The sequence below is a fragment of the Callorhinchus milii genome, unplaced genomic scaffold (assembly GCF_018977255.1).
Source record: "Callorhinchus milii isolate IMCB2004 unplaced genomic scaffold, IMCB_Cmil_1.0 Scaffold10, whole genome shotgun sequence".
Taxonomy (NCBI): Eukaryota; Metazoa; Chordata; class Chondrichthyes; order Chimaeriformes; family Callorhinchidae; genus Callorhinchus; species Callorhinchus milii.
This window is the reverse complement of record NW_024704751.1, coordinates 2,381,927-2,509,639: the sequence shown is the minus strand read 5'-3', so window position 1 is coordinate 2,509,639 and position 127,713 is coordinate 2,381,927. Positions and strand designations below refer to the sequence as shown.

General features: G+C 43.5%; 4 protein-coding genes across 9 annotated transcripts; all 4 read right to left on the bottom strand.

Moving 5' to 3' along the window:
- Positions 1-5,527: 5,527 nt before the first annotated feature.
- LOC121849779 (multidrug and toxin extrusion protein 2-like) lies at positions 5,528-22,379 on the bottom strand. 3 transcript variants are annotated; one of them, XM_042338668.1, is made up of 17 exons: positions 22,180-22,379; positions 20,301-20,402; positions 19,573-19,641; positions 18,883-19,031; positions 18,146-18,188; positions 16,300-16,344; positions 15,345-15,442; positions 14,376-14,473; positions 13,492-13,605; positions 13,213-13,280; positions 12,892-13,000; positions 11,592-11,667; positions 10,998-11,070; positions 9,390-9,522; positions 8,707-8,801; positions 7,404-7,476; positions 5,528-6,507 (listed from the first exon to the last, which is right to left on the bottom strand). In XM_042338668.1, exons 1-17 carry the CDS (start codon positions 22,324-22,326, stop codon positions 6,290-6,292), a joined length of 1,710 nt encoding a protein of 569 aa, XP_042194602.1. In that variant the 5' UTR covers positions 22,327-22,379; the 3' UTR covers positions 5,528-6,289. The 3 variants fall into 3 exon arrangements, with proteins under 3 accessions (XP_042194602.1, XP_042194603.1, XP_042194604.1); XM_042338669.1 differs by lacking the exon at positions 22,180-22,379 and adding an exon at positions 21,337-21,358; XM_042338670.1 differs by lacking the exon at positions 8,707-8,801 and having other exon boundaries at positions 6,443-6,507.
- Positions 22,380-27,622: 5,243 nt separating this feature from the next.
- LOC103186924 (aldehyde dehydrogenase, dimeric NADP-preferring) lies at positions 27,623-43,085 on the bottom strand. Of its 2 annotated transcripts, none has more exons than XM_007906203.2 (11): positions 42,655-43,085; positions 38,305-38,525; positions 34,509-34,740; positions 32,838-32,923; positions 31,686-31,894; positions 31,034-31,151; positions 30,470-30,611; positions 29,323-29,489; positions 29,124-29,223; positions 28,208-28,443; positions 27,623-27,768 (listed from the first exon to the last, which is right to left on the bottom strand). In XM_007906203.2, the coding sequence occupies exons 2-11, from the start codon at positions 38,470-38,472 to the stop codon at positions 27,754-27,756; spliced, it is 1,473 nt and encodes a 490-aa protein (XP_007904394.1). In that variant the 5' UTR covers positions 38,473-38,525; positions 42,655-43,085; the 3' UTR covers positions 27,623-27,753. The 2 variants fall into 2 exon arrangements, with proteins under 2 accessions (XP_007904394.1, XP_042194714.1); XM_042338780.1 differs by lacking the exon at positions 42,655-43,085 and adding an exon at positions 41,478-41,697.
- Positions 43,086-47,915: 4,830 nt separating this feature from the next.
- Positions 47,916-103,666, bottom strand: ulk2 (unc-51 like autophagy activating kinase 2). Of its 2 annotated transcripts, XM_007906200.2 has the most exons (27): positions 103,006-103,666; positions 97,182-97,274; positions 96,857-96,898; positions 83,198-83,230; positions 80,098-80,134; positions 78,324-78,497; positions 75,458-75,531; positions 75,052-75,153; positions 74,174-74,232; positions 72,705-72,787; positions 71,645-71,695; positions 70,541-70,629; positions 68,737-68,908; positions 67,943-68,003; positions 62,741-62,878; positions 62,041-62,186; positions 60,916-60,996; positions 59,944-60,215; positions 59,633-59,820; positions 58,352-58,461; positions 56,547-56,699; positions 55,922-56,130; positions 53,580-53,758; positions 53,123-53,241; positions 52,301-52,458; positions 51,441-51,576; positions 47,916-50,422 (listed from the first exon to the last, which is right to left on the bottom strand). In XM_007906200.2, exons 1-27 carry the CDS (start codon positions 103,093-103,095, stop codon positions 50,355-50,357), a joined length of 3,117 nt encoding a protein of 1,038 aa, XP_007904391.1. In that variant the 5' UTR covers positions 103,096-103,666; the 3' UTR covers positions 47,916-50,354. The 2 variants fall into 2 exon arrangements, with proteins under 2 accessions (XP_007904391.1, XP_007904392.1); XM_007906201.2 differs by lacking the exon at positions 56,547-56,699 and having other exon boundaries at positions 103,006-103,665.
- Positions 103,667-108,198: 4,532 nt separating this feature from the next.
- nle1 (notchless homolog 1 (Drosophila)) lies at positions 108,199-122,644 on the bottom strand. 2 transcript variants are annotated; one of them, XM_007906197.2, is made up of 13 exons: positions 122,564-122,644; positions 120,868-121,011; positions 120,217-120,434; positions 119,722-119,801; positions 119,247-119,323; positions 118,505-118,602; positions 116,741-116,933; positions 115,551-115,686; positions 114,062-114,108; positions 112,222-112,424; positions 110,439-110,598; positions 109,422-109,492; positions 108,199-108,444 (listed from the first exon to the last, which is right to left on the bottom strand). In XM_007906197.2, exons 2-13 carry the CDS (start codon positions 121,000-121,002, stop codon positions 108,432-108,434), a joined length of 1,431 nt encoding a protein of 476 aa, XP_007904388.1. In that variant the 5' UTR covers positions 121,003-121,011; positions 122,564-122,644; the 3' UTR covers positions 108,199-108,431. The 2 variants fall into 2 exon arrangements, with proteins under 2 accessions (XP_007904388.1, XP_007904389.1); XM_007906198.2 differs by having other exon boundaries at positions 122,553-122,639.
- Between the last annotated feature and the right edge of the window lie 5,069 nt (positions 122,645-127,713).

The following is a 127,713-nucleotide window of genomic DNA, read 5'->3' as shown; positions in this document are numbered from 1 at the left end:
CAGCACCATTCACATTGGATAATGCCTCAAAGTGCTTTACAATGACTGGACACCAAGCAGGGGGTGGCAGAAGGGTTGAAGGAAGTACGAAGTGACCATAGGCATGGACCTGAAGCCTGAGAGAGGACGAAACGGAGGGGTAGAGGGAGGGAGGTCTAGAAGCGAGGGCAGTTGAAACTGAAAGCTCAGTGAGGGTGTGGTTGTCTGCTGAGTGGAGAGAACAAGCAGAGGAGCGGAGTAGGTGGTCTGAGAGATAGGGAGGTGCTACGGTGTTAAATGTTTGACATCATGTCGTCCTGTGGTTACATTTCCAAGACTGTCACATTAATCACTTTGCTGTGACTCGGTCCTGGAGCATTGAGATTCCCCACCAACAATAAATTGTATTTATATAGCGTCCTGCATGCACGAGTCTCAAATGTGTGAACTTGTGCATTGAAAACCAATGCTCACATGATGTGATCTGCAATGTTGGGGTACTAGATAGAGGCTTAAAACTCTGGTATGGAAGCTTCCCGTATCAAGGGGCAAGCACTGACATACACAATCCTGGCAAAAAACATCTCCTGCAACACTGCTGGCTGGTAGCCATTTGGAAGATCGTTCACTCACCTCCGGGAAACTCACTAATATAGTGTTATATGATTTTACATTACAGAAGTTTGTTCAGAGAACCATGAGGATGATTGGACTCAACTGGAGGGTGAAAGAAAAACTGTTCTCACCACAGCGGGAGAGGCTTTGTCCGTGAAGCAACTGATCATCCGCCAAGCGCTGGCTTTTCTTTCAGGGCCACATATCCTGGCAATTGGAATAATAATATACTTCAAAAGTTCCTCAGACCACATAGTGCTCAATGATTGAAAGATTTATTGACATTGTGTTCATTCTCATTCTCAAATGTTGTATACTGTTATTTCCCAGTAATAAATAGTTCACAATTTCTCAGTTATCTCGGAGTTACTAAGTCACAATCTATTGGGAAAATTCATATTTTCAAGACTGAGGTGGATAGCTATTTGTTAGGTCAGAGTATGGGTCAAGGGTGGGTAATTGGACTTGAGGTACAGATCAGCCATGATCTTATAGAATGACGGAACAGGCTCGAGGTGTGAATGGTCTACTCCTGTTTCTATGAAATATGTGGGTAAACTAGTTAAAACAAATAGTCTAACAGCTGCCTGAAACTGTTACTATGTAAATCCTTCAATGTAGGTGTTATCTCACAGGAACCAGATGGGATACACTGGCCATCAGCGATCAAATTGAAAATATGATTTTTGTCAATATCTCGAACTCATGTCAGTACTTTACTCAATCAAAACACCACCGATAAACTGTTTTAATATACATACAACTTGTGGAGTTCTATACCATACTGGTTAGAGCACTCACTTGTAAGCGAGAGGACTCGGGTTTCATTCCTGGGCAAGGCAAAACCTTTGGCAAATTTCCTTACTCCGCACACCTCTATTTAGCGAGCAGTGAGTAGGAACCCGGTTGTTAGTCGATTGACGGATTGCTTTCTGGAGATAATCTCTGCAACGTGTGCAATAGCGTCAGGAACACCAGCTCTGTATTCGCTTCTCAACTCTCTGCGTGTACACAGCAACGAAAACCTATCCCAAGCATTACCAAACCGCTGTTTTATTACAGTGCATTACAACAACAAAATTACATTTGTAGAGCACCTTTCACGTTGGGAGGATGTCCCAAGGCACTGGACAGTCAGGGGTCAGGACCTGAGGATGGGTGGAGTAGGGTTGAGGGAAGGCAGAGAGATGGGAGGGTGACCAAAGGCACTATTGAAGAGGAGGAGGAGGATCAGCAACAGTCGCAAATAACCACTCGTGATACCCCGCAAGTGGAGTTGTGACTCAGTTTTCTGGCTGCTGGATCTCTACCTCGTAAACCCCTTTTAAAATGCAGTAGGGGTTGGCATGCGTTGGTTGTTTTTGACCAGATGTCACAAAGCCATTGTTTGTTGCATTATCTTAAACCACCGGTTTGCAGCGTCTAATTATTGTGCAGTGGTGTAGTCAATATCGAGGAGGCTGCATTCAGGGTAAGGCTACATTATAATGGCAAGCAACACAGTTTACTTGTGCTTAATTAGCCCCTAAGTGATGAAATAACAAATGCTTGTCTCTCCAGTTTGGGAGTATGTTTCCTCAAATAAGAGTGTTGTGTCCAGTTTTGATCACCCCACCTTAGGAGGATATCAGAGCCATATTTTGCCCACTAAATATACAGTATATTCTGTGAAGCGCTTTGAGACGTCTCAAAGATGTGATAAGGCGCTATATCAAATGCAAGGATTATTATTATTGTATTATATATAGGGAGATTTATCAGGATAATAATAATCCTTGCATTTGGTATAGCGGGTTTCACATCAGGAGGACGTCTCAAAGCGCTTCACAGGCTATATTGTTAAATGGAGTGACTGGGGTTCAGTGGGTGAATGTGAGTGGTTTGACCGATGAGCAGTGACTGGAGGAGCTAGGTCTATTTTTCCCTGCGTAGAGAAGGTTCAGGGCAGACCTGATAGAGGTCTTTAAAATGATGAGGGGTTTCGTTAGTCAAAAGGGACAAACTATTTCGCTGGTTGCTGAGCTAATGACTAGAGGCGTCATTTTAAAATGTTTAAACATTTGGTGACACTATTAGAAAATAGAATGGAATTTCTCCTGGTGTTCTTACCAACAATCAGATAATTACTCATTTACTTCATGGCTGTTTGTGGGACATGCCTGTCTGCGCATTGGTTGCTGTCTTTGCTTAAAAAATACACAGACCCTACACTTTGCAGTAAATATTGTGAAGCACTTTGATCCATCTTGATGATATGACGAGGTGTTGTGTCAAATGCAGGAATGGTTATGTAAGATTCATCCACTTATTGATCAGATCTGAGGGTTGAGCAAACCCAGTTGGGTCTGTGACATTCATGCATCCTCTGCCTCGCTTTGAAAGCTCCAGTAAATGCAGCCTGCTCACCCCATCTGCAATAGTCGTTGAAGCGAAAGGAAGTGCAGTATTTGAGGTCTGTGTCGTAAAATAAAACCACATTATAAAAAAAACAAACATCTGGTTAATAGGCATCCAACCGCGAGGAACAAATTTCAGTCAGTATGCTTCAGCACCATTCACATTGGATAATGCCTCAAAGTGCTTTACAATGACTGGACACCAAGCAGGGGGTGGCAGAAGGGTTGAAGGAAGTACGAAGTGACCATAGGCATGGACCTGAAGCCTGAGAGAGGACGAAACGGAGGGGTAGAGGGAGGGAGGTCTAGAAGCGAGGGCAGTTGAAACTGAAAGCTCAGTGAGGGTGTGGTTGTCTGCTGAGTGGAGAGAACAAGCAGAGGAGCGGAGTAGGTGGTCTGAGAGATAGGGAGGTGCTACGGTGTTAAATGTTTGACATCATGTCGTCCTGTGGTTACATTTCCAAGACTGTCACATTAATCACTTTGCTGTGACTCGGTCCTGGAGCATTGAGATTCCCCACCAACAATAAATTGTATTTATATAGCGTCCTGCATGCACGAGTCTCAAATGTGTGAACTTGTGCATTGAAAACCAATGCTCACATGATGTGATCTGCAATGTTGGGGTACTAGATAGAGGCTTAAAACTCTGGTATGGAAGCTTCCCGTATCAAGGGGCAAGCACTGACATACACAATCCTGGCAAAAAACATCTCCTGCAACACTGCTGGCTGGTAGCCATTTGGAAGATCGTTCACTCACCTCCGGGAAACTCACTAATATAGTGTTATATGATTTTACATTACAGAAGTTTGTTCAGAGAACCATGAGGATGATTGGACTCAACTGGAGGGTGAAAGAAAAACTGTTCTCACCACAGCGGGAGAGGCTTTGTCCGTGAAGCAACTGATCATCCGCCAAGCGCTGGCTTTTCTTTCAGGGCCACATATCCTGGCAATTGGAATAATAATATACTTCAAAAGTTCCTCAGACCACATAGTGCTCAATGATTGAAAGATTTATTGACATTGTGTTCATTCTCATTCTCAAATGTTGTATACTGTTATTTCCCAGTAATAAATAGTTCACAATTTCTCAGTTATCTCGGAGTTACTAAGTCACAATCTATTGGGAAAATTCATATTTTCAAGACTGAGGTGGATAGCTATTTGTTAGGTCAGAGTATGGGTCAAGGGTGGGTAATTGGACTTGAGGTACAGATCAGCCATGATCTTATAGAATGACGGAACAGGCTCGAGGTGTGAATGGTCTACTCCTGTTTCTATGAAATATGTGGGTAAACTAGTTAAAACAAATAGTCTAACAGCTGCCTGAAACTGTTACTATGTAAATCCTTCAATGTAGGTGTTATCTCACAGGAACCAGATGGGATACACTGGCCATCAGCGATCAAATTGAAAATATGATTTTTGTCAATATCTCGAACTCATGTCAGTACTTTACTCAATCAAAACACCACCGATAAACTGTTTTAATATACATACAACTTGTGGAGTTCTATACCATACTGGTTAGAGCACTCACTTGTAAGCGAGAGGACTCGGGTTTCATTCCTGGGCAAGGCAAAACCTTTGGCAAATTTCCTTACTCCGCACACCTCTATTTAGCGAGCAGTGAGTAGGAACCCGGTTGTTAGTCGATTGACGGATTGCTTTCTGGAGATAATCTCTGCAACGTGTGCAATAGCGTCAGGAACACCAGCTCTGTATTCGCTTCTCAACTCTCTGCGTGTACACAGCAACGAAAACCTATCCCAAGCATTACCAAACCGCTGTTTTATTACAGTGCATTACAACAACAAAATTACATTTGTAGAGCACCTTTCACGTTGGGAGGATGTCCCAAGGCACTGGACAGTCAGGGGTCAGGACCTGAGGATGGGTGGAGTAGGGTTGAGGGAAGGCAGAGAGATGGGAGGGTGACCAAAGGCACTATTGAAGAGGAGGATCTGGAGACCGGCCTTGAAGGAGGCAAGGGAGGAAGTGAGGCAAAGGGACTGTGGGATGGAGTTCCAGAGTGTGGGGGCAGAGAGGCTGAAAGCCCGGCCACCAATGGAAGGGCGGGTCGGGCGGGAGACATGGAGCAGGCCAGAGCCCACTGAATGGAGGGAGTGGGCAGATTGGTAGGGAGTCAGCAGATCAGAGAGGGAAGAGAGGGCAAGGCCATAGATAGCCTTAAAGTTGAAGACGAGGATCTTGAATTCGATCCTCTGAGGGATGGAGAGCCAGTGGAGTCGGTCGAGGGTGGGAGTGATGGGGTCACGGAGCCTGGTGCGTGAGAGTATATGAGCTGCAGAGTTTTGGATGATCTGCAGCTTGCAAAGGGAAGAGTTGAGAAGGCCGATGAGGAGGAAATTTCCATAATCGAGCCTTGATGTGACGAATGCGTGGGTGAGGGTTTGGGCAGCCTGAGGGGTGAGGCAGTGGCAGAGTCTGGCAATGTTGCGGAGGTGGTGGTACGCAGTGCCGGTCATGGCGCGGATGTGGGGGAGAAAGGACAGTTCGGGGTCAAACAAGACACTCGGGTTCTAGAGTGGTTTAGTGAGGTTGAGTGTGCAGCCGTGGAGGCCGATGCTGCCGGCACCCGACGTGCGGAGGCGCTGACGCGAGCCAATCAGGAGGGCCTCGGTCTTGCTGACGTTGAGTTGGAGAAAATTATCCCTCGTCCAGTACTTGATGACGGACAGGCAGTGCGAGTGTTCTAACCACTGATCTACAGGACTCCTAAATCAACAACAACAACTTGCATTTTTATAGCACCCTGCACTCCGAATGACATCTCAGAGATCCAATACTTTGGAGATAGCATTTGTCAACTTCAAAAATGTATTCACAAAGGAATGAATCCTGTTGTTAGCACCACTTACACTGACTCAGCCTATACATTGCTGGATGCAGTGGAGCAGCACAGTAAAATGAGAGGCTCCATTCTGCAGTCACAAGATGAACATTTTACATCAGTCTCCATTTCTCCTTAATCCAGTCAAAGTAAGGCACTGTCCACAGGTTGGGACCAAAATAATAATTGCTGCACTGACGTAGCACCTTTTCAAGCACGGTGATGGTTTTCCACGTGTGTCAGGCACCTGGCTGACCAATAAAGTGAGTTTCATGTCAGGACGGTATATTTGAGTAGATAGCCCACTATGACCAGACGATCCATTCTTTAGACTCGTACTATCAGGCCTAAATACTCAAATGAACATTAAAACAGATCGGATTAAACGCACGGTGTAGCGCAGCAGTTTATCCTCTTGATGTCTTTCGATGGGGAAGAAGTTACATCTGATCATAAAAGTGAACAACTACTCCGAGAGCAAGCACCACCAAGCCGGCTAGTAAAGCCAGCCCACGGCGAACGATCAGTTGTCTGGTTGACAGAACCTCACCAGATGGGCAACAATCCTCTTTCGTTATCAGTGTCGTGCACTCCTGCTGATTGCCTTCATTCAGGGTCTGTGTAGATGCCGAGCCCTGGTCATAACTGTCAGTAAGTTCTGAAACAGAAATACAGAAGCTAAGACAACAACTTGCAGTTAGGTAAGCGCCCTTCATGGAGGATAACATCTCGGAGTGCTTCACAAAGACGGGGTCGTATGCTGAGCAAGGGAGAAGGGAGAGGGAGACACTCCACAAGAAGGAAGGATCAATAACAACACGGGTACAATTCGATTCGGAACAAAATCTTTTATTTTATACTGGCTGTTGGACATCTGCTTAAATCTGGTTGAAGCTACCTTTATACCTGTGAGCAATTGGCTACTGTGTTTCACCCACAAAATATGCAGTCAATACACTTTACAGTATACTCTGTGAAGCGCTTTGAGACGCCTCGAAGATGTAATAAGGCATATCAAATGCAAGGATTATTATTAATATTATAACTTACCTGCGCTGTTGACATGTGAAAGGGGACAAGGAAAAGGGGGAAGGAAAGACAGAGACACGGATCACTTAATGTATTGCCAAAGTGCATCTCTTGGTGACAACCAAATTAGCAACATTAATTATCTTTATGTTGAGCTACGCAGCCAATCAGTTTCTCTCCCCCCCCCAAAACCCCCACTGCCACCATGAAGATGACAATGGAAATAAATAATTATGTAATAAATGTAAATAAATGATGGGGAGAGAACAGGGGAGTGGGATTAATTGGATAGCTCTTTCAAAGAGCCGGCAAAGGCACGATAGGCAGAATGGCCTCCTTTCTGTGCTGTCAGATTCCATGATTATATTTTATAAATATGTTGACTTGGGCAGAGGGGGGCGGGGTTTGGGGCATTGGCGGAGGAGGGACGAATAGGGCAATTGAAAAACAATTGCAACAAGCTGAATTTGCTTGTGTAGAGTAAACGTAGCTTCAGACTCGAGTGAAATCCATTTGTGCTCTTACCATGGGCAGTGGCATCAAAGTGACTGTCTGTGGAGACTTCCTTCATCTTCCCCAGGGCAGCTCGCTCCTGAGCCTGAAAAAGAATTCATTTGCAGTTAATAACTCATTTCCTTCTTTCCACCATCGATGTAGATTGCTGCCAGGAGAAGCGAAAAACAGCAGCAAAAATTAGACAAAACACAAAATACTGCAGATGCTGGAAATCTGAAATAAAAACAGAAGTCGCTGGGAACACTCAGCAGGTCAACTGGGTTTGCACTCTAAACACTAAGCTACAGGATTCCATTGTCCGCTGTCATACCTCCACCACTGGATAAAACGCAGAGGAAGGCAATTAGAGGAGAAAGAGCACGGAATTGGGATTGTTTCTTAGAGGAACAAACTCCCACACAAAAAAGTGGGCTGAACAGCCCCCCAACTGTGCGGTACATTTCTATGGCTCCATGAAACGCAAAGTCTAGCTTCAAACCTGTGAGATATTGTCTCTCGAGCAGCATGATAGAGGGCTCATGGTGCCCAATGAACTATTTTCCAGGACGAGTCACTGCTTTCGAGAGGAGAAAAGGAAGAACTTTGGGGATGAGGTGGAACAAAAGAGAATGAGTTGAAGAGTGCAGCAAGCTGGAGCTCCAAAACACTGTGGCAAATGAAATGGGTTTATGATGCTGATTATTCATGAAGAAAGATTCCAAACCCAATGCAAGACTCTGTGTACTAGCAAGGTACTTCCCTTCAGGGATGGAGAGATGATCATTAAGCAGACACCGATCATTCATACACATTTCTCAACTCCTGGATTAAGAGTTGCATTGGAAAAGATCTAGGTAGTGGAGAGCATGAGATCCTGAAGTGTCATTTAATATCCAGTAGAAATCTGGATCGCTCTCCCCCAAAATGCTGTGGATACTGGATCCATTCACATTTTCAAGATGAAGGTAGATAAATATTTGTTAAGTCAATGTTTTAAGGGATAACGGGGTAAGGGCAGGTAACTGGACTTGAGGTACAGATCAGCCATGATCATTTAAAATGGCGGAAACAGGCTCAAGGGGATGAATAGCCTACTCCTTGTTTCTATGTCTATGTATGTGATTCAAAAGTTAACTTATTTTGTGTCTCCTCCCACAGGAGTCCTCCCAGCTGAGTACAGATAAAGACGAAATGTCTGTCTGGGTGTCAATCTACATTCCATATTGGATGCTTTGGTTGCAAGTGAAGCTGCAATGGGTACAGCTAGTATATGTTAATATCTGATCTATGGGGCAGTGCATCAAACAGTGTTTACTGGTAAATAAACTCTTACTTCTTCCACCACGGCATTCCAGTTTAGTCTGAAGATCAGTGTCAAAAGAAAAACGGTGAGCAGAAAGGAACTGATGGCCAGTCCAGACCAAAAACCTGAAAACAACATGAAGAACATCAAACTCAACGCCCTATGGCTATGGGTCCAAGTGCTCTGGGCTACTACCCCGGGTGAAGGGCGCTATATAAATGCAAATTGTTGTGCAGCTCAGTAGCTCTCTTGCCTTGCAATTTCTCTCCCTATCTCCAAACCCTTTTAAAAACCTCTTTAATCTCTTTAACCCTGGCTTTTGGAGAATATTACCTGAACTTCAGTAGTTATTCTAACCATTCTAACCAGAGACTTCCTATAAAATGCTTAAACTCAATATAAATTGAATGGATGGTAGGTTCTTGATTTTCTATCTGCATTTCTTCCAACTCTCTTACTCAATAAGAGCCACAATCTTTAGAAAATATTTTAAACTGGGTCTTATATTTTAAACTAGGTCTTGTGTATTCTGCTTAAAGCTTAAGCCTCACATCAGTATTTGTGCTCTGGGATACTACCCTGCATGAGGGGTGCTATATAAATGCAAGTTGTTGTTGTTGTGAGTTTGTAGAATAATGTAGTTATCATGTGTCTTCTATTTATTACAATTAAATTTAAGCAGGCATCGAGGCACACAAAACACAAGTCCTCACCTAGTATTCCACATTTGGCAGCAAACATCAGGGAAATCCCAATGGGAAGCCCAATGACATAAAACGCAACGAGATTGGCAATGGCTCCAATCTTTTGCTTCCCAATTCCTCTCACAATACCACTACCTACTCCCTGTAGAGAAGTCAAAAGTTAGGTTTTGTTTTTGGAGGAGCAAGGTTACACTACATCTGAACATAATGAAAAGTGTAAGAAACAAATAGGTTCCTTGGGAGTGGATGGGGTGTATACATGTTCCTCTCCTTTATCTCCTGAGGGTGCTGAACCTGGGTGAGATACCATTCATTGGTAAAAGTGGAAAAAGACTAAACCCAATCACTGTTCTCATTCCTGATCACTGGTGGAAAGAGGAAACACTTGAAGTTGAATTATTGGTTGACTTTGGACCTGATGGTTCTGGGTTGAAATATCAATGGTCAGTCAACATAATCCTTTTTGATATCTATAAATGTAAATATCACTTTTTTTAAAAAAAAAGTATCTCGGGGTGGTGGGGGTGGTCAATCTCCCTTTTGGATTGAATTCATAATCCTTGCATTTAGCTTAGTGCCTTTTACGTCGGGAGGACTTCCCAAAGCACTTCACATCACTTATTATGAAGTGGAGTGACTGTACATTTTTAGGTGAACACAGCAGATCAATTGCATACAGCAATGTCCCACAAACAGCCATGAAGTGAGTGATGAATTTTATTTGGGGCTTTGTTGGCCAGGACACTGAGAGAACTCCTTTCTCTTTTTTTGAATAGTGTCATGGGATCATTAACATCCACCTAAACAGGCAGACGGGACCTCGGATTTAATGTTTCATCTGGAGGAGAACACCTCCGGCAATACAACATGCCCATAGCACTGCATTAGAGTGTCAGCATAGACTATGTGAGTTCAAGTCTCGACTTGGGGCTTGAACCCAAAACCTCTGACTCAGAGGTGAGAGTGCTACCGCTGAGCCAGGCTGACAAACAAATTGAAATTGGTCCAAGGAAGTACACCTGCTAAAGTCAGGCATGTCTTCAAGTAATCCCAGACATCACTGACGGTTGACCAGCTTGTCTTGGCAAATCAACGAGTTTATGAACTGTAGACATGTGCTCAATCTTGAGCCGAAACCAAAGATCTAACAGTTAAAGTGCTTGGAGTCAGTTGAGCATAGTGAAGGTCAGGCGTGGAAATTCAAACTGTGTGCTTACCATCATTATACTGCTGTGACGTGCACTTGGATGAGGTGGGTTTTGGGCTTTCCTATGGTTCTTTCTCCCCCGCCCCCAACTCCCACCCCCCTCCCCCCCCAGCCTGATTGCATCTGGGCTTTTACATGGAAATTGACCTCAGCACAAGGCAGCACCTTCAGGAGAGGAAAAGAGACAAAAAAAATACACATGGTGGCAAGATTGACAGCTGCCAATCATAAACAAAGCAGCATCACGCACATCTTTGTACATTCAGTGTGTGCGCGTGTGTGTGGGGGGGGAGGGTGGGGGGGCAATGTTGGCTAGACTTACAGTATACCAAGAACAACTGGGAAGGCAACTGGTGTGATTTTAATGCACTGGTGGCTCTTTTTCAGGCAAATGTGCTTCAAATACTTACTGAGGATAAAGCATCAAATAAATGGAATGGAGCGATAATTGGTATGATTTTTGAAACCAATTCACCAATTTGTCTGTTAAAAAAATAAAACAAATTAGTTCTATTTTCGTGCGCTTTACATCAAGATACACCTGTCAACAGCATGTGTCAAAACAAGGCTGTGCTGTGGGGAGGGAGGTTCAGTGAGTGACTAATGCCATCAGTGGGGTCAGACTGAACAGAATAGTCAGACATAGCAGACCAGCAATGAAGAGCTCAGGCCTGAATAATAATAATAATTTTGATCCGCATTTGATTTCGCACCTTATCACGTCTTCTAGACGTCTCAAAGTGCTTCACAGATGTACTGTAAAGTGAATCATGGTAAAGATACAATTCAATGACAGAATCACTGGGTATGAAATACCCTGCCAAGTACAGTGGCAGAGGTAGAGTCCATTGTGGGTTTTAAGAGGGAAGTAGGTAAGTATATGAAAGTTAGAGCCTTGAAGAGGGAATTGTGATAGAACAGGACAATGGGATTAAAAGAACATCTTTGCTCTTAGAGTCTGTACACACCTGAATGGTCATTCTATGGTAACGTTGTGCACTGACCTGTCGTTGGTGAAGAGCTTTGCCACATAGTCCTTAAGCACACCCAATATAGTGATGAGGAGCAGTGCTATACAACCTGTTAAAAAGTGACTTCATAAAACATTTGCATTGATCGGAATAAAATGATATATGGACATTTTCCCCTTTTCCCCCCACCCAAACAAATTTGTGGAGTCCTGTAGCTCAGTGGTTAGAGCACTCGCTTTGCAAGTGAGAGACCTGAGTTCAATTCCAGGCAGAGGGCGAAACCTTGGGCAAGTTTCCTTACCCCACACAGAGCCTAATAATAATCCCTCCAAAACAAAAAACAATAATAAATTGGTCATTTTCAATCTACGACTGTTTGTGGGACATTGCTGTGCGCAATTGGCTGCCGCGTTCGCCCACAAATATACAGTCAATTCACTTTAGTGTGTTCTGTGAAGCACTTTGGGACGTCCTCCCGACGTGAAAAGCGCTATACCAAATGCAAGGATTATTATTATTATTAAATAGAGTCACAGGAAAGGATGAGGAAACACAATTGTAATAAAATAATTATCTTTGCTTTTGATATAAAGTCTACATCTCAAACCAGGAAATCACTGTGAAGCGCAGCTTATCACATCGTCAGAGTTAAGTGGAAGCGCTTCACAGAAGGCTTTTACTGTGAAGTGTAATAGCAACAATAACAAAATTACATTTATAGAGCGCCTTTCACATTGGGAGGACGTAATGACTATATACTTGTAGGAAAAGCGTGAGCCAATTTGCTCATAGCAAGGTTCCCCTAAACAGCCGTGAAGCGAATGGCCAATTTTACCTGGTGCGTCGTCAGCCAAGGCTCAGGGAGAAAGTCCCTTCTCTTTTCAACTATAATCATGGAATCTTTAAAGTTGATCTAAACAGACTAGTTTAATTTCTCGTCCAAAGGACGGCACTTCCAACAATGCAGTGCTCTCCTAGTATTGCACTGGCTGACATAAATCCTGTAGTTCTGTAGCTCAGTGGTTAGAGCACTCGCCTCGCAAGCGAGAGACCTGGGTTTGATTCCCGGCAGGGCGAAACCTTCGGCAAGTTTCCTTACTCTACACGCCTGATAATAACCCCTCAAGAAAAAAAAACCAATAATAAATTGTCGCTCAATCCACGACTGTTTGTGAAATGCCGCTGTGCGCAACTGGCTGTCGGATTTTGCCCACAAAACAGAGTCAATTCACTTTACAGTATATTCTGTGAAGTGCTATGAGACGTCTCGAAGAGGCGCTGAGGCGCTATATCAAATGCAAGGATTATTATGGTTAGAAACCTTACAATTTACCAGTGCAGAATAGAGCAGTTACAGCTGAGGTCTTTGCTTGATGTGGATTTCCTCCTCCAAGTGCCATGCCCACACGGATTCCTGCTGCAGATCCAATCCCAATGTGAATCTAAAAATGGCGGGGGGGGGGGGGTGAGGGGGAAATGTTAATTTAAAAATACCCCAGCGTGGGCAAGAAATATCTCAATCAGTCACTGAGTCACAGAGATTCAAAACAAGGGAGGCACATTTATCCATCGATGGTATTTGATTGACGTGAAATGTGCTGCACTAAATACGTGGTGTATATTTTGAGACGGAGAGTCTGTAGTCTCAGCTTACCAGGATGAAAATCGTCAACACCTGGAAAATAACGGACTGGGCCCCAAGTTCAACTTGACTGATTAGTCCTGTGATCGAATGAGACAGACAGTCAGAATGTATCAAGGAAATAGAAGATGAAGCTCACAACTCAACCTCTGTCTGCAGCCAGAGCATTCGCGCATTCAACACGGATCAACAATGTTGATTAGCAGCACCTCCTTACACTCCTTGTACAATGTAAAATCTGCTGTCGTTGGTGAGACGAACTCGAGCGAGATCCTACCTCTAAAGGATTACCTGCCAGGAAAGATCCTATTTCGTACGCCCATAACTCCATACAAAACATTAACAGACTGGGAATGGCGAGTTGAAAGAAAGGACCCCATTCCTGGAGACACTCTGTAGTCCAACCTAATTGTAGAATGTGAAACACCTGGAATTAGCAGGGAAAAGAGACACAACACAGTAGATCTGTAAAGGATCAGGCCTCAGGCAAATTCCCTAAGGTTTGTTTACACCCACTCTTCCTTCTTTCCTTTTCACTCGTTTCTTAAAGCTAAGTGTGTCCAGGGTCCCGGCCTCTACCACGCTCCTGGATGTTGGTTAAGTGAGGAAGAATCCTGTGAAATCGAATGCTTTACACTCTACTTTCAGAGAGCTGACAAGACATCCAAGTTGGGTTGATGTGAGCCTGCCTCAGTCGGTAGCACTCTCTCCTCCGAATCAAAAGGTTGCTGCTTCAAGAGGTATATCGGGACTTTAAATTCACGTAATCTGGAGCTCACACTCCAATGCAGTGCTGGGGGGAGCTCTGCATTGTCAGAGGTTGTGTCCTTTGGGTGAAACCGAGATCTCATTTATGTGTTTAAAACGCTCAAGGCACTATTCAAGGAGAGAAGGGATTTTATCCTGGTTTACTGACCAACAATCCCCCAAGCAAAATTGGTCATTGACGTCATGGTTGTTAATAGGATATTGTGTGCACTATTTGGCTGCCGTGTTCACTCACAAATAATGAATCCTATGAAGAACTTTGAGACATCCCCTCCCCGACGTGAAAGGCGCTACATTAAACGCGAGGTTCTTTTTAAATTATTTTTAAAAAAATTATTATTATTATTCCAAAGTGACTCCAGGAGAGAAACCAAAAATTTCTTGCTCACCTTTGCTTCCCAACTTACCTGCCCAGGTGCTGAGATGGAGGTTTTTCCATCGAATATAGATGAAGAGTACAATGATCTGACAGTATTGAACAATAACATTGGCCCAAGCACAGCCTCTGGAAGAAAAACAGAGGCACCACTTCATCCCCGTGCAACACATCGCAAGCATTCAAACTCTCACAATTTCACTCAACTTGTAGGAGCCCTGGTCAACTAGTCTTAAATTTTACACGATAAACAGCATGAGGATGGAGATGTTAAGGTGCAATTACCGGTTATAATGCCAGCTAAAGGCAGCTTTGTAAGTTTCCAATACTGTATATTTGCACTGACGCACAGCAGTGGAGCTGGTGAGGTGCTGTCAAACTGTCGGTAATTGTCAGTAACGGTCGGTGAAGGGACTGGAGCATTTCTACTGATTCAACCAAGGAGAAATACACTGTATATGGGCCGGAGCATTGTCACATGACCTATATTAATCAGTTTATGTGTGTGGTGTGTGTGTTGTAGATGTGCGTGGGCGGCTTGTAGGTATGTGTGTTTTCTGTGTGTCCTCCCCTCCACCACCCCTCGCTCCCACCCCCCAGTTCAGGTGCTGAGCCATGTTTTGTGCATTGGGACGTCCTTCTGATGTGAAAGGAGCTACATAAATTTGTATTGGCACTGAATACACTACAACATGCCGGGGGCAAAGATGCTGTGGGCAAAGGTTTGAGGAACCAGAACTAACAAAGGCAGAGTCGGAAAGCCCAGCTCAGTGTAGTCTATCTGTGTGTTGGCAACAACAACAACTTGCATTTGTATAGAGCTCTTCACACCGGGCAGCATCTGAGCGCAGGACACTACAGGCCCTTCAATTAACTCTCATTTCGATACCCATTTTGTTTTACAAAAATATCAAATGTACCAAACCAAACGGACAAATGTCTTCAAACTGGAAGATTGCTGTGGAAATTTTTTTTAATATATTATTATTATATTACTCACGCCACTTCAAGCTTGAGCACAAACAGAAAGATATAGTGCATCAACACACTGAGGATGTTGGTCACCAACCCAGTGAGGACCTGTGGCTTGACTATTTCCTGCAAGTGATAGAATAATGCAAACAACTTACAATTGGTGAGCGTGAGAGAGAGAATAGAGAATCCTTCTATTAAGAATCCACTGACCTTCCCTCCCAAACACCAAATACTCTGTCCCACACCCTCTTATCCTGGGGGCCAAGATGCTGTGAGTAAAAGTTTGAGGGATCTGAACTAACAGCAAAGAGTCGCAATAGCTGGTTCGATGCAGTCTGGGTGTTGGCAGGACTCTACAGGCTTGACTCTTGTTTCAATATCCACCTTTTCAGAAAAATACGATGAACAGGACTTTCAGTCACTTTGTCCCCACTCTCTGGAACTCTATCCTTAAATCCCTTCTCATCACTCTCTCCCTCCCTCCCTCTCTCCCTCCCTCCCTCCTTTCAAATTCCATCCAAAAACCCACCTCTCGACTACTCTGCCATCTCCCATTCATGCTCAAGCTCCCATATCTCTGTATAGCACTTTTGAGACTTCCTCCTATCTCAGGGTAAGTTGCTGATGAATGATTAAATGAAAGTTAAATGAAAATTAAATGAAAGCCTCTGGTTACTTAGCAGTAAGTAGAAACCCGGTTGTTAGTCGATTAACGGATCACTTTCCGGGGGTAATAATCCCTCCAAAAAAAAAAATTGGTCACTCAATCCACGACTGTTTATGGGACATTGCTGTGTGCAATTGGCTGCCGCGATTCGCCCACAAAATACACAATCACTATACTTTACAGTATATTCTGTGAAGGGCTTTGAGACGACTGGAAGACATGATCAGGGGCTATATCAAATGCAAGGATTATTATTATTAAAGTTAATATTTTGACCGTGTATTTTCCTGATAAACTGTGGCAGTGAGAATACCTGATTTTGTAAGTATCGAATCTGCAGCTGGTATAAAAACAGGGCCTGGGGAGAAAAAGAATCAGAAACGCAGTTACTACACAATCCCAACAACACAGAACAAAAAGGACACAAGATTAGGGTTTCAAAGGGCAATTTCAGTCAGGCCCCAGGATTCTCTTTACCTGGAGGGGAATTAACAACGGGAACAGGTTGCCAGGAAGGGAGGCTGAGGCCAGGACTACAACAATTTACAGCTATGTGGCATCTTTCACATTAGGAGGATGTCTGAAAGCAATTTTCACTTTACAAAGCACTTCAAACGTAAATTTGGTGGGAAGCTGAAGTGGGAGCGTAGGAAAAGCAGTCTAAAAGATAAGTCTTAAGCGGGGTTTTAAATGTAGGTATGATGGGGGCTAGAGGGAGGGACTCTGGGATGGAGCTCCGGAGTATGGGTGCAGAATAATAATAATTATTATTCGTATTGCCTTTGAGACAATGCCTTATCACGTCTTCAAAACGTCTCAGAGCGTTTCACAGAATATACAGTAAAGTGTATGACTGTGTATTTTGTGGGTGAAATGTGGCAGCCAATTGCTCACAGCTGTGTCCCACAAACAGTCGTGGAGGGATTTTTTTTTGAAGGGATTATTACTCCCCTGGAAAGTAACCGGAAAGGGATTGTTACCCCACTTGAAAGCCAATCGACTAACAACCGGGCTCCTACTTGCTGCTAGGTCAACAGAGAAAAAATGCCTGAGGCAACAAACTGATGTTGTTGCTGACACCTGGATGTCAGTAATGGAGCAGGGCATTCTGTGGTCAATATGTAAACTGATGCTAGCGGGAATTTAAAAACAAAATGTAAAGCTGTAACTTGTAATCACAGCAAAAGAAAGAATGTTTTCTTACCAAAGGATGCCGTTAATATAATTATCTTGCTCCTTTAATTTCTGCGTGGTCAAACTCAATTTATTCATGGTATGTATATTGAGGAGAAATATAAATATAGTAAGTTACAGATGGCAAAATTATTCTCAACAAGCATGTGTGTGTGAACATCTGTCTGAGGGCTCACTGACTACAGAACAACTTCAGTGCATAATTGCGCACGTTTATTATTATATTATTAACTTGAGTCCAGGCTAGTGGTTAGCAGGATTCCAATGGGAAGCTGGTATGGTATTAAACTGGTATAGTATTAAACTAATATGGTATTAAACTGGTATGGTATTAAACTAGTATGGTATTAAACTAGTATGGTATTAAAATGCACAGACTTTAGGCAGGGCCAACTGCTCAACCAGAGAAAGCAAAATCTCCCTGAAAGAACTACCTCAAGCAGAAAAAAATATAGAATTAAAATGCAGAAAACGTATGATGAATGTAACCCAATTGGCATATTAACCCAAGTACGCATTTCACATGGGTATCAAAGTGCTGGGGTCCTGTAGTTCAGTGGTTACTCGCCTCGCAAGTCAGAGACTTGGGTTCAATTCCTGGCAGGGCGAAACGTTGGGCAAGTTTCCTTACTCCACATGCCTCTGTTTACCTAGCAGCAAGTAGGAAATTGGTTGTCAACTGGTGAATCGCTTTTCTGGGCATAATCATTCCTTNAAAAAAAATTGGTCACTTTTCATCCAGAAAATACAGTCAATTCACTTTACAGTATATTCTGTGACGCACTTTGAGACATTTCGAAGATGTCGTGAAGCGCAAAATCAAATGCAAGGATTATTATTATTAAATTCACAGGTTAGTATAGTTAGAACGGCTGAAAGGAGTCTGGACCCATTTTAAAAGAAAAAGCTTGATGCTGTGATGAGAGGGCAGTGGGTGAGGAGCAGATGCCGAAATTAACACTCACAGGAATTGCAGGAATAAATATCTTCACGTACAGCTGACATAACCTAGGCGAGAAATGGATATTTCATTATTCAGAATCGTGACATTTGCGCCAAAGTGTTGGTTTAGAAATATGTTATTTCTTACAGGACCTTAGGAAATCTACCGCACATTATATTATATTGTCAGTGTTTGTTCCTCCAATGAAACCGTCTTTCCTGATGGAGTGTCAATTCCCTGCTCTTTCCCCATTTCCTCAAATACCATCCTCTGATGTAATTATCCAACTACCTTTCAAACGTTACCAATGGATTCACCCCTGGCAATCCATTCTACCCTCTGGGAGATATTCTCATTTATGAATCATTGACTGAATATACCATGGTCACACCATTCAGCAGCGCTGAATGATTGCCACGCATTGTTGGAGCACAATGTCCAGCACAGACATCATGGGTTGAATGGCTTTCTTCTGTGCAGTAAATATCTACGGTTATATCCCCAGTCCAGTTAAATATAAATTTTTTTATTCCGGGGTTCGATCCAATCTTGCTTCACTCTCTTAGATATTTGTACTTTTTCTTTTTCCCCTCTATTCTCTCCCCCTCCCTGCCCTCCGTTCCACATTCCTGCCATTCCTGTGGTACTCACTTCTTGGGCAAAGCCCTGGAGGGCATCCAGCACCTATGACCGAGTGTATGGGTAAAAGAGCAGAAACAGTCGATCTCATTGTAATGTTACTGATGGGTCAAACCTGACCTGGACACCTCAGGATCCTGCTTGACAGCCAATAAGATCTTATCTGTGTTGATGAAGAGCGCCCAGCAAGGGAAGCAGAACATCATCAGGATAAGAATCCCTCGCTGGAGAATCACCCCAATCTGCTTCAGGTTCCTGCCTCCGTACATCTGAAACCAGATGGAAACAAGATGTAAATAGGACGCCATTCAGCCCACTCCCTCCAATCTGCCTCTTTCACAGCTCGGCTGCGCTATCCATCGTCCATCCTGTCATTTTGTCAACTCGCAGAAAATTCTGGAACATTCCTTCCAATTCTCCCCGTGTCAGTTGGACTCAAATTCCATGCTGGGGTCCAAATTGACTCCACAGCTGTCTGGGAGGCATTGCTCTGCACAAACTAGCTACCAGGTTTGACTACAAAATGCACAGTCACTACACTTTACTACACAGTCACTACACATGTCCTCCTGACATGAAAGGCTCCACATCAAATGCAAGGATTGTTATTAATTATTATTCGAGCACTCAAGTGACCTCCAGTGAAGTGGCCGCACTACAGCAAATGACCGGAGTTAAAGACAACCCAAAAGGGCCGGGGAGGGGGGGGAAGAGAAGTTACCCCTCTATGTAATTGTCTGCTCGTCTGAGGCCACACTTCGTTTCCCAGCTCATTGGGAATCCTGCCCGTCACATAGGTTCGCCACCTACCTGAGACATCATCGTGTCGCATGCCATGGACAGCCCCATCCCGACTGCTATACCTGTCACACTGATCACCTTGTTAGGTTGGGAATGGAGACACAGAGAGAGAGAGAGAGAGAGAGAGAAAGGATTAACAGACAGGGAGATCCCATTCTTCCGCTATTTGGAGGCCTCCAGTGTATTCTCTGAGGTACGGGTAGAAAAGACCATTTTGCTGTAAAATTTAAGGCCGCACTGAATAATCAGAACATTCTCAAATTCGAACTTAATTCGGAAGACGATTTTCCACAATGCTCAAAAAGATCCGTCTTCCATGTTAAGCCTGAACTTAACAACGTGCAAACTCAAATTTTAAGACCAAATGATCTTAGAATCATAGAATATTACAGCACAGAAGGAGGCCATTCGGCCCGTCGTGCCCGTGCCGACTTTTTCAAAGAGCTACCCAATCAGTCCCACTCCTCTGAGTTCTCCCCATATCCCCGAAAATGTTTCCTTTTCAAGTACACATCTAATTCCCTTTTGAAAGTTGTTATTCAATCTGAGTCTTACTGGAACTTTTACACAATACAATTAGAATTCTAAGTTATGAATTATAAACAATTTGTGAGATCAGTCATTATACAGGAGTCAGTAAAATGTTACACCTAAACCAAAGCGAATCGAGGTGGTGGGGGGGGGGGGACATCCTGCTGCCCCAAGGGATCACCTTAGCAGATGTGCTGAGTACCTACCGATGTGGCGAGAGTTACAGCATTCAGCTCCAGTTTTCCGAGGTGCCCACTGAAGACGGCGCTGATGAAGTTGAGCGTGAACAACAGCACCTGTGACAGAATCTGACAAAGGAGTCGTATCAAGAGTGAGTTTGAAGCTCAGCACATTAACACCACAACAGAGGGCTGAGCTACTGAGNAAAAAGCTGGACCACGATGGGGCAATGATTGTCCAGCAATTTGGGACGTCCTCCCGACGTGAAAGGCGCTATACAAATGTAATTGTGTTGTTGTTGTGCCGGAGCTTGAGTTCGCCCTTCAGGTCCAAACGGTGACTTTCCTCCCGGGAGAGGGGGCGGGGATAGAAAGAAGGTAAACAAGGACTCTTTAGAGCTGAATTGGATCCAACCACTACCAGAGTCATCAACACCACATGATCTAAGTTATAGCACTGACCCCAAAATCAAAGCAGCTCTGTGGGTCACTGTATCACAAAGTCTCGGCTTTGCACTACTTGGGTCTGTCAGTACCTCACGTGGCTCAAAGATAATTTATTTCTTTGCTTTGCAACTCGAAAATTGGAAGAATTAAGAAAATTGAATCATTGGCAAAAATTGGCTCCTTCCTGACATGAATCTTTGTGAAGCTGCCGGTGGGGGGTGGGGGGGGGAGAAAGAGGGTGAATTGTTCATGGGCTTCAGTGGTGAAGGTGATACGAGCGATACTCCACCTCACACAGCCTCTCTCCACCCGATTCCAGGGGCTTCTCAGCCTTTTGGGTTCAGATCAAGTGGGATGGATCTGCTGCATTTGGTTAGAGAAGCCAATCTGTCGCATAAAATCAAACCAGCCGTGTCTCGTGGCAGGTAGATGGTTCTCACTCACATGAGACTCTTGTCTTTACAGTTGTCTAGTCTTATGGCAGAGAAACCGGTTTTAGGCAAAGCGGTCCCTAACCCCATTTGTTTTCCCAAATCAGTCATTTTGGAATGAACCCAACTTGCCGAGTTTAAACACATTTTACACGTTTCGCTCACAAAATATACAGTCAATTCACCTTACAGTACATTGTGTGAAGCGCTTTGAGACGTCTCGAAGACGTGATAAGGCGCTGTATCAAGTGCAGGGATTACCATTATTGTATATTGGGGGATACATATATATATATATTCATTATATACAACAACTTGCATTTATATAGCCTTCTCACCCGGAACCTGGGGATGTAAACAAAGAAATACCATGAAAACAGCATTTAAAAACAAGTCCTCCGGCTCCTCAGTGCTGTATGTGGGACAAACGTGTGTGGGGAGGGGGGTGTGGGGGGGTGTGTGTGTGTGGGGGGGGGGGGGGTGTGGGGGGGGTGTGGGGGGGGGGGTGTGGGGGGTGTGTGTGTGTGGGGGGGGGGTGTGGGGGGGTGTGGAGGGGGTGGGGGGTGTGTGTGTGGGTTGTGTGGGGGGGTGTGGGGGGGGGGTGGGGGGGGGGGGGGGGGGGGTGTGGGGGGGGGGGGGGGGGTGTGGGGTGGTGTGGTGGGGGGTGGGGAGTGGGGGGTGTGGTGGGGTGTGTGTGTGTGTGTGTGGGGGGGGTGTGGGGGTGTGTGTGTGTGGGTGTGTGTGTGGGGTGTGTGTGGGGTGTGGGTGTGTGTGTGTGTGTGTGGGGGGGGGTGGTGGGTGTGTGGGGGGAGTGGGGGGTGTGGTGGGGGGGTGGGGGGTGGTGGGGTGTGGGTGGTGGTGGGGGGGGGAGGGTGTGTGTGTGTGGGTGTGTGTGTGGGGGGTGTGGAGGGGTGGGGGGGTGTGGTGGGGGGGGGAGGGGTGTGGGGGTGGTGTGTGTGTGGTTGGAGGGGGGTGGGGGGTGTGGGTGTGTGTGTGGGGTGTGTGTCATTAAGATGACGGTCACTCACCATCGGCGCCGCCAACAGGAACAGCGCCTTCACCTCCACTCCGGACACCGCCGGGAAACAGCGGCACAGACACCGCACACAGCGGGACCCCGAGAGCCTCAGACCCCCGGACCGGGGCTCACACTCACCCACTGCAGTCTGAGGCATCGCTCGCAGGTACCCCCACCCACACACCCACACACACACCCACACACAGACCCACACACAGACCACACACACACACACACACACAGACTCCCCCCACCCACACACACACCCACACACACACAGACCCCCCCCCCACACCCCCCACACACACACCCACACACAGACCCACACACACACCCACACACACACCACACACACACCCACACACACACCCACACACACACACACACACACACAGACTCCCCCCACCCACACACACACCCACAGACACACACACACAGACCCCCCCACACACACCCACACACACCCCCACACACACACAGACCCCGACCCCCCACACCCCCACACCCCCCCACACACACACACCCACACACACCCCCCCCCCACACACACACAGACACACACCCACACACACACTCCCCTTCTACAGTCCCCAAACACTGAGCGAACACACGAACCCTTCGCTGCCCTCAGGGACCGCTCAGACTTGGGTCGAGATCTGAGCTGAAGCTCTCTCTGGGGAACCGATCAACTCACTGCGCTCTCTCTCCTCTCCTCTTCCCTCTCTCTCCTCTCCTTCCCTCTCTCCCTCTCTCTCTCCTCTTCTCTTCCCTCTCTCCTCTCCTCTTCCCTCTCTCTCCTCTCCTTCCCCCCTCCCTCTCTCTCTCCTCTCCTCTTCCCTCTCTCTCCTCTCCTTCCCCCTCTCCCTCTCTCTCTCCTCTCCTCTTCCCTCTCTCTCCTCTCCTTCCCCCTCTCCCTCTCTCTCTCCTCTCCTCTCCCCTCTCCCTCTCTCTCTCCTCTCCTCTTCCCTCTCTCTCCTCTCCTTCCCCCTCTCCCTCCCTCTCTCCTCTCCTCTTCCCTCTCTCCCTCTCTCTCCTCTCCTCTTCCCTCTCTCCTCTCCTTCCCTCTCTCTCTCTCCTCTCCTCTTCCCTCTCTCCTCTCCTCTTCCCTCTCTCCTCTCCTTCCCCCTCTCCCTCTCTCTCTCCTCTCCTCTTCCCTCTGGCGGATGAATGGGACCTTTTTTGTCCTGTGGATTAAATTGGGATTTATTCTCTGCGGCTGAACGGTTTCTTTGCTCAACAGCGGGTGAGGGACCCCCCGAGGGGAGGGGGACCCCCCGAGGGGAGGGGGACCCCCCGAGGGGAGGGGGACCCCCAGAGGGGAGGGGAGAGGGACCCCCGAGGGGAGGGGAGGGGGACCCCCCGAGGGGAGGGGAGGGGGACCCCCGAGGGGAGGGGAGAGGGACCCCCGAGGGGAGGGGAGAGGGACCCCCCGGGGGGAGGGGAGGGGGACCCCCCGAGGGGAGGGAGGGAGACCCCCGAGGGGAGGGAGGGGGACCCCCGAGGGAGGGGAGGGGACCCCCCGAGGGGAGGGGAGGGGGACCCCCGAGGGGAGGGGAGGGGACCCCCCGAGGGGAGGGGAGTGGGGGGGTCCCAGTCCGGGAGCTGAGCCCCTGTTGGGTGTTGTGTGCGCGTTATTTCTGAAAAAGACAGTGTTTCTCGAGTTTTGTCTGTGAACAGTTTCCACATTCCCTCTCAGACGAGGATCGATCTCATCGCCAAACAAGTAACCGTCAAACTGTGAACGGACCAGAGCGACAGACACAGACAGACAGACAGAGATACACAGACAGACAGACACACAGACAGAGACACAGACACACAGACAGACAGAGACAGACAGACACACAGACAGAGACACAGACACACAGACAGACAGACACAGACACGATCAGGAGAAATGTAGATAAAAGAGACATGAAACGAAACTCCTGCTTTTGGAGGGAGTGCGCGACGGTGGTCTGACTAACGCGGTGACTTTTGGACGCCTGCAGTTGTTGATCCGGATATTTTCGGTACAGCGATGAATGGGCAATCAACAAGAACTTGGGATTTATACAGCGCCCTCCACCCCAGCCGGCGTCTCAGAGCGCTTCACAGTAACGGATCCCGGGACTAATCTAATCCCCGGCACGAGGTGTGGCGCTGCTGTTCTGCACCGATTCAGGACATGAAAAACAAGTACGAAACTGTTTGACCAGATGTGGTTTATTGTCGAGGTTACAGAAAAACCTTACGAATAGCCATAAATTGCGAGTAATATTAAAAGAACGCCGGATTCATTAAAACGGATCATCGCAATACGGTGCAAAATTACATTTCTGTAGCGCCCTTCACGTCGGGAGGACGTCCCAGAGTGCTACACAACATCGTAGTGTTGATTCTGTGCAACGAAGGGCTCAGAAGTAGGTCTCTTGTGGGTTGAACTGCTCCAGAACTATTCCACACAAAACAGCAGCATTTGTACAGCGCCTTTCACGTCGGGAGGACGTCCCACATGCAAACCCACACAGCAGCATTTGTTCCCAAGTCACTCTCTGACAGCAATGAGTGTGTCGAGTAACATTGCGGGAGAATGTCAATCGTTAACACAATCATTAAAACGCAATTGGCTGCCACATTTCGCCCACAAACTATCAGTCAATTCACTTTGCAGTGTATCCTGTGAAGAGCTTTCAGAACTCATGATAAATCATTTATTTATTTATTTACTTAGCATCTTTCACGTGGAAGAAGCGAGACAAAGAATTTTTAAGAAGTGAAGTTTTTTTTAAAAAAAATACAGTCAGATGTTCAGTAAAGGCCAAACCTCATCACCGCTGCCAACAAAAATTATGGATCTTCATTTGGTTCCTTACGTTCCTCTTAAGAGAAGGAAAACGCCCACAATGTTGCTGTCGTTGGTTCGAGTTAGCTGCGCTCTTGTGCCAGCCACTCCACACGTGGTTTTATTTTTGACCGTGCCTTCAGCTCCCCTCTCGACTCTCTACCCCCTCCTCGCTCCCTCCCCTCACCCTGACCATTTCCCCCCTGCTCGGGTCCTGACCCAAGTGTCCAGCGCCTTGGGACGTCCTCCCGACGTGAAAGGCGCTCTATAAATGAAACCTTCTTGTTGTTGCTGTTATTGCAATCCCACGAAGCGGGAACCTTGTGCATTCATATCAATCGCTGACAATGTGGATGAACAACAACACATTACACTTCACGTCGAAAAGATGGCCCAAGGAGCTGGACAGTCAGGGATTTTCGGACCCGAGCTGGGGGGGATCAGGAAAGGTGGAGGGTGGGGAGGGTGGCCCAGACAGGTTTTGCTTTGGCAGGAAGCTGGCGTGATGTTGGCTGGAACCAGAGTTTCAGGTTCCTGTACCGTGCTGCGGCCAGAATCAAAAAAGATTACAGCGTCTACAGAGCGTGGATATTCGGCAGATTGGATTCCCAGATTATATCACCATCGGTCAACGCCACACCGAGGATTTCCAACTGAATCCACTTGGTTTGCTTTCAGAACGTAGCTCAATGGTTAGAGCACTTGCCTTGCAAGCGAGACACCTGGGTTCAATTCCAGGCAGAGGGCGAAACCTTGGCAAGTTTCCTTACTCCACACAGAGCCTAATAATAATCCCTCCAAAACAAAACAATAATAAATTGGTCATTTTCAATCCACGACTGTTTGTGGGACATTGCTGTGCACAATTGGCTGCCGCATTTCGCCCACAAAATACACAGTCAATTCACTGTGCAGTATATTCCGTGAAGCGCTTTGAGACGTCGAGAAGATGTGAAAAGCGCTATATCAAACGCAAGGATTATTATTATAACATGTTCAAACTCCAAGTTTGCAGTCAGGGAGGGACAAGATTGCAGGGAGATTATGCAAGCAAAACTGAGCAGCAGGTTGATCAATTGCGCAGACATTGCTTTTGACTATGTAACAGTGCACGTGATTAAAACCAGCCCAACACTGTGCATTCAGAACTCCCTCTGCCCCATCCTCCCCCCAACCCCCACGTTCCAGGAGCATTCAGCCCCAGCTCTGCAGGCATTTAGCAATACCCCCCCACCCGCTCTCCCTCAACCACAATGTGTCACAAGTACAAAATATAATTTATTATTGGGGGTGAAATCAAGATCTTGCTCCCCACGAGGTGTGCTTTGTGCATCCTGACAAAAAGGTACAACTGCAACCACTCCCCTCCTCATCTCAAGCAGCCAGTGACCTCCAGCAAGCTGGGTATTTGTGATAAAGAACTGAGAGAGAGACTTTGCAGGAGTTATTCTTCACCCTACGTGTTTTTCAGCCTTGAGAAAGAAGAATGTTATTGTGCCAGACAGAGATGGCTCCTCGAGGCAGGATGAAAAAGGGATCTTTGTTAAGGGGATGTAAAAACATTGATGCTTGATGAGGTCTGAAGTAACACAAGGGCGTTAAAAGGTAAAACAGAGATAAAAAGAACTGGCAAGAAATGGTGATGAGCAGTTTCTATGAAAAAAGCACCTGGTCGGGTGAGAATATAGTATAAAAGTGCTGAACGCAATACATCGGTAGGAGAGCAAGATGCTGCCACTGAAAGAGAAAGAACTTCCAGGTCAAAACATGATCAAAATACTCTTAAGCGGTCACCATCTTTCTCAGAGGAACGACTTGGTCATCCTTGTATTCAGACTTTGCATCCTGGCTGTAATAATAACAATAAAAATAATCCTTGCAATTGATAGAGCACCTTATCAAGTCATTGAGATGTCTCAAAGCGCTTCACAGAATATACCTTAAGTGAACTGATTGTATAAAACGCAGCAGCTAATGACAGCAGTGTCCCACGAATAGTGATGGATTGAGTGACCAAATTATTTTTTTTGGAAGAGGTTTTCATCCTGGAAAAGTCCTACTTACTGCTAAGTAGGAACAACAACGGTGTGTGGAGCAAGGAAACTTGCCTAAGGTGTCGCCCTGCCCGGGAATCAAACCTGGGTCCTCTTGCTTGCGAGGTGAGCACTCTACCCACTACACTAGGCTGCTTTACAGTAAAACAGCTTATTGTTGTTGCTTTGATTGAATAAAGTGCTGACAGTCAGTCCCGTATTATTACATTGTGAGCAACTCTAAAACTTACAACAAACTCCCACTATCATTCTTCAAAATCTACATCATTTGGCAACTGTTATTTGAAAGTGGTCATTGTACAATTAATTAATTCATCTTGAATCACAATCCTATTCTCAGCAATACAACCATCACCACCGCCCATTCACACAGACCCAACATTACGCTCAGCTCAGTAGCAAATCACACAGCATACATTAGATAAAATCTACCCCACCTGGTTACAACAGTGAAGCTTGGGATTAAGTGATACCCACCTACATTTTAGTAAGAGCTAGTGCATCACCGCCCCCCACCCCCCCCCCCCATCAGGGAGAGGTTTCAATGCACTTAATGTTAGAAAATAAGGTGATTATTTGCAGCAATAGAAGCTTTTAGTCACAAATCATATCACAGGTTATTCTCTGCTCTCTCCTAACCCCAGTCACTGGGTGATCAGGTGAGTTGCGATGCAGGCTTCTTCTCGGTCAGGCTGCCCCTCAGGCTTCACAGAAAATAAAACTGAAAGAAAAAAAATTGTAATGAAGCCCCAAGTAACTATGAGCTGAGCAAGGTCATTTGAGAAAAAGACATTTGAGGAGATTATAAAGTGGCTTGCGTGTCCTCCTGCCAGCCTCGCCCATGGAAGGGGAGAGGTGAAGGGAGGAGGGGGTGGGTGTGGTCAAAGACAACAGAAAAGGTCTCATGAATTGAGATGTCCCATGAACCATGAGTTTGACCCAAACGTGTGTAGTGAATCAAGGGTTTCCATTGCTTTACCAATTTTCTAAGACAATTTTCAACATTAAACACAAGCAAATGATTAACAGTTAACCACAGGTTGATTTCAGCTGCTCGATTTTCCCTACAAAAGAACATTCACTCTGCGATGAAACTCTAGCGCTCTGGGACGCTACCCTGGGTGAGTAGCGCTATATAAATGCAAGTACTTGTTGTTTACCTTCAGCGCCATAGCAATCAGCACCCCCAGCAAACCGATCATCATCTGCTTCATTCTGCTGCTCCCATGAGACTTCATCAGCAGCCAGCGGGTCCACTTCAGCTTGGACTCGGTGGCAGGTGGGTAACGAACACTGTTCAGCGACTCCATCCTGAAGGACTTGATCACACAAGCTCGACGGTGGCTAAACGTTTCGAAGGTGAATTTTCCGTGGTACGCTCCGATACCACTTTTACCTGAAAACGGGGATGAACTCAGTCATAGAATTCTTCAGCACCAGCGTGATGTAAAGCCTCAGCTGCCTTTACCCCCTTCATCTTTTTTTTTTTTGCAGTGCTCCGAGACGTTATAAGCGCACAAAGGGCGTTGTATATATCCTGACTTGTCTACAAATCCCTCCACGGCCTGGCACCTCCCTACCTTTCTGACCTCTTTTCGCTCCACTCAACTATCCACTCGTCTGGCTTGAACTCCTGCTTGTCCATCGTCCCACCCACTCATCATCAGCTGCTGGACTTCCAGCCACTACACCCCGAAGATTTGGAACTCTCTCTCTCTCAATCTCTCTGCCTTGCCCTCTCCTTTCCCTCTTTTAGATCACAACTGAAGACCTTCCTCTTCGACCATGCTTACGGTCACCTCCTCCCTCCCCAGGCTCGGTGTCAGACTCACTGTCAAGCGCTCTGACACGCTGCCCTGCGTGAAAGGGAGCTATATAAATGCAAGTTGTTAAAATAATCCTTGCATTTGGTATAGCGCCTTATCACGTCTTCGAGACGTCTCAAAGTGCTTCCCGGAATATACTGTCAAGCGTAGTGACTGTGTATTTTCTGAGATAACCAGTTGTGTTCCACGTATTTCATCTTATCTTATCCAGTTGCTCTGAAAGCAGACGATCATGACGGCAGCAACTCACCGATGCCCCCAAAAGGCAGGGAGCTGATGCTGTAATGGATCATGCAGTCGTTTACTGTGACGCCTCCACTGGAGGTCTCAGCTATCATTCTGTTGATCAGCTGCAAGAACAAGGAATAGTTCCAGTGTTACGATTACTCCGGGCAGCTCAGCGGCTGGCTGAAGCGGACATGCACAGCGATCCTGGCCAGGGTCCTCACCTTTTTGTCATTGGTGAAGATGTAGAGAGCCAGGGGCTTATCCCGGTTGTTGATGAAGTTAATGGCATCCTCTGCACCGGCAACGGGGACGATCGGCAACACTGGGCCGAAGATCTCCTCCTGCATCACCTTGGCGTTGGGATCCACGTTAGCCACAATCGTGGGCGCTAAGAGAATATCAACGAGATGCTGACCCTTTTCATGGAATCACAGAATATTACAACACAGAAGGAGGCCATTCGGCCCATCTTGCCTGTGCCAGCTCTTTGGAAGAGCTACCCAATCAGTCCCACTCCCCCGGATTTTCCCCATATCCTTACAAATATTTCTTTTTCAAGTACCAATCCAATTCCCTTTTGAAAGTTGTTGTTGAATCTGCTTCCACCGCCCTCTCAGGCAGTGTTTTCCAGACTATAACAACTCACTAAAAAAAGTCTCCTCACTTCCCCTCTGGTTCTTTTGCCAATTATCTTAAACCTATGTTGCCCTGATCAGAGCAATTTGAGTAAAAGTGGGGGAGGGGGCTGAGGACATTGAAGGCACACTCAAGAGATATACTTTTCAGGTGGACGCCAGTTGAATGCATGGAGAGAGAATGCAAGGTAAAGGGATTTCAAGGGGCCAGTGAAAACTCAGCTGTCGACAGTGGGACAGAGGAGGACCAGCTGGCCTGAGTTGAAGGAGCGGAAACAGCAACGACTTTTTCATTTTTGTATATTATAAATGATCTGACGTAATAAACATTTACATGAGGAATAGCGGGTGATTACAATGCAATAAATAATCCTTGAATTTGATAACAGTGCCTTATCATGTCCTCGAGAAGTCTTAAAGCTCTTCACAGGATTTTACTGTGAAATGTGATGACTGGGTATTAGTTGGCAAGTTGGTTTTAGTGCAGGAGTTGGACAAACCACAGTTTTTGCCGGGGCGGGAGGGCGGGAAGAAGCCTTATTCACTGCTCCAGGTGTGGTGGGGGAGGAAGGGGACAGGAGGAGCTTGAGGAGCCTGGCGTGAAGGGGAGCAGCCTGATGTCCAGGGAACACTTGCACCCACAAAGCCCCGTGCCCTCTCTAATTATCCAGCCGTTCTGTCAGACCAGAAGGGATTCCCGACGGTGATTCCCACCCGCGGACTCAATAACCACCTAGGTACAGTTGCTGTGTGTTGTAGTCTCCTCCATGCGTCACTTTCAGCCCCTCCAGCAGTGACAGCAGCCGACTCAGATGGTGCCTGTTCACAATGCGACCATAGTCGGGGGATGTCTGGGGATCATCACCGTAGAACATCTGCAATGGATCAAGCCAAATATTAACTGGGGGAAGACTGTGGCTGACCAGCAACTGACAGTCAGGCCACGAATTACATACAATGTACCAGAGGCTACATTAACTGTACAGTCTACTCTATATAAAGGGAGGCATCTGGATTCCTCTGTACAGAAGAAATCTCATTTAAGAAACAACATTCACAGAGTATGGGGAAAGAGCGGGGGAGTGGGACTGATTGGGTAGCTCTTGCCAGTACAGGCACAATTCGCCGAATGGCCTCCTTCTGTGCTGTGAGATTCTATGATTTGGCGTTTCTATGAGTATCAGGGCGATTTCGTGCCTGGGTTTTAAACCTCACATACATAGAATATGTAGCTCTCACATACATAGCTCTCTCAGCCTCTGGGCTTCTTCAGGCAATGTAATAGAAACCCACTCACTTTAATGGATTCAATGAGCTTCTGCACTACTTTATCGTGGATCCCCTCATCACAGAGGATATAGTCTGGAGCAATGCAAGTCTGACCACAGTTTACATAGCGAGCCCATGCTATACGCCTAGGACAAACAGATAGCCAAGTCAGAATAACTGTGTTTGAACCAGACACACACAACACACAAAATGTCCTGGTCAAAAATCCCCCAAATAAAGTTAGACATTTACTTCATGATTGTCTGTGGGACACTGCAGTGCACAAACTCTCTCCCAGTCAGTCAGCCCCCTCCGTTACCCCCCTCCCTCTCCCAGTCACACCCTCGCCCTCTCCCGGTCACACCCTCTCCCTCTTCCGGTCACACCCTCTCCCTCTCCCGGTCACGCCCTCTCCCTCTCCCGGTCACACCCTCTCCCTCTCCCGGTCACGCCCTCTCCCTCTCACGGGTAACACCCTCTCCCTCTCCCGGTCACACCCTCTCCCTCTCCCGGTCACCCCCCCTCCTTCTCCCGGTCACCCCTCTCCCTCTCCCGGTCACCCCCCCTCCTTCTCCCGGTCACACCCTCTCCCTGGAGTGGGACATCCTCCATATCCCACTCCAGCCAATCTCGTAGAAGAGCAAAGCTAATCAGCTGAGCCGCGCTGTCTCTACACCAACCTGCAGGCAACGTCCAGATTGCAGTTCTTATTGATGTAACAGGGACTTTTGCCTCCGAGCTCCAGGGTCACTGGGGTCAGGTGTTTGGCGGCCGCTTCCATGACAATTTTACCAACGCTGGAGCTGCCCGTGAACAGGATGTGATCGAACTGAAGCTTCAGTAGCTCCGTGGTCTCTGGCACCGCTCCGTTCACCACAGGGTACAACTCCTGGACGAGGAAGCACATTTTACACTTCAATAACCCTAACTGCTTAGCCACTGTCAGGCACACTTCTGCCTTCCCTAATAATACAGTAAAAAAATTATGTATATATATATACTATACATTATATTATACATAAATATATGTGTATAAAAAATCCCAAATATGGTGGAAGAGTGGAGGAAGCAGATTCGATAGCTTTCAAAAGGGAATTGGACATGTACTTGAAAAGGAAAAAATTTGTAGGGCAACAACAACTTGCATTTATATAGTGCCCGTCACGCAGGGCAGGTCTCCCAGAGTGCTTGACATTGGCGGAGCACGACACCGAACCGGGGGGAGAGGGGGAGGTGACTGTAGGCATGGTCGAATAGGAAGATCTTCAGGCGCGACCTGAAGGAAGGGGCAAGACAGAAGGATAGAAGAAGAGTTTTCCAGATTTTCGGTGCATAGTGGCTATGGGATAAGAGCGGGGGGAGTGGGACTAGTTGGTAGCTCTTTCAAAGAGCCAGCACAGGCACAATGGGCCGAATGGCCTCCTTCTGTGCTGTAAGATTCTATGATTTTATGCCTAAACAATGGGGAAAAAAATGTTTTCAATTTGGAGTAAATCATGAAAAGATAAAGACCAACTAACAGTGGCTGACACGTGAAGAACAGCTGCTTTGGTGAAGCACTGGAGGGGAATTGGAGCCCATGGAACTTGGGCAAGATATCAAAGGGCAACTGGCCACAGAAGCTACTGCCTTCAGGAAGGGATAAAGATGAAGAAGCCAGAGTCACGGATGGAGGTGTTGGGGGGATGCGAGGGGAGGGATTTTACTCTCGGAACACAACTTATTGTGAAGTTAAGAGTGGGGCTCACAATGCTGAAAGAGTTGTCCTTCTAACCCAATTCAAGTAGTTTTAATGCCAGGTTAGAAATCCCATCCCTGCAACATGGAGTCACCTTGTCCAAGTACTGAGGCAGCAATTTCTGCAGCAGTTGAGCCATGTTCTCGCTCACTTCCGAAGGCTTGATGACCACAGCGTTTCCTGGTAAAAGAATCAGAATGTTTAGCAAAAGGCCAACCGTACCATAGGTACCACAAATTCCCTTTTCCTTCAGGAAACAAAGCAGAAGGAAAAATAATAATAATAATCCTTGCGCCTTATCATGTCTATACTCTCCTCTCACCTCAACCTTCAAAGTTCTGCCCTTGACTGGTTCAGGTCCTACCTTTCACACCATTTAGGCGTGGCAAATGACCTCGCCTCCAGCCCCCGCACCGTCTTGTGCGGTGTTCCTCAGAGCTCTGTCCTCGGTCCCCTCCTCTTCACCCTCTACATGCTTCCCCTTAGTGACATCAGCCACAGACATCGGGTAAATTTCCACATGCATGCGGATGACACCCAACTCTTATCTCTCTGCCTCCATCCTCAACTCCAGGACTACTGGCGGCCTGTCCGACATCAAGTCCTGGACGAGGGACAACTTTCTCCAACTCAACGTCAGCAAGACCGAGGCCCTCCTGATTGGCTCGTGCCAGTGCCTCCGCACCTCAGCGCTGGCAGCATTGGCCTCCACGGCTGCACACTCAATCTCACTAAACCAGTCAGGAACCTGGGTATCATGTTTGACCCTGAACTGTCCTGTCTCCCCCACATCCGCGCCATGACCGGCACTGCCTCCCGCCACCTCCGCAATATTTCCAGACTCCGCCACTGCCTCACCCCTCAGGCTGCCGAAACCTTTATCCATGCATTCGTCACATCAAGGCTCGATTACGGAAACTCCCTCCTTATCAGCCTTCCCAACTCTTCCCTTCAAAGCTGCAGATCATCCAAAATTCTGCAGCTCATGTACTCTCGCGCACCAGGCTCCGTGACCCCATCACTCCCACCCTCGCCCGATGCCACTGGCTCCCCATCCCTCAGAGGATCGAGTTCAAGATACTCATCTTCACTTTCAAGGCCATCTATGGCCTTGCCCCCTCCTACCTCTCTGACCTGCTGACTCCCTAGCAATCTGCCCGCTCCCTCCGTTCAGCGGACTCCCTGCTGCTCCATGTCTCCCACCCGACCCGCCCTTCCATCGGTGGCTGGGCTTTCAGCTTCTCTGCCCCCACACTCTGGAACTCCATCCACGGTCCCTTCGCTTCCTCCGTTGCCTCCTTCAAGGCCGGTCTCAAGATCTTTCTCTTTGATCGTGCCTTTGGTCGCCCTCCCACCTTTCTGTCTTCCCTCAACCCTATAACACCCCTACCCCATGCTTGGGTCCCGACGCCTGACTGGTCAGCGCTTTGGGATGTCCTCCCGACGTGAAAGGCGCTCTATATATGTAATTTTGTTGTTGTTGTTGTAAAGCGGATTTATCTTTTTCAGTGAGCGAAACACGGAAGCCAATTGCACATTATTATTATTTTCATGAAATCAAATATCAAATGCAAGAGAAAGCAAAGCGAGAGACTGACACCCACAAAAAAACACAGAGGAACGATTTGTAAGGTGGGGGGGGGGGGGAATGTGAAGCAGTGATCCAAACACATCAACAATAACCCTCGATTTTGACATTTTGAAAAATAACTCGAGAATTATGAATTCCGATTTCTTTTAATTGAAACAAACAAGTGCAAGTTACCTGCTGCAATTGCCCCAATTAGTGGCTGGATTACAAGAGCTAGTGGGTAGTTCCAGGCCCCCATGATCAGGACTACACCCAGAGGTTCTCTGTGGATGTAAACTTCATCCATTATGGTGAGCATGTTCTTTGAGACGAACTCGGGGGCAGTCCAGTCGGGCAGTTTGTTCAGAGCCAGTGTGATCTCGTTCTGGAGGCCAACCACTTCAAAAATGGCCACGTCAAACTGACTCTACAGAATCAATGCGAGAAAGAATTGAGATGTGCTTTGGAAACAGAGGGTGGCACAGAGCACAGTGTCGGAGTGAAAGCTGAAGCTAGCGCACCAGGACCTGCGTTAGCACCTACGTCCCCAATCTCAGGTTCTGCAAGCATAATAATAATAATCCTTGCATTTGATATAGCGCCTTATCACGTCTTCGAGACGTCTCAAGGCGCTTTACCGAATATACTGTAAAGTGAATTGACTGTATATCTTGCGGGTAAAACTTGGCGTTGGGGGAGCAGTGGGGATTCATTGGATCTGACATAAAGTTTTGCAGATGTTGAATTCCAACGACTAGCTGCTAGACATTACGTCAAAGAAAGGATCCCACAAGTCCGCGCGGCCTAGCAGGTCTAGCTACCATCAGAACAGTATTTGCTATTAGCAAATAGAATCATACAGCACATTCGGCCCATCATGTCTGTGCCGGCTCTTTGAAAAGAATCAATCCTGCTGCACGTTAGTGTAAACCCCAGTATGGTCAAAGGTTCACTCCCTCTCAGATCACCTTATCTCCCTGGTGCAAGTTGCACAATCCAATTATTACAATCAAGGCTGCATATGGACTCTGGCTCTGCTCAATCACTGGAATGTTGAACACTGGGAAATGGAGCACTTTTCAAACTCAGATTCTGCCAAGACACCCCTACCCCGAGCCCCCAATCCTATCCTGAGCCCCCACTCCTACCCCGAGCCCCCACTCCTACCCCGAGCCCCCACTCCTACCCCGAGCCCCCACTGCTACCCCGCTGTAGAGCAAATAAGACCTCAGCAATCCTGGGAAAGCACCACCAATCCCCCACTGCCTGTATCCAGGGGTAATAATCCCTACAAAAAAATAATAATAATTTGGTCACTCAATTCATGACTGTTTGTGGGACGCTGCCGTGTGCAATCTGTTGCTGTGTTTTGCCCACAAAACACACGGTCAAGTCACTTCTGTGAAGCACTTTGAGATGTCTCAAAGACATGCATAGATTATTATTACTTATTATCCAACTTAGTGTATCATTCATTGACAGACACTCCTGATCAGCAGCCAAAAGATCCAGCGGATAAAAGCTGGGCAAACACACGAGTCGCAAATGACACTGAGAAAAAAGGCTTCACATGTTTACTAGATTGATTTGGATGAAGTTGACCAATTTGAACAACTACTGTACCCTTTTCCTATCACAGCATCGAGCTATTTTTAAAAAGAAATGAGTTTCAGTGTCCTGTCCTCAATCAACCTGTGTTAATGAACTGCACTCCTGTTGCCTGCACTAGGATAAGCCTCAAAGCCACATTTCATCATTTGTTTTTACAAAGAAAAAAAGGTGAATTCAAACCATGTATAAAATGATTCACGGACAGTAATTAGAACAGCGCAGCCCGCTGAGGGACGGGAACCAATTACTGATACGGTTGGCAAAAGTTGAACAAGTATCTGCAAAATGATTCAAAACTCATTTCTGGAAGCAACACTATCCGTAGCCACTCCAGATTGAGGAATGGTTTCTGTGGTAACTCAGCTACAGGTAAACCACACAGCCCGAGGCAGAATCTTAAATATAGCTCTCTTCACCCACACCCCGTGCAACACACAACCTGCCCTGGGTCTGCCTAGCTCAGCTTTTATCAAACATCAGCCAATCCAGACGGGATGCATCCTGGGTTACTGAGGGAAGTGAGGGTGGAAATAACGGTGGCTCTGGCCACAATCTTTCAATCCTCCTTGGACACCGGGTGGTGCCAGAAGACTGGAGGGTTTTAAATGTTACTCCCCTGTACAAAAAGGGGGAGAAGGATAAACCGGGAACTACAGACCAGTAAGCCAAACGTCAGTAGTGGAGAAACTTCTAGAGACTATAATCCGGGACAAATTAATTTTCACTTAGAAATATATGGGCAGATAGAATATATATGATAGAAATATAAACAACAGCCAACATGGATTTGTTAAAGGCAAATTATGTTTAACAAACCTGATAAGAGTTTTTTGATGAAGTAAGGGAGAGGGTGGATGAAGGTAGAATGCAGTTGATGTAGTTTATATGGATTTTCAAAAGGTGTTTGATAAAGTGCCACATAAGTGACTTGTGAGCAAAATAGAAGCCCACGGAATAAAAGGAACAGTGGCAGTGGATACAGAACTCGCAGGGAGACAGAGAGCAGAGAGTGGTGGTGAACGGTTGNTTTTCTGACTGGAGGGAAGTTTGCAGTGGTGTCCCTCAGAGGTCAGTATTGGGACCACTGCTGTTTTTGATCTATATGAATGACCTGGACTGGGGACAGTTTCCAAATTTGCAGTTGATACTAAGATAGGAAATGTAATAAACAGTGAGGAGGATAGTAGTAGACTGCAAATAGACATAATAATAATCCTTGCATTTTATATAGCGCTTTTCACGTCGGGAGGACGTCCCAAAGCGCTTCACAGCATTCACTGTAAAGTGAATTGACTGTATATTTGTGGGCGAAGGCGGCAGCCAATTGTGCACAGCAATGTCCCACAAACAGTCGTAGATTGAAAATGACCAATTTATTATTGTTTTTTTGGAGGGATTATTATTAAGTGTGTGGAGTAAGGAAACTTGCCCAAGGTTTCGCCCTCTGCCTGGAATTGAACTCAAGTCTCTCGCTTGCAAAGCGAGTGCTCTAACCACTGAGCTACAGGACTCCACATAGACAGACTGGTAAAATGGTCAGACACGTGGCAGATGAAATTTAATGTGGAGAAATGCAAAGTGATGCGTATTGGGAGTAAGAATGAGGAGAGGCAATATAAGCTGATGGTACAATCTTAAAGGAGGTGAAGGAACAGAGAGATCTGAGGGTTCATATAAATAAATCTTTGAAGGTGGCAGGACAGGTAGATAAAGCTGTTAAAAAAGCATACAGGATACTAGGCTTTATAAATAGGGGTACAGAATACAAAAGTCAGGAAGTTATGATGAACCTTTATAAAACACTGCTCAGGCCTCAGCTAGAGATTGTGTTCAGTTCTGGGCACCACAATTTAAGAAGGATGTCAAGGCATTGGAGAGTGGTATGGAGATTGACCAGGATAGTACCAGGAATGAGGGACTTCAGTTATAAGGAGAGGCTGGAGAAGCTGGGATTATTCTCCTTGGACCAGAGGAGACTTAATAGAAGTTTTCAAAATTATGAGGGGATTCGATAGGGTAAACAAGGAGAAACTATTTCCACTGGCGGGTGGGTGGGTAACCTGAGGACACCGATTTAAAATAGTTGTTAAAAGAAACAAAGGGGAGGTGAGGAGAAATTTTTTCACACGAGTTGTTCGGATCTGGAATGCATTGCCTGAAAGGGTGATGGAAGCCGATTCAATAACAACTTTTAAGAGAGTAGATAATGATTTGGGGAGGACAAGTTTGCAGGGCTATAGGGAGAGCGCAGGGGAGTGGGATTGATTTGTGCAGCTCCTTTCAAAGAGCCAGCACAGACACCATGGGCCAAATGGCCTCCTTCTATGCTGTATAATTCTATGAGCTCTATGTGCCTCGCCAATGAGTTGTGCGTTCAAACCTTATGCAAATCCTTCTTGAGAGCCTGGAAGATTTTATCCTCGTTCTCAGTGAGCATTTTCTGCAGAGCCTTCAGCTGCTTCACACGGAACGCTAGAGGCCTCGTCCGGCCCGTTCTGTAGGCCATTCGGGCTCCTGCCACCGCCTGCTGAATCCCTTTCATCTCCATCGCTCTCAGTCAGCACACAGCGAACGGGAGCTAGTCAAGTCGTTACAAGGGTTCTGCCAGGGCCAAGAGAATAAAGATAATGATAATAATAAACCTTTCATTTGATATAGTGCCGTATCACGTCTTTGAGACGTCTCAAAGCACTTCACAGAATATACTGTAAAGTGTAGTGACTGGATATTTTTGTGGGCGAAACGCAGCAGCCAATTGCGCACAGCAGCGTCCCACAAACAGTCATGGATTGAGTGACCAAATTATTCTTTTTAAAAAGGGATTATTACCTCCGGAAAAGGGATCCGCCAATTGATTAACAACTGGGTGTCTAATTACTGCTGGGTAAACAGAGGCGTGTGGAGTAAAGAAACTTACTGCAATGTTTCACCCTGCGTGGGAATCGAGCCCAGGACCTCTTGTCTGCCTCCGTCTGTACCTGACAACCAACGCAGCCAAAACCCTCGTCCACACCTTTGTCACTTCCCGGTTGGACTATTCCAACGCCCTCCTCGCTGGTCTCCCCAGCTCCAACCATTCGCTAAATCCAATTAATTCTAAACTAGTTGAGACATTAAACCGAGGTCTCGACTGACTGCTCAGATGGAGGTTAAAAGATCTTGTGCCGCTATTCGAAAAACAGGAGAGTTTCTCTCTCCCTGGCCAGCAATCTCCCCAAATAAAATCAGCCTCTCACTTCACCACTGTTTAACCCACAAAATACTGCACTTTACCATGAACGATGCACCTCAATGAATGTGATAAGGAGCTGTACAATCCTGTAGCTCAGTGGTTAAGACCGAGTGGACCTGGGTTCAATTCCTCAGTTCAATTCCATTCAACCCAATTCAACTCCTTACTCCACTCGCCCTCTGTTCACTTAAATCAGTTCAGTAACGTAAGCAGTCGGTGGGAACCCGCTTTCCAGTCGACTGGCGGATCGCTTTTCCCCGGCGGCGGTGGGGGCGGCGGTCAATGGGGTGGAGGTGGGGGGGTTAAATAATCCCTTTGAAATAAATTTAAAATAATAATAATAATAAATAACGCGGTCACTATGATCCACGGCTGTTACGTGGCGCGAGGAGCCGCCGTGGGGGCGAGAGACACGGACCGAAATGCACAGCTTTTGACGGTAATATCCCGTGAGGCGCTTCGAGCCGTCTCAAAGGCGTGAGAGAAAGCGCCGTGTGAGAGTGTGTGTGAGTGAGTGAGTGTGAGAGTGAGAGCGAGTGAGTGTGAGAGTGAATGATTGAGAGTGCGAGTGAGAGTGAGTGACTGAGAGTGTGATTGAGTGAGTGTGAGTGAGTGTGAGAGAGTGAGTGATTGAGAGTGCGAGTGTGTGAGTGAGTATGAGAGTGAGTGTGATTGAGTTAGTGTGATTAAGTGAAAGTGAGTGATTGAGAGTAAGAGTGTGAGTGAGTGCGAGTGTGAGTGTGTGATTGAGTGAGAGAGTGAGTGTGATTGAGTGAGAGTGTGATTGAGTGAGAGAGTGTGAGTATGATTGAGTGAGAGTGTGAGAGAATGAGTGAGAGAGCGAGTGAATGTGAGAGTGAGTGATTGAGAGTGCGAGTGTGTGAGTATGAGAGTGAGTGTGATTGAGTGAGTGAGTGATTGAGAGTAAGAGTGTGAGAGAGTGAGTGCGAGAGTGTGTGTGAGAGTGAGTGTGAGAGCGAGTGTGATTGAATGAGAGTGAGTGAGTGTGAGTGTGAGAGAGCGAGTGAGTGTGAGAGTGAATGATTGAGAGTGCGAGTGTGATTGAGTGAGAGTGTGATTGAATGAGTGAGCGAGTGATTGAGTAAGAGTTTGAGAGAGTGAGTGCGAGTGTCTGTGAGAGTGAGTGAGTGAGAGTGTGAGTGATTGAGTGAGAGAGTGTGAGTGATTGAGTGTGAGTGTGATTGAGTGAGAGTAAGTGTGTGTGAGAGTGAGTGTGTGAGTGTGAGAGAGTGAGTGCGAGTGAGTGAGTGCGAGTGTGAAGAGTGAGTGTGAGAGAGAGTGAGTGAGTGAGAGCGATTGAGTGTGAGAGAGTGAGTGTGAGAGTGAGAGAGTGAGTGCGAGAGTGAGTGCGAGTGAGTGCGAGAGCGAGTGTGAGAGAGTGTGAGAGTGAGTGTGAGAGAGTGTGAGAGTGAGTGTGAGAGAGTGTGAGAGTGAGTGTGAGAGAGCGAGTGTGAGAGCGAGTGTTAGTGTGAGAGAGTGAGAGCGAGTGTGAGAGAGCGAGTGTGAGAGCGAGTGAGAGAGTGAGTGTGAGAGAGTGAGTGTGAGAGAGCGAGTGTGAGAGTGAGTGTGAGAGAGTGAGTGTGAGAGTGTGAGAGTGAGTGTGAGAGAGTGTGAGAGTGAGTGTGAGAGAGCGAGTGTGAGAGCGAGTGTGAGTGTGAGAGAGTGAGTGAGAGTGAGAGAGAGCGAGTGTGAGAGCGAGTGAGAGAGCGAGTGTGAGAGTGAGTGTGAGAGAGCGAGTGTGAGTGAGTGTGAGAGAGTGTGAGAGTGAGTGTGAGAGTGAGTGTGAGAGAGCGAGTGTGAGAGAGAGCGAGTGAGAGAGTGAGTGTGAGAGCGAGTGTGAGAGTGAGTGTGAGAGAGCGAGTGTGAGAGAGTGAGTGTGAGAGAGTGTGAGAGTGAGAGCGAGTGTGAGAGTGAGAGAGTGAGTGTGAGAGAGCGAGTGTGAGAGTGAGTGAGTGTGAGAGAGTGAGTGTGAGAGAGAGTGAGTGTGAGAGAGTGAGTGAGTGTGAGAGTGAGTACACGGTGTCCGGGGGTTGTGAGTTCAGTGTCAGAGGCTCCGCCGCCGCCGCGTTTCGCCCACAAATCAGTTGACTTTTCACAGCGCTGTGGATCCTGAGAGCGGCGCCGTATCAAACCCGAGGATTATTGTGAACTATTATTATTATTATTATTACTATGGAGCCCCTCCTCCCCCCCTCCCCCTCCTCCTCCTCCTCCCCCCCCCTCCCCCTCCCCCTCCCCCCCCCCTCCCCCCCCCTCCCCTCACCCTCCCCCACAACAACAACAACAACAACCACTCAGACCTCCTCCGCGCGCTTTCCCCGACGTGGCGTCTCGGAGCGCTTTCACCGGGAATGGAGCCCCGAACTCTCTCTCTCTCTCTCTCACCGACCAGTGTCAGTGAGGCCCCGGTGATGGTGTCGGTGGTGGTGGTGTCGGTGGTGGTGGTGTCGGTGGTGGCGGTGATGGCGGAGGGAGAGCGGCGGCGGCGCTGAGTCTCTTCTCCTCCTCTCTGGTGACCGGAGCCTCGGGCGCGCGCGCGCGGGGGGAGGGGGGGCGGTCCGTACGGCGCCCGCGACGGGACAACACATTCCTCCTCAGCGCCAAACGCGCTCATCTCGAAACGTACTGAGCTCTTCTCTCTCTACACCGCCCCCTCCCCTCACCCCCACTCCCCCTCCCCTCACCCCCTCTCCCCTCACACACACACCTCACCCCCACACACCCCCACACACACCCCCACACACACCTCACCCCCACACACCCCCACACACCCTCCCCCACACACACACCTCACCCCCACACACCCCCACACCCCCTCCCTCACACACACACCTCACCCCCACACACCCCCACACACACACCCCCACACCTCACCCCCACACACACCCCCACACACACACCTCACCCCCACACACCCCCACACACACACCTCACCCCCTCACACACACCACACACCCTCACACACACACCTCACCCCCTCACACACCCCCACACACACCCACCCCCACACCTCACCCCCACACCTCACCCCCACACACACCCCCACACACACACCTCACCCCCCCATACCCCCTCCCCTCACACACCCCCACACACCCTCACACACACACCTCACCCCCACACACACCCACACACCCCCACACACACCTCACCCCCCACACCCCCTCCCTCACACACACACCTCACCCCCCACACCCCCTCCCCCCCACACACACCTCACTCCCCCACACACCCCCACACACACACCTCACCCCCACACACCCCTCACATCCCCCCCACCTCCTCCCTCACACAACCCCCACACACACCTCACCCCCCCCCACACCCCCCCTTCACACTCCCCTCACATACCCCACTCATACCCCCTCACCTCGCCCCCCCGCCCCCACCACTTTGCCACTGTCAAAAGCTCGGGACGTTGCCCCCGCACAAAGGGCGCAAAATAAATGCAAGTTGTTGTTGTTGTTGTTGCAATACCTCCAGCGCCCAGAAGTGGGCAGCAGATGATCACACTCAGCATCGGGCACCGCAGCAAATGGAGGTCAGTCACCAAAGCCTTTGGTGGCGAACGTAAGGACACGAGAGAAACAGTTTGGAAGCCGATGGAGTGGGCCACGATCTTGGCCTTTCTGCGAGCGTCGACCCCAAAGTGTCCTAATGTTGGCAGTTCCTGCGGTGTTTACTGGTCTCGAGGGCCACTTTTTTTTGCCCATTCATCAACTCGACTGTAAACAAATGTATTACATTTCCATATGTTTGAGAAATCAGCAGCCGCCTGAGGGCAGTGTAGCCCACGTTCTCACAGCTCCCAACCCTCTGCGTGAAGGAACACGTTCTGACCTGGTGTCAAACCATTTCTTTGGTCTAATTAGATCATCAGGTTAAAAACGCCATTCAATTAAAAACTCTTAATTGCAACGCGCGAACCATAATCACTGCATTTGCTATAGCGCCTTCATGTCAGGAGGACATCTGAAAGCGCTTCACTGGATTTTACGGTTATGTGTATTGACTGTGTTTTATAGGCAAACATGACAGTCAATTTGCACCCAGCAATGTCCCCTAAACAGCCATTTATATTGGGATTCTCAGGACACCAGCACGAGAAACTCTGTTCACTTTCCAAATAAGGCCACAGGATCTTTAATGTCCGACTGAAGAGGCGGCTGGGATCTTGGTTTAACGTTTCGTGCATCCCCAGCACTGCATTGGAGTTTTAGCTACCACTATGAATAATAATAATTTTTGCATTTGATATAGTGCCTTCAAGACGCCTCAAAGCGCTTCACAGAATATAGTGTAAAGTGTAGCGATTGTGTTTTGTATGTGAAACTCGGCAGCCAATTGCGCACATCACTGTGTCGTGGATTGAATGACCAAATTTTTTTTTTAGAAAAGAGATTATTACCCCTGGAAAGCGATCCATCCGCCAATCGACTAACAACCGGGTTCCTACTTACTACTTGGCAAAAAGGAAAAATACCTGAATCAAAGTCCTGACATGGGGTTTGAACCCACAATCTTCCACCTCAAGAATCGAGATTGCTAACAACTGAGCCAGGCTCACTGTAAAGGGAAATCCCATTAACGGCCAACATCGACAAAGGTGACGATGGAATATTCAACTATCATCTCTCCTACACTATGATTCATCTCACCGATAGATCCATTAACATCCCTTCTCCCTCCAGTGATACAGAACTCAGAACTTCACCAGTGCCAGGAATATACCTGTTATTATTATTATTCTTCACACAGCAACTAAGACTCAGTTTTGCCTGTTATTATTCTAAAAACAGGTAAGTAATATAATAATAATCCTTGCATTTGACATAGTGCCTTATTATGTCGTTGAAACATCTCAAAACATCATCACAGAATATATTGTAAAGTATTTTGTGGACAAGATCCATATAATGCATTGCAAAATCTGGTGCAGCTTTTATGAAGCCATCTGTCACAGGACAAATGTAGAGTGTAAGTACAAGTGCTTGTGAATCAGCAGAGTTCATTAAATTGCACCCATCAACAAAGCACCTTAATACAACCCTGATTTACTGCCATTTAAGAATCTTAAATATGCTCCGAGCACCTTCAACTCTGCTCGATTTTGTTGTTCAGATGATACGTTACAAATGGGATTCTTGTCCTAAATGGTTCAGACAGAAACCATCCAAGTTCATCAATGGATAAAGATAATTTATTATCCCTTTTCCATTCATTCCCGTTATCTTTGTGCCATATTTTTTGAGATAAGATTATCAGACACACATGGCAGCCTGCTCAGCATCGTCGTCATCCAACCTGCTGTCACTCAGGGGATTGGGGTCAATGCTCCTCAGGGTTCCTCTGCTTCACCCCAGCTCAAGAGAGGAAAGTAATCTCAAGGCACGAGTCAGCTAATACAGCTATCAGCAAGAGAGTTACAAGGTAAGGTTCATTATTGGCACGGCATGGTCGAAGAGGAAAGTATTGAGTCAGGCCTTGAAGGAGACAAGGAAGGGGGCAAAACGGAGGGCCTCTGCGATGCAAGTTCCAGAGGGTGGGTGCAGAAAGGCTAAAGACCCCACCTCTGATGGTGGAGCAGGCAGGGCAGGAGGATGGGGGTGATCGGCTCACGGAGTTTCGTGTGGGTCTTCCCAATTTCCCCATTTTATCCCTTCAGATTATCCTAACACAGAGAACTTTTATTGACCAGCAAAGTAATCTGAGGCCGGCCCCCTTCTGTCTATTTTTAATCATTAAGATGGCAGGCAGGGTTAATAACAAGAGGGAAAAGATTTAAGAAATCAATACAAACTAGTCATTAAAACAAAATCAATTCAAAATGCACATCAGCAACGGTTGGATTAAATGTAATGTGACACAATTTCTGCAAGACGTCATGAAAGTCAGTAAAAAAGGCCAGAATAGCGTATGATTAATCAATGGCTCCAATAAACCCTGCAATTACTATTGCATTAATGATAAGAGTGTTTTCTAATTGTGTGCTGGTTATTCTCCTGGGCTACAGAAAGCTCAATAAGCCAGGCAGTCACATTCTGTAATGTTTCTTCACATTACTGATGGATATCAGGTCAGTAGTTTTTAGTCAGAGTCAATATCATCTGGTTCAATTTCCGATCTTAAAAAGGAAATGAACTGCAAGGATAAAAGTCCTTCAAAATTATTCAGCACAGTAATCCTTGTACTCTTGTTCTGTAGAAATTATTATATTTATTGCCGTTTCCAGGCTCAATTCTCCCCCACCTCCACAAAATATAGTCAGTTCACCTTACAGTATATTCTGTGAAGCACTTTGAGACGGCTCGAAGACGTGATAAGGCGCTCTATCAAACGCTATATCAAATTATTATTATTTGCTGCTAATGGGAGTGACTCAGTTCACATGTGCCTGCTTCTCTCCAGTGCCTTAGCTGGTGTGAATCCATATATTGGGGGGGCGGGCAGGGGGAAGAGCACCAGAAGAGACCCTGGGCATGTGGACGTCCTCCCGACGTGAAAGGCGCTAAACAAATGTAATTTTGTTGTTGTGCTAATTGTATAGTGATGGAGTGGGCAGCCTGACCAAATTACCCCTGCAGAGGATGTGGTGCTTAACATTGGTTACAACATTAAGACGATTTTAAAAAAATCTAGTTAGCCTTTCTGCCCACAATAGCTTGGCAGGGTGCCTGTCTCTCAACACCCACTCAACATCTTCTCTTTGATCACCACTATCCATCTTTTTTTAATAATAAAAACTTTAGATGTGAGCAATTGGCGTTTTGCCCATTTCTGGTTTCCCTGAGAAAGTGGATAGTTACCTGGGGAATTGTTGATTAAGAGACCAGGATGAATCTCCTTAAACTGCAACCTCATACTTTTCTTTGCAACCTTTTATTTCCAACCAGAGGCCGTTTAAAAAGCCAATCGCGCAACACGGAACTGGAGTCAAGATCCAGGCCAGACCGGGTAAGGATGCCAAATTTCCATACCTTGAAGGGTATTAGTGAACCAGTTCCATTGTTAGGAAAATCTGGCAGCTTCATTGCTTTTTTTTCTCTCTCTCTCTCTCTTTCTCTGGTCCAAGTTCAAATTGACAAACAAAAATCAGATTATACACAGCAGGATTCAAACCCAGCGTCCCTTGGCACCAATCCAGCGTCTTTACCACAACACTACTGTGCACATTTCAATCTCTACTTCACATCAACGCAGGCAACATCAAGTCATTTTTTTCCCCTGGAGATCTTATTTTGTGGAGATCATCGGATGGAGAGATGTCCAATTTTGGTGCCTGTTGTTTTACCAAGATTTACCAGCAGCCTGATGGATTATGTGACGCACACTTTGTGCACAACCTGATGTCCTGCGAAATAACACCATCAAAGCGCATTACATTCGGTGGAACCACACACCTCAAAAGCTAGTGTCTTGGATAGGGGAGGAAAGAAAAGTCATTAGATCTGCAGTAAATGGACTCCCTAGCTGGAAGTCATTAACTGTGGAGCCATTGAAAATCTGTAGGTTAATAATTCACCTGCATTAGCTATTGAACATCCTGCAAAGGGAAATTTTCCAAATCCTTCACAAATGCAGTCCTGTTGTGCACAGTGAGACAACCTATTTGACTCCTTAAATCTGAACATTTTTAAAAATATATATTCTCAGCTGAAGACTAATGCTGTCTTTACAGTACAGTACCTGATCTGTATCAGTAACTAGAAGCAGAAGTGGAGAGGCAGAGTAGGAAAGAGCCAAATGCTGTAGTTTCTAAACATATGACTTGATGAGCCAAGCCTTTTCCAGTGCACCCACCAGAGCAAACTCGGATCCCTGATGGCCAATTACATTCCATGATTCCAGCAAAGAAGCAAGTGGCCTTGCCAAACTAATTGAATTCTAGGTCAGTACCCGGCAGCAGGCAGTGTTCTAATGCTCGGTCTCTAATGAGAAGAGAGCTTCAAACCAGAGTGAATGACATCCCCTCTGTTTTAACCTCAACATGTAGGACGATCCAATGGGAGGTGGAAAAAAAAGGGGCCAAATATTTATAGATGTGTCAAGAGGAAGCTTGCAGGTTTGCATCTGTGTCTTTGCCACATGCTGAATGACTATGAACTGGAAAGATGGGCAATTCTAATCCTAAAGGGCAGGACAAAAATAGGCAAACAAAAACCATCGGGAGGGGGCGGGGATTGGGAGGAAAGAAAGCTTCACTGAATAAACCAAGGGTGCCAGATACCAGATGGATTGATTGGGTTGAGGGACCTGATTCCGTGCTTTGTGTTCCTTGTAGATAGCTCGTCATTTGTTAAAACCACAGTTTCAAATAAAAATTTTAAATCTCATAAATCACAAGTATGCGTTTCGTGCACGGTAGTCGCGTGAAGCCGTGGATTAGATTGTACAGCAGTTTGTTATGAGATATCTAATGTTTGATCAAAGTGACCAATTATTCTGTAAAATATATGGTAGTATCAATCGCTTCCTCTGACAACCATCACCTAGCAGTAGACGTCAATTTTGATCAGGTTGTACAGTCTGTTATTTCTCAGTCTGCGCTCATACATTAAAAACTGCTCAATTAGGTGACGTAACAGAGCTGCTGACACATGCGGATCTGAACACCAGCAAGAGTTAGTGTTTACGAAGGGGGAAAAGGGGAGAGAGAGAGAGAGCGATCAACGGCAAGTGTAAATTGCTGTGACAATAGCACTCTCCCCTCACTCTACATATTGTAAACTAAAAGGGAATCCATTAATATTCCAGGACGATTTTATTTCTGGCTCCTTAATGTACATCTATACAAGCCATATTAAAAAGGCTGCTACATAAGTCAATGTGTCTGCAACCTGATTTGAGAGAATATGCATGCCATTATACACAAATGAGAGGTAGAAACACTGTATTAAAGACCTAATAGTACAAATATTTTATAAATAAAAACAGTCTTCAGAATTAATGGAATTGCTTAGATAAATAAAACACATTAGTTTCCTTTGTATAAAGCAAGAGAGCAAACAGTTTGGACAAGCCTCCTGAAAAAGCTAAACAAAGTCCTTGCTACATGGGAGATGTTCAGTCATATTTCAAATCCACTGTCTCCAAGAGGTTAAACATGATCGTATGAAGGATTTAGTTCAAGTATTCAAGCAGTTGAATAACAAAAATACTCAAGGGTGGAAAAGTGTTCTGTAACTCTAGAGCAGGCGACTGTTTTACCGACTTGCTAGGATCAACATCTTGTGAACGGACTTTCTGCCCCGGTTTGTTGGGCAGGAAGCAAAGTTATGCGAACAAGGTGCTAAAAAGAGGTTAAAAAAAAACATTGTAGGGGAAAACCGAAACAAGATCTCCACACAGTGACTTCTGAATCATACCTAATGAGCACCACACAGTTTTTTTTTTCCAAAATGCGCTTTTTGTGTCTATATACCACACACTTCTTTTAAATTACAAAAATAAAATTTCCAACTGAATATCCTTTCAGATCCTGTCACGGGAACACTTGGGAGCATCATGTCCGTCTGACCTTCCCAAGACACCCAAGAGATAACTTCTCCCTGAACTAGGCTTTAAGCCTTAGCCAGCCCTCATATCACATACAATACAAAAATGGACTATTGTGCTTATTCGCTTGGTTACATAAAATATATACACAAGGATTGGAGTTGAATAAGTTCCTTAGCTCTAGACACAAAGTTACACATGGCCCTCCAGTTACCCAACTGGGCTTGAACAAGCCAATCTGGCTTTGGATCCAATTCCCAGGGTCCCAATACTTTTACCACCCCTGCAAATACTAATATTATGTTAGTCTGTACAACACCAAAATGCTTTATCTCCATAATACTGTCTGAACAACAGCATTAGTAATACAGTATTATCATGCCCAGTGGCCCTGGTTTCAAACACACTTATTACATGCATAACATAAAGCCAGCCCCCAAAGTTTTTTTTTAAAAGTCAGCAAACAATCACTGGTGCAAAAAAAAAAGGAAAAATACTAGTTTCATTATACAGTTTGTTTTTCTATATCAACTACTCAAGTATTTAGCAAGTTTAAAAAAATGGAAAGGCTTGTAATTAATACAGGCTTGCTTTTTTGTTTGCCGTCTTAATTGAAACTTCAAGCACTTTTGTGCTCTCGAGCGCCAAAAGGTCTCTTTTGTTAAATGGAGCTCATTTAACTGGTACAGTTTCTCTTTTCCTATTCTTGCAGCTTCTAGATCACAAGGAGTCCTGCATAACAGTACTGTTATCAAAGATGTCCAAATAGTAGTAGTGCAATCAGAAGTGGTTCTATAGGAGCAAAATTCTTTGTGGTTTCAACTGCTCCTAATGTTTTGGGAGCAAAATTTAGCTTGCTTTATCCATCCAAAAGACTGCCCGTTTCCCTTCTGGTTTACGTCAGGGGGTTGGCCCAGGCCGTAAGCTCCATGAGTTCCCTACGAACTTCCTATCCACATAAAGTGCTCATCTCCTCTTCCAAGATCAGTTTTGTCGGTTTGATGTGCATGTGAAGAAGCATCAGACGGATTGGCAAGGCAACATGCCTCTCACTACCTGTAGATTGGGGCAACACTTAAAACTGCAGTAAAAATCTGTTTTCACACATCACGTCATTAGTGTCTTTTTTAAAAAAAAATCATTGGCAAAAGGACAAATTTGTCGAGTTGCCACAACATAGTCCTGTATATATGCAACAAATGTATCAGACCAGGCACAAAGTTCCTCTGTAATCCTTCTCTCCGAACATAGGTTTCAAGTACCCAGCGAGTTCTTGGTGAAATACAGAAGTTACAATTCAATTGTACTCCCAAGCTTTGTGTCAGCACACTCCACTGATAACTGGTTTCAGAAGCAATACATCGGTTCCACATTTTACCTCTTTGAGGCAAGTGAAAATGAAAGAATTTGCTACATCACTGAGGGTTCTCAGGAGTTCTACTTTATATTTATATACATAAATTCCTTTCTTTTGCATCAAGAACTCTTCTTTGGTAACTTATCAAAACAGAAGTCAAGCGTCCTTCACTTAGTAAGCTGACATCAGCTGAAAAAAGTAAAAGCGGGAGGAATATCTTTTCTGAATAAAGAAATGCACAAAAATAAAAGGCGACTCCGAGACGCTGGGGTTTAATCCAGGGGAGGTGGTCCCTGCTCTGAGGGAAGTGGTCCATTATGGAAGGCTAGTTTTCATACAAAGCCACCGTGCCATGACAGAGTGCAGAAAGTCTGCGTTCAATGCTGGTCTTGTCTGTAATTCAAGAAAAAAAAACATCTTAAAAACAAAATACCACTTGCAAAATGTACCTTTAATAGATCTTAAGTCATACAAAAGAGGGAGCATGTATATGAGGAAGACCAAGGATGAAGCCCTGGGGTGGGGGCAGGAAGAGAAACAGTTTGAAGAGACAAAGTGGAGGTGGTTTGTCAGGTAGAACTCGAACCAGGCTAGTGCGGTCCCTCTAAGGTGGATGAGGGAGGATAGGTGGTGGTTGAAGATGGCGTGGTCAACTGTAACGAACACAGCAGAGAGGTATAGGATGACGAGGAAGCAGAGGGAGCCCAGGACACAGAGGACGTCGTTTGTGACTTTGACAAGCGCCGTCTCTGTCCTACAGTCAGGGTGGAAACCAGCCTGGAGGGGCTCGAGGAGAGCAAAGCTGGTTAGCGACATCGCAACAGGGTGGGATGGGGATTGAGGCAGCAGGTGGTGGGCTTCATCTGGCAGATGGTGATTGAGAGGGAGAGGAGAGTAATTGAGGCAAAGGAGTGTAGGGAGGGCAGAGTGGTAGGGGCCTTGGTGGAAGGAGGGGTTGGTGTTGACAGTCTGGGGTGTGGAAGGGGACATAGGGGAGGAGGATGCAGCCAAGCGGTTATTTTCAATTTTTGACACAAAGATGTCAAGAACGACTTTGCACTTGGCATTGACGTGGCAGCAAACTGCACACAGCAGTGTCCCACAAACAGTTTTGGAATGAGTAACCAAATTATTAATTCATTTTCTTTGAAGGGATTATTATCCCCAGAAAAGCGATCAGTCAATCAACAACAACTAGGTTCCTATTACTGCTAGGTAAATAGAGGTGCGTGGAGTAAGGTAACTTGCCTAATGTTTCACCCGGGATTCGAACCCAGGTCCTCTCGCTTGCAAGGCGAGTTCTCTAACCAATACGTTACAGGACTCCACAAGTCCACAAGGATATGATGTTTACAGCACTTAATGGTTCACCAGCTAGCTGGATCTGAACAATCTTTAAAAGGAACCTTACATTTGTGAATGTTATCTATATCAGACGGATCTTGCAGAATCTTTGTCAGCCCTTCCAGCAGCAATGCTGCTTTGTGATACCGGTACGTGATGTCCTCTGTTTGCTGGAACATTTCATCAAGTGCTGCTGACTGCACCTAGAATTAAACAGAGTCTGAGCAACTACTTTAAAATTCAGACCATTCAGAGCTGCACAAAATCCTGGAAATAATAATTCAAGAGGCTTTTCACCTTAAAAGGACTTTATTATATGGTTAACATTGGGGCTGTTTTAGAACCAAACGCAAGGACTTAACAAATACATCATGGGTTTCTCCAGGTCTTGTTACTGAACTGAGAAGTTCAATCTTATTGCTCCCTGGTGCTACGCTACCCCTTGAAACAGCCAATCCAACATCTTGAGAACTAACAGAATACTTTGACGGTGGTTATATTATTTACAACTGAAACTCAAATGTGAATTAAACAAGTTCAAGATTAAAGGTAAAATAATCTGCCAATACATTTTATGATCTTTATAATATTTTTCATCTCGATTTCCATCCCCTTTCCACAGTACATCCAGTGGTAAGACAGAACCAACTGGACCACAGACTTTCTCACAGCACTAATTCTTCAAGACACCACCCAAACAGGAGGCAGGTTTTCACATATGAAATTTCCTTCAGACAGCTTTTTTTCTCCCCTCCAGTTCCCCAGAATTGTTGTCATGAAATTGTCAAGAGATTGTTTTCACCAAATAAACTGATGATTGTGCTTTTATTTCTTATGCATTATTGATATCTCAAAAAAGAATCAAGTGGAGTTGATTCTCTATCCCTCCACCCACCAAACAAGCTGAAGCAAGCAGATAATAATTACCATTTCTACAGCATAGCTGTAGATCAGTTTCTCTGCAGTAACACTGTTGATTTCATCTACAAATCTTTGTTTATCAGAGAAGAACCGATTCAGCTTCTCTGTCATTTTCTTGCAAAAGGAGATGCAACACTTGTAGCGGTCGTTCAAGCTTTTAACAACTACATGAGAGAAGGGACAACAACTCAAGGTTAATCTATTGCAGGCTTTACAATTCAACACTGTTTTCTAAAAGCCTATAAAAACACAGACATTTAATAGCTTTAACCAAAGAGGTTGTTCTGATAAATACATTGTAGAACTGAACTTATTGCAACTGTGAACAGATCATGTTACTAATACCGATGCAGATATATTGGCAACAATTTTAAATGATCAATCAGTTCATCGAATACTGGCTATCAAGTTGCAATTAATGACACTGTATATCATTAATGACACCGTATATCACAAGTGACCTTGGATAAAATGGCGATATGTTATTCTGTGAATCTCCTTTTGGAGAAAGACGAGCATGTTGGACAAGTCATGTTGCATTCAGTGAAGTAAAATGCTGAAATGAATGGATAAAATGGATGCAAGATATTATGATGCCGTACACTGCATTAGTGCAGCAACAGAACCATAACCCACAAGTACATATATAAGGATTCACCGATCCCATTGCTGACCATCAATATATTTGTAGATATTCTAAAGAAGCCATTGTAGGTTATTACAATACCTCAAATTTACTTTACCCCCTTGATACTCTTTTCAGAATAAAATAACTTCTATTGCTACAATGCTCTGGAGTCATTGAGTAGAAACAGGCCTTAGAAGCACCTTGCTTAACAGCTGTGGATGGGTTCAGCTTGCCAGATTTAACACGGTCTTTAGCCAGGTGAAGAGAGGATGCCAAGAGTTGTGCTCCTTTCATGTACAACACAAGCTGCTCAACTTGCCTGCAAGACCAAGAGATACATAAATAAGTACTTCAAATGTTACATTCCCCGAGTCAACTGAATCTGAATCCAACTCTGAGTCTCTACTTGGCACTGGCTTTTGGAAGCCATTGTTTATTTATCAATTTGGTTTCATGTACTAAATGGACTGCTCTAGGGAAGGAGAGCCAAACATTTGCTTGCCACTTAAACGTGGTAGAACAATAAAACCACCAAAGCTCTCTTTGCACAAGTAACTCTAGTTTTCAATCTGTCAGGTTTCCATTCAATTGAACTTTGTAATACAGTTTGTACTGCTTTATGTTCATCTACAAAAGGGCAAAATGACAAGTACAAACCCCCACTCCTTGCTGAGACGACTGATCTGGTCAACAACAACACTCTCTTGGATCTGGTACAGTGAGGCACCTGAGGTTCCCAGGTCAGAGCCACCTCCTTTCATCACTGCGATGTCCATAATGCACTCCACAAATGTCAGCATTGTATTTAAGTGCCGCAAGGTGTCTGTGTGTTCCCTCTACAAATTGACATAATAGGAGAGAAAGTGAATTTATTTCTGTCCTTTCATGTAGTCGGACAGAATATATAGTATAATCAACCCAAAATATAAATTGAAAACATTTTAAAACAGTTTCATAGAACAGAAGTTATTAGCCCGACCTTTTAAATATGCACATCAACATGGTTAAATGAGAAGATGGAAGTGTTAATATTCTGGAAAATCTAATGGGCCAAAGAACCTTCTTGAACTGGACTTCTCTTGTAATCACTTTTGTTTTAAATTTCACAGTCAGTTCACTTTACAGTATATTCTGTGAAGCACTTTGAGACATCTCGAAGACGTGATAATGCACTATGTAAAATACAAGGATTATAATTATCATCATCATCATCACTTGACTTTTATTGCAGGAGTGAATGTGAGTAACCAGCGAGTACGTCACCAATCTAAGAATCATTGCTGCTGAGAACAGAGTTTCCGAGCAATAAATACCACAATGACTGTGCTGCTGCAGCATTTTAGTGTTCCAGTATGCAGTAATTAATATAGGGAACATGGATTTGAATCAATATAGCCAAATGAGCCAGGCTGTTATTTAAGCTGGAGCCAGAAATTGCCTGGGGGCAAGGGATCCCCTTTCTGATGAGGTAGTTCTACGCAGAAACTATTTGCCTTGGATTGGCAGCGCTTTGTGTTTACATCTCAGCTGTTCTTTTCCAAACCCTCACATGACCCAAATAACGCAAGAGCCAGGGATTTGCCAATGGCACAAGTGACTAAGTGTCACGTGACCAGTAAGCTCAAATGGGAAGAACATCAAGAAACTTGTAAGCAGATTTGTTGTTTTTGGTAAACAAGCTGCTCGAGTTGCTGATGCACTTTGTAATGCAATCACGTCAAGCTACATCAGTCATCACACAGACACAGGAAGCCTCACAAGTCAATCAAACATTCACGTCTGCAGAAAGTTGTATGCAAGAATTAACATGACAAAGCTATTGATATACGACCAGTGTGCATTGTCTCATCTCTCCTGCCTCTCTAAGCAGCAAAAACATTAAGCGTACAACTATAAATACATTTTAAGTGACTTCCTGTTGTAGTCTTAAAGAAATAAAAAAGGAAGTACTCTATATACTACCATTGAAAAGCACAACAAGTGGGAATTGGTGGTGCAACTTGTATTTAGCATAGTAGTCAAATAGATGTAACATTGTTCCTGTCACAGACGAGATTCTTTTCTGGGGATTCTCTGCATTCATTTTGTTACCATCCACTAAGCAGCCCATGGCTGCTGGCTGTTAAATCACCATGTGCCATATACAATGGCATCACTGTTCTCATGCAATCCCATTTACTGCTGGAGCCCAATGGAATGAGGCTGTAACTAACTAGAGGTGGCTCACATTCAGCCAACTTGGCAAAATACCACAGGTACAAATGTCCATGGAACCATAATCCAGCAACTTCAGAAGAGGGGAGAAAATTGCAGGTGAAAATATATATTGTATATAAAGAGTTAAATTGCCTATATCCCATTAAGTAGGTACTGCTTAGGACATTAAAAGTAACAAGTGCTCTCCTCCATTTCTCTCACAGCCTTCAATTCCCCAGTATCTCTGCTTACCCCTTTCGCTGTTGAAGCTTTTCACCATTTGAGTTACGGAGAGGGTTACACTTGCTGCCCCTTTAGGGGGCGGTACTTACATTGCACTGCAGGCCAATTTATAAAGATCTCCCATTGCTCAACATTAACATTTTTGAAATCTAGGCACAAAAAATTGATAACAACTTTGCTATCTGTATTTGACTACAACATTTAGGACAACAGACATAGGCAATTTTCCACCACCCTATGATTCCACAAATTACAGGGACTACTCATAATAATCCTTGCATTTCATATAGCGCCTTATCACATCGTTGAGACATCTCAAGATTGTATATTGTGGGCAAAACTCGACAGCCAATTGCACACAGCAGTATCCGACAAACAGTTGTGGATTGAATGACCCAAATTGCGTGCGGAGTAAGGAAACTTGCCTAAGATTTCACCCTGCCAGGAATCAAACCCAGATCCTATCGCTTGCAAGGTGAGCATACTCACCACTCAAGAAATACTTAAAACGAATATCTGGCTCCGGCTCAGTTGGACTTACCAATAGCTGGAGAACTCACCTCCATTAAAGTCTCCTCGGGCAAATCTGGAGCTTCAAATGTGATAAATCCTTCTAAGCTGGGAGGGGAGGTACCAAACGTCATATACTTCAAACTTGAAGGGCCCTCGGCTCCTGGAGGTGAGGTGCCCATGTAAGCGCCTGGTGGGGAACCCATGTAAATCCGGCCACTGTAGGAGCACAGAGACCCCAGGGGGCTACTTGAGCCAACTAAAATAAAAGAGGGTGATAGATAAGCAGAAAGAATACATTGCTATCAAAAGTATTTTACTGACTGCACAGCCAAGAGGAGACGACATGCTTGTATTTGTTTTCTTTTCTTCAGACTTCAATACAAATTTTTAAAAGATGGTCATAGTAAAAAGTATGAAAACTGTTGTAAATGCACTTCAATTTTTGTAAATACACCAACAAAGTCAAGTTTGCTCAGAACATGAATTGTTTTATACTCTGGCAGCGTAATTGTGAAGTAAGGGTGGATGTGCCATTCTAAGCAAATGTCTCATGGACTATCCCATCTCTAACGTCAACCCTCCTTCCCCAAACCAACTGACCACTGGGTAAACCAGTGTCTCCAGTAGGCCAAATCCCTACAGCAGTTTAATTTCTCAGTAGTCAAGTCTTACCTGACATTGTTCTTGCTCTGGTGACCATATGACTACTATGGGGAGGGGTGACACTACTGGGTGGTGAACCTACAGTGAACACCACAGTCCTTGGGCACACTCCTATTACCATGGCAGGTGAACCCATTGTCAAACCAGAAGCACCTGCTGGAGCTGAGGCAGAAAGAAAAAAAAAATCACGATAACAGAAGAAATAGTGCAAAAATGTGTTGACTGCAAAAATAGCAAATAAATAAATAGAAAATACAAAAAAACTGCCCATTCACCTACGTTTGCTTTGTGCACTATTTCTACTCTGAACAAAACATTTTAAAAAATATACACTTGCTGGTTGAAGCAGAACACTGATATACCAACAAGTTGTACTGCAGAGTGGCTTACAATGTAGCTTGTGCCCTCTTTTCTCAAAGGGTAATCCTAAAAAAAACCTCAGCTGGGCCACTTGGGAGAAGGTGCTCAACACAGGCAAATATACTTTCCTGGACAAAAGTACAGGGTGGACAAAAATTTGTGATACCATTACAATGTCTAATAAGTCTTAAAAGAAATTATGANTTTTTTTAGATAATATGACCTTTTGATCACTCTATACAAATGCAAAATTGTTCCTAGTGACTAGTCAGAGAGCAACAATGATTCTGAGAAGGTTATCTGGCCAATGTCTGGAACTGTACATCAAGAAACACAAGAAATGAAATACAATTACGTTACCATTTTTGAAAAGTATTCAGATATCACGACCTTCTAAAAATATATTCTGCCTTATAAAATCTTTTTTTTCCTGCTGCAATGTCGCTTTCTTATGTGAAGGCATCAAGTTACACTGAGACACAGCGGGACAACAATCCTTCAAAATCTGGCGCCAATATGCCATTAAATTTCTGGAGCGATGGAGGGAGAAGAAATCACAGTGAAGCTCAAGCCAATTCTCATCCAATATCCACATGTGTTACTTTAGGAGATATTAGTGGATAGTGATCAATATTGGGAAACGTGGATGATTTTTTTTGAACCTCCCTTAACCCAGGGAGAAAATAAAAAGATGGAGGCTCCAGCTAACAGCACAGATCTGGAGCCAAACCTGCAACCTTTTTGGTCTCCACACATGAGTACACCACACATTACATAGCCAATCTGTTACTACAAATATCTTGCATTTGGAACAGACTAAATATTGAGTCATGGGTGTAGATTAGATTTGTCAAGCATTTTGACATGTTCCTTTCCACTGGAGTAAATGCAAATTACGTTCGAGATATTGGAATGTTCAAGCTAGTTTTGTGCTTTACAAGTTCATAAAAATATTTTTAGCATGGAATATAAATTCAATTGTGTTTTCAGAAGGTGGACGGGAACACTAAAAATGTTTTTTATCCCCCCATTTTCCTTGATTTAACAGGAATTCTGCATCAGTAACAGAACTTTGCTCCTCAGACCTGCCTTTCAGTGATGGCTGATCAAAGGTACAATGGTGGTTGTTTTGTGCTAATACACTGAAGTGCTAAAGTCAGAGATAGGCGGTCCTGGGATTTCCTCTACATACTGTTTTTTTTAATAACTCCGATTAGCTGGGAGACCCAGAGAATAAAAACTGGAGGGTAAATATATTCAATACATTTCTAAGCAGTTGACAAGAGGGTTAGTGGAGATCGAGTCACTCAGTCGCCACTTTTTCATTCAGAGAATAAGGCGCATTAAGGAGTTTGGGAACAGCCAATCTCTTTTCCAACTGTGCCAAACCCAAAACTGCCCTCAACAAAAGGAGACGGATTGGTGGGAGATATGTGACAAGATGTTTCCCTTACCTGTATCCATTGGGCGTTCCGTATTGAGACTGTCCGTGCTGCCTTGATAGGGTTGTCCTCCGAACGTAGTCCTGACTAACTGCTCTGACAATTTTCCGGTACTTACTGATCTAGAAAAGATAAAACTTATTATGTTCAGTGTAATCAAAACTTTTTCTAATAGGCCATGCATTTTGGTGCATATGTTAAACCTACAAAAGCCACCTTTATATATTTCTACAGCAACAACTTGCACTTATGTAGCGCCCTCCACACAGGGTAGTGTCTCAGAACAGTGCTGAAAAGTGGCGGAGTCTGACTCCGAGCCGGGGTGCAGTAAGGGGAAGGTGACTGTAAGTACAGTTGAAAAAGAAGATTTTCAGGTGGGACTCGAAAAAAGGGAGAGAGTGGGCAAGGTGGAGGGATTGAGGGAGAGTGTTCTAATATTTCGAGGGCATAGTAGCTGAGAGCACGACCTTCAAAGGTGGAGCGGACGGTGCAAGGGAAAAGCAGAAAGCCAGTGCCAGTCTAGGGGAGGCGCCGGGTGGTGGATTGGGGGGGTGAGGAGGTCGGAGAGATAGGGAGTTGCTAGGAAGTGAATGGATTGAACACACTTGTGAGGATCTTGAAGTTGATCCGTTTGGTGATGGGGAGCTAGTGGAGCCTGGCCAGAACTGGTGAAATGGACTTCTATTATGAAGTTCTCAGTTCTCTCCAAAACAAATATGAAAATAGTCAATCAACATATTTTAATATCAAGTGAGTATCCGTTTCTCTTTTGAAAGATTGTTTAAATCCCACGAGCAGAAGAAAGCTTATTTGTGTGCTTGCGGGATTCAAACAATTACAATGTCGGTTCTGGCATTGTAATTCAAACAATTATGGTGTTTGAATTGTAAACAACGACAAAATTACATTTATAGAGCGCCTTTCACGTCGGTAGGACGTCCCAAAGCGCTGAACAGTCAGCTGTGGGGGCCCGAGCATGGGGGAGGGGTGGTATAGGGGTGAGGGAGACCAAAAGCACGGTCGAAGTGAAGGGTCCTGAGACGAGCCTTGAAGGATGTGACGGAGGAAGCAAGGCGAAGGGACAGTGGAATGGCTTTCCAGAGTGTGGGGGCATGGAAATAGTAGTCATATTGAACTGTAAACATGGTCATTGTTTACAATAATGTGTACATAACCAGAAGTTCTTCGCCAGACCGGAACTCCTCGTTAGTTCGGCTCTCTCTCTATACACACACACACACACGACATTTAAATGTATGATGTACAAAAAAAATTCAAGAAAACCAAATGTACCTGCCAAAAGTGGTCTTGTTATCCTCAGAAACTGCATGTTTCACTTGTGAACTGTGATAAGTGGTGAACTCCCTTACTTCCAACATGGCTTTGGACTGTGCTGGAATCTCAGCTAATCCTTGCTGTGCAACCAAGGCAAGCAGATTTGAAGACGCTTGAGTTTTAGGAAGCTTGAGAGGAGCAGTGGCCTACATAGCATAAAGATAATAGATTTAAATTACCTTGGACATATTAATCAGCAACTCAAGTTGCAAAAATCACAAACTATGAAATACAGAATTTGAGCAGTAAAGGTATTTAAGTTTACCAACCTTTGTTGGTGACCCAATGATAGTAGGTAAAGGGGTTTTGTGCAACCAATCTGAACTTCTGGGGGATGTTCCCATATGCTTTGTGGGAGAAGTACCAAGGCTTACTGGCCTACCAGGCTGAGGAGAATGACTGCAACCATAGCCAGCTGATGAAGGATAGACTGGATCAGAGTGCTGTTTGCGTAGTTTTTGCTTGTTCTGGTAAATGTCAGTGAGGGTTGGGGCACTCTGGAGTCTTGCACCCATTAAGTGCGACTGTGGTGAGGGTGAACCTAGAAAGGCAGATATAAAGTGTTGCATACTCATTTTGAGAAACAGCAATATACTAGCAAAACTACATAGCAAAAGCATGTTCCTTTGCCCACAAAATACAGTCAATCCACTTTACAATATATTTTGTGAAGTGCTTTGAGACGTCTCAATGGCATAAGGTGCTATATCAAATGCAAGCATTCTATATTATTAAATGAAGTTGGCCTCACCTAGATAAATTCACCTCTCTCCTTTGTTGATGTATAGGGGAGATGAGCACAAATGAGTTTAGAGGGGCTGAACCCAACAGAAAGACCTCAGAAAGGGTATTAATGTGGTGAAAATGACTAGAGTAACAAATGGTAAAGAGTGTGAGATGGGCTGGAGTGAGCTCAAGGAGGAGGGGGGTAAAAGTAACACAAAATTAGAACAAGTCAAAGTGAGCTTTTCTTTTTTGCCCTCAGAGACCGTTCTTCCTCCTTTTTGTAGTTCAATTTGCAGAAGCTGGCCACCCTAAAGTTGATATTTTTCTGAAAGGAACAGCAGATCCCAGTCTTCAATTTACTCCCAGCGCAGGGGAATCCCACTGCAAACATTTGGGATATTTACTTTTGTTTTGAAATGAATGCCTGCATCACCAATATAGGTTATATTTTCTGACGCACCTCTGTAAATGGCTAGATGGAATTCGACTCACTTCTTTCCCCTGATAACACTCACCTGATGGGGTTCTAGACCTTGACTCGTGCCCCTGAGGCAGGCTGCAGCAGCAGTGACCAAGCTGTTCAGGGATAGTTCCAACTTTGAAAGAAGACAAAATAAGGTATTGTTAGTAAGTCACGTCTGGACTACCTCAGCTGGAACTTTGACTTTAATTAAGTTTTTTTTTGAAAAAAAGTCCTCCAATCCTTATCTGCTCATTTCTCTTCCTTGTTCCAGTATAAGGCCTGTGAAATAGTTTGCACTCAAATTCAACCATTAAGAGTAGCTGACTGAACAGCACTAATTGAAGCAAAAGTACTTCAATGATTAAAAATACTTTTTTGTGTGCTTATGCTATAATAATAATCCTTGCATTTAATATAGCGCTTTTCACATTTTTGAAGTCTCAAAGCACTTCACAGAATATACTGTAAAGTGAACTGACTGTATATTTGTGGGCGAAATACGGCAGCCAATTGAGCACAGCAATGTCCCACAAACAGTCGTGGATTGAAAATGACCAATTTAACATTGTTTTTTGTTTTAGAGGGATTATTATTAGGGTGTGGAGTAAGGAAACTTGCCAAGGTTTCGCCCTGCCTGGAATTGAACCCAGGTGTCTCGCTACTACTGTACATTTGCTTTCTTTTCTATTCTAGGTTATACAATACGCATTATAACCAACTTCAAAAGAACATTCAACATTTATTTACCCGACAAACCACAAATATGAAAGTCAATGGAGCTTTGCATATATTTCAGCTGCTCATAAAATTATACAACCAGTAAAAGCTGATAACTGCACAGACAGAGTAAATAATAATGATTAAAATACTTAAAAGCATACCTAAGTTAGATGTGTCCCCTGCTCGATCTACACCACCCATCAGTGGCCGGGCTTTCAATTCTCCACTGTAACCTCTAGAACGCCTCCTTCAATCCCTCAGCCTTGCCCCCGCTCTATCCGTCTTCAAAATTTGCCTCAAAACCTTCCCCACCTCAACCTCTTTCCACACTTATGGGCATCGCAGGATAAGAATATCAGTATTATGGTTCGCGGGATTTACTGCAGTATACATAAGCAACAAAATAGGAAATCTAATGTAGTTACAAAAACACATTGAACTAACTTGATTTACACACCTAGTGGTGAAGGCGAGTATGGTCTGGAGGATCCCGTGGAGAGCCTACGGCCTGAATTCGGCGGCACATCTGCTGCCACCGGCGAGCCGGATCCTGGCTTCATAAAACCCATCGGGCTTGTGTTGGATCTCTTCACCATTCCAGACCTGAAGAGTTTTGGAAAAGCAAACACTTCAAATAATATTTAGAATTCTTGGCTCCTTCACCACCCTTCTCAGTTTTTCTCTTCCCTGGAAGGTAGTTCCACATGCCAAAGTAACATTATACAGCCGCTTGGCCCATTGTGTGCCAGAAAGATATCAAACTATTTGACATGTTGGGGACAAGTAACCTTCGATCTCATCCTCAGTCAAGATCAAGAATTATGTCCAATTCTTCACCACTACTTATTGAACACCTCTCAGTGCTTAATGCTCAGACTTGGGGGACTACAAATAAACTCTCAGGCTGGTTTAGCACTTTTTCTCTTATATACAGCCACCAGAATAGCCTCGTACGAGGAGACTCCAAGGCACAAGGTAACTGATTCCTTGCTTATAGATTATACTGAATTATACTTTGACAGAGGCATAACTTTGAATAATAAGCAACATCTCTCAAGTTAATTTCCCTTTAGTCTTTTTTTTAAAAAAAGAAATATATTACAAAGAATAATAACATTGTAATTCAAATAATAACATAGTAATTCAAACAGACATACCTGGGTGACCCATAGGGATTAGTGTTGTGGCTGGACGTAACGTGCAGGTTCTGTTCAATCCGCTGATAGTTTTGAATCTGCGTAGGAACCGGAATAGGAGCTGACTCAGTACGTGGGGACACAGGAGGCTGACACTGCCTGGAATCAAAACACATTAAAACTGGCCATGAGAAAGGAGTTCCAGGAATGCAATGTCCCTGAACCGTTGCTTGGCTGTGAAACACCAGTGGGTTAAAACTACCCAAATGCAGCAGCTGTAGAATGTTCATCAAACAAGCAGGAGGAGCCAGTCAGTCAGTAGCTATTCTTTTTAAAATCCTCTCATAAACAATGCTGTATTGCTTCACTTGAAATACGATGCTAATAGTGTGCGTGTGTTGCAAAACACCCACATACTCTTTCTTGCACGGCACTACTTGTCTCAGTTAACCTTTAAAAACTTCTAACCGTCAAAACAAGAAAGTCCGTTTTAAAGATCTAGTGGTAAGGGCTGTGCAAAAATCGGTATCAACAGCAAATCATCTCTCTCTCCTCCCCCGTCCAGCTACGTCAAATTATATAATTAACAAGTTCCAAGAAAGTAAACACAGGGAAAGTTACAGAGAACACTTTGTCCCAGGACAGGACTGACTGGCAGAATCTCATCGAAACCACAAGGTAGCAAACAGCGCATGAGGAAGTGAGTCAGAAGAGAATAAAATCACAGTTCAAGTGCAGGGCAACAGCCAACAGCTCGGATCAACAAGACATATCACACTGACATAACCTTCTGTACAATCTGTATGGCGACCGTAACCAGGCTGAAGAGGAAGGTTTTCAGGCAGGACTTGAAAAAGGGGAGGGGCCAAGGCAGAGGTTGAAGAGGAAGGTCTTCGAGATGCGCTTTGAAACAGGCAAGGGAGGGAGCAAGTCGAAGAGATTGTGGGGTAGAGTTTGATGGTGGGGTGGGCCAGGTGGGGACACAGAGCAGGACGGAGCCTGCTGAGCGGAGGGAGGGAGACAGGTTGATATGGGGTTAGCAGGTCACAGAGATAGGAAGGTGCAAGGCCGTGGAGGGTTTTGAAGACGAGGAAGAATTTTGAACTCTATTCTCTGGGGAATAGCTTGTGGAGCTGGGCAAGGTTGGTGATAGGGTCATGGAGCCTGGTGCGGACATGAGCTGCAGAGATCTAGATGGTCTGCAGCTTGTGGAAGGAAGAGTTGGGGAGACTGACAAGCAGGGAATTGGCATAGTTGAGCCTAGATGTAATAAATGCGTGGATGTAATAAAAGTAGGCAAAAAACAGGGCTTAGGAAACATGAGAAGGTGAAGAGTGCAGCAATGGCTAAAGTAAGCAAATATGAGGACTGGGTCAGAGTGAGCAAAGGAAGGAGGTGGATGCAACAGTACAGTGAATCAATAAAGTTGAGCAGGGTTGAGAGGAACAATTGATCAACTACATAAGCAATTCCCAAATGGTGGACCATGGTCAGGAACTGAAATGAAACACCATTTTATCTGAACACCAGCTGGATCTCATCCATGCCTTGGGAAGATCAATAAATGAGGTAAATGAACTTTGTCAAAATAAACATTAGTTTTATGTCAAATGTTCCCAATTCTAAATAGTTGGTGTTTGGGCATTTTGAATCGTACAAAGTATAATCATTGATCACCTTTTGAACATTGTCCTATTTTCAATGGAGACTAGGTGCAAGTCAAATCCAATTGTTCAGCAAAGTTTGCCAAGCAACAAACTACTATTCTGAAAAAAAAACTGAGCTTTATTTGTGGGAGAGGTAATGCTTAATGTAAAGAACAGCACGGCAAGTTGTGTATGGTAGTTGTATGTGTTTGTGAAATCCAGGGGAGGGGGGGGCGGGGGGGGGGTGGAAAGAGAGAAAGAAAGGCTATTTGACACATATGAAATAAAATACGAGCCACATGTAGTCCATGGATGGGGCAGAAATTACCAAGGTGCAAAGTAAAGCGCTGTGGGCATTATTCTGACTCAATGTATATGGATGTATATATAGACGTGAAAAGTGCTATATCAAATGCAAGGATTATTTATTTATTATTTATATATTGTTCACCAAATGACGTGAGACTGCAACCAGGCAAACAAGATGCTGGTTTGCAAAGATTATGATGGGTTGAGTTCAGATCTTGAGAAATCATTCTCATGCTCTTCAGTGCTCAGGTTAGGCTGCACGTCACAACATTAACCTAAGTGATTCTGCAGCCACTCTTTAAAATCTGCTCTATGTATTCCTAATTTCATAATAAAACTATAAAGAGTAAAATGTTTAAAACTGCTAAAAAGTAAAACAGTTAAAAAGTGTGTAGGATATAATTTCTTTCAAAAATGTATAATTCACTTGCTCCTAATGTTCTTAAAATCGCTCAGTGGTATGTTTTACATAAACCACCACTCCCCAATATGTAACCCATTTGGAACAGAATTAAAGGAAGCCTGATGAGAACCAAAGCATCCAATTTATTAACAAGAGACTTCAGTTCAAACCTTGTGCTTCACTGACAAACCCTGGTGTCAAAAAATGAAGCGTTTTGTTCAAAATGCAATTACAGTTAATACTTGTCAGAGAACAATTTTTTTTAAAAAAAGTAGTGTTTGCAAATAATGGATCATAGTGAAAATAAGCTATTAAAAATCATCACTGCTCTCTTCCTTTAAGCTGCCACATATAATGCACCATTTGGTACCTTACCAAATACCCGTTTATCAGAGCAGCTGGTAAGAGCTGTGTGAGAATGGTGGGGAAGGCTAACTCACTGATTTCTCAGCTTGCCACTTCCTGAGAACCCAACCATAGACTAGGAAATCAACATTTCTTTCACAAACTGAACAGTTTTCACATTATTTTACAGCATATTCTGCTGATTCAGGAACTTACTGTGCCACAGAAGTGCTGATCCCATTTTTTTTTAAAAAAAGGGAAATTGTGCACTATGCACAACTTTTTTTTTAGGTTTAAAAAAAATGGTTCCTCTTTATCCTTAATATGCCAGCAGCCTGAAATCAAACTCATCCTGCTCTGAAATCAGAGCGTTGCTGAAGCTACTAAATTAATACATAGAGTGGATCACTCCTGATCTGGCTCTCCAGCCATGTACACCTAGGATTGGGATAGTTCTTCAATTTCTAATTTCTGTCTAATTCATCGATGGTAGGAGCTGAAAGGAAAAATAGGGAGGTAGGTTTTCCATAGGTTCTGGACGGCACCCACTCCATTTAACATAAAAAAGTTTTCTTGTTTCTCGCTGGGCTTTTGATTACATTAAAAACAAATTCTCCTTTGGGTCAAAGTACAATATTTTTCCTCAGATGGATGGAAAAGTTTGAAAATCAAAACCTCATTTCTTTCAGTGAGCAAATTACAATCCCTCATTGCACATTTTCACTATTAATCAGTGAAGTTTCAACCTCAAGTACGTACTTTCTCAAACCCTCAGGTAAATAAGTAAGACTGAGATTAAGATTGAGTGGCAATATTAGCTTTGTTTAATTGTCGTGTGGGTTCTCCTCATATGGATCTAAATAAAATATTATGAGCATTGAACAAGTGCAAATGCTTGCTGCGCCTTATAAATTTCAGGCAGTGTGCTTGAAAAGCCCGATGTTCAACTGTGGCTGAAAAATTATTTTATGTGCAGAAAGCGCATTTATGATGAAGCAGAAAATCCTTTTTGGAAGCCTTTGTTCACACTAATGTATATTGATTATTTGCAGAAAAAGGATATTGCACTAGGCATTTTGAGTTACAAGAACTCTTTCACAAGTTAGAAGATGCCACAGATCAGTCAGGGTTATCTGTTTATTCTTGAAATTAAGTAATAAATCTGCAGGTAGAAAGGGTTCAAATTATAAACCATTCCCATGTACTGTAGTTTATCATTGTTGTGCTTCAGAGAGGAAGGAATGATATTTGGTCACAATAATCGGAGTCCTGAAGCTGCAGTGGTTAGAGCACTCGCTTTGCAAGCGAGAGACCCAAGTTCAATCCCAGGCAGAGGGCGAAACCTTGGGCAAGTTTCCTTACTCCACACAGAGCCTAATAACAATCCCTCTAAAACCCAAAACAATAATAAATTGGTCATTTTCAATCCACGACTGTTTGTGGGACATTGCTGTGCGCCATTGGCTGCCGCGTTCGCCCACAAATATACAGTCAATTCACTTTACAGTGTGTTCTGTGAAGCGCTTTGGGATGTCCTCCCGACGTGAAAAGCGCTATATCAAATGCAAGGATTATTATTATTATTATTATTATTATAAGACAATACTGATCTCTATTCTTTTACACACTCTACAGAAAGATCCTATCTTTTGGCTGAGCTAGAAGAGCTTGACCTGGAATGAGGCTGAGGAAGGTCTCTGCAGAGCCCCCTGAGGAGGTTAAAGGTGACTGCCTAATCAGTTCATGGAAAAAGAAAAATCCAAGATGCTTATTTACTTTTCTTTTTAAAATTTATTATTTCTCCTGAATTTTGCCCATTTCCACATCAAGGGCTCCTGCCTCAACACAGCCTCCATCCTCTGGCTAAAATCAACTAAATAATTTCTTGCAACCTCTTCCAGGATCTCCTATGGAATACATGATTTGCTGCGATAAAAAATTTTCACTTGCCACCAGTAAGCAAGCCTCTCTCTCAAGTAAAGCTTTACAGTGTTGTGCCGTTTATTATTCTACCCGTAAGAGAAAAAAAGATTAGAACTCACTTATTTTATACTGATCAGTCAAGAAAATATTGGCAACTGGAATGCAATATGGCACTATTATAACATTTTCAAACGTCTGAGTATAACATACTTCTGTTGACAGGTAAGTGTGCGAAGTTGGCAGAATTCTTCATCTCATGAAAGTACTCCAAGCCCTCACACCAATTTTGAAACAAATAACTTAGAAAATACTTGTCAAAGAAATACTTCTCCTTGATACAACAGTTATAACAAGCATTTTACACAGAGTATTGAATTTTCTTTATGGACCAGCTGGCTCCAAAAAAAATGGATTGGATATTGTTTACCAGTAAATTTCCTCTACACAATCTCTTTGACAAATTTCTCTTTATATAAATCCTGTTTCATGATTTTCAGTGGATACAGTACTACTTCGATTAATTTACCGCTATTATTGTTCAACAATTACTAACTATTAAACCACTAATGCAGACAATTTTAGTTGAGTCACACTTACCCTCCACACATCAGAAATTCACTGGAAGGCCGTTTGCCAACTGTCCCCAATGGCATATCGTCTGTATAAAATACAAGAACAGATTCAGAAGCTTAAATAATATTGCTGAAAACACTGAAATCTTTCCATTTAGACAGTAATGTAAATGTATATTTTACTTCAAAGGAATTTAATAACTTTGAACAACATGAGAATACATTTTGGAAAAGAACTTATCTCAGAATATAACTATGCAATGAAAACATTTCCAGCATAATCGGATACTATTATACATTCAGACCCAGTTGTAATTATAATTGGTGGTTTGAGTCCATAAAATGAGACCCCATGTTATAAGGGTATTATAACAATAATCCTTGCATTTGATATAGTGCTTTATCACTTCTTCGAGATGTTTCAAAGTGCTTCGTAGAATACTATAATGTGTAGTGACTGTATATTTTGTGGGCGAAACGCGGCAGCCAATTGCACACAGCAGTGTCCAACAAACAGTCGTGGATTCAGTGACCAACTTATTTTGGTCAGTCGTATTGCAGTCGCTGATCAACATTTCCAGGCCGTGACGCAGTGTCAAGCAGCCACACTGCACATGCACTAGAAAGCCAGCCACCTCGGTTGCCAGAAGGTAATTCAGTAAACATGCCCCAGTCAATTTTAAACTGGGTTCAATGAAGAGAAATCCTCAGTTTTTCTTTTTGCTCAGTTAAATATTCACACTGACGAGTATCAAAATTTAAAAATAAACTGAAACATTCTCTTCCCCTCCACAAAAAAAGAACCGAATGAGCACTTACACGACTGGTCTGAAGAGATGCTATGTGGAACTAGAACAAAGTCATCTGTGTCACATGAAGAGTTCTTACTACCGCTGCTGGCGGAGTCTTTGGAAACCTGCAGATAGTTAGGCGGCCCCAAGGGTGGAGAAGACAGGGTGTCTTCCTGTATGCGTTGCATGTCTGGCAAGGACTGAAAGAAAGAAGTAAAGCTGCTACATCATGTTAACTCATGAGAACCTATTATTACACTTCACCAATGCAATTTATTTTGCAACGTACAAAATAAGGCAAAATTAGATGCTTTTAATTTCCCTGCAACATATAAATCCCTCTACTGTAATTAGAGGTTAGCATGGCCTCTGAAAGGTAACAGAATATTAAAAGGGTGCTATAAATAGAATTGAAGCATTTCAGCATTCATAACCATTCTACTGAAAGACAGTGTCCTTGAAGAAAAGGAATTTTGCCCTAACCATACTGGAGCTCCACAGTCTGTCACTGAAATCAGGCACCATATCACATAAAGCTTAATTCACAGCACAGCAGTTTCAATGAAATTGTGGTAGAAAATTAATGGTAGTGGGGGAGAAGAATCAAAATGTAATTTACTATCTATACACTAAAACACTTGATGCAGACAGGCAACAGCAATTTGTTTTATCACCTGTAATTTTGAGTTTTCTTGCCCAATTTTGTTTTGACCGCAGGAATCAAAAAAGTCTGTATGCACAAATATGACCCAAGGAACTACAGGCATCCAGCCTATCGACTTTCAAATTAGTCGGAGGTAACTAAACTCAACTCAAACAATCATTGGGATTTGTTTTTAAGCAAGGCTGCTCTCAGGAAAGTGCACAAAAGCATAGAATTCCATCTTAGTGATTTAACAAAAACCCATCAGAACGCCGTTCAAATTTCATCAGCCAATCAGAAAATTGTATTAAGAGTGGATAAAATGCAATCCGTTTTAAGAAAGGGTCGGGAGGAAAATGTCCCCCCAAAAAGGATGTGAAAAATCATACACTAGGATTAGAAATTAAGTTGGCAAGTATGATGTACAAAATACCAACATTTGAATTGAAGAATTCTATTCCTAAATCCTGTATCAGGCTAAATAGATCAATTTTGTATTGCACCACATGTAGCAGTAGGGATATAGATACAGAAATATGAATGCAATAACAATGAGAGGTGTCCAACCCCTTCAATGTGCAGAATTCTAAGACGTTATGCTGGGTGTAGGGCGCTGTATAAACGCAAGTTGTTGTAGTTTGTAAAGTATAAAAATGAATAGGCAAACAAAATGATCACTTATTATTCAATTTTAATGACTAAAAATTACTTTCTTTGATTTGGAAAAAATATTCTTAACTGAAATGCAAATTAAATGAGTTGAGGAGCCATTATTAACTTTGTGAGAGTATTGTTAGGTTGTGGTCAATGAAACTGCTCTGAAAACAAATTATAGTAGATCCTACCTTTCTCTGGTGACAGATTTAATTTGAGTCTGTAAACCAGTTCTTTTTTAATATTAAAATTCTAGTTAAAAATGCTCTAAAAATGTTACTCAACAACAGCTGTACTTTGGTCAAACTGAAATAAATGGCAACATTTGTAAAAACTGCCTTTAGAGCAACAACAAATTACATTTGTATAGCAACTTTCACGTCAGGACGACGTCCCAATACAATTTCAAACCGTTTACTTATTGATCAAATAATAAAATAGACCAACAGCTAGATTAAGGGAATCGTTCAATATTAACGACAATTTTACTCAGATGGTTCTGATGAATGACTTAATCATTAAAAGAGGTACTTACAGGAGGAGAGGCAAAATGACAAGATGGAGAACTGCTACACGAACTGCCAGAAACGGAACCAGGGCACGTGGGTACAGGCACAGGGCATGCTACAGACATAAATCATTCCAATTGTTAAAAGCACCACCACAATACTTTTGTATGCCTGTGCACTAGAACATCCAATGCATTTCAATTAAATAGTCATGAGAAACTGCATGCAACACATCCTACACATAATCTCGATTCAATAGAGAGATCATTGACTCAGAAATAAGGTATTAGCAACTAAGTCAAAACATATACACAAGTAATTAATAGAAGGCCATGTGACCCATCAAGTCCAATCTACCTGACCATTTCATGGCGTCTGTGCTAAACTCTCACTTAATCCCATCTTCCCCCAACATATGCCTCATCTATGGCTTCCTGGCCAGTGCATTCTATATATTTCACCCACAAAATATAATGAATTCACTTTACAGTATATTATGTAAGCACTTTGAGACATCAAAACTCCAGCCAGCTTTCGTCTCTCCTTTTTATAACTTCTAGTAAAATGTTATTCTTTCATCCTGTGGGATATAACTACTACTCTTAAAACTGCAGGATAATGATTTTTTTTTAGAATGGGATATACAACAGAAGTTTTTTTTAAATTAAAAAAAAGTTTTAACTTGCAGTAACAGCAACAAAAAATCCAAATGACTCACTTATTTTAATGACCGTTTAGGGATTCACTATGTATGACCATCAGTTTGTTTTGGGATGAGTGTATAATGAATAATCCTTTTTGTTTACCCCTCTCCACTTAATAAAAATGGCTAGCTCAGCAGCAGGATAAATTGGCTGTCCAGTTGAGGCTGTTATTGCAGTCCACAATGAGCATGGAACTTGCTGGGAAAAACAGGCTTATTGGAGGCTGTGACATCTTCTATCAGAAGTGGGGAGCAGGGAAAAGAAAATCAGAGAATCAATTCTGAACCCTCCTTAGCACTTTCCTGGCAGGAAACCATAGGTGGCATTTGCATGACCTGAAAGGGGCACATGTTAAGCAAAAGAGTTGAACCATACTACTAAAACACCCCTATGAAAGTCGTGTTAAATATTTCGTAAGACACTTACATTTTTTGACTGACAGAGCTTGATCCATGAAAGGATGGTTGAAGAATGTTTCTGCAATACAAGAATCTAATGGTTTAAATTTGTGTATTCTCTGAAGTTCTAAATATCAATTGCAATTTAAAGTTGCACCAAGTTTAAATCTAACCTTGCAATTTAAAGTTGCCTCAAACCCTGGAGTACAAATTACTGCCAACAAATTATTTTACCCCATTTTGGCACAATCAAATGCATTATTCAGCAAATGACTACTGGGAAAAGAGCAATTGTTTTTTCATATAATGCAAAAGCAATGGAGGTCAACACTACATTATAAAACACTTTAATGCATGTGGACACAGGTACTTCTGAAGCACATTTCTAGTTTAACAGATGAACTGGATCACATTCAACTCCTGGTCAATTTTTAATTGAATTTGAATTAAAACTACAGCAGCATAAACTGCAAAACAAGAACACTAGATTCTCAATAACAAACCACATATTAAAATCCCAGTTTGAGCTGGTACTTGCTTCCTCTGGGGACAAATTTGGCAACAACATTCAGATTATTTGTAAGAGAGAGATGGTGAAATGGTTGGAATGGACCTTCCTGTGTGACCCAAGTCACTGCCCCAACATACTAACAGAGGGAACACAGATTGTATTTGAGAGTTGGATCCAGATCCAGACGAAAAACAAATAGCACACACCACCTGGTTAACAAAGACTGTAATGGATTTTGACCCAAAATACAATTTGTACCAAAATTGAGAGTCAGAAGTCATGAACAAGCTGTACATTGCTCTGGTCAGGCTGCACCTTGAATACTACATAAAGTTTTGGTCACTGCAACACTAGGGAGCTGCCCAAGCAGCAAGAGAAATGCTGAGGAATGCAATGAGCAAAAGATTGATTCCGGGAGGATGAAAGGGTGGATATTCTGGAAGGATAAGATGAAATCGTCCCCAGGGCCTTGCTCATTCAATTGAACACTATTCAAAGGAGATTTGAATAATTGGATCCAGCACACCTTAATTCTAAAGATCAATTGCAATTATTAAACAAGTTACTAATGACTCACCAAAATCCATTCTATCCTTCTGGTTTCTCTGAAGCAAGCCAAGCAACAAGCCACCCAGATGACTGGAAGTTTCACTTGGGATGCTGTTTGATAAATTTTAAAAAAATGATGAAACTCTTTGAACCAACCACTGCACATAGTTAATAAATAAAAATAATGAAATTGCCTATTCTATTAAGTATATTCCAGATTTTCAAAAAATGGAAAATAAATGATATATTTATTTGATTGCCATCAATAAATACACCCATGATTAAAGATTACATTACAACCCTTCATACCAAAGCCATTTGTTTCACTTTACAAGAGCATACTCAACAAAACTGAAGAAAGATAATATAATAATTTAAATCTCCAGCTATCTCCTTTAAATTAAGATCCTAGAAGTATTTTTGTGTGTGTGTTCATTTCATTGGCAGGGTACTGGATGATATTGTACAATATTGCCCACGATGTGGAACAAGAGGAAATCTTACTCAAAAAGGTTTAAAGAGTGGCGGGAAATAGAAAATTCACACTGGAGCAAGAGTTGGTCGTCTGTTCATCAGGGTTGAGACACACGATTGAACTAAAAAGAGGGTGCTTGACTGTTGGTGACCAGTGAAGACAATGAAAGCAATGTGCCATTCCCCAATTGATGAATACTTCACAACTGTTTCTTTTAAAGACGATATTTTTAAACTTTTAAATAAAAATTCTGGTTTCCAAAAAGGCAATTGTACAAATCAGTGATAAAGTTGTCTGATGCAACAACAGTACAGTTCTAATCCCAAACACAGTGATGAAACTAAGATACAATCTTTACATATTAACTATTGTTTAGAAGTGTGAATAGCCTGGGTTACATTCCACAAATAGATGCTGGTTTGGAAACAGATTGCCTAACAATTCTCTGAATACATTTTAGGGCTGGAATATTACTGAATCTGTCTGGGTTGAGAGAAATTTTCCAAGACCACAAAGTAATCATCACATTATATCACAGCATGCTAAATAAATATCCCAGCAAAATTAAAAGCAGCATATTTGAATTCTGACCAAATGGTTGAGTTGATGAAGGCAAGACCCACATTTCACTCCCGGTCAATGCTGAGATTACTGATCTTAACCAGGACACAATTGCTCTCAGAACCAAACTAAGTTTTTTTTTAAAAAAAGCACAGCTGAGCTTTCCAACTGTTGATCAGCATCCAGCCTAACATTTGACAAATATTTTCTGGTCTTCAAAAATTTGGCACAGCCCAGGGAGATTCAATGGTATTCCAGTGCTATAATGTATTTAGAGAATTGTGATCAATCCCTTTCCAAACCACTACCCATTTGTGGAATGTAACCCCATCATATGTTACTATACCATGCAGAATACTTGTGAGAACTGAATCATATCTTACAAATGCTGAGCACAAAACACAAAATAAAATTTGTGCTACAGTTTCTACAAGCTACAGATTTTCTTGATAGGTACTCACTTAGGCACTAAATTCTTATTCTTCTCATAGAAGAACCTCAAGTCCTGTGGGCTGTTTGCCTGTAACAAAACAAAATTCCAGCTTTGAAACCAAAGTACGGCATTGTTATTCAGATAGCCATCAAAATCAACAACCTGGATGCTTTGAGACCAATAAGCTTTCAAGAATTGCTTGGTTTATCAATGCTCCAACATGCTTCCCATTCTTTATTCAACATTCTTAAAACACTTGTCAACTGGATACAGGTAGGTTTCAGTTTATAGTGATTAGTTATATGATGTAATCTTGATGTCACAATTAAGACTAATAAATATTAAGCAGTGATACACACCAGTGAATTAAAATGTGAAACTGGCTGCTGAACAGCCCATTGGTAAAGCCTGTGCCTCATGGGGACAGACCCAATAAGGCTTGATCCCTTGTCTGTGTTGAGTTCCAGGTTCTGACCCAAGATAGAGTGGGGGGTTGGAATAACCCCTGTCCCTAAGGTAATGAGGACAAGAACTAGTTCCAAAGTGCTATCAGTGGATTACTGGATAAATGGGGGTGGGGGAGCTGGTGGATAGAGGATGATGAAAGCAGTAAAATTTGAACTAGTCATTCTTCATGTGCAAACCTGAAGTTGTGGGTTACTATTTGACTATAGTGGGCATTGCCAAATTTGACAACATAGTTAACTCCATCAGTTATGGTTACTGGTAAAAAAAATATTGTCTGCTTCTTTATCAAAGTAATAACTATTAAATTCAATAGATTGTTTTTCAAAATAGTACATAAATGCAAGTTTCTTTTAAAGAAATATTTACTAAAACACACAACTAGTTTATGATTGGTGAATCAGATATAATTTACAATGAGCATTTCTTCTCAAGTTCTACCTGGAAAGGAGGCTTGCCAACAAGGCACTGAAATATTACAGTGCCTATACTCCAAAGATCTGCCTTGGCATCGTAATGTTGTGACATGATGACCTCGGGTGCCTAACACAAAATAAAGACAGTTTCACATATCATGGCTTAAAAAAGGCATTAGAAAGTGCATCTCTTCTAACTTTCATTCTAAATTTTGAATTTATTAAGCTTAACTTGGAAAAAGCATACACATAATTAAAAAGGAAACAGTATACCATGGTGAAGTTAATAGGAATCAGTTCAGGAAACATATTTTCAGTGCTTCATATTGACCCAGAAATAGTCATGCCAGCCTTGCCTGGACTCAGTTATGCACACAAATAAATCCTATTATTGCATTAGAATTTTAGAAACTTGATGAAACGTCACTTACCATGTACATGGGGGACCCACACAAAGTGGCAGCCATCATGTTACTCTGCAAATACCGGGCAAAGCCAAAGTCCGCTGCAGGGGATATAAAAAATGCACTGTAGAATGACACTCAACAATATGACATGCATTTTTAGACCCCACCAATGTCATTAATGAGCAAATTCTGAAGAAGCATTGAGAACATTGCAAAGATTCTCACCAAAAGAGATTCGCGATTGAATAAAAGCACTGTCATAAAAGTGTGGTGTTTCAACTATTTGCAGTGCAATACAGGCTTCCTACAGTACCTAAAAGGGGTTTGGTTCAAGAAACTAGAATTAAGCTATGTATTTCCCATAAAACAGAAAAGTGACTAGAACCTTGTATTTTCCAGGTCACTTGCAATAGACACATTTCAAAATTTAATCACACATTTCTATTAATAAATTTGTTTTCCCAGCTGAAACTCCTTTACACCTCACAGGTAAATTGAGACCAATTAGATTTTCTCTTCCGAGGGCTTTTGCACTCATTATGGGCTTAAAAAAATAGTATCCAGTTAGACAAAATAATAAGTTAAAAGCTGATATCAATGGTAAGTGTCAATTTAATATAAGCTTAATTTAAGAAAGGTTTGCAGAAGCTAATCAATTTTTGAAACTGTTTTTTTTGCAATGTCAAGACCATAAATTGATAGTGGCAATTTAGATCACATCTCCATTTATGTCTAAGCACACTCACTTGCATCTTTCAACAAAATCTTAAACAAGCTAAGAATCTGTTTGAATCTAGAATGGGAGTTTGCAGGACTTCCCAGGAGAGAGTAGTACAGAAACAACACTGAACCAATTTTTCACTTACATGCTAAAGAAAGTTAAACGGTTCCATGTTAAATCTCTAAGCTGTCAAATCAAATCTCAATACATCCCTTTACATTATGAAATTTCTCCAAAAAAAGTTTCAAGACATTGCTCATCCAGAACAGGCAACCTCCTTTACCCCTCCAAAATACAACTATTGAAGTTTGGAAGTATCAACTGGTGTGTATCTGACCCAAATGGTCATTATTCAAGTGTGCGCCTGGACCGTGAAGTATTGATAGGCTCATGAATCATGCGGGAAGCACCAAAGAGAGGCCTAATACGAGAAGATTGGAATGAAGAGGAGCAGAGTAACCAATAAATTCAGTTACCAAGTGACACCTGGAACATTTCAACAAAAAAATCATTTTTAGAATTACACTAGGTCTTTTTTCAATCCTAAAAACTTTCATGCAAAATTATCATAGGAAAAAATATATTCAGGATAGCATTTTAAGTTCTGTTGGTGGAACTCATCTCTTTTTAGATCTGATCTTCAATACTTTTATTAGTTTCTCCATACCCTCTCTAATATTTTCCAAACTCTCCCAATCACAGCAGTGAGCAACATTCTCAAACCAAAATCATACCAACGTCTGTTTAGAGTACGAGTACTCTACAATTAATTGTGGAAGATCTTTACAACAAGAAGAAAATTACATTTGTAAAGCGCTTTTCACATCGGGAGAACGTCCCAAGGCACTGGACAGAGTTACGCACCCGAGCTGGGAGTCAGGGTCAGGAAGGGTGGAGGGCAGGGAGTGAAGTAGGGAGATCGAAAGCACGGTCGAAGAGGAGGGTCTTGAGATGGGTCTTGAAGGTGGCAGGGGAGGGGGCGAGGCAGAGGGACTGCAGGATAGAGTTCCAGAGGTTGGGGCAGAGTGGCGGAAGGCCTGCCCGCCAATAGTGGGGCGAGCGAGGCGGGGGACGTGAAGCGGGCCGGAGCCCACTGAGCGGAGGGAGCGAGTAGGATGGTAGGGGGTTAGGAGGTCGCAGAGGTTGGGGGGAGCAAGACCGTGCAGGGCTTTGAAGGTGAGGACCAGGATCTTGAACTGTATCCTCTGTGTGATGGGAAGCCAGTGGAGTTGGGCAAAAATGGGGGTGATAAGGTCGCGGAGCCTAGTACAGGAGAGGACATGGGCTGCAGAGTTCTGGATGATCTGCAGCCTGTGGAGGGAGGAGTTGGGGAGGCCGACAAGCAGTGAATTTGCATAGTTGAGCCTTGGCGTAATGAGGGTTTCAGCGGGCTGTGGTGAGACAGTATTGGAGCTAGGCGAAGTTGCGGAAGTGGGGGAAGGCAGAGCGGGTCATGATGTGGGGTAGAAAGGAGAGTTGAGGGTCAAACAAGACCCCAAAGTTCCGGACTGACTTAGCAAGGTGAAGTGTCCAACCATGGACGGTGATGCTGTCAGCACCTGACGTGAGGAGGCGCTGACATGAGTCAATCAGGAGAGCCTCGGACTTGTTGATGTTCAACTGAAGAAAGTTAGCTCTCATCCAGGACTTGATGTTAGACATTCAGTCAGGACAGCAGTGGCCCTGGAGTTGAGGGTGGAGGCAGAGAGATACAGTTGGGTGTCATCCGCATACATGTGGAAGTTGACCCCATGTCTGCGAATGATGTCACCAGAGGGAGATATAGATATTGAAGAGGAGGGAACCAAGGACAGAGCTCTAAGGAACGCCGCATAAGACGGTCCGGGGGCTAGAGGAGAACCCATTTGTGGAGATGAAGTGGAGACGGTGTGAGAGGTACGAACTGAACCAGTCAAGGATTGAGCTGGGAAGGTTGAGGTGAGAGGAGAGGCACAAGAGGAGGAATCTGTTACTGAATCACTTTTGGACAATTCTATTCAACTCTCAAAATATTAAGCGTAAATTAAGAAAAAATACATTTATGATTCTTAACCAACAATAAATAGCAACGTGTCAATGCAGAAGTACAGAAATGTCAGTGTATTTCCACAATTGATGAGCTGCACTAAGCTTGTTCTGTTATTGAGCAAAATAAATTTAAACATTTACCTATTTTGACTCGAATGCCATTCACGTTAGATTTTTTCCGGCTAATATTCGACAGGAGAATATTCTGTGGTTTCAGATCCCGATGAATGATTCCTTTGCTGTGAAGCACACGCATCGCAGCAGCGATCTGCTGGAGAAAGATTCTAATGGTGTCTTCACTAAGTGTCCCTTTGGCTACTCAAAAAGAATGGAAGTAGTTTAATATTAATCTGAGTTATGAGGAGGAAAAGATCACAAGAAAGGTTCAGATGTAATTTTAATGTCAGGGGCACTGAATGAATACAGTATTATTTGCATTACCTTAAGGAGTCATCTGGACTTCAGAATAACAAGACAAATCACTCTTTGCTGGGGATGGGGCGGGGGGGTGGTGACATGACAGCAAAAGTGAAGGCAGTATAGGAACCAAAGTATGTTTCTTACCCAGGTCAAACATGTGTTTTGCTCACTCTTAACCTTGTCCCATTGAATTATTCTCTTTAGAAACCCTCTAAAATACCACAATGCCTCCTTCTGCTGCCAAGTATCAAAAAGTTATTAACTTTTAAATGATTTGACATTAATGTCACATCATACTCAGCTGCACAAAGAGTGCTTGCAGCAGGGTGAGACTGATAATAATCAATCGTTTCGCCCCCTTCTCTTAGGAAAAACTCCTACAGATCTGAAAGCTGGATATTCTCAAGACTCATAACAACTACAAAATTATGATGGGGAGCACTCCATTGCTGCAGAAATAGCTCATAATATTTTTCATTCCATCTCCCCTAAATTGTATTATGTTGTTTACCTAACCACTACTGAACAACCAAGTGCTGTGTTCTGGTAATGATGCAAAGTAATCAAATCTTTTTTACGATTTGCAGCACAGAATTAAGGGTCAGTTATAATCTACAATGAACAAGATGCACACAGTAAAGGCAACACATGGCATTATTCAGGTCAAGATTTGGTGATGGGCATATTGTCCTCTTCATTTTAGTAGTTAATTATTTGGCATTGTAAATTTAAAAAAGTCATTTTTCCAGGTTGGTTAAAGCATAGAATACAATGACCATAGATCCAACCCAAAATGTAATGGAACATTATCAAACCTTCAGACTTAATAGGATTTGGCGGTCTCAATAAAACATTCTTTCACTCCAACCTCCTGGAGAGCAGAAAGGTTATGAAACTTTCACTAGAAACAGCACTGATGCAGCACATACAAACAACTTGCAGACTGCGCCGTCCTCAAAGGCTCACTAGGTAAAAATATTGCCTATATAAACAAAAGGCATACAAACCAAACGTTTTGTATGGTTTACTGCCAAACCATATTCTTCATGTTAAGTTTGGCTGCAAGCATTGGGCTATATCACTCCAGGGCACCGCAGCACAGAAAGACCTTGTCCTCACTCAGCAAGAGGATTTTCCAGCAACTCGTAATGCCACTCCCCTGCTCCCACTACTCCTGCACTCACCAGCAAACATTAGAATCACGGGAAATGAAGTTCTTCTGGACATGCATCAATGGATCAAGACGACATATTCCACGATTCGTTGCAGCCGGTATGTGTGGGAGTTATGGGAATAGGGGAGTGCTGTTACAATTCAGGAGATGATAAATACGACTAATGCAAAAAAATCTAAATGGTTTTAAATGGGAACCTGAATGGGACTCGGGTGCATGTAGGAGTTAAGCAATTATACAATTTATAACGGTAAGGCATCTGAGTTTTTCCTGCATTATCAAGCTAAAGGAGCCATATCAATACAATACATTTCAAGTTACCTTGTAGATAATCTGCCAGGTCACCCCCATTGCAATACTATAAAAGAATGTAAAAATAATCAGCTCAATACTTTTAGGAAACATTTTAAGACATCAATAATGTACATTTATTTTTGCAACTTATATAATAAATTAAACAGCCCATTTAATTTATTAATACACAACTGTATTAGGAAGAACATTGTTTGATGTGCAACTTTAATTATCCATGCTCTCACTAAGCACACAGCTGCAGTCGAAAGGGCATGTAGGCGGTCTGCTCCCTAAACCCTGCTAATTCCTCTGTGAATCCATCAACAGCAAACTGGGGTGCCTCTTCCTCCGATGTGCCAGACTTCTGGGATTGCAGGTGAGTATAGTGAAATTGTGGCAAAACTAGAAAATTAAATTGCATCTTCCTCATTTCACAATGCATTGGAGAAGTAGGTCAGCGCATGCATTGCTGTATTTGCTAACTATGGGCTATTCTCAATCATCAGCATTTGCGCTGGCTGTGTAGTATATATACACAAGAAGTATGTTAATTGGCCTTGAACTCCTACAGCAGGACACATTAATATGCAAGTGTTGGTTAGTTACCTACTAACTAACCTTCCATAGTCCATGAAATTGGATAATTTGGATTTAAAATATCCAATTAGATAAGCAAACTCAAAGTGTACATGATCTCATCCAACTGCTTTCTCACAGTCTGAGCCAATGTAACAATGCCATTATTCAGTGAAAGTTGATTTTTTCTAAATTTAGGCTTTACTGAATTTCTTGATCATTTAAAGGGCAAAGTTATGGCACTTTAATGGTACTGTACATTAAAAGACAGATGAGAAAATTATGCAAATCGAGATTGATCAAGGGATAGTTTCAGTTACAGAGGTAAAGACCTCTAAACACTTTCTAAAGCACTTTTTTTAGCTCCTCTAATCATCTGGCTGTTAAATGCCTGCTACCAGATGGTAGAAGGTTTAATTCTCAAAATGGCAGTAGTTGATTGAATTCAATAACCTTGGGCTAGTATATGCTGTGTACATGTGCTCACGTGAGGAGGGGAATGAGAAGAGGGGAGAAGAGTAACAGAGGAAGGGAAAATAATAAACAATGGGTGCTTTCTCTTACCATTTCCTGCTGGAAAGTGCGTACAGTTATCTTAGGATGAGGCTCAAAGGTAGTGCCCCAAGTTGCAATGACATACAAAGAAAGGTCATTGTAGGGTGCCAGAGGGTTACTGGGCCTGTGTGAACTGTACGCTTGCAAATGTCAAGCTTTTAGCAAAGATTGTGTGTGTGTGTGGGGGGGGGGGGGGGGGGGGAAAGAGAGTGCAAAAAGAGAGAAAGGGGAGAAAATTTGAACCAAATTCCCTAAAATAGACTGCCTTGCCCCTAAACATTTTTAAAAAAAACAAGGGTTCAGGTAACTGCTGCTGCAGTTTATGAAGTCATCTAAAATGTTTATAGACATGTAACAATGTTGAAGCATTTTACAAACTATCATAAAATTTGCTATTCAATTAAAGGAAGGTGAAATCTCCTAATGCCTAACCTCATCCCACTATCCTTTGCGTAGTTAGCACCAGCTACCTGGGATCCCAAAACATCTTACTTGACACGATCTGATTTTGTATCATGAAACTTTTTTTCAAAATTGCATATGTACATTTTAATTAAAATACAAAGGTTTTATTGAATTGTTAGACGAAAGACTGAAAAGGCTTACTTGCCTTACAGCTGGTCTCAAAAGGATACACAATTTATCTTGGTGCTGCACGCTCCTGAATTTAATGAATGCTCACGGACAATACAAAATTACATTTATAAAGCACCTTTCACATCGGAGGTGGTGTGGGATCAGGGAGGGTGGAGGGTAGAAGAGTGGCCGAGGGCACGATCGAAGAGGTGGGTCTTGAGGCATGCCTTGAAAGAGGCAAGAGAGAGCGCGAGGCAAAGGGAATGTGGGATTGAGTTCCAGAGGGTGGAGGCAGAGAGGCTGAAGGCCCAACCACTGATGGTAAAGCGGCGGCTAGATTGATAAGGGATTAGCAGGTTGGAGAGGGCAAGGCCATGGAGGGCCTGGAAGGTGAGGACGAGAATTTTGAACTCGATCTTCTGAGGGATGAGGAGCCAGTGGAGCTGGGTGAGGTGGGTGTGGTGTAGGAGAGGACACGAGCTGCAGAGTTCTAGATGATCTGCAGCTTATGGAGGGAAGAGTAGGGAAGGTCGACAAGCAGGGCATTGGCATAGTCAAACCTGATTGTAATGAAGACACGTATGAGGGTTTCAGCGGCTTGAGGGATGAGGCAGTGGCTCAGACAGGCAATGTTGCAGAGGTGGGGGAAAGCAGAATGGATCATGGCACAGATGTGGGGGAGAAAGGACAATTGAGGGTCGAACAAGACGCCTAGCTTCCTGACTGGCTTGGTGAGTGTGCATCCACGGATCCTGATACTGCTAGTGCTTGAGGTTCGGAGGTGCTGGCGCGAGCTAATCAGGAGAGCCTTGGTTTTGCTGACGTTGAACTGTAGAAAGTTAGCTCTCATCCAGGACTTGATGACTGACAGACAGTCTGTCAGGACATCAGTGGTCCTGGGGTAGAGAGTGGAGGCAAAGAGATAGAAATGGGTGTCATCCGTGTACATGTGGAAGTTGACCCCATGTCTGCGGATGATGTCACTAAGAGGGAGCACGTATAGGTTGAAGAGGAAAGGACCGAGAACACAGCCCTGAGAAACACTGCACGAGATGGTACGAGGGCTGGAGGAAAAGCTGTTTGTGAAGACAAAGTGGAGCCGGTGTGAGAGGAGGGGAGATGGGTTCGAAGGTGTGGAGGAGGAATGGGTAGGGGCCAGAATGTGAGGGAAAGATAGGGAGGGGGTGGCAGTTGGGAGGGTGGAGGCAGCTGAATGGATCCCCTCGATTTTGATCTTGAGGAAATCCATTATCTCCTCGCAGTTGGAGGAGAGGATGCACCAAATATAACTCCAGATTTCCAGAGTTGAATTATTTTTGCTAGACTCAATAATTAATGTGCACCTTCTGTTAATGCACTACTTTGCTCCTACAAATATGACAATATCTGAATGCAGAAAACAAAAATCATTGAGACTTACTTCCATCACCAAGTGGACTGAGTTTGGTGTCTCCTAAAATCACAAATTCAGAGAAAGTAGTTAGAATATTAACTTTTTTATTTATTGCAATTAAAAGTACAACCATCATTTGTACAGATTATTGGAGCCTAATTAAGTAAGCTTCAGTGTCGAGCTTGGACAGATATTAAACATCCTGTAGTTCAGTCTATCATGGAAAAAATAGTCAATTTTCTTGCAAAAAGATTCTACATGGCTGGACTTGAAACATTAACCAAGCTCCTCAAATGCTTTATTTTTTAATTAAGACTATACTGCACAGTTTCCATCAGACTATCAACAATACACCAATGAGCATGGTTCACACCAATGATTCACACCCTCCAATTTTCACAGTTGTTTGTTCACCACAAGGAAGCAGCTGGCACTGGCTGCAGCTGAGCTTTGGCAAGGGAAGAAGAGGGGTGGGAAGAGATCTCATGAGGTATCTCTTATATATAGAGTAGAAGCTCAAATGGGTCATAATAATAATTCTTGCATTTGATATAGAATCTTGCAAATAGGATATTTGCTCTTAGCTGGGGAACAAAATGTGATAGAAAAGACCTACAGTGCTTTTTTTGAGGGGGGGGGGAAGAGAAACAAGCATTTACAATCAAAATACATAAATCAAAAAGCAAACCATATATAAAAATAATATCTGAATATAATGCATGGGAACAGTATCAGAAACTACGAGAATTGGGAAAGCCACTGAGCTCAGAAAGTCTTTTTTTGCTGACCATGTATAATTTTCCCCGACTATGGGCTTAGTCTAACTCCAGAAAAGTTATAATAATAAATAATCCTTGCATTTGATAGTGCCTTATCACATCGTTGAGACGTCTCAAAGCACGTCACAGAATATACTGTAAAGTGTAGTGACTGAATATTTTAGTGGGTGAAACAAAAGTTGTGCAAAGGTCCTCCTTGTTTCCCAAGTTTATGGAGCAAAAGTTCCACATAAAGTTCTTTCTAATTTCTTTTAAACTTACAACTTCTGACCCGGTGTTTTGGATTGTATGAGATATTTCCATTATCTGTAACCAGCTTTACAACATTCCAGACTCACTCCAGATAGCTACCAGCAGTTGTCTTTTCAAAAACAGTAGTTGATTGATATTATTAATGGCTTTTAGCAAGAAGTATGTTCCACATAAATGACAATCTTTGAAAAGCTTGTCTCACATGAAGATTGTTAATAGTGTACTTTTGTCCTCCGTTTCTGCAATCACAGTTCAAATTGAAGCAGCTTGCTTACGTGAGTATTATCCACGTCTCTCAGCATTTTAAAGAGCTGCATCATTTCAATCACTGCATTTTCAATAAAAGCTAGTTCAGTTCTGAGAATTTCACCTTGTAACTTGAAGCCCTGAGACCCACACAGTCACTTTGCTCAGAATCCTCTCTGAATACATTAGCATCAATTCTGGAGACGTCTGTGGCCTCGAACTAGACCTAACTGAAAGGTGGTGTGAAAAAGACTCTGAAACATTGCTGGTAGGCGTAATTATAAAATAGCAAAATAAGCTTAAAAACCTTTTTTGCCAAATGAATAAAATAGTACTGACTGACAAAATATGGTATGTTCTATTGTACTAGCAACTATACAACGCTATCCTATGATTTGATGAGTTTTCCAGTTTTCCCCACTCCAATTCCACAAGTTAGTATTTATTAAGTGACCAAGTGAGGTTGGAAAACTATGAACATGTAAAGTTTACTTAACATTTTATTTCGGGCCACTGTGTTACTGGTACGGACATTAAGATAATACTATCTCTATTAGCTTAGAAAGTAATTTAAATGTTAGTGTACGTGCTCGTGACACAGTGACCCGAAATAAAATGTTAAACAAACTTTACATGTTCATAGTTTTCCAACCTCACTTAGTCAATACTAACCCGTGGAATTGGAGTGGGAAAACTGGATACTGTAAAAGCCACAAAATAACTGTTGTACATCTCATTAATACACGATTCAGGAGACAGAGATTAATATTGTAATAATAATAATAATAATCCTTGCATTTGATATAGCGCTTTTCACGTCGGGAGGACGTCCCAAAGCGCTTCACAGAATATACTGTAAAGTGAATTGACTGTATATTTGTGGGCGAACGCGGCAGCCAATTGCGCACAGCAATGTCCCACAAACAGTCGTGGATTGAAAATGACCAATTTATTATTGTTTTTGGTTTTGGAGGGATTATTATTAGGCTCTGTGTGGAGTAAGGAAACTTGCCCAAGGTTTCGCCCTCTGCCTGGAATTGAACTCAGGTCTCTCGCTTGCAAAGCGAGTGCTCTAACCACTGAGCTACAGGACTCCACACATTGTACAATGAAGGCTACATAAAGTAGATGAACATTAAAAACTCTGAAGCATTTAGCAACACACATCTTGAAAAGTTAAATTTTTTGTGAATGCAAATCAATTTTCAAGATTGTATTTCAGACTTGCTGTGGATTAATGAAAGTTCCTTCTTGTATATTATAATGATCCTTGTATTTGATATAGTGTCTTATCACATCTTCGAGACGTCTCCAAGCACTTCTCAGAATATACTCTAAAGTGAATTTACTATTTTTTTTGTGGGCAAAAAGGAACTCAACAACAAATTACGACCAAAGTAGGAACTAAGTTAAAACATAAGATAGTGTCCAGGACTAGCAAGAATGTACTTCTAGAAAACTAAGCATCATATTTGCCGACAACACTGCAAAACCTGGTTATATTTACATTTTTGCCCACTAAGCAGGAGCACATTCTTTCCAAATCACAAGCACGGTTGTGTTTGCAGTAGAAGTTCACACTGAAAACTGGGCAAAGTTTCAAAAACAGCAGCTGACGAGACCCTATAAATATCACAACTAGCATGCATACTGATTAATCAGATGTCAAAATCTATAGAGCTTATTCCCTATTCACAGAACAGCCCTACCTACACCATCTTTGTGCTGCTCAACATCAAGTGCACCTACCTATACCACCAGTATACAACCCTACATAAAGTATACCTGCACAATCCATAGGTTACTCTTATTTCAGAGTCTCTAAAATTGATTCTAATTCAGACAAGTCCATAATAATAATGTGTGTAAGGAGCAAAGAAAAAAAAAATCAACTAACCAAATATTTCCTTAAACTCTGGGGTAGTTGCTACAGCACATTAATACATTAATATTGTACATTAAACCACAAACTGAAAAATACGGCATAACTTTGAACAGAATAATTAATTTAAGATGCAAAAAAAATTAACAGCAACAACTTGCATTTATATAGCGCCTTTCACACGGGGTAGGATCTCGGAGAGCTTCACAGTGGCGGAGTCTGACAACAAGCCAGGGGGAGAGGAAGGCAACCGTGAGTAAGATCAAAAAGGAAGGTCTTTAGGGTGGAATTTGAAGGTGAGGAGGGAGGGAGCAAAGTGCAGGGATTGAGGGAGTGAGTTCCAGAGTTTCGGGGCGTAGTGGCTGAAGAATGGCCACCGAAGTGGAACAGAAGGCACAAGGGACAAACAGGAGGCCAGAGCCAGCCGAGCAGAGGCAGCGCAGGTGGTGGAGTGGGGCTAAGCAAGTCGGATAGGTAGGGAGGACAGAGGGCATGAAGGGATTTGAAAACGAGTGAGAGGATCTTGAAATCAAGAGTTGGCTTCAGTCTCATTTGTGTGTTGCAACTGATTCACCTTGGAGGTTGTGCAGAAACAGACATTCATAAATAGAAGAATGGGAACAATTTTAAACATCTTGGACTTTTTCAAAATTTGCCCTTAGGTCATATTAATATTAAAATTAAACTATGTAAGTTAGACATTAACATTTTATTCCACTAGATTTTTCAAAGAATGTTTTAACCTGGATTCTGTACTAGGCTGAGAGGATGCACAAACAACCATGTCTTTGCCAATGCCATCTGAGTCACCTGCCTGTAGGTTAGTAAAAGCACCCCAACCTTCTCCAAAACAGCTCATATGCTCCAAATGCACATATACCCACTTTGTAAATATTACCTCCCCATTACATGCCAAGCCCAAGCCAAGGGCAATCTATCTACTTCATTGAATGAATTTAATATATAGAAATTAATGTTTCTATGTGGTCATGAATGCAGAATTGAAGATAGATAATTGCTCACTGAAATCAGCTGCTAAAAACAACCAACCCTAAGCAAATAATTTTAAAAAAATAAGCAAATGAAGAGCGAGTTAATACAAAAGATATTACTGACCGAACAATTTGTTCCTATCCTTTAATTTAAAGCAACAGCTTTGGTATGACCTCTTCACTGCTAGTCTGACCACACGACTGATTGCTGGTCGGATCTTAATTTTGTAAACATTAAAGGGGTAAAATTCCTGGGTTTAGATTTACTGTATTAACATAGCATTAGGCAAATTCTTAAATATTGCACATCCATAATTTTGAAGCTAATATTCTCCAAGTTCTTTCAGTAAGCAGGAATCCGGTTGTTAGTCCAGGGATAATACCCCTAAAAATACCCAATAATAATTTGATCACTCAATCCTCAATAGTGGGACACCACTATGCGCAATTGGCTGCCACAAGTATTTTCACTTTACAGTATAGTTTGTGAAGCACTTTGAGACGTCCAACAATTTGCACAATTTTGAATTTGCGCATTCTGAAATACATTAATATATTATATCTAGACCACGGTGAAATTTCTACCCATGTATCGATAGTGTCTGGAGAGTTTGCAGTTCATTTCCATGATACGTCTGATACGATTGGTCAATTGGCCACATGCCAGTGAGGACACGTCCGATTTGGGTGAAGTTAGAAGCGAAGCTTGAGCTCTTGGTGAAGAGTCTCCTCTTTATGTTGAGTCCGTTTATAGGAATAGTGCAGTTTATCAAATAATTTTTTGCTGTAAATTGAGTATTCAATTAACAGAATTGTATATACCTTCAGTAAAGTTTGGATTCCTATCTGCCACATTCAAAGTGGCAACAAATGCTCAGTTACAACACTTTACAGTGTATCCTGTGAAGCATTTGAGACTTCTCAACATCATGTCTTGAGAGAAAGTATGTTACTGTACTTGGAACACAATGGTAATAATCAGAGAATTCATTTTCTAAAAGATAAGTCTTGTATGCAATTTGTGCTTCTTGTTGCCGTTGTCATGCAGTACTCAGTGCCTTGGGACATCCTCCCGACGTGAAAGGCACTAGACAAATGTAATTTGTAGTTGAGAAGTACTAACTTTTAGCCAACTGGACACAGAATTCTTTTTGGAACTAGCTCTACACAACAACTAAAAAAAGAAATTATCAGACTTGGCCATAAATTAAATGAGGATACTCTTGAAGCATGACTTACATTTCCACTTCCTAACTCACATGACCATCATGACTGAGCTATAAAATTATCTTCACAACAATAGCATGCTTCACACTACACATATGGCGTTCACAGCATTAATTTATAGGTCCCGAATGTCACTCTTGAACTATTTGCCAATCCTACTGCGTATTATGAAACCTCCTCCCGCTTGGCCTGCCAATGAAAAAGCTCACTTCTTTTCCCCTCATGCTCCCATCTGGTTTCATTACAGATTTAGCTTCTGATGCATTCCCTTTATTCTCAGCTTTCCAGTTATGCTTTGCCTGCACTTTCACCTGTTCGCATGGCGTTCAATCAATATCAACAACATGTCCCAAAAGCAACAGTCATGATAAACGAGAGAACAAATTCTGCTTTAACAAGAGATCAGAGCAATCATTTTTAAAAGAAAATATTAAAACACAGAGTCCAACATATGAACAGCTGCAAAGAATAAGCCAACCATGCCAAATTTCACATCGCCAACTCATACCTGTGGTGGCAAGCATGCTAAAACGATAGCTTATTTATCATTTACCACTGTTACAGGGCACATTTCTTTACAAGAACCCTGGCTGATTTTTCACTTCCCTAGCTAGGGCAATTGTAGGACTACAAACTGCCCCCCTAACTCAGCACAGGAAGGGAATAGATCCTGTGACTTGCCAGTCTAGTAATGTACCTAGTATAGCTTATGCAGCATAGAAATCAACCTCACCCAATATCCCCATGTACAAATCAGTGGCTCAGCCCCCTAAAAAGTTAACAAATTCTGGAACCTGATTGATTGTCACTTGCCTAACCTGGAATCCTTTAAACACCCTGTCTATTTTCTGCAATTTTACTCGTTTGCATGTATAGATAATAATCTTTGCATTTGATATAGAACATTAACATGTCATTGAGACGTTTCAAAGCGCTTCACAACGTATACTGTAAAGTGGATTGACTGAGTATTTTGTGGGCACAAAGTTAAATAAAGAGAAATGTGAAGTGTTTCAATTTGGTAAGATAAATAAAGAAGCTGTTTATGCCCTTAGATGGCAAGAACATAAGAAGATCATGGAGATTTGGAGATTCAGATTAACAAGTCTCCAAAAACAGCAACAGAGGTGGTTAAAGGCCATAAATAGTGAACAGAGTCCTGGGCTTCAACTCCAGAAGAATAGAATCCCAAAACAAGGAAGTTATGGTTAATTTGTATAAAACCTTGGTTAGACCACATTTGAAATAACGTGCACAGTTTTGATCATCACACCACAAGATGGATATTTGAGCACTAGGCAAACACCAGCCTGTTTCAAACTGCGCAGCCACTGGGAATATTAGCAAGCTTTCTGTTGCTTGTGGAGCTAGAACTACTTTACCTGCCATGCAATTCTGCAGTCCTGCCAAGGTCAGAAACCAGACTACCAAGACCGCTGTAGAGAAGTAACTGGACTCTGAAATTCTATGGGTAGAAGTATCATCTTCAAGTTAACTTAGGCACAAAGAGACTCTCTCCAAAAGACCCCCCCCCACTCCCCAACCCCTACTTACCTCACCCATCGGAGGACAATTACTAATAAAGTTATCAGACACCTATCTGGATAACTGACTGAGCATCAGAGAGGGCTGGCTTAGTTTGAGTTTAAATATTTGAATTCAGTCTGGAAGCTGAACCCGCATCATCTATTCCTAGGAAAGCACAATTCTGGTGAGCCTGCAGTGACATTTGGCTAATAAAGTTTCATGTAAAAAATGGATTATTCTACCATAGCTATTAAATCCTTACCTTTTGATCTTTCTTCCCCTTTAAATACAATCAAGCCCCTTATGTTAACAGAGGTCTAAAAGGCCCATATCCCTTAATATCCTGACCTAACAAATTATCCACCTCAGGCTTGAAGATGTGAATGGATCCAGCTTCCACAGCCTTTTGGGGGAAAGAGTTCCAGATTTTCACTACCCTGTGGGTGAAAATCTGCCTCTTAATTTCACTCCTATATGGCCTAGCTCTAAGATTAAGAATATGTCCCCTTGTTCTGGATTCCCCAAACAGAGAGAATAGTTTCTCTGTATCTGCCCTATTGAATACCTTTATTATTTTACAATAAATAAATAATCCTTGATATAGCACTTTTCACGTCTTCTAGACATCTAAAGCACTTCACACTATATACTAAAGTGAATTGACGGTATATCTATGGGCGAAAGTGGCAGCCAATTGCGCACAGCAGTGTCCCACAAACAGTCATGGATTGAAGCGATCAATTTATTATTGTGTTTTTTTTTCTTGAGGGATAATTATCAGGAGTGTGGAGTAAGGAAACTTGCCAAAGGTTTCGATCTGCTGGTAATCAAACCCAGGTCTCTCGCTTGCGAGGCAAGTGCTCTAAACACTGAGCTCAGGACTCCATTTTACCCTGAAACAAAGAAAAACTTCCTGGTATCTATTCTGGAATTGCCATTTACAACTCTTTAACAATATGTCCTCTTATTCTATTGTCTTGGTGCATCGTAAAGTTTACTTCTTGAACAATCCCACTTAAAATGTTGTATGGGGTCTCCGTGTCGTGCAGCATTCCTCAGGGCTCTGTGCTTGGTACCTTCATCTTCAATATCTATATGCTCCCTCTTGGTGACATCATCCGCAGACATGGGGTCAACTTCCACATGCATGTGGATGATACCCAATTGCACCTCTCTGCCTCCACCGTTGACTCCAGGACCACTATTGTCCTGATAGAATGTCTGTCAGACATCAAGTCCTGGATGAGAGCTAACTTTCTTCATTGAACATCAACAAGACCGAGGCCCTCCTGATTGGTCCCGTCAGCACCTCCACACCTCAGGCGCTGACAGCATCACCATCCATGGATGCACACTTGACATTACTAAGCCAGTCCGAAACCTTGCCGTTTTGTCAACTATTCTTTCTACCCCACATCGGTGCTATGACCCACTTCTGCCTTCCCCCACCTCCGCAACCCTTGTACACGCATTCATAACATTCAGTTTTGACTATGCAAACTGCTTGTGCGAACTCTGCAACCTGTGTCATCTCCCGCATCAGGCTCCGTGACCCTATCACCATCACCCGATTCCACTGGCTTCCCATCACACAGAGGATACAGTTCAAGATCCTGGTCCTCACCTTCAAAGCCCTCCATGGCCTTGCTCCCCCCTATCTCTTCGACCTCCTAACCCCCTACCACCCTGCCCGCTCCCTCCAGTCAGCGGGCTCCCGCCTGCTTCACATTCCCTGCCATGCCCATTTGCGGACAGGCCATCTGCCACTCTGCCCCACCCTCTGAAACGCCATCCTGCAGTCCTTCCAGCTCGCCCCCCTCCCTTGTCTCCTTCAAGACCCATCTCAAGACCCTCCTCTTCGACCGGGTTTTCAATCATCCTGCTTCCCCCCTGCCCTCCACGCTCCCCAATTCCGAGCCCCAGCTCGGGTCCGAAACACTGATTGTTCAGCACCTTGGGACATCCTCCCGATGTGAAAGGCGCAATATAAATGTAATTTTGTTGTTGTCTCTTCTGAGTCATCTTTTCTCCTCAAGACCTGAAGAGGCCAAACTCATAGCTCATCATACTTCTACAACTGATGATTATCCTCAGTGCTCCCCTCCGCACTGCCTCGAGAGCCTAGACACCATCCTTATGCCACAGTAACCAGAACTGTGTGCAACAATAAATATGCCACAGCATTATTGGAAGTGAAACACAAAGCTGTAATTCCATTAAGGCATTCAAACTACTGTATATTCAATGTGCGACATGTAATTCTGGATTATTGCCTTGAAGGTTTATTCCCATTCAACATGTCTAAAATCATTTACTCCTCCATTCATGGCTGAAAGGCACGCAACAACTTGCTTTTCGCCCTTCATCATGCTCCTCTGCTTCTGACTTACTACTCCAAGTCAACAATCTTGCACAGCACATTTCCTCAGCAGTTTCTCTTGCTGTTTTTCAGATTACAGATTTTTAAATCTTTCAGATTACTTTTTACAGGTACTCCCACCTGAAATCGGGAGTTCACCAATGTGTGAAATCATGAGAATTAAACATGTAAACTAGTTTTCCTCAGTTGAACACAGTCAAAATACTAGTTGCAATGTAAAATGAATGAACTCTCAAATTCTTTCTCCTGCTGAATCCATTCAAAATACCAAACAATATTTACCACGGACCCCATGCCCAGTCATTACAGAAAGTTCAACATTGTATATAAACAAGATTTTGTTAAAGACTGTGTAATAAAAGAGCTTTCAATTAGGGTTGTATTTTTCACACCAGCTTCTTTATTGCTACCACAACAACGGTGAAAAAAGTGACACAAAGTACACTACAAATTGACCCTTCCTTCAAATACTTTAAAAAGGAGTCCATAAGAATCAATTAGTTTGCTGCATTCGAGCCATTTTAAATAATAATAATCTAGGTAAACAGAGGTGTGTGGAGTAAGGAAACTTGCCCAACGTTTCTCTCTGTTGGGAATTGAACCCAGAGTCCCCTTGCTTGTGAGGCGAGTACTCCAATCACTAAGCTATAGGTTTCCATGTACTAGTCTCTTGTATGAATGAATAGCAGCGATTGTCACTTTCTGACACCCAAGCACATCCAAATGTAGTTATTAATCATCCCCCACCTCATGCGACATCCAGCTTAAAACCTACCTCAAGGATATAGCTTCCTCCTCCAACCCCTCCCTCTCCCCCCTTAACTCCCACACCCTAGCTTCGGTGCCCAGCTGGTACTTTTTGTTTTTAAAAATCTTCCCATACTATTGCACCAAAATGTTATAGGGTCTTGTTACCCATTGTTTGTTTTGTGACTTCTGGTATTTCCCAACTCTAAATATCAGATTCAATGCAGAGAACAAACAATGCTGCTGAATACCACGGCAGCAATTTTGCACTGGCCAGCATCCAGCATGAACTCTGACCTATGTAAACAAGAATTATAACTACAGATTAGTTTGCCAGCTGAACTGAAGGTTAACATATCCACACATTGCAGAGTCCTGTAGCTCAGTGGTTAAAGCACTTGCCTCGCAAGCGAGAGACCTGGGCTTGATTCCCGGCAGGGCGAAACGTTGGGCAAGTTTTCTTACTCCATACGCCTCTGTTTACCAGCAGAAAGGGGGGAACCCGGTTGTTAATTAATTGGCGGATCACTTTTCCAAGGGTAATAATTCCTTAAAAAAATGGTCACTCAATCAATGACTGTTTGTGGGACACTGCTGTGCGCAATTGGCTGCCACATTTCTCCCACAAAATATGCAGTTAAATCACTTAAGAGTATATTCTGTGAAGCACTTTGAGACGGCTCGAAGATGTGATAAGGTGCTATATCAAACGCACTGATTATTATTATTTTATCTTCAGAAATGTATTTCTTTTCTTCAAAATAGTTTTCTATAGGAAGGAAAGAGAAGGTAGAGGAAAGGCCGCAGTGTGTTTTTTTAGCCATTCCCTACCTCCACATAACTGCCTTCTTTCTACACCTTGTTGTTCCTTCCTTCTACACCTGTAATGCCAGGACTCTTCCACAACTACTAAAATAACCTGTACGCATGGCCTCTCAATAACAAGCGCTGTTCCTTCCCATTTTTAAGTAGCTCGCTCTGCCAGATAAGAGCACTCTGTTACTAACAAAAAGCACCATCTGAACAATACAGCAGATAATTAGTAAATGTCAATTTGAGAGTAGTTGGAAGGCCAGTGCTTTTATCACCCAAAAAAAAAGCTCACAAAGGTAATCCTTCCAATTTAAAAAACGCAAATGTATCCAAAGAATCTTCATCACCAACAGCAATTTAGTACTTTTTAACAGCAATTTTTCAGCTTTTATTATGGTAAATAACGTGTATAACCAGCACGGCTGCTTGTTAAATCTGGATTAGGTTTGTCTGCCACTTAATAATCCTTGAATTTGATATAGCGCTTTTCACGTCGGGAGGACGTCCCAAAGCGCTTCACAGAACACACTGCAAAGTGAATTGACTGTATATTTGTGGGCGAACGCGGCAGCCAATTGCGTACAGCAATGTCCCACAAACAGTCATGGATTGAAAATGAACAATTTATTATTTTTTTTTTGGAGGGATTATTATTATTAGGCGTGTGGATTAAGGAAACTTGCCCAAGGTTTCGCCCTGACCTGCCTGGAACTGAACTCAAGTCTCTCACTTGCAAAGCGAGTGCTCTAACCACTGAGCTACAGGACTCCACTTGCCAGCAACATCACCAAAGATGCAAGGGGTAAAACAGACACCTCGGTCTGAAGCAGGTGCCTAATCTCCTATGATTTTCAAGGTCATTCAGTGTCATAATAAAGGGTATTTGTTCTAGTTGTTGTTGCTGTGTAAAGTTGGTTCAGCTCCATTTTAAATTCTGTATTTAAGCAACGTGTCCATTGCTCCAGGCCTTGTGTAATGGTTGCTTCCTTCAAAGTATTTTCTCACAAACCAATATTTTTTCAAGTACTGATTAAGTAATTTTTTCCAAGAATGTTTTTCTGCAACTTCAATGCTAAGATGCAGATGTTTAAAGTGTCCCTCGTGCTGTTCTGCATGAAGGAAACGATATAAATGCAAGTTGATGTCACTGTTGTTGAATATATATTTTCCACGCTTGCACTTCTCACTACACAAAAAACTAACATAACCTCGCAAGGCAAAAAAACACAATTCTAATGACATCATACTGGAGGTTTAATTAATACCTAGAGGATTATACCCTTTCCGCCCTTAATTAAATGCTAAATTTCTCAAGTCATTTTATACTCATGAATCTGTTAAGTTTCTGAAACAGTGGGCCCCACTCTGCTTTTGATACTGCAGTGTTACTCAGACAGGATGGATCACTTGGCTGGATATCCAGCCCAAGATTAAATGCATTTCTGGTTTCATTGTAAGAAATGCAAGTCAAACAGTGCTCCACAGGCAGCTGGCATTTTATTTTGCTGCATTGATGATCAAAATAATAGTAACACAAGTTGAGCAGTCCAAACCCAGTTCCCATGACCACATATGCTGACAAACGCACTCAGATATGCCAGACTGAAATTTTATAGCCGATACTCTGAGACTGAACAAACCTTGGCGGAATGAATAGAAGGGCGTATTACTCAGCACCTGGCCATGTTCTACCCAAGACATACTCATTATTGACACTGGATAATATAAATGAAGTTTCATTCCATGCACTGACAGTCCACAGTTGGATGAGTGCAAATTTTGACAAAAAAAGACATTTTTTAAAAAAATTGCAATTGCTAGGTACATGAAAAATTCTGTCCATACTTTATGATGAGTTATAAAGTTAACGTTCACAGAGGTTCTTTATCACAGCACACCAGCATTTCAAACTGATGATATTTCGTCATTACCAAACATGCTTGCATAAAGCAGAATTAGCTGAAGTAGCAACTATATTCATTTACAGAAGGAAGTGTTCAGAAAATAATAATCCTTGAATTTTTAAATGGTGCACTTCAAGTCCCCTTATCACATCTTTGAGACGTCTAAAGCGCTTCACACAATAAGAATATACTGTAGTGAATTGACACTATATTTGTAGGTGAAACGCGGCAGCCAATTGCGCACAGCCATGTTTCACCAACAGTCGTGGAACGAGTAACCAATTTTTTTTTGTTTGTATTTTTCTTGAGGGATTATTATCAGGTGTATGGATTAAGAAAAGTTTCCCAAGGTTTCGCCCTGCCGGGAATCGAACCCAGGTCTCTCGTTTGCAAGGCGAGTGCTCTAACCACTGAGTTATAGGACTCCAATCTATATTTACATAAGGGATCTCAAAGAAGAAAAAGATATTATTACAAATCAAAATAAGTGAAATGACACAGAACATAAACTGCCCTCAGAAGAGGTTCAAAAAAATCTTTTATTTGAAACTGTTAAGAAGTTAAATAATCCTTCATTTGGGCAATCTAAATGGCAAAATTTACAAATGAGCTTTATGTTGTACATCAAACATTTCAACGTCAAAATGAAAAAGATTTTCTTTGCTTCAGTGATCAAAGTTACATCATATAAACTATTAATAGACGAAGGAATCATGTGCAAAACTGCTGACTTAAATACTTGGTATTTTCCAGCCACTTCACAGCCAAACAGGTTAGAAAAAAAAGGAACCCCACATCAAACACAAAGCATATTTTTCTGCTGGTGGTTTGGCTTCAAATAATGTGTCTGACAGTTTTCCTAGTATGCGTACTGGGTGGTAGAAAGGTTACGTATTCTAAAAGTGATTCAGAAAGTGACTAAAAACCAATGACTTACCTGAACATCATAAAGAGCTACAATATTCTCATGTTGGAGTTCCTAAAATGAAAAACAGAATAAGAATTAAAGACTGAAAACCAATTGAAGTGCTGCCATTAGTTAGTCTTTCTCTTACTGCCACTGAAAAAATGAAAGACTTTCATTGATGATTTTTTTCAACATTGTAGTGTTCCCAAGAAAGATAATTTATTTTTTCACTGTGACCTGGTAACAGATTGTGTTTAATAAGATTGAGGACAGCATCTAGCAACCAAACATTGTGAAGCATCTGCGACTATAGTGGTTACTAAATATTCAAGCACATGCACAAAAACAACTGTACCTTTAATATCTTGATTTCTTTCCCGAGAAGGATTTGTGATTTTGATAGATTCTTCTTGTTTATGCATTTTACAGCCACTTCCCAATCTGGTTTCTGGAGAAGGAGAAACAAGGACATTTATACTGCAGATGAAAGATCATATTTAAAGCTACAATTTTTATTGGATCACAAAAGCAGCAATATCGGTGTATCAACATAATATATATACACATCATACATAAATAATGGCTAACACAAGCTCAACTGCATTCACTCAAAAACATGCAACAGTCATACTCTTGAGCTGTGGAAGTATTTACTGAACACACTGGGCAAATTCTTAAATAGAGTCTTTGTTTTGAATCTGGTTCTCTAAGTTTAAGAACTTCAGGAAATAGTGAAAAAGCTGAGAATTAATTCAACAATTTATCAAATTCTGGATTCTCTGAAATTCTACGAAAATAAGAGCAAATGTAGACCTAGGTATTTCTCCATTAACTGGAAGAAAACATTACAGTGTTGAGGACTGAATATTTTTACAACAAAGCAATTGTGTAAATCAAGATTGTTATTTTCTCCCCAATAAAATGATGCATCAACCACTGAAGTGGTGCAGTTTGTAATTTAAAATTAGAAATTAAGTTAACATATCTGTGGGGAAGAGACCTGCATATGTTTTATGATGAAATACTAGTGTGTGCTAAAAGTTAAAGAATAGATCTCACAGCCCACTGATTGAGCAGAACTTGATAAGTGTGAAATTGAAAGTTACTTAATGGTATGGACATGTCATTTAATATGACCCAACTATATGATGCAGCAATAAACGAAGAATACAATGTTGGACCATATTGTAAAATCAATTTAAGGTCAAATCCACAGAGGTTATGTTGAAGCAGTATGGTGCACTGGACATAATAATGTGTACACTTCCCAGTCACTCTCAGAGGAACATTTCACCCACAAAATATGCAGCCAATCCACTTTACAGTATATTCTGTGAAGCGCTATGAGACATTTCAAAGACATGATAAGACGATATATCACATGCAAGAAACATCCAGGTGTTTCGACAAGCATGCAGAGGACAGCAATATGACTGTTCCCCAGTATTTCCATATACCAGCTAAGACAAACTAGATAAAATACAGCTTCAAAAGAATCTTGCTAGCAAAGACTTTACAAAAGGTATACACAATGTTTAATGGAGTAGAGAAAGTAAACCCAGAGAGAAATTTCTCCAGTTACATCAGGTCAGTGCCCTCCATATTGTCAGGGTTTTTCCGAAAGAAATTGTCAGCAGCACTCTACTGCTGGTTATGTGAATATATTGTGCAATTTTACAACATTTTAACACATGTCTAAAACATGTCATTTAGGGTTGTAAGAAGAGCAGCTGCAACCTCCAATAAAATATATGATTAGACCCGTGTTTCCTAGCATATTGATTAGGAAGGGAAAGTTTAGGCCAGATACTACATTTTTTTTAAACACAGAGTAATCGACAGCTGGAATGGTTTTTCAGAAAAGCTAGTTGAGGCAGAACACTGGTTGAAAAACTCTTTCCTTTTTTTAAAAAAACACACACTCCTTCCTGGAAGTTCTTTCCTAGAACTTAGTTCAGCACTTTCCCCAACAAAAGGTTCTCCTCAGACTCACCATTTCAATTAAAAACTTAGAAAGACATCTTTCTGAAGGCTGCTGGTTTAATAGCACAAAAACAACTCCTCCCATCATTAGTCATTAAAACAACACTGTCAAAGGCAGTAAAAGAATACATTATACAGAAATTTAGACAGGCCAAATTTAAATGTAATAATAATAATCTGTGTTTGGTATAGCATCTTTCACGTCAGGATGACGTCTCAAAAACACTTCACAGAATTCACTGTAAAGAGGAGTGGCCATATATTTTGTGGGCAAAATGTAAAAGACAAAGCAATAATTTCCCAGAAAAACACAGGTCTAAATACAGTGCGATGTGTATTGTAGGCTGCAGCTCCTCTTTTTACGTTAAACAGTATGTTTTGGACACAGGTTCAATATATAAGAATTGCACATAACAACAATAAAACCAGAAGTGAAGTACAACAGGCAATTTATTTTTGAAAAGCTGAAAACATATATGGTGAGTTTGTGAGCAACGTACGGGCCAGAGATTATGAGTTGTATGAACAAAAGTAAACTACAGTACATTTTTCAGGTCAAAGAAAACAAAAAGAAACAATAAAGTATCAGAATATCCACTACAAAATTCACTCTATAGCTTAACGAATGGACAAATGATAGATTGACTACATTATCATCTGGTGTGGAGGCCTGATAAAATAAAATTCCTCTTCTCCAACGAACTTTCTAACCAATGTAAGATTTTCCTATATCACTAAGAGGTTATTCCAAAGGTGTACAACATCAGTCGAGGTTAACTTCTCTTTTCTCTAACCCCCAACTTTTACTTTTCTTTCTTAATGCTATGCATACAGGACGTGGAGCAGACCGGAGCCTCCGCTCAGCAGGCCTCCGCCTGCTGCATGTCCCGCACTCGGCCCGCCCCACGATTGGTGGGAGAGCCTTCAGCCACTCTGCCCCCAACGTCTGGAATTCCATCCTCCAGTCACTTCGCCTCACCCCTTCCTTAGCCTCCTTCAAGTCCCTCCTCTTCGACCATGCCATCGGTCACCTCCCTTCCCCTCCCCTTCCCCCACTGACCCTAGCTCGGGTCTGAAATGCTGTACGCTGTCCAGCGTCTTGGGACATCCTCTCAACGTGAAAGACGCTATACAAATGTAATCTTGTTGTTGTTGGGCCTTCAGCCTCCCTAACCCTACCTTTTGGAACTCCATTCCACAGTCCCTTCGCCTTGCTCCGTCAAGACACGTCCCAACCTCCTCTTCGACCACGACTTCAGGCACCCTCCACCCCACCCCCCTGATCCCAACCCCTGTTCGGGTCCAAATCCCTGACTATCCAGCACCTTGGGGCGTCCTCCCAACCTGAAAGACACTATACAAATATAATTTGTTGTTTGTTGTTGTTGATATAGGTAGGTACGTTCTCCGCAACCCTCCCTCCTGGGGGTGTAATATCAACGTTATCGCGTACGGTACATTTTCTGCACATGAGGTACAGTACTATGCAGTAATGTATATGGAAAGAATGGGCTACCATAGTTTTAATATGCATGGGTTAAACATGGTACATAAACCTTGCCTTAACGTCACCAGCCAGTACAGTACTTGTGTATTTGTTATGTGATAGTCATAAAATCTGACTTGTACACAACTTTACAATGTCATATGTGATATGACTTATGCAGGTTTGCCATAACTCATAGTTTGCATAAGTCATATTAAATGTTATGGTACCAACTGATAAGACGTTTACAAGTTTTTTGTATATCTGTATAGAATACAGGTTCTAACATACATTGGCATCATTAAAACAAGGTTTTGTGTAATGATGCAGTTAACCTTTGTATATTTATGGTAGAAATCCAGTACTGAAGAGCAGTGGCCAGGTACACATATTGCATTCTTTTGATGTAATTTGGCAAAATATTAGCATCTTTAAAACTGATCTACTTTAGAAAAGCACATCACTTGAAGGAAAATCAAAATGATTTACTGCATTTTCAAACTGAGTGTAAAGAAACATCTCATCTTAGAATTGAATTGAAATTGATATTTTCCCAAAACAAATCTGTCTTCCCCATCTGAAATCTCACTCCCATCAGACCTTTTACACAGTATTCAATGGATATTTTTTCTTGGGAATGGTTACAAGTCAATCAACTAGTAGCATCTAAATAGCATTTATGATCAGTATTCCAAAAAGACACTGTTGCCTTGGGTGACCAAAATAGCAGTTAAATTACTTATTACTTCTGACCCAGTTTTTACACCACCTGCATAAATCAATATTTCTCCCACGCATATCCTAAAGCAGAGCTCAGCTTATTCCTAACACAAATCCTTTTCAGAACAGTTGAGTTACACAAGCAAATTAATTTTGAGCAGAAATGTCTTTCTTTTTTAAAAAGTAAAGTATGAATCCTTATATTTTACTCCCAAGATAAACACCATCTGTGGGTAAGATCTCTGCCAATACCATTCTAATCCTTCATTAGTTGTCACATGACAGCAACCGTGAATGATTCCTCTCTCACACTTTCCTCCCATAGAGAGCAGCATCTTGCTTCTGTTTGCTGCCTTTCCACCACAACACAACTGAGATCATAGTTGAATGGAAAGTGTTGAACCTGTATTTTTAGTGCTCCAATGAGCTTATGATTGCTTGGGGAGAGATTTCGAACAAACAACTATGATTTATGCTTCCAAAATCTCCTTCACCTCCACTGCACTTGTATTGTGGTTTCATCCTGCTGGATCCACTGCACCCTTCAACCTTTAGAGGTTGAAAGAATTATTGCAGTATAGTGTCTAAACGTATCGTTAGTGGTGGGAGGAAAGATACAGCTTCTTCCTAGAGTTGGGCAAAGCCAGGCAGGTTTGACATAATCAGGAGCATTGTTACTTGAGACCTCGCAGTGAGGACTTGTCCTCAACCTGGTGCGATTTCAGCTGTTGGCAGTACACCATGGTACTGTACTGCAAGTTAATATTATTGAAAATTCTGAGCAAAGTTTTACATTTATTGTCAGATTATTGTTATTGTGTTAAAAAATTGCTACGTTGCTCCTGATTTTACAACCAGCATTATTGCAATGCATCGACAAAGAAATGTATCTAAAAAGCTTTTCAAAATAGGAAATTCATTGCTATTAACAAACGCACAAACATATCCCAGCATTCAAACCTGCTCCCATGCTTATTTCCATAAAGGGGGGGGGGTGAGCAGGAAATATGGAACAAGTGAAATAAGCTGCCACAAATTTTTCGTTAAGATTTTCATAATCTCAAACGCACCGCGTCAAACTATAAACTAGGTCAGGCAACTTATAGATGACCCGGAGACCGTCGATTAATTCCGAGGTGCCTCCATCCCTTCATAAAGAGTAATTTGAGAAATCCAAAATAAATCTGGATCCTCCACGATACTGTCACGGAAATCTACAGGAAACAGTGTACAGTACATACATATATATATAAATCATTTGGACAGAGTGGAGAAGGAAGGGAAGGGGTACGGGTTAAGAGGAGGAAGTTTTGATGCTTCAACTCTTGTGTAGAAATTGGACGTCGATTACACACACACACAAGACAGACAGATTGCACCACTCACAGCGACAGATAACCGCAGCGAGAAGGCGAATTGCACAACCAACACGTTACCAAAATAATCAAAATAACCGCGGATGATAAGCAAAAGCAAACATCGACAAAGACAAGACATCAGACACACACACACACACACACACTCGCGCACATACTCTCCCACAGTTATCCCCTTCGAGCAAGTAAAACCACATTGACGACACTTTGTTTTGAGGGGGGGGGGGGGGGGGAGGAGGGGGGGGTTGGCCAGGTGGCGTTTATGTAAGATTTTATTTATTTTTTAATTTTAAAAGAAAACCCAACTTCATAACCACATTTGTTTTGTTTTTTTTTCGATTTAAAAAAAATAGACGACTGTAACTAAGGTGGGTGGGTGGGGGGGGGGTGGGTGTGGGGGGAGGAGTAAGAATCGTAAGAATAATTTGCAGAGTTCGGTCTCGTTGTGGACCTGTGGTATTTTTTTCCTGTACAGACAAACACAAACAAACACACACACACACACAACACACCAGAAAACCGAGACCTTTACAAAAGGGCTTTTTTTTTGGGGGGGGGGAAAGAGAAAAAAAAACACCGCAGCGCCTCCCACCCTCCCCCTCCTTCAAAATTACCTTCCTGTGACGGCCTTTAAAGACCACAGCAAACGCCCCGTGCCCGATCAGATCCTTCCTGTTGTACTCGAAGTCGCCCACTACCTCCATAACAGGCGGCGGCGGCGGCGCGGAGAGGGGCTAAGAGGAGAGAAACGGCGAAACTAAAGTAACGGCTGGAGAAGCGGAGGTCGACGCTGCCCGGGTGGCTCCTTCCTCGTCGCTCGTCAGCGCGTTCACGTAGCAAACCCCGACTTTCCCGATGATTAGCACCAGTTCTGAAGATGATGAAGATGATGATGATGGTGAAGAAGAACAAGGAACAGAAGATGATGAAGAAGCAGCAGCAGCAGTGGCGGTGGTGGTGGTGGTGGCGGCGGCACCAGCAGCGCTCCCACCATAATCCCATTCCACGGACGCTTTATCCTTGTTCATGCTTTTCGGGGATAAACTTTTTTTTGAAAAAAACAAACAAACACACAAGCATAGTGGTGATAATAATTGGTAAATGATATCGACGACGACGACGAGGAGGCGTTTCGGGCACAGGGTGGTTGTTCACTTATGGGACATGATGCGGCAGTTTATTATGGTTTCTTTTGTCATGATGACAGCAGCTGATGGCCTTTCACGCGCGCGGCGCCCCGACCCGAACCGTTGACAAACCGATGACAACAAGCGAGCGGACGCGTCGCTCTTTTTATAGCGCCGCAGCGCACCCGCCCTCTCTCTCCGCTTCTTCTTCGCCGTCTCCATCCGCTTTCCCCCCCGCCCCCCACCGCCCGGCCAAAGAGTGCGCTCCTTTCGCCCTCCCCCTAACCGGCTCTGGGATGAGTTTCGGTCGCCCTTTCTGTCACCGTTCGGGCTAATGTACCGGCGGGCAGTCGATTGGCAGCGACGCTGTCGCTTGACACGTTAACTGTTAAACGTTTTTTTTTAAAATCCACCCCCCCTTACCATCTTCACTTGTAAATTCAAAATATTGTATCACTCCGCCCGCCTGGTTTGTTTATGTGGAGCTCGAGACGCCGCACTCACCGCCACCGTCCGTCCGTCCTCCTCCGCCGCCGCTCAAAGGAGACCCTCGTCCGCCAAACGGCGGCTGATCCTCCTCCTCCTCCTCATCATCATCATCGGCGAGCGGGCGACATCGGGGCGTTTTGAGCCGGTGAGTGAGGTGAAAGGGGGCGAAAGAGGGGCCACGGCAGCTGCTCCCTTCTCGCAGACCGTTTATAATGATTAGAGAAGGTGTACAGTTGACTCGCCCTCCGCCGTCAGCCCGGAGCGGGAGTTGTTATTTTTAAAAAAAAAGAGACAGACGGACGGTCGGTGGGTGTGTGTGTGTGTGTGTGTGACGTTCCCCACCTGGTGCATCATTTCCGTCCCTTATATAAGTTTTTTTAAAAATATATATTATTTATAGATATAAATAAAAAAAAACCCCAGGGCTTTGGGGAGGTTGGGGACAGCTTCGAACCCGCACACCTGCTTCCTCCATGGGGTGTGTGTGTGTGTGTGTGTGTGATGGGGGAGGTAAGGATGGCTCTCCCGAATGATGCAACAACAACCACGCATTACATACACGGACAGGGTGACCGAAAAGTCGTGATGGTGATGGTGATGATAACGATCCTTGCTTGCGTTCATCACGTCTTCGAGACGTCTCTCTCAAAGCGCTTCACAGAATATACTGTAAAGTGTAGTGACTGTGTGCAGTGACTGCCTGTCCCGGACATCGAGTCCCGGATGAGGGCAAATTGCCTACAGCTCCTGATGGGCTCGCGCCAACGCCTCAGCACCTCAGGCTCTGGCAGCATCAACCTCCATGGTTGCACACTACAACTCACCAGCCAGTCAGGAACCCGGGTGTCTTGTTCGACCCTCCACTGTCTTTTCTCCCCCACATCCAAGCCATGACCCGCTCTGCCTTCCCTCACCTCCATAACTCCGACTCCGCCACTACCTCATCCCTCAGGCCACTGAAACTCTTGCCTTCATCACCTCCAGGCTCGACTATGCAAACTCCCTGCTTGTCGGCCTTCCCAACTCCTCCCTCCACAGCTGCAGATAAGCCAGAACCCTGGAGCCCATGTCCTCTCCCGCACCAAACTCCGTGACCTCATCTCCCCCACTCTCGCCCGACTCCATCGGCTCTCTGTCCTTCAGAGGATCCAGTTCAAGATCCTGGTCCTCACATACAAAGCCCTCCATGGCCTCGCCCCACCCTACCTCTGTGACCTCCTAACCCCCTACCAACCGGCCCGTTTCCTCCGCTCAGCCGGCTCTGGCTGCTCCACATCCCCCGACCCACCCACCCCACCATTGGCCTTCAGCCACTCTGCCCCCAACCTCTGGAATTCCATCTCCCAATCACTCTGCCTCACCCCCTCCTCAGCCTCCTTCAGGTCCAGCCTCAAGACCCTCCTCTTCAACCATGCCATCGGCCACCTCCCTTCCCCTCCCTTCTCCCAACTGTGACCCCAGCTCAGGTCTGAAATGATGTACACTGTCCAGCGCCTTGGGACGTCCTCCCAACGTGAAAGGCGCTATACAAATGTAATCTTATTGTTTTGTGGACAAAACGCGACAGCCAATTGCGCGCAGCAGTGTCCCCACAAACAGCCGTGGAGTGAAGTGACCATTTTTTTTTTGAATTATTACCTGCGGAAAAGCGATCTGCTAGTTCACTACCAACCGGGTTCCTACTTACTGCTAGGTAAACTAAGGCGTGTGGAGTAAGGAAATTTGGTTAATGTTTCGCCCTGCCGGGAATTGAACCCAGGTGTTCTCGCTTGCGAGGCGAATACAGAATATACTGTAAGGTGGAGTGACTGTTTTGTGGGTGAAATGAGGCAGCCAGTTGCTCACAGCAGTGTCCGACAAACTGTCATGGATTGAAGTGTCCAAATTATTATTATAATTTTTTTAAGCAATTATTAACCCCGGAAAAGCGAGCCAGCAATCAGCTAACAACCATATGAAACCATATCACAATCAATTTACCTCAGACTAGGAAAATCTGAAATCCTTATCACTATATCGGGGCCCCTGCCTTATTTGGGAACCATGTACAATTGCACCGCCCTAAATTACCCCCCTGTGCAACTCACAGCTTATGTTTGAACCTCCAGCACCTTTCAAGACGAGAGGACATCCAAAGATGCTAGACAGTGGAGGGTTTTGCATCCAAGCTGGAAGTTGTGATTCGAGCGTTGTGGGAAGGTGACTGAAGGTACAGTCATACAATAACAAGATTGCATTTATAGAGCGCCTTTCATGTCGGGAGGACATCCCAAGGCGCTGTACAGTTGGGTCAGGACCCGAGCATGGGGGAAATGGTCAGGGGGAGGGAGGGAGCAAGGAGGGGGTAGAGAGTCGAGAGGGGAGGTGAAGGCACGGTTGAAGAGAAAGGTCTTGAAGGAGGAAAGGGAGGAAGGAAGGCGAAGGCACTGGGGGATAGAGTTTCAGAGCCTCAGGGCTGAGAGGCTGAAAGCCCGTCCACCGATGGTAGAGAGGTTGGGGCGGGGGATGTGGAGCAGACCGGAGCCAGAGGAACGGAGGGTACGGGCAGGTAAGTAGGGGGATAGTAGGTCGGAGAAGTAGGAGGGAGCGAGGCCGTGAACGAGTTCTGAATGACCTGCAGCTTGTGGAGGGAGGTGCTGGGAAGGCCGACGAGGAGAGAGTTCCCGTAGTCCAGCCTTGAGGTGATAAATAGTTGCATTCAAAGAAGGTTGACCTGATAAGGGGTCTTTATAAAATGAGGAGGGGTTTGGTTAAGTCAATGGGGAGAAATGATTTCCTCTGGTCTGTGGGTCAGTGACCAGAGGGCATCAATTTAAGATAATTAGCAAATGGAGAGGTGAGAATTTTTTTTCACACAGAATGGTTAGGATATGGACTGCCATGCCAGGAGCGGTAGTTGAGGCAGAATCCACATTGGCCTTGAAGAGGGAATTAAACATACTTAAAAGAATGAATTACATGGATAAAATAACAATTTGCTCAGAGTGCTTAAATGGGGAAAAGGCAGTTTAAATGGGACTGAAAGGATTGCTCTTAAGGGCCAGACACGATCGGTCGAATGGCCTTTTTCCGTGCTGTAAATGTCTATGGTTCTATGGGTGCACCTCTAAGCAGAATTAAAGCATTTCTACGCCCACCACCCACCTTGAATGTTTGTAAATTTTAAAGGATTCTTTGACAGAATTTTTATTTTTAAAATCTATATTTTAAAAATAACCATGATCCTACCAAAATAAGTCACTACACTTTACTGTAATATTTCCACTTGTAGGGTATCGTCCTGACATGAAAGGATGCTATATCAAATGCAAGGATGACATCTTAACAAAGCGTTGAGTCAAAGGAAAATTGTCTCATTTACACTTCTTCAATCTGTGATTGTTTTTAGACATTAACAATATCCTGCTTGGATGGCATTTTGAAATTCATCACTGTGTAAATCTGTTTTATTTTTAATGTTCAAATAAACCTACTTTTAAAAACGAGTTCAAATGTTGTGGAGAATTGCATCGCAAGTGAAGAGTTGGATCATCTTGCAAACTCTTAAGTAGAAAGGTCAACTACTTTGCCAATAGTGAATGAATGTCTCCTAGATGCATTTACACATTCTACATATCAGCTACATTGAGGAGGCAATGAGCATTCCACGTAATTAATCCATAAAAGGTGTGATTGATCCTGTAGCACTCTTGCCTGAGTCAGAAGGTTGTGGGTTCAAATCCTACATCAGAACAATGACCACTCAACAGTCCAATAGGAAGCTTTACTGTCTCAAATTCATCCCAGACCTGGAAGTGATGGGGCTTGATTACAGATTATGTTATTTAGGCAGACACATCAGCAAATTTGCGCACAGCATTGTCCACAAACAGACATTAAGTGAATGATCAATGTACACCTGGAGGATTTTTGTGGTCGAGACATTGTGAGATACTCCCTCCTCTTCAAATGGTACCACAGGACCTTTAGCAACTACCTCAACAGACTGACAAGGCCTTAGTTTAATGCTTCGTGCAAAAGACGGCTGACAATGCAGTGTTCCTCCAGCACTGCCAGCAGTAAGGATAACACAGACACAAAGAGAGAAAAGGGAAATTTCATTTTTCAAAATAAAATTGCGTCCTTACTATAGACACGTGAATCTGGAAGGTTGCTCACACTTTTGTAAAGTGACCTCTTTGTATTTTTTTAAAAAAAAGAACATAAATTGCATCATTCAATAATCTAATCCATCTGTCCTGCAATTTACAATATTTTTACACACAATACATTTTACAATGAGGAAGTTATCCTGCTCTGGACTCATCACTGCTGTACATTATTGTGGGTTTTCTTTTACTGAAGGGAACTCATTTTGCAGTGTGTGGATGGTGATTTTCCAAGTAAAAATAAGCTTTCTTCCAAATGGAGGATTTACTGTGCTATTATCGTCTCCATCTGTAAAATACAAGGAAAAGGTGCTGCTCAGCAAATGCTCAAACTGAAAGTCCATTCCAATCATACACATTTACAAACCTTTGGATTTCCTGACATTGCTGGAAGTCACTATGACAGAATGTGACCGAGATAAGTCACCTACTCCAATCATTCACTTAGTAAAGCAGTAGAATAATTTTTAACATTATGCCTAAATATACTGCTGCCAGATTATGCTATTATTGATATTTTGTCGGTGATTCCTTCAGTTAAAACAATCTTATCTATTTGTTTTAAGTGAATGTTGTGTTTGCCACGTGAGGGTGGATTCACAAGCCGCATGAGACCAGGAGACAGACCTTTTTAAAAAAAATTAATTGATTGATGGATTAAAAGGTATTTCTCGTCACCAAAGATGGTACGAAAAGTAAATTGTTGCTAATTTTCTGCCCCTGCTACCATCCTGAAGGCACTGACACTTTCAGGGGGGGAAACACACCCACAAAGCCACCAGATCTTGCTCATGTGGTTAATCTTCATGTGCAAGCTAGATGAGAGCTGGCAAATCACAGTTTTTAACATCTTTACCTGCACACATTATTTACGAGAAATGACTGGATAGTAATCTGGAGAAGGAACTAATGGATTCCTCATCCACCATCCACACACACACACACACCCCTCCTGCTCCCAGCTCAGAGGCTGTAAGTCTTTGTAATCCATCAACACACAACAGGAAATAAACCTGTTAGTTTCTGGTATATACAACATGGTACTAAACCAAATGGTGCTCAGCAGAGTAAATAATTGATTAATTTTCAGATTAAATGTTAATATACTGCTTTCGCATATCCATAGTAAATAGATAACTGGTAGACCTTAATGCTTATTAGAGATGTAAGATACAGTGAGGTTCAAAGCAAATTATCACTGCAGGCACATTACTTGCCTGTTCCTGGAAATTTTCCAATATATGGATTGCTTATCTCCATACTTACATTCTCAACACTTTGTCTTTTCCTCCACTCGCTACTCTCTGCCCATCAGGACTCCAATCCACTGCGTATACCTGAAGGTGCAAACCAGGAAGATGTCAGCTTGTGAAACATCCAGTTGGACCTACAGTCATGAGCTGCAGTTCTGAGCTATGAACAGGTGAATGTGTCAGTGAAATGTAAGTGTTTCAATTGTCCTTAGGACAAGTGCAGTGCATTCTGGAATGTAATCAGACCCTATTATAATGCAGTGGTTTGCATCCATAAAGCCAGACACCACTGCACTGTTACAATGAAGGGTGCTAAAAAAAATGATAGCCAATCAACGCTTCCAGATTTATCAGGTTGCCACTGATGTCATTTCCTACATGCACACTATGCAGGAAACCAGCCAGTGCTGCAAGCCAGAAGGTTATTGCAGGTGGTACTGCAAGTGTACCACGAGTAGTCGACAGAGCAAACATGCTCTTGGCGTTCCCATGGTATACTGGGGTGCATTCTAATGCTGTCTCACTGCAGCTACGTATAAATTGTACCCGATATTTAAGTGCTGTGCTTTTGGATAAATAAGTGCTATATGGGTTGATTAAAATTTCCTGATATGTAATATTCCCAAGAATTTTTATTGCGTATTGCACATCAAGTCTATAATGGTGAGGTTCAAATGACAAACTGACAAAGCAGCAATGACAACAATTTTTAAAGTTCATGCAAGATCAGTCGTGGACCATCCTACAAACATATAGTACTATATCACATCATGAAGACGTCTCAAAGCAAGTCACGGAATATACTGTAAAGTATGTACTTTATGGGTGAACATGCAGTCAATTTGCGCAAACCAGTGTCCCACAAACAGCCATGGAGTGAGTGATCAGTATTATTCAGGGATTGTTGGCCAAGTCCAAGGATGAACCTTGTCTTTTCAAGAGGTTTTAAGTCTATTTAATATTTTTGTTTAATGAGAAGTCTCATCCCTTGCTCACAGCAAAAACGCTTAATAAATCAAGGGCCATTTACCTCATCTGCGTGACCCGGAAGATCGAAGAACAGTTTCTGCATCTTCACATCCCAGACCTTCAGGGTGCTATCACTGCTCCCGCTCACCAGAAGCCGACTATCGGCTGACCACGCAATCTGGTACACAGCCGACACGTGGCCTCTCAGAGAAGCCAGGAATCTAGAAATTAGAAGGTGAGAGATGAACATTTTGTGCTCAATAATAATAATTCCTTGCATTTTGATATAGCGCCATATCATGTCTTCGAGGCATCTCAAAGCACTTCACAGAATTTACTGTAAAGTGTATGTTTTGTGGGCCAAACGTGGCAGTCAATTGCACACAGCAGGGTCCTACAAACAGTCATGGATTGAGAGACTTCATTACTGGGAAACTGGGAACATTTCACACTTCGAGCACCCCACATGGGCCAGTTATATTGATTTCAGACAACTGCAAAATCTCTTCTTTACCAACATTGTGTCTTAACCTAATCACTTTGCACAGGATTCATGTTCACTTTTCTTCACTAGTCATCCTAAAAGCCTCTCTGAGCAAGATAGCCAATTTTATGTTGAATTTACAGGAGTTTTTGTGCAAAGGGGCCTGTGCCAACCAGAAAGCCCTGCAGGCAGCAGAGTAGAGACTCTCATCCAATGGAAAAGGGTTGAATTCAGACCAAAGCAAAATACAAACACAAACAAAATTACATTTGTAAAGCGCCTTTCACGTCGGGAGGCTGTCCCAAGGCGCTGGACAGCCAGAGTTTCAGACCCGAGCTGGGGATTGGGGAGGGTAGAGGGCAGGGGGAGGGAAGCCGGGAGATCGAAAGCATCGTTGAAGAAGAGGATCTTGAGATGAGTCTTGAAGGTGGCACGGGAGAGGGCGAGGTGGAGTTCCAGAGCGGGGGAAGAGTGGCGAAAGGCCTGCCTGCCAATAGTGGGGCAAGTGAGGCGGGGGATGTAAAGCAGGCCAGAGCTGGGTGAGCGGAAGGAACAAGCAGGATGGTAGGGGGTTAGGAGGTCGCAGAGGTAGGGGGGAGCAAGACCATGGAGGGCTTTGAAGGTGAGGACCAGGATCTCTGTGTGATGGGAAGCCAGTGGAGTTGGGCAAGGATGGGGGTGATAGGGTCACGGAGCCGAGTGCGGGAGAGGACATGGGCTGCAGAGTTCTGGATGATCAGCAGCCTGTGGAGGGAGGAGTTGGGGAGGCCGACAAGCAGGGAGTTTGCATAGTCGAGCCTGGATGTAATGAAAGCAGAGCGAACTGTAAAACATGACCAAACAACTTCACAACTCACAGCTTCTCTCGACAGCGCCACTGATCTCTTTGGGACCACAGTAAAAATAGATGGATATCTGTCTGGAATTAAAATTTCTGCTGATAGGTCCAGATAAGTGGTGGCCAACCCATGGTCCACGGACCAAAAGTGCCCTACATTGGCGTCAAGAAGTGGCCCGCCGAACATTGGCACTAATCTAGGTAAATGTACGTTAACTCAATATCGTTTTCAGTTGGATACTGAGTAGTGATATTTATGGTGTGGCCATAAATCAAGAATTATTCAATCAAGAAAGAATGATTTTGTCGGCAGTTCTAGATTTAATCAGATGTTAAGCAGTTGCAGCTTTCAAAAAGTTTTTTTTTTAAAAATACAGCCGAGTTGCATTTGATTTGCTGTATTCCTGCTGCAGCCAACCCAGGCGGGCGGACTTGCTCCCATTCTCACTACAAGCCTTTGGTAACGTTGCTATCCAGCCAACGTCTAGCCAGACACATTTGGAAGGTCATTGGCATCCTTACTTTCCAGATCTGCCATCCCAGAGTTTCACCGATTTGTCGAACGATGCACTGGCGATGAGCCTGGTGTCAGGGGAGAAGCAGACTTCGTTTATCAGAGCTTGATGACCTGTCATACGTGCGAGAGGTTTCTTATTCTCTGCAGGTGTCCAGAGAAAAAGGGTGAAGTCATCTGACCCTGACACTAGTCTCTCTGCTCCCTCACCCTGAAAAAAAAAGGCATAAAAAGTCAATAGGATGCATGTACAAATGCAGATATCCATAGCAAATGGTTAGATCGAATATGGAATTTAACATTCCTTCTATGGTTAGCTTTATTTCCTCATTCTTAAAATCATAGAATTTTGCAGCACAGAAGGAGGCCATTCAGCCCGCTCTTTGAAAGGTACCAACTAGTCCCACTCCCCCGCTCTTACCCCATAGCCCTGCAAATTCGTCCTTTTTAAGTATCTATCCAATTCCCTTTTGAAAGCTATTTTCGAATCTGCTTCCACCACCCTTTCAGGCAGTGCATTCCAGACCGTAATAACTCTGGGTTAAAAATATTTATCCTCATCTCCCCTCTGGTTCTTTTGCCAATTATTTTAAATCTGTGTCCTCTGGTTACCGACCCACCTACAAAAGGAAACAGTTTCTCCCTATCTACTCTTATCAAACCCTCATAATTTTGAACACATCTATTAAATATCCCCATAACCTTCTCTGCTCTAAGGAGAATAATCCCAGCCTCTCTGGTCTCTCCACATAATTATAATAATAATCCTTGCATTTGATATAGCGCTTTCCATCAATCAATTAATCCCAGCCTCTCTGGTCTCCACATAATTATAATAATAATAATCCTTGCATTTGATATAGCGCTTTTCACGTCTTCTAGACGTGAAAAGCGCTTCCAAAGCGTTTCACAGAATATACTGTAAAGTCAATTGACTGTATATTTGTGGGCAAACGCGGCAGCCAATTGCGCACAGCAGTGTCCCACAAACAGTCATGCATTGAAAATGACCAATTTATTATTGTTTTTTGTTTTTTTTGAGGGATTATTATTAAGCTCTGTGTGGAGTAAGGAAACTTGCCCAAGGTTTCGCCCTCTGCCTGGAATTGAACTCAGGTCTCTCACTTGCAAGGCGAGTGCTCTAACCACTGAGCTACAGGACTCCACCGCTATAGTCCTTCATCGTTGGTATCATTCTTATAAATCTTCTCTGCACCCTCTCCAAGGCCCTGACATCCTTCCAAAAGTGTGGTGCCCAGAATTCGACACAATACTCCAGCTAAGGCTTAGCCAGCAATTTGTAAAGGTTCAACATAACTCAATGCCTCTATTTACAAAGCGAACAAGGATCCCATATGTATTTTTAACAGCTTTGTCAACTTGTCCTGCCACCTTCAAATATTTTGTTTATGGGAACAGAGCCAGAGGAGAGGGACAGGTTAATGGTGTCTGTGAGAAGTGGGGCAAGGAGGTGGAGGGAGATAAGGAGTGGAGTGGGGATGGGTTCCACGGAGCAGGACTCTTTGCACTCCCCGCACCCTTTAAAGGGGACAAGTAGAAGCAGCCCCCAAGCCCCTGCTACTTAGTGTGCAAAAGTGTTCAGTGTTGACCCATTCCTTTGTCTCTCCTTCATTGTGACATTTAATCACTCCCCCTCCCAAAGCAAAGTTGATAACGACCTAACGTCGTGTGTGGAATAACTAATCAAGACCACGCTCCAGGCTGGATGTCTTCATTTCACAGCTATTCGCTGCGAGTGTATTTCAACGTCACCCTACAATCACCAAGGTTAATAAATGAATATAAATGCCTCTGCTCACGATGACTTTTATCATGTGGTAACCTTACCCGTACTTGGTCATATCTCTGCAAAGCTTTCTTCTTTAATTCTTCCACTAAAAAAGAGAAAAAAAAATTTAAACAATGAAGAAGGACATTGGTAGCTTCATCAATGCATCTGATCTGGTACTCCCTGCCCAAAATGACACCTCCGAATCCAGTGCTCCTAAAGTGAGAAACAAGTTCAAAAGAACGATGGGGGAGATGCTTTGTGCACATTGTTGATTTTCCAGTTTTCTTAATCATAATCTCTGCATCTTGTATGTTTTATGGGGTAATACTTTTACTCCTAAAAGAGATTACAAAACACACAGTCACTACACTTTACAGTAAATCCCGTGAAGCGCTTTGAGACAGCCTCCCGATATGAAAGCTGCTGTATCAAATGTAAGCATTATCATTATAATTAATGAAAATCACATGTGAGTCACTCACAAAATAGGCCATTCCAGGTCTGAGCAGGAGATTATTGTGTATGTGGGGGGTGGGGGGGGAAGAGATTTCATATTGTTTTACATTTGTGAGGATCCATGTCACTGCCTAACATCTTGTCAGAATCTATGCCCCGCACAGAGCAATAATATGACTATTTTCCATTGGAAGTATTTTTAGTAATACTACGTAAAAATAAGTGTATCAGAACTACATAGAATACATTCTTGGGGTTCAGTGAATGCAAACTTGCTGTTTACTGTATCTGAACTTCTCAATTGAATTACAGCCTCATAATCCACTGCTACCTATCAATGTGTTTGAAATATTCCTTCCTTCCTGAAGGGTATGAATATACTCTATCTTCCCTTTGTATAGCTCTTATTAAGTTAAACATATCTAGCAACCAGGACAGTCAAACAATCTTCTTCCCCTGTTACTGTATCTCTTCCCCCACTTTTACCCTGTGAACAGATGCGTGACTTTCACAAGGGTTTCCCTGTGGCAGTAAGTCTGAGATTGCGAATTCAGCAGAATGAGATGAAAATCAAACCTTCTCCCACTGCCCCCATGAGTACTAACTAAGTGCTCAAAACTCCACGGTAACAATCCTAACTTCTAAGTACTTACTCAGACAGTTACTTCCCGGATCTTGAATTATTTTTAAATTGCCGTCACTTACTCAGCTCCTTTGTGGAGCCAAGTGAACATCCACTTAGTGAAGTACGATGAAAAGCTAAGGCAGTAGAGCTACTACTCTATAACGCAATTGTGGCTCCTGCTTTGAGATGTCTCGAAGATGTGATAATTATTATTACTACTCTGAGCTGATTTCTCTTGTGTACTGTGGTCAGATATTGTATTTTTGTCCTTTCTTATTTCCTCTCCCTCAAGTCTTCATGGAATACTAAACCAGGTCTCAACCATCACATTCGCGGTTTTAAAACATATTGTGTTCCCACTGTAGCTGAATTTCACCAGCATAGAATGTCACCAGCTTCCAACTGGAAACGACATGTCGACAGATCAGAATTAGCCACATCCGAACGAGGCTGAGGTTACCTACATGGGTCATTGTTGTCCTTGGGAACAATCGTAGCTTCAGCTGGTTCAAAAGCTGCAGTTCGCAATACGTAATCAGTGCTGAGTGCCATTGTGTTAACCCAGTGAGCATGGCCTTGCAGCGTTCGACACAAAATTCCCTGGAACGAATGCAGAATTAGAATTTTTTTTTAAAAAAGGGGTTAATAAATACTAAATTACAAATTCAGAGGCTATGCATGAAATCTACAGCACATGTGTAGAAAAGCACCTTGTGTATGGCTCTTTATTCCTTCTCTTCCCTCAAAGCCTGCACAAAGCCACCCTGAAGCTAGCTAAGGAACTTTCCCACTCTTTGGAATACCCTGAATATCCAAATTGTTCTCCCATGGCACCATATCTCCACATTTGAGCGGTTCCTTTTCTTTTTCTAGCCTGTGCTTGTCTGAACTGCCAGCAATACAATTGATTAGCCATTGTAAAACATTGTCCGACACCCATCTCAAATTTACCTCGAACACCATTTTTTAATCTACAATTGAACAAGTGCTTGGCTTGTTCAAGCTCCACTGGCTCCCCATCACCGAATGGGTCGATTTCAAGATCCTCACACTCGTTTTCAAATACCTTCATGCCCTGGCACCTCCCTACCTCTCCAACCCGCTTACCCCCCAACCCATAACCCACTGCCTTCGCCCTTCTGCATGTCCCCCATGCTCTCCATTCCACCATTGGTGGCCGCGCTTTCAGCCACTACGCCCTGAATCTCTGGAATACTCCTCCTTTATCCCTTGCCTTGTCCCTACTTTCCCCTTCAGGTTGCGCCTGAAGACCTTCCTGTTCACACCCTCCTCCCCCTGGCTTGACATCATGCTCCGCCACTGTCAAGTGCTCTGGGACACTACCCTGCATGAGAGGCGCTGTGTAAATGCAAGTTGTTGCTTATTCCAGATTGTTTGTGAAGTTTAATCCATAAAGTCTTATGCGGGGGCAAGACTCCTGCATTTCCAGTTTGCTTCAAACTCTCCTACCTAAGTTTTATAATCTTACAGTATCAGTCGATTGTTCGAAAGCATTCAACAGAGCAGGAGGTTGCAATAAAAAAAATGTCACCATTAACAGGAGCGTGGCGAGTCCAGCCAACACAATCACCAATCACTATCCATGGCATCAGGCACTCCAGGAACCTGCCTTTAGAAATGAACTGATACTCACATCTTCAGCCTTCCATACTTTTATGGTCCTGTCTTGTGACGAGGAATAGATGAGACCATCACCCCCCCACTTCACACAAGTTACAGACTGTGTGTGCCCAGTGAGGATTTTTTCAATTCGTCCCAGCACGGTATCCCAGATCCGGATACTGCAGTCCTTGGACGCACTGACTAGGTACCGACACTGTGGATTTCTGGTAATACAAAATACAAATACAGAATTACATTTGTATAGAGCCTTTCACGTCGGGAGGTCGTCCCAAGGCGCTAAACTTCTTAATAACCTCCTGCCATCATTCACAGCATCTCAAGCAATCCAAATTTTGAACAGTTCGTCAACGCAATGTAGTTTTCTTTGCATTTCGTGGAGTTGAAAACATTTAGAACAGCTGGCAGCTATTGAGAGAAATAAAGATGTGGCTCACAGCAACACCACCCCGGAATTGCATCAGCAGAGGTACAAGAACAACCCCAATTTCTTCCCTTCTCTTCTAGCCCAAAAAGATCAATTATTCCCCGAAAAATAGAGTTTGACATACAATAACGTTGGAATAAATTTCAACGGTCATGTTGCCTGATTATTTATCAGGTTATCACTTATGAGTTGACATCATCCGCAGACATGGGGTTAACTTCCACATGTATGCGGATGACACCCAGCTCTACCTTTCCTCCTCTATCCTCAACTCCACGACCACCGATGTCCTGACAGCTGCCTGTCCGACATCGAATCCTGGACGAGAGACCAACTTTCTTCAGCTCAACGTGCGGAAAACTGAGGCCCTCCTGATTGGCTCACGTCAGCGCCTCCGCACCTCAGGCGCTGACAGCATCAGCATCCAAGGCTGCACTCTCCACCTCTCAAAGCCATCAGGAACCTCGGGGTTCTGTTCGACCCTGAGCTGTCCTTTCTCCCTCATATCCGCGCCACAACTGGCACCGCCTTCCATCACCTCCGGAACATCGCCAGACTACGGCACTACCTCACCCCTCACGCGGCTGAAACTCTTTCCACGCCTTTATCACCTCAAGGCTGGACTATGGGAACTCTCTCCTCGTCGGCCTTCCCGGCCCTCCCTCCACACTGCAGGTCATTCAGAACTCTGCAGCTCGTGTACTGTCCCGCACCAGGCTTCGCGACCACATCACTCCCACCCTCGCTCGCCTCCACTGGCTCCCCATCCCCCAGAGGATCGATTTCAAGATCCTCATCCTCACCTACAAGGCCATTCACGGCCTTGCTCCCTCCTACCTCTCCGACCTACTATCCCCCTACCTACCTGCCCGTACCCCCCGTTCCTCTGGCTCCGGTCTGCTCCACATCCCCCGCCCCAACCGCCCTACCATCGGTGGTCGGGCCTTCAGCCTCTCAGCCCCGAGGCTCTGGAACTCCATCCCCCAGTGCCTTCGCCGCTTCCTCCCCTTCCTCCTTCAAGGCCGGTCTCAAGACCTTTCTCTTTGACCGAGCCTTCAGCTCCCCTCTCGACTCTCTATCCCCTCCTCGCTCCTTCCCTCCCCTCACCCTGACCATTTCCCCCCCTGCTCGGGTCCTGACCCAACTGTACAGCGCCTTGGGACGTCCTCCCGACGTGAAAGGCGCTCTATAAATGGAATCTTGTTGTTGTTGTTGTATAAACTAGCATCAAAGTTTAGCCGTTAACAACAGAGTAATCTGTACTTGTACTGTTTTGTTTCTAAAATGAACTACAATGCGACTGGACAATTATATTTTGACACCAATCTCTGGCTTGTATGAATTACTCACATGTGTAGAGGTTCCCAACAGAGATACGTGATCCACTTGGTGTGTCCTGTTAGAGCTTTCCCGATCTGGGTGCCTGTGCTGGGGTCCCACAAGAATATCTGAAATCACATGTACAACCGCACAGGATTACCCTGAGATGGATTGATTTTTATAACCAAAAAAAGGAATGCGTAATCATACATAGTAAATAGTAACCAGAATAATAAAACCAGAGGACAGAGGGGGAATAAATTCAGAACAAATCTATGGACACACTATTTCAGTGAGCGAACAGTGAACCTTCGGAACAGGCTCCCTCGGAAGACGGTTGAAGCAAGAAGTGTTGATTCTTTCGAACACAGATTAGATCATTTCCTTTTAGGAAAATAACATTATGAGATATAGTACATAGGGAGTTTGGGACATATGTGCATGTGACCTCCAGGAAGATGGAAGGCAAACTAGATGGACCTTGGTCTTTTTTCTGAATAGCAGGCTTGTATTTGTGCATCTGCAAAAAGTTTTAAATATAGCAGCCAGATTCAGAAAATCTCTTAGCCTGGTAATATACCAGAGAAATATAGCATGCAAGGCGCTATACAAATGTAATTTGTTGTTTACATTAGCGCTTCCCCATTTGGCGAGTTCCCGACCGACCGACCAGTGAGAAGCTAATACGCATATCGCAACATCAACATACATACTGACAACCCGCGATAAAATTAAATGTAGTTAAGACTTTCAAGAATATTTAACTTAATACCTGACTATTTTTGCAACCGGACGCCAGCTTTTTCCCATCTGGAGACCAGGCTATGCTTAGTACCCAATGCGTATGCCCTAAAGGGAAGAAATTAAACTGGTTTCAGAAACATTTCATCAACTGCACTTGCCTTTGTTTAGCTGTGTCTGTAAAACCAACATTCTTCACTGGAAACTTTCTTCTAAATTAAAGCCAAACAGAAGAGGAGCACAGTGAGCTCCATCAAGTTTAATTGAACCCAGTTGCTCAGAGTGAGAATACATCTTTTCCAGTTATTAGCTGATCCATGTACACTCTACAACTTAATATCAGCAGTGCTGCTCTCAACTATCTGAAAGAGTAAGTAATCTTCTGCAATAAATAAATCAAAATAAAGAATCCAGGTAGCACACCAGTTGCTTACTCACTCAATTAGTAAATACCGTGTAGAGATGGGGTCGAAATCTAAAATGAACCGTGTTTCAATAAAACTTGCCTTTGGCTGTGAATAGTGGAGTTTCTGTTGACAGATCCCAGAATCGCACGGTTGTGTCCCCTGATCCACTCGCAAGATACCTTCAACGTCAGAGACATGTCAGTAATGAGCAAAGAACTTAATGTTCACGAGTGAGCGTTGGGCACAGATAACCCACCATGAGCATTCATTGGCAGTAGCTTTACCAACCAGAGGAATTTCACCCCAAGTTTTTTTTTCTTAAAATTATTAATAATTTAATAAGTTAATAATTATTAATATTAAGGACACCACCAAGCTGAGATGAGTAGGGCAGAAGGCAAGATAAAATCAAGTAATAATAGTTAGGCGATAGCAAGCCATGTGAATGCAAACCTCGAGTGGTTGAGAAAGGGAAGCTTATAAACAGCTTAATTGAAGTCAAGATGAATAAATCCAACAGACAGTTAGCAAGTGGGTTAAGACCATTTAAAGTGGAAGTAAATCAGTGTAGGAACCAACTAAAAAATGGCTTACTTTCCCGTGGGGCTGAAAGCCACAGAAATAACGGCCTCTGAGTGTCCCTCCAATGAACTAGTGCAGCGTGTCACAGCTCGGACACGAAACACTGCCTGTGGCTGATAAATGATGTCCAAAACCTTCTCAGTTTCCACTGGCTGCGTTTCCAGGGTCTTCTCCAGTGAGGTTAGTATTTCTGTTTCGTTCACATAGAAAGACAAAGGCACTGGGTCCTCCTGGAAAAACACATTACAGGAGGAGGAAAACATTACAATTCTATAGTTTTTTCATCTCCCATCTCAAGGGCAGGATCCAGGCCCACTCCCAGGTCCTGCAGAACACCATAAGGATGTGGGCAAGTGCAGGTAGGCATGAATCCAAGACACAACTGACCTCTGCTCTGCATCGCTCTGACAGAGCAACCAAGGTCAGGAATTCAATGAGACTCAGGGATGAATCACACAATGCCACTGAAAGATACCAGTAGTCTAAACCGACATTTCCAAATGACAGCATCACATCACTTTCTGAGCTTCACTCAAAACCAGCTCCCAGAAGGAAAAGAATTAAGTAAAATTCATCGTGTCACCTCAAATGAACTGGTCTATTGAGTGTCACGGTCCTAAAATTCAACAGTATACAACTACAGCACTTGTAATTTATTTTTACCTTTGGCAAGAGAGCATTACAAACAAGCTGTAGTTTATCGGTGGTAATGTCAACCGGAACATCAAAAGGTGTCCCAAGAATTTCTCCAGCCTCATCCTTGAATTGAACAAGCAGCCGCTGAACGTCTTCTTTCATTGTGGAGCCCTGTAGAGTGCAATGAAAGAGAATAAGTTCTGTTCACAGCACATGATGTATATGGGTGTTATTAACATTCAACACGACTACTCCACGAGAATCAGTGATGACCAGACGGGGAGGATTTCCAAGGTCAGTAATACCCACTAGCTTTACCTACTATCTGTCTCGGTGCCAGAAATAATAACCACAAGTTCTAATATTAATGTGTATTGCTCCACCTTAGTCACTTATTCTGTGTTATGGTGTTTTTAATGGGGTCTGACATCAGCATATCTTCAATGATGAACAAATGCATCATTAGAAACATTCCCATTGGGTTAGTTATGGGAAGAATAAATAAGCCGAAGCCCTGGACTCCAAACCTAATGTAAATATATAATTAACACGCGTGGGCAATATCATAGGCATATTGGAAACCAATCACATTAAGTTACCAGTTACACTAAACAAATCATTAATAGTTACCAGTTACCAGTCACATTGGGGGGGGGGGGGGGGGAGATGTAGAAGAATCAGAACTGCACTGTATGAACATGTAGGCACCAGATTCACATGGTTACAACCAGCTACACATTTATTCAAAGAGATTCTCTCAGTCACAGACACGCAGAGACACAGACAGACACACACAAGACACAGAGACAGACACGCACAGACACACCACCCCCCCCGCGCCTCTTTATTAGGAAAAAAGTAGTTTTATTTTGCTTGGAAAAAAAATGAACAGGACAGACACCGTGAGATGTGATTCTATCAGCTACAGGGCCACAGAGCCTCGGTGCTACATTTAATTTCAATTTCAATTTAATAAGTGAAAAGAAATGGCCAGGAAATGCACACCGTGATCTTTGCCAGTAGGTGTCATTTAAATTAAATATAAATTAAGTTCACCCCAATTGGGAGGGGGGAGGAATGCAATGATTGGAATTTAGCTGAAACAGTGATGGTTGAATACATGATGTTTCCAATATCCTGACAGTCAAGTCACCCTGTAACACACACACACAACTCCCCCCCCCCCCACACACACACACAACCCCCCCCCACACACACACAACCCCCCCCACACACACACACACACAAAGCCCCCCCCCCACACACAGCCCCCCACCCCCCCCCCCCCCACACACACACACACAGCCCCCCCCCCCCACACCACACACAGCCCCCCCCCCCCCCCACACACACACACACAAGCCCCCCCCCCCACACACAGCCCCCCCCCCCCCCCCACACACACACAGCCCCCCCCCCACACAACCCCCCCCACCCCACACAACCCCCCCCCCACCCACAGCCCCCCCCCCCACCCACAGCCCCCCCCCCACCCACAGCCCCCCCCCCCCACCCACACAGCCCCCCCCCACCGCCCCCCCCCCCCCCACCGCCCCCCCCCCCCCAACCGCCCCCCCCCACACCGCCCCCCCCCACCCACACCGCCCCCCCCACACACACACCGCCCCCCCCACACACACACAGACACACACACAGTGGGGGGCAGATGCTCTCCACAACCCCCAGGGAAGCCGCCCCTCTGGACCACTCACTGGCAACTCACCGTCACCCACGTGGCACAGAGACCAGACTCAGCCGCTCCTCTTCGCTTCGCTCCTGATCAGGACTGTGACCAGCGACAAGGGCAGCAGTTGGCCAAGAGTCTCCACATCCCCCACTGGCCGAGCACAGAACCAGAGAGCGCCCTCTCCTGTCCCTGCACCAGAATGGCAATCCACAGTGAGCAACAGCAATAATAATAATAATAATAATAATCCTTGCATTTGATGCAATAATAATTCTTGCATTTGATATGATAATAATCCTTGCATTTGATATAGCGCCTTATCATGTCTTCGAACCGTCTCAAAGGGCTCCACAGAATATACCGCGTACAATTATACTGTACGTTACCCACGCGAGCAAGTCTGATCTGCTCCGCTGCAAATGGGAACGATACGGTATCGGAAAGCAAATATTGTCTCTAATTAAAATGTTTATATTAAAAAGTATTTGCTCTATGAGAATGATGATAATAATAATCACATTTGATATCGCGCCTTTCACGTCAGGGGGAAGATCTCAAACAGCTTCACCGGTTGTACTGTAAAATGTAGTGGCTGTGTATTATGTAGGCAAACACAACAGCCAATTTGGGCACAGTAATTGCCCACAAATTTAATAGGGACTATTTATCTTCAAAAGTAGCACTCTTTATTTCTGTGTTTGTCAAATACTGTGATAACAGTAATAATAATCCTTGCAGTTTGATCTAGCGCCTTATCACTTCGCCAAGGTGTCTCAAACAGGTTATTGCTGTGATGTGCAGTAACTGTGCATTTTGTGGGCAAACCTGCCAGTGGTGTTCCAGCCGACAATCTTCCAATGAAATTGGTCATTCACTTCATGGCTGTTTGTGAGACTTTGCTGTGTGCAAATTTAGCTTCAGCCTTCACCAACAAAATAAACAACAACAACAAGATTCCATTTATTGAGCGCCTTTCACGTCGGGAGGACGTCCCAAGGCGCTGTACAGTTGGGTCAGGACCCGAGCAGGGGGGGAAATGGTCAGGGTGAGGGTAGGGAAGGGAGGAGGGGGTTAGAGAGTCGAGAGGGGAGCTGAAGGCACGGTCAAAGAGAAAGGTCTTGAGACCGGCCTTGAAGGAGGAAAGGGAGGAAGCGGCGAAGGCACTGGGGGATGGAGTTCCAGAGCCTCGGGGCTGAGAGGCTGAAGGCCCGGCCATCGATAGTAGGGCGGTTGGGGCGGGGGATGTGGAGCAGACCGGAGCCAGAGGAACGGAGGGTACGGGCAGGTAGGGGGATAGTAGGTTGGAGAGGTAGGAGGGAGCGAGGCCGTGAATGGCCTTGTAGGCGAGGGTGAAGATCTTGAATTTGATCCTCTGGGGGATGGGGAGCCAGTGGAGGCGAGCGAGGGTGGGAGTGATGTGGTCGCGGTGTCTGGTGCGGGACAGTACACGAGCTGCAGAGTTCTGAATGACCTGCAGTGGGGAGGGAGGTGCCGGGAAGGCCGGAGGAGAGAGTTCCCATAGTCCAGCCTTGAGGTGATAAAGGCGTGGACCAGAGTTTCAGCCGCGTGAGGGGTGAGGTAGTGCCGTAGTCTGGCGACATTCCGGAGGTGATGGAAGGCGGTGCCAGTTGTGGCGCGATATGGGGAGAAAGGACAGCTCAGGGTCGAACAAAACCCCGAGGTTCCTGATGGCTTTGAGAGGTGGAGAGTGCAGCCTTGGATGCTGATGCTGTCAGCGCCTGAGGTGCGGAGGCACTGACGTGAGCCAATCAGGAGGGCCTCAGTTTTGCGTACGTTGAGCTGGAGAAAGTTATCTCTCGTCCAGGACTCGATGTCGGACAGACAGCTGTCAGGACATCGGTGGTCGTGGAGTTGAGGATAGAGGAGGAAAGGTAGAGTTGGGTGTCACTACACTTCACAGTATACTCTGCGAGAGAGCTGAGCAAGCTGAGCCTAGGTTTGATTCCCGGGCGGGGTGAAACCTTGGGCAAGTTTCCTTACTCCGCACTCTGTTTACCCAGCAGTAAGTGGGAACTCAGTTGTTAGTCGGTTGGCGGATCGCTTTCCGGGGTGGGGGTAACAATCCCTCATCTATGATGTCCCACGATAGTTACACTATCTGCTATTGCCGATATATACATTTTATATATATATGTGTATAAGGACGACTTTAGTGACATGCCAGAGGCACTCATGAAACTACGCTTCAGGAAGGGTGTAAGAGAAGTGAAAAGAAATGGCACATCGTAATCTTTGCCAGTAGGTGCCGCTGTTCATTAAGAATTCTATTATATTCCTTGACAACCTACTGCAGGACACAGAAATGGACAGGGGCTCAGTTCCATCTGGACTCCCACAGGAGACTTGCAACAGAATGGATGAATAACAGACTGAGCTAAAAAGTTTATTTTTCTGTGATCCATGGCCGGGGAGAACTGGCCACCAGTGTAATGACTGCAAGTCAGTCTCCTATCTCTTGGCTTCCCGCAACAGTATAAGGGAAAGTTTGTATTAGATTTTTTTTAGAAAACAGTATTTATAGCTCCTCTCATAGCCTGTTGGGTAAATTGTGGCACAGAAACAGACCATAAAGACTGAAAAATGAAAGATTCAAGCCCTAATCTAACTTATTTCATCTCAGTGAGGGCACCAGACTGTGGCAGGCTGATTCAGTTGGCAGCACTCTCTCCTCTAAGTCAGAACATTGTGGATTCAAGCCTGACGTTGGGACTTGGAACTCCTATAGTCTAAACTCCAATGCAGTATTCCATTGTCGGAGGTGTCCTTCAGATCAGACGTTAAACCAAGGTCATTCCACTTTATTCTATATTCCGTGAAGCGTTTGGAATGTCCTCCTGACGTGAAAGGCGCTCTACCAAATGTAAGGATTATTAAAGATTATTGTTATTTCAGTTGCCTTCAATGGTTCTGGCTTAGAAGGGGGAAAAACAACCAGGGGTCCCACTGATCACTATTCATTGACCCTTGCTGAAAGGTGTGGGGTTATGAGCAACATTGGATTTGTCTTTGATGCTCCAGCAATGAAATATAGTAGCCTGCTACACTCACTATCAAGGTTCACGCATGAATAACGGCCAGAATAACTAACATCCGTGAAATTGTATCAGAGAACAAAGAGAAAAGAGCAGTGAAAGGTTATCAAGGGAAGTGAATTTAAGGAGAGACAGAAATTGTGGCTAAAATTTTCTTTTACACCAATAAAATATGATGATCGTTGTATTTAATTTAGCATCTAAAATGCCCCAATGACACTAAACGTGCTTGAAAGGTAATTGATGTCAAGTGTAATCACTTGATGCAAAAAATACGGCTGCCGATTTGTACAAACCAAGATCCCTCAGTCATGAAGTGAATATTCAATTTATATAGAAGCTTGTTGGCCAGGACACCGGGAGAAACTCACTTCTCTTTTCAAGTATATTATGGGATCTTTAACCTGAACAAGCAGATGTAAGGAACATATTCTCAGGCAGTGTGCCACTGAATAGCAATAGCTCCACAATCACAGGCCCCCAGTGTAATTTAGTGGAGTTGATTTGGGCTATATTTAGCCCCCAAGTGACTTGGAGTAAACATCTTTATTGACTGTTGCATTCCAACAGAATGAAACCTGAGTAGTTCCATTCAACAAAGGAGTCAAAAAGTCATACTCTGATCCCTTTCATTTATTTTTATAATAAAAATCCTTGCGTTTGAGATTTATTTTGAATAGCAAAACAATCCTAGTGAATGGTTTATTTAATCTGGCTGCTCACTACCTCCCACTTCCTCTTCATGTTTTATCCCTGCCCTCCTCCACAGTCAAGGATAAATTGGTAGAGTAATCGCAGGGTTTCACATGCAGATTGGTATTTAAACTGGTGAAGAGAGGAGATTGTGCTCCTATACAAATCCTTGCATTTTTAGACATAGCAATTTATCATCCCTAAGAGTCTCAAAGAGCTTTCTGTAATACGCAGTGACTATGTATTTAAGGTGAAAATACAGGAGCCAATTTGCACGCAGAGATGTCCCACAAACCTCGGTTTAACATCTCCTCTGATGGATAGCAGGATGAACAATGCAGTTCCCCTAGCACTGCATTCGCCTATTAGTTTAGATCGTGACCTTAATGGTCTTGACGTGAGGCTTAAACTCACAATCTCCCGACTCAGAGGTGAGAGTGCTGCCAACTGAGCAGGACTGTGTATTAGTGCATCAATATGTTGTGCCATGGAGTGGTAGTGACTGCTCTGAGCCTTATCTATAGGGGTTAGAAGATAGGAAAGTGTTCTTGCAATGCTCGCACAGAGACAGGGGAACACAGTAGAGCTATTCATTGCAGCTGCTCCCATCCGCTCTCTACTGGTTACATACAAAGCATAAACTCAGTTAATAATGTCAGAGAATACAACAATCCCTGCATTTAATATAGCGCCTTATCAGGTCATCAAGAAGTCACAAAGCGCTACATTGACTGTATGTCCAGGAGGGAGTTTCTTTTATGGACCTGCTAGTGGTTTATTGTGCTGCAGAAACACACAGAAACCAAACTTGTTGGGGTTTGCTACCACTGCGCCTGGCTGTGGGTCTGGGCAGCAGTATCTCTCGCCTCTGAGTCAGAAGGTTGTGGTTCAAGACCCATGTTGGGACTTGGAATCACATAATCTATACTGACAATCAGATGCAGGGCTGGGGGTGTTACATTGGTAGAGGTGCTGTCCTTCGGATAAGACGTTAGATCAATTTCCTGTCTGCCTCAGCGCTTTGGGACGTCCTCCCGATGTGAAGGGCGCTCTATAAATGTAATTTTGTTGTTGTTGTTGCCTGTTCAGGTGGATGTTAAAGATCCTATGGCACTATTTGAACAGAGAAAAGAGTTTCTCCCGTTATCCTGTCCAACAATCCCCCAAATAAAATAGATCAGTCAATCCACGATTGTTAGTGGGACATTGTTGTGTACAAAACTGGCTGCTGCATTTCGCCCACAAAATATCCAATTTACAGTGTATCCTGTGAAGCACTTTGAGACGTCTCAATGACCTGATAAGGCACTATATCAAATGCAAGGATTATTATAAGCATATTATATGCAAGGATGCAAGGGGTGGGGGTGTGGCGGGGGAGTAGAGGTGACCGGAAGCACAATCAAAAAGTTCTTTAGGTGGGATTTGAAAGTGGGAGAG

What these genes read in the sequence shown, in the direction of transcription:
- LOC103186924 (XM_007906203.2), bottom strand. Translation starts at nt 38,472, where the DNA reads ATGGAGATGAAAGGGATTCAGCAGGCGGTGGCAGGAGCCCGAATGGCC. An exon ending in AGCTCATTGAATCCATTAAA is followed by an intron (nt 30,612 to 31,033) that starts GTGAGTGGGTTT and finishes GATCCATTGCAG; the next exon opens with ATGTTCTACGGTGATGATCC. An exon ending in TCTTCACCAATGACAAAAAG is followed by an intron (nt 29,224 to 29,322) that starts GTGAGGACCCTG and finishes TTGTTCTTGCAG; the next exon opens with CTGATCAACAGAATGATAGC.
- ulk2 (XM_007906200.2), bottom strand. Translation starts at nt 103,095, where the DNA reads ATGGAGGTAGTGGGCGACTTCGAGTACAACAGGAAGGATCTGATCGGG. An exon ending in AGCTCTGTCAGTCAAAAAAT is followed by an intron (nt 70,630 to 71,644) that starts GTAAGTGTCTTA and finishes TTATGTCTGTAG; the next exon opens with CATGCCCTGTGCCTGTACCC. An exon ending in CCGAGGAGACTTTAATGGAG is followed by an intron (nt 53,759 to 55,921) that starts GTGAGTTCTCCA and finishes GTCAATTTGTAG; the next exon opens with AGGGAACACACAGACACCTT.
- LOC121849779 (XM_042338668.1), bottom strand. Translation starts at nt 22,326, where the DNA reads ATGCCTCAGACTGCAGTGGGTGAGTGTGAGCCCCGGTCCGGGGGTCTG. An exon ending in TATTTATTCCTGCAATTCCT is followed by an intron (nt 16,345 to 18,145) that starts GTGAGTGTTAAT and finishes TTTTCTCCCCAG; the next exon opens with GCCCTGTTTTTATACCAGCT. An exon ending in CCATCTCAGCACCTGGGCAG is followed by an intron (nt 13,606 to 14,375) that starts GTAAGTTGGGAA and finishes TTCTACAATTAG; the next exon opens with GTTGGACTACAGAGTGTCTC.
- nle1 (XM_007906197.2), bottom strand. Translation starts at nt 121,002, where the DNA reads ATGAAAGAAGACGTTCAGCGGCTGCTTGTTCAATTCAAGGATGAGGCT. An exon ending in TGTTGGGAACCTCTACACAT is followed by an intron (nt 116,934 to 118,504) that starts GTGAGTAATTCA and finishes TTGTATTACCAG; the next exon opens with AAATCCACAGTGTCGGTACC. An exon ending in AGAGATATGACCAAGTACGG is followed by an intron (nt 112,425 to 114,061) that starts GTAAGGTTACCA and finishes TTTTTTTTTCAG; the next exon opens with GGTGAGGGAGCAGAGAGACT.